This window comes from Anabrus simplex, chromosome 3, assembly GCF_040414725.1.
Source record: "Anabrus simplex isolate iqAnaSimp1 chromosome 3, ASM4041472v1, whole genome shotgun sequence".
NCBI classification, from domain to species: Eukaryota; Metazoa; Arthropoda; class Insecta; order Orthoptera; family Tettigoniidae; genus Anabrus; species Anabrus simplex.
The window spans coordinates 225,721,273-225,865,451 of NC_090267.1; the positions used below are offsets into that span (position 1 = coordinate 225,721,273).

Genomic DNA, 144,179 nt, shown 5'->3' on the forward strand with positions numbered 1-144,179 from the left:
AAGTACTTATCGAGTTCGGTGACGTTCCACGTTCAGCTACACAGCATCTTTGACCTTAGGTCAGCCCCATGATGTGGTTTATTCCATCATAATGGTGGCATTAACATGTGCACCAATGCCTTCCTCAATACCCATGTTCTTCACTCTTGCTGGCAATAACATTTCACACGGCTTCACACGTAGTATCACACTAAAAATACACAGAAACATATACATGAGTTACTTATAAGTACACATTACATTCTTATTCATGAGGTAAAACACTCTGTCTCTGCAATACTCTGCGATTCTCGGCACTTGGTACTGGAAAGCGTCAGATAGTTCGATATCGTTCCGGTCTTTACTGCCTCGTCAAAAGTTGATATTGTGACACTATCTCTCCAAATTCTATACTATTTCCACTAACAGTATCTAAGTGAAAATAAAATCCATCGGATCCAGTTATATTTTATCAATAGTTAAAGTTATTAGGCTGAGAAATGCTCAAGATTTTATTCTACACCGAACTCCATGCACCTTCCGTCCGACTCGTCCCGAATCACGCAGCAGAGTGTCTCTTCCGAACAGAGCGTGGCTTCTTTCTGCACGCCGGCCTTCTGGTACAGAGCTCAGGGCATCCCCTTATCAGTGGTGCAATATCCCGTCGTATATAGCTATATTTATTAGTCGCGATAGTTCATTAGAGAAATATAGTCTTAAATTTTTATCTATGTAAGAGCCGAAATTTATTCTACATTGTCCCTCGGTGGATTTCGTCAATATTGTAGGGCTTTCATGCTGGCGTCCATATTTCTTTTCCCCCATAACCTGAGGCGTGCTGTGCTCTGATTCGCTACCCAGAAGTCCTACCAACTTAAAATCTAAGTAGCTCGATCATACTCCTTTCTCACTCTAGCGTGGAATATTCCATTACTTCCATATTGCGCCATCAAATGACTCTGACACGTGGACTCTGGCTTCGAGCTTAGGCAAGCGGAATTGCAACATATATCCGGGCTCCCATGTTACTTTACTCCATTCTTCCCGTAACTTTCTATAATTTACAATATTCGATGCCAATGATATGAACCGTTCGGGTTCAATATGATACGAGCTAGACTTCAAGGATTGAGAGCATTCATAAGGGGACAGGAGCTAGTAGTGACAAACGGCTTCTGGAGTAGAATTTGCACTGTGAAAAAAATTATTGGATCTAGAAGAGAAGTTGAAACAAGAGGAAGTAACGGGGAGGAGTATGGTCAACAGTTTGGAAGTAAGACAAGTTGAAGACAGCACTGTTATAGAAGACGGAGAAAGTGAAAAGGAAAAGTCAAGGGGAAACGGTAAGATGAATGAGGAAAGGCAGGGAGAGCTGCAAAGTGAAAGTGGGGTCATAAACAGTGATAAGGAAGGAGTAGTGAATAAGGGGGCGAGATTAAGAAGGACCAGAGGTGCAGCTATTGAGACAGCCGGAGAAGAGGAAAGGCAGAGAAGTGAATACAGGGAAGAAATGGAGACACAGAGTAAAAGAGAATTGGAAGAGGCAGCCCGTAAGAAGCTAGAGCAGACTATGTCCAGAGGGAGCAGTAAGAGTTTAGGAGATATGTGGGGAATGATAAGCAAGGACGAGTGTACCGTAACACGAAGTAAAAACGTTAAAAAGTAGTGATAAATAAGGGAATAGTGGAGATAACAGGGTGGAAGCTTAAAGTGAGAGAGGTGTTTTAAATTAATTATGTAAAAGTATGTGATTTATGAAGCGCAATGTCTCTAGCTATCACAGTTGTCATATTGAAATGTATAGTGAGTGGCGTAATGATATTAATAGAAAATGTATCATGGCGGAGGTGGAATTGGTGTAATCATGGTGAAGATGTTCTGTAAAATCTATAGATGATGAGTTAGAAGTGTTATTAGTTGTGTAAAAATGTGTGGTTTAAGTGTGTTATGACGGTAAATGTTCTATTAGGCAGATATAAACCAATGATGTTTTATTAACTGATAGTATGTTGGTATGATGAAATTATTGGTTGAAGGTGTCTTGAAACTGTATTTATGGCAAGAGAGTTGTATTGATTGATACTGAAGTGTGGGTAATTATTAAGGAAATGTGTAAGGAGGCCGAATTGGAATGTGGAGTTGGAGTTTTGTTTATAGTTTAGATGGAATGAACTTAATGGTGATGACGGCATGTATTTTAGAGTAGGTGTAGTGATTTAAAGGAGTAAATTGTAATTGGTATGTAATGTGTTTAATTATTCTAGTGGTTGTAACGGGAATGTACAAGGAAGTAGAAGTGGAGTTTTGAGTTGGCCTTTTAAGTAGAACGAGGTGTATAAGGAAGTAGATACATTGGAGGTGAGGATATATTTATACTGGGTTGAAAAGTTAAAAATAGAGTAGATGAAAATGAATGAGTTCAGAGATACATCTTAATTTGGGTTGGTATGATGAAATTATTGGAAGTTTTGTTGAAATGTGTGTTGGAGTTGTTTACATATCACAGTTGCTATACTGAACTGTACTGCGAGTGTTGAAATGATATTGAGGTGGAATTAGCATATTGAATATATTGGTAAAGTTTGTTATGATGGTAAGAGAGCTGTGTTGATAGAGAATGAAGTGTGGGTAATTATTAGTGAAATGTAAGTGAATGGTGGAGCAGTATCTTGGTTTTTAAACGTGTGATATGAAAGGTATGAGCGAGGATAAGTGAGGTATGATGGCTAAGAGTAAGCAAGTGAAGGATGGAAGGAAAGAGAGATAGATGAAAAGAGAGATAGTGTCATATGAAGATGATGTGATGGGAATGATGGTGGCTAGGGCTATAAGTCATTGTTGGATCCATTGTTATGGAACAAATGTGTTGTATTTATAAGAGAATGGTTGGCGTGGTACGAGGGTTGGTCATAGAGGGATCTGAGATTATAAGTCTGAAGGATATGTGATGTACTGATGATGTTGTTGACGTTTGTTGATGGTACAAGGTCCGTATATTGTGAGTTTATAATTTAATATTATGATAAGTGGATTTAATTACTATATGATGAGTGGATCATGGCAAGAGAGTAATTGTAAATACGGTGTGATGAAAGGATGAGGCCTACTGTTTGATTATGTAATTAAGATAATGTGAGTGGAGTGAGGAAATGACACACAAACGGGACCGTGGCGTTATGTGATGGCTGAATCAGCGTAATGGCCTAGATCAATGAGAATGGAAAATAGAAGTCATGGAATGTGCCAGTTACGCGAGTTCAGCCGGAAGGGAATTTAGAGGCCTGTAAATCTTAAAGAGCCGACTATGCCGTTCTATTATTATTATTATTATTATTATTATTATTATTATTATTATTATTATTATTATTTTACACTAAATTTTTCTATTGCCATGGCCTATGGGATCACCAATAAGGGTTGATCAGGGGCCGTAGGCCAATACATGGCGAGAAAGAAAGCTGTTTATTCAGTGTTGTTCATTTTAGTGTAACTTATTCTGGCTTTTAGGTTGTACATGTTATTTTTCTCACTAAACAGAACAATTGAGTAATTTACTGTAGATCTGGATAAAAATAATAAAGAATAAAGGAAGAATTCCAACTTTATCTTCATATTGTGATCATTCCTATTTTTAAAGACGCCACATAAACTTATTCGTCTACTAAAGTCATTCCACGCCATCTCTCCGCTGACAGCTTGGAACATACCACTTAGTCGATCAGCTCGTATTCTTTCTCCCAATTCTTCCCAGCCAAAACTTTGCAACATTTTTATAAAGCTACCCTTTTGTCGGAAATCACCAAGAACAAATCGAGCTGCTTTTCTTTGGATTTTTCCAGTTCTTGAATCAGGTAATCCTGGTTAGGGTCCCATACACTGGAACCATACTCTAGTTGGGGTCTTACCAGAGACTTATATGCCCTCTCCTTTACATCCTTACTACAACCCCTAAATACCCTAATAACCATGTGCAGAGATCTGTACCCTTTATTTACAATCCCATTTATGTGATTACCCAAATGAAGTTCTTTCCTTATATTGACACCTAGATACATACAATGATCCCCAAAAGGAACTTTCACCCCATAAACGCAGTAATTAAAACTGAGAGGACTTTTCCTATTTGTGAAACTCACAACCTGACTTTTAACCTCGTTTATCAACATACCATTGCCTGCTGTCCATCTCACAAGATTATCGAGGTGACGTTGCAGTTGCTCACTATCTTTTGACTTATTTATTAATATATGCAGAATAATATCATCCGCAAAAAGCCTTACCTCTGATTCCATTCCTTTACTCATATCATTTATATATAAGAACTCATAAAGGTCCAAAAATAATACCTTGAGGAATTCCCCTCTTAATGATTACAGGGTTAGAATAAGCTTAGCCTACTCTAATTTTCTGAGATCTATTTTCTAGAATATAGGAACCCATTCAGTCCCTCTTTTGTCTAGTCCAATTGCACTCATTTTCGCCAGTAGTCTCCCATGATCCACCCTATCAAATGGTTTAGACAGGTCCATCGCGAAACAGTCCATTTGACATCCTGAATCCAAGATATATCTGCTATATCTTGCTGAAATCCTACAAGTTGAGCTTCAGTGGAATAACCTTTCCTAAAATCGCACTGCCTTCTATCGAACTAGTTTATTAATTTCGCAAACACGTCTAATATAATCAAAAAGAATGCCTTCCCAAAGCTTACATGCAACGCATGTCAAACTTACTGGCCTGTAATTTTCAGCTTTATGTCTATCACCCTCTCCTTTATACACAGGGTCTACTATAGAAACTCTCCATTCATTTGGTATAGCTCCTTTCAATAAAACAATAATCAAATTAGTACTTCAGATCAGTGTCGTTTTCTGGTATAGCGCAATGGAGCAATGAACCTCCAGTTTATATCAAATTGTACTCAACTACTTTATATTTATAACTCCCTTGTCAGTCTCGAAGCTCTTGCTTAGCCTATCTGTACGTAATATACTCGTACACTGGCTTTCAATTGATGTGAACTGCGCACGTTTCGAGGCTGGATACTTGTCTGAAATGAACCCCCTTGGAAGGCGACCTCTCCGTCCGTACCTGGACGAAGGGAGCGGCGAGGTGCGGGGACACATCTTCCGGCACGTAGGCAAGACCAGGATATCGCAGAAACAGATCTCTGTGGTTTACGCATGCGCAATATGCCACTCTCTCAAGTCGTGTTGTCGGGGGAGCTGGGATAAGTATGTGCCTGCCATCTGTTACCCTTACAGAAATTCATCTACGTAGCAGAAAATAGTGCACACAATTAGCGCTAGTGTTGAAGAGCATCATTACTACCAGAAGTCACATTAAATTGCCAAATTCCAATTGATGCCTTTTCCCAAATACATCAATACTTACTAAACATCTATTCATTTGCCTTCTTTGGAATAATTACTTTTTGGAGAGAAAATTAACTTAAAAATCACCGAGGCAAAGAGTAGCGGGAATGTAATTCCAATGAAAACGCTAATTGCCTAGCCACACAAGTTCTTAAAATTATGTTACCAACATTGTGAACAGTGCGAACATACATCCCTAAAGTTTACTCGTGTTTTCAAGTCTGATGCCAGTGTTTACAAATTTTTGCAACAGTTATCATAATTTGTAATATTATTGTACGCTGTGCAAGCGTGTGAATGTTTTCCTGCACTGTTTTGCTGTTGAGAAACTTAATTTTTAGGACATAAATAAGTTGCAATATTTTGTCCGTGTGTGTATTTTTGTGCACTGTAGTTGCGTCCATAATCTTTGTTCGCGGGAAAGGTAAGGAGCTACATAATGAGTGTGAACAGTCATATGATACGTACTTAAGAAGACAAACTTTTCCTCTCTCTCTCTCTCTCTCTCTCTCTCTCTCTCTCTCTCTCTCTCTCTCTCTTGAGCGTAAACTTAGGATTAAAATTAAGGATGCCGGACGACCAATGCCTGATCTTGATATAACGAGGCACCCTGGAAGTACTGTATAATAATAATGGCATGTGGTCTCCGAGGAGACCTGGTGCAGGACACATACACCCAGTCAGTGTGCCACGGAAGTTAGCCAATCATGGTTAAAATTCCCAAGAATGCCGGGAATCGAACCCGGGACCCCTGTGACCAAAGGCCAGCAAGCTAACCATTTAGCCATGGAGCCAGACATCCTAAAAGTAAAAGTAATGTAATCGTGCATGAATTCAGAATGGATATATATATAGAAGAATCGAGTAAATCTGTGGGTGCGAAATTACTAACATGATTGATTTGTTCTCCTTTTTTTATGATTCATGAGTAATGAAGGAGAAGGGACTTGGACCAAGGCGGAGTGATGGATTTAGGACATGTGTCCCAAAAATATAAACACAAAAGTTCTAAATCTCATATGCTTGCCCAGTTACAATTCGATCCTTTGGAAAGACAGGATAACCGTCAGTAATTTGACTGTGCTTACAGGCAGTATGTGGAAAGAGACAACGATCAAGTTCGGAAAAGTCGTTATGTGCCGTGTAATGTTCTGTGGCGCGTTTGAGATGGCACTGCGCGGGCATGACGAAACAAGTGAATCATCGAATCCTGGCATATTTCGAGGCCTCGTTAATTTTAGTTCTGAAATCGACGTTGCAATAAGAGACCATCTGTCCAAAGCTACTGTTTTCAAAGACACCCCGAAAGGCATTCAGAATGCTTTGCTTTCATGCATGTATGAAGTATGTCGTGAGAAAAGAAAAAAATAAATCACCACAGCGCACTTAATTTCGGTAATCGACGATAAGTCCACCGATATATCAATCACGGCACAATTTTTTATCGTTCTTCCCAACGGTAAACCAGTTGAATGATTCTGAGGTTCCTCTCACCCTCTAGTCATGATGCTAAGACAATAGCAGAGTGTTAAAAATTTTCTTTGAGCGAAGTTGTGGATAGTCCAGATAAGTTGATTTCACGAAGTTACGATGGAGCAAATGTAATGAGTGGTCACAATTCAGGGTGAAAGTTCTCATCAGGGAAGAGTTTAGGCATGCACATTATGTTCACCGTTATGCCCATTCTTTGAACTTAGTCATGGCAACGGTGAAAGGGGAGAGAGGAGTCACTGATGGGAGATTTTTCCATCTGTTGAACCCCCAGTGACTAAAGTCACGCGCCGATACTTCTTCAGCTATGGTACTATATCCCAAACCATTGTCTTTACTATATTCCCAGAAATATTATCATTTCCAGCCGATTTTCTAGTTTCAACTTTTGTATCTTATTGTAAATGTCATTGTTATCATATGTGAATTTTAATACTTCTTTAGCATTAGTCACCTCCTCCGTCTGGATATTATCCTTGTAACCAACAATCTTTACATACTGCTGACTGAATACATATGCCTTTTTTAAATCCTCACATACACACTCCCCTTGTTCAATAATTATTTCTGGAACGTCCTTTTTGGAACCTGTTTCTGCCTTAAAATACCTATACATAACCTTCCGTTTACACTAATATTTGTACGATAGCCAACTATGCTTGCCATCATATCCTTAGCTGCCTTCTTTGCTATATTATATTTCCTAGTAAGTTCCTTCAATTTCTCCTTACTTCCACAGCCAATTCTAAATCTATTTCTCTCCAACCTGCACCTCCTTCTTAGTCTCTTCACTTCTCTATTCTAATAAGGTGGGTCTTTACCATTCCTTACCACTTTTAAACGTACAAACCTGTTTTCACATTCCTCAACAATTGCTTTAAACCCATCCCAGAACCTGTTTACATTTTTATTTACCGTTCTACACCGATCATACTCACGTTTTAGAAACAGCCTCATGTCTGCTTTATCAGCCATATGGTACTACCTAATATTCCTACTTTTAAGACCTTCCTTTCTACCACATTTATATTTAACTACGACAAAAACAGCTTCATAATCACGAATGCAATGTACTACTTCGGTTTCTCTATAGAGCTCATCTGGTTTTACAAGCGCCACATCCAGGATATTTTTCCCTCAGTTGGTTCAATCACATTCTGAAACAGTTGTCCTTCCCACATTAGCTTATTTGCCATTTGTTGGTCATGCGTCCTGTCGATCGCATTTCCTTCCCAATTGACATTTGGTAAATTCAGAACTCCCGCTACAGTCACATTCCTTTCCATGTCGTTACCCACATAGCTGATTATCTTATCAAATAGTTCTGAATCTGTGTCGGCGCTACCCTTTCCCGGTCTGTACACTCCAAAAACATCAAGTTGCCTACTGTATTTAGAAATAAGCCATACACCTAGAATTTCATGTTTCTCATCTTTAACATTTTCGTAGCTTACAAATTCTTCTTTCACCAGAATGAACACTCCCCCTCCCACCATTCCTATCCTATCTCTACGATACACTCTCCAGTTCAGTGAGAAAATTTCTGCATCCATTATATCATTTCTCAGCCATGATTCAACTCCTATTACAATATCTGGTAAATATATATCTATTAAATTAATTATATTCCTTTCTTTACAATACTTCTATAGTCAACACTAACATTTTTATGTCATCCCTACTTGACTTCCAGATCACTATACCCTTATCACCGCTCCCTAGACAACCGCGTTTCCCTGAATGTACCTCCTATTACCCTTCCAAACAAGTTTCCTAACTTATATGTACCACTGTGGTTTAAGTGAAGGCCATCTGAGCGCAGATTCCTATATCCGACCCACCCATTAGGATCTAGAAATTTCACTCCCAGTTTCCCACATACCCACTCCATATTCTCATTTAAATCCCCAATTACCCTCCAGTCAGTATCCCTCATACACAGTATTCCACTGATAACAATCTCCGCTTCCTTAAACTTCACCCGTGCTGCATTTAGCAGATCTCACACATCCCCAACTATGTTGGTACTTATATCAGCTTGCCTTACGTTGTTGGTACCAACGTGAAACACTACCACCTTCTCTTTCCCCTTCTTCCTCTCTTCTACATCCCTCAACATCTGGCTCAACCTAATTCCTGGATAACACTCTACCCTGGTTCCCTTTCCTCCACACATTTTCCTCACGTGTCTAAGGATGGAATCCCCCATGACCAGAGCCTCAACCCTATCCCCCTCATTTAATCCCCTCCCCTTCTGGTGAGCCCTACCTTTCCTTATACCTGCAGAAGCTACTTCCTCCTCCCTTTTCTCCTTCCCGTGACCCTGTTACACCTGTCTTTTCCTATCGTCTACTCTACATTTCCCTTTCCTACCTTTTCCCTTCCTCCTACTCCCACACATCTCAGCTACAGTTCCCTGTTCCTCATCGTCCCTCGGTTGTTCTGCATGGAGTGATTCGTATCGATTTCGCACAGACACCTGTCCTGAATTCTGATCCTGAATAGAGCCCTTAGCCTTCAATCCCCTTCCTCTTAGAACATTAGACCTCCTGTCTTCTACAACTCCCCCCTTTCCTTCCCCTCCCTCTTGTACACCTACGGTAACCTGTACATTGTTTAAGGGAGGCCTATCTTCCATCCTGTCTTCTGTGAGAATCCTAATTATCTCTCTCAAACTCTCCAACTCCTCCCTCATGCCCCTCATTGCCTCGCCTCACCCACAGTTCCTTCACTTGCACTCCTTAGCCATTCTTTACGGAAAAAGTGAAAATAAAAGGAAAAATAAAATAAGTTATGTGCAAAAATGAACGGAGGGATATATTGTCTGGGATACTAGTCTAAGGTCACACGAAAATAAGGTAATTAATATACGACTACACTACAATACTACTTAGTCGAACTCTATTTTTATCCTACAACACCGTAACAGGATAAAAGCTGCTGTTAATTACTGAATACTGAAAGTAATACACAAAAAATTACACAAATCTAAACTGCAATTAAGCCTAAGCGAATTACAACAACTGAAATTTAGTAAGAGAGTTTCTACGGATACCCCTACTATCTCGGTACCACACGAATATTTTACAATAATAAAATAAGCATAATACATTCTAATAAGATATTACTCGTACTACTGTACAGTACACTACAATAATTTTAAACTACGTTCAGACGTATCCTAATCACATACCGGTACCGTACCGTATGTCACTACTAAGCAAAAACAGAAATGAAAATTGCAAGTTTGAAATTTGCAAGAACTACTGTACTCAAAGATTACCAACAAACTAAAATCTTAGACAGGTTATTATTAGTACTGTGCTCTAATAGATACACACGAATATAGCAGGCAAGATACGGTACTATCTAAATATACTGTATCTACACTACAATTCTCAGCTGCAATATGGTTACATGAATTTTTACCGCTGGCAGATTACTATTATTTTCCTTACTACGCGGGACGGAGAAAAAAGTTTCCTTAAATGCTGAAAGTAAGAGGTTGTCTACAATAATTTCTGTCAAAACTACGCCGGGGGCTTAACTGCAATATTATTGGGATATAGGAATTTGATTATTAACTTCTACTCGATGAAAAAAACGAAGGTGGAAAGTACAATTTATATAGGTAACTAAGACTAAAAATTATCGGAATGAAGTAATCAGCTGACTTTATATTTATTTACACAACTACCATATGCATGTAGCATCAATAGTCTACAATTATAATAGAATATTAATAGAATCGTCAACAATCCAAAAACTGTTAAGTACCGTAATTATCCAGTGAAATTATCGTGTATTCTCTTTAAGTTCTTTTTAAATCGAAGTTTACAGGCGTATCGTTTTATTTAATTTAGTAAATTATTACTTTCGTGATAGTTTGAATGGATATCTATACGAAATTTCGGAAAAGTTGCGGCGGAAGTTACACTAAGTTACAACTCCTTACGATAATCTGCCTTTCCAAGTATCATACCAACGAACCAACAGATATTTAAAAATATTGTTTTAAAAGTTAATATTATTACCTACAGTATTTCCTAAACCTAAATTCGAAACAAGGTACACCTAGCTGGTCATCTTAACCTAGAAAACGTTATCTACTCAACACCAACTTAATTACTTGTTATAAAATTCAAATAAATATCACTACTCCGAATTTCTACCAACAAGCACTAAACACCAATATATAAATAGCACTAAATGAAACACATACACACAAAATTTAAAACAATTTCAATAGGTTTAAAATTTAAACAATTTCAATAGGTTTTAACTACTTTATCTCTACAATAATGCACGAGCTCTCTCAACAGGCAAACGTTCACAAGCACATCCAACAATGGATTCACGCATTCTGTACGATCGTGTACACTCGACTAATTTTTGGAGCAATTTTTAATTAAATTGAATGGGTTGAATGGCTCCCGTGAATGGGGAAAATGAATGTGGTTATACCGCGTAGAAAGCCAATAGTATCTATCACGAACATTTCCTTACTGTAACCACAGTTATGAAAATAAAGATATTATTCTGCGATTCGAATATTAATGGGATCAAACCCGCACTCAAAAGCAAAATAAACTTGACCCTGTTTTAAAGATTTTCAAAAAAGTTTCACTTGGCACAGTTTTGAAAATAAATCATTCACTTGGTACAGTTTTGAAAATTTCACTGGGCACAGTTTTAAACAAATTCAAAGTAATGATTCACTTGTACGTTTCACAGTACATGAAGTACGAGGATACAAATGCGTAAGTGCCGTTACGTCCTACTATTGTTAGGATTATTAACAAGTCGGTGAGACTACAACATGTTAAGTACAGACGTATGAGTTTAGTTCCGTCCAAACGCTATTGTACTCGTAACATAAAACTAGATATTTACAGAATGTGAATTGAGTTCCGTTCACATGTGATAATATGGGGTACTTATTCACGAAGGTAAATAACGTTTGGTTCACTGAGACTATTTTGTTATGTCTAATACTAATGATAGGATTGTCATGAACTTCAACCACTTGTGCGAGAAAGTAATTTCTCTTCACTGAAGCTACTTGTTAAGTCTATTCAACTCTAATGTAGAACAAATGCTAATCAGCTTTCGAGCTGTATTTACGAACTCCTAATCCTATGCATTGTCTTAAAGACTGATTCAACATCTCCACTCGAAGAAAGAAAGAATTTGAATTACACTTGGAAATACAAGTTCTAAGATTAGCACTCGACATTCAACTAAGTTTGTATTCACAGTTCCAATATCTCGTTCAATCGCACAGTTCTGATATAACTTGATAAATGCAGGTCCGACGTACACTACTCGGAATATGAACTGATAGAAAATATTCAGTGAACTTTATGCGATGGATTTCTGTCGAAGTTCATAGTAACACACTGGTAGAATTCCGCCGTCGATCGTTTTACAGTCAGCCATCACCGCTAGGCAGTAGAATCACACACCGTCTATCGTGTCGCCTGGGACTCAATTTATACGAAATCCGCTGGTCGCGTCTCGAGATTTCCCTATAATTTCAACTTGCAATAACATAGTCAATTTTCCATGGGTTTGCTTGAGACTTGTTAATTATGCATAGTTTGGCATCGGCTACATGGTAATATAGTCCAAATCATGATGCTCATTTTATTTATTGAGTTATCAGCATGTAGCTATAGAACATTCTATGTGACGTAGCCTGCCCTTGACCGACCAGCACCAAGCTCGCTCCTGGTTCGCCAGCTGCGATCGGGTAATCTTGCGTACAGCGGGTACCGTATTTTAAACTTTAATTTTTTCGAGACTGGGTGCCTTATGAGCGTTCCTGGTTCAATATACATATCTCACAAAATGCATTTATACTAAACTTCTACTGCCACATCACATCTCTCAGAGTGTATTCTGACTTCTCTTCTGACGAACTAGAAGTGAGGTACTTCGTAGCTTTTGCACAGGCCAACTGCTTATAATGCCACATATCTGATGGTGGAATACTTCTTGGCAAGCTTCGTAACGTCTCTATACTTTTCTGATTTTGGAGCAAGGGTCCATTATAAAGATTTTCCTCCGAAAGTAGCAGTGTTGTTGAGGGTTTCTTAATGATGAAAGCATGGTGAATCTAGTTTGATATTAAATAAAGAAGAACTAATCACTCTAGTCCGTATGAATACAGTACTACAGCGAATGTTATGTTTTGTGCTCAGTGGAGTATTCAAACAGGCTGTATTCCCGTCGATTCAATTTGATATTATCTGTACTCTTAATATTCGACTGAAATAGTTTGAGTGGCACGCAATACGGGGTAACTTTGGCCATCCAGGGTATATTCGGCCACTGACACATGGCAACAATGATTTTCTCCTGCCCCCTATACTATAAAAGATAAATCACTTACAACAACTAAAATACGCGCCCAAAAGAATGCTCTTCAACACTCGATAGTTTATAGGCGGGCTCATTGTCGAATCAAGCGATTCGTTTCGCAGCACCAACTATTGTCTTGTTGGGTAACAGTGAAAAAAACTGCTCTCCAGCCTCAGCATTTGATTCTCTACTCCAGCAGTTTATGGTGTTAGAAAATAAGTGCATCTGGTAACTCGTCCACTCAGTTTGATGCATTTTATTGAAATAGGTTTTCAGGGAATGGTTTTGTGATAATAGTTGTCGTCTTCAATGGTAACTTCAGCCATGCCAAGAAGATAATACAAAGTTCTAGGCGGCCGCTCGTTTTATAATTACAATCCCCTTTATTTAAAATAACGCTTTAGAAGAGGAAAATAAATGGACAAAAACGATTCTGCAAGCCTCTGAGAAATATGCTGTTCCGTGATCGACCCAGCAAGACAAGCTGAACAAGAAGCGCGGTGGAAAAATAGAACGGCTATGCATTCTTTCAGCTGAGGTTTGCGTTGAAGCGTATATGTACGGTATCTGCTTTCTTTATACCCACGAGGTTTTGCTACCTATCATCTTCGGTGTTTGTTTTCAGGAAGAAGCCGACCTCATTCAAGTACTTAATACGTGTGCTGCATGGGGATATCCGTTAACATCTGGAGACATCAGAATTGTGGTGAATGATTATCTAGACAGAGAGGGAATAACGATTCCCATCTTGAAGGATAATTTGCCTGGTGCAGACAAGCTAAGAAGTATATTTGATAGACATCGAGAATTATCGTTTCGCGTTGCGGAAAATATCAAACGTGCTAGAGTCTCAGTAGTTGCAGTAGAAACTGGTGAATACTTCGACAACTTAGAAACATCACCGGAGGGAATTCCTCCAGAAAACATTGTAAGCTACGATGAAACTATTTTTGTTGATGATTCGGCTAAAGTTAAATGGAATGTAAAAAGAGGAGGTAAACACACTGACTCATCAAAGAGTGAAACTTTTGTCATGTCGGCAGAAACAGGGTCAGGAGAGTTGTTGCCTCCATATATGCTCTATCGATCCAAATATTGGTGCCCGGCCTGGACGGAAGTATGTGTTAATGGTGCACATTATAACAGAGATGAAAGTGGTCGGTTTGACATGATAATTTTCGACAAAATATTTTCTACAATTTGTCTGCCGTATCTCAAGAAGTTACCTGATAAAAGGTAATTAACGGTGTAAACCTGTCCAGCCAGCTGTCAGTGGAAGTGATCAGACAGTGTAAGAAAACAAAATACCGTTTGTCCTCCTGCCGCCAAATTCAACTCATCTAACACATCTGAACAAATCTGAACATCTGAACAAATGGAAGAACAAAAGTAGAGGACCCATACCTAAAACAGAATTTCCCGGAGTTTTAAAGGTGGCCCTTGAGGATATAGGGGTGAAAGGCTGAAAGAAAGCCTGAAATCTGGCTTTAACAATTAAAGAAACTGAAGAGCACTTGGTAGTGAATTCTTTGCGAAAAACCTGGAAAGCATGTACACTGACTGACAGAGCAAATGCAACACCAAGAAGGAGTGGTCAGAACTTTGTGCCAATTGCAGGGTAGACTGACGTCACTGAGATATGCTCATGATGTGAAATGCGCCGCTGTGCTGCGCACGTAGCGAACGATAAATGGGACACGGCGTTGGCGAATGGCCCACTTCGTACCGTGATTTCTCAGCCGACAGTCATTGTAGAACGTGTTGTCGTGTGCCACAGGACACGTGTATAGCTAAGAATGCCAGGCCGCCGTCAACGGAGGCATTTCCAGCAGACAGACGACTTTACGAGGGGTATGGTGATCGGGCTGAGAAGGGCAGGTTGGTCGCTTCGTCAAATCGCTGCCGATACCCATAGGGATGTGTCCACGGTGCAGCGCCTGTGGCGAAGATGGTTGGCGCAGAGACATGTGGCACGTGCGAGGGGTCCAGGCGCAGCCCGAGTGACGTCAGCACGCGAGGATCGGCGCATCGGCCGCCAAGCGGTGGCAGCCCCGCACGCCACGTCAACCGCCATTCTTCAGCATGTGCAAGACACCCTGGCTGTTCCAATATCGACCAGAACAATTTCCCGTCGATTGGTTGAAGGAGGCCTGCACTCCCGGCGCCCGCTCAGAAGACTACCATTGACTCCACAGCATAGACGTGCACGCCTGGCATGGTGCCGGGCTAGAGCGACTTGGATGAGGGAATGGCGGAACGTCGTGTTCTCCGATGAGTCACGCTTCTGTTCTGTCAGTGATAGTCACCGCAGACCAGTGTGGCGTCGGCGTGGAGAAAGGTCAAATCCGGCAGTAACTGTGGAGCGCCCTACCGCTAGACAACGCGGCATCATGGTTTGGGGCGCTATTGCGTATGATTCCACGTCACCTCTAGTGCGTATTCAAGGCTCGTTAAATGCCCACCGCTACGTGCAGCATGTGCTGCGGCCGGTGGCACTCCCGTACCTTCAGGGGCTGCCCAATGCTCTGTTTCAGCAGGATAATGCCCGCCCACACACTGCTCGCATCTTCCAACAGGCTCTACGAGGTGTACAGATGCTTCAGTGGCCAGCGTACTTTCCGGATCTCTCACCAATCGAACACGTGTGGGATCTCATTGGACGCCGTTTGCAAACTCTGCCCCAGCCTCGTACGGACGACCAACTGTGGCAAATGGTTGACAGAGAATGGAGAACCATCCCTCAGGACACCATCCGCACTCTTATTGACTCTGTACCTCGACGTGTTTCTGCGTGCATCGCTGCTCGCGGTGGTCCTACATCCTACTTAGTCGATGCCGTGCGCATTGTGTAACCTGCATATCGGTTTGAAATAAACATCAATTATTCGTCCGTGCCGTCTCTGTTTTTTTCCCCAAATTTCATCCCTTTCGAACCACTCCTTCTTGGTGTTGCATTTGCTCTGTCAGTCAGTGTAGATTCCGATCCTCGGAGATATTCTCGTGATCTCAATCCTTTTAATGGATTACTTCACATAATCAAATCATTTCACTCCTAATTTCATTAACATAATTTTCACAATATTTAACCCCCTTTTGGTCCGAAATAGAAATATCTTTTAGTGCCAAGAACATCTCGCCGAAAAGGTTTTCTTCCTCCCATAGTAGCTTTAAACAGTGCAGTCAGTAAGCCGAATACTTCTCACGTTACGGAATTTCCAAGTTAATTTGAAATGAAATTCTATCAGTATTGGTGTTCGTAGGACGGAATAATATCCGCTAATTTAATTAAGATTTTGAGACGAGGCAATCCAGCTCCAGGAGAAAAATAATATAATAATAATATCTTGAAGTAGGTAACTTACATTTTGTCCTTGAGTAGAAACTAACGCATGGCGTCGGTTGGGATGTTGATTACTTACAAATCAATAGAGATAAAATTAGGCAGAATAAGCAGCGGACGTCCACTGCAGGTAAGACTATAGTATTAAAAACACTTCAGGGCGTTAGCCCTGATCCTTTACATGCTATCCTGACATGTTGAGATAAATCCACGCTCTTCCGGGAAGCCACCACATCAAGCTTCCATCATTCATGGCGGGCAACAATGAACTAATTACACGCCACCTAGATGATGTACAGCAGAAGATAGTGGGAAGGCGAGCGGGCCCAAGAGTGAGACTCGCTCTATGGCTGGTCCGACAGCAGACCAGAACATAACAGGAAACAGTAGTGAAACACATCGTATATAAACGATGGAGTATTGCTCCGCGGGCGGAGAAGGTGCAATTAAGACGCACAGGAAATAAAATTAGAAGCGAGTTGGAATAAAATTCCAAAGTGATACAGTATTCAATGGCGAGATAGCCGGGCCAAGAATGTGGTGGGGAGAGGCTAAAAAACGTGTCCCCGCTGGGAGAATATAATCGTTAAAGTCAGAGATAATATTTCGTATTATCCGAGAGTCGATAAAAAATTAACGGGATTTTTGTTCCTGAACATCAACAGTTGGTAGGACTGGAGCCGCGCTTCTGCTATGCTTAGGCGGGACCGTTAGGAGTAGGGAGAGCGTGCTGTTAGGTATTTTACGCCGTTTTGTCAGTAACACTCACGGTGTCGGAGCAACGGGTGCACCCATCCACTGCGCAACGCATAATTATAAAATTTCTTGCCCGTGAAGGAGTTACAGCTGCGGAAATTTGCCAGAGATTGCATATTTCGGTGCATATTAAGGGCGTGTGTGTTTGCCTGGCAGAAAAAGTTCAAGGAAGGACGAGAACGTGTTGAAAATCTGCAACACGATCGCCGTCCTTGGACCAGCATTACAGACAAATACATTCGTGCCGTTAAAGACACTACTGACGGTGATCGACGGGCGAGAGTATCAGAAATTGCAGAACAAGTCGGAATCAGTTATGGGAGCTGTCAAGCTATCATCACAAACGACCTACAGTTCCGTTTGCGAAAGTTTTGTGGAAGAAAGTGATGCATTTTTGAATCCGATCGTGACCTGCGACGAAACATGGGTCCACCACTACACACCCGAATCCATACAAGCCAGTAAGGAGTGGCGGAGGAAAGAGGAGGCAGCACCAGTGAAAGCAAAGGCTCGACTGTCAGCTGGCAAGGTTCTTGCAGCCGTTTTCTTCGATCGGCGAGGCATTTTGCGGATTGATTATTTTGCGTGAGTGATGTACACTAGTGTCCAAAAGTTAAGCATGATCACTATACGAGGCCGTACCTCCTGATAGGAATGTCAGATGGATTGCTGACCAAATAGAAGCTAATCACACGCTATATTCATACAACTTGTCCAAGAAAACAATGTCAGAATGGTTCTGATAGTTAAGGTACACCTTTGACAACAACTAACAAAACTTGGCAATGTCTTCCACAACGAAATATACTGTTAATAGGGTGCATGGTTATCCGTAACTGCCACACACGCTTCACAGCAACGTGGCATACTCTCTGTTGGATGGTCCAAGAGCTCTTGCGGCAGTCGATCCCATTCCTTCGAAAGGGCAATGCGAAGGTCTTGGAGGGTCCTTGATGGAGGCTGACGGGATGCAATTCGCCTCCCCAACGCATCCCGGGCATGTTCTATAGGATTCAGATCCGCAGACCTCGCTGGCCAGTCCATGCGCTGAATGACTTCCCCAGCCAGAAATTCATCCACCAGAGCAGCGCGGTGCTGTCAGGCAATATCGCCCATTAAGAGGAAGTCTGGACCAACCGCACCTGTGAAGAGTCGAACATGTGGTCTCAGTACCTCATCCCTGTATCTCCGAGCGTGAACAGTGTTCCTCGTACCACTCATGAAGATGTGCAGGTCCGTACGGCCATTCAATATGATGCCGCTCCACACCCTGACGCCACCACCATCACCACCACCATACTGGTCCCGTTCCACGATGTTCCTGTGGTTGTATCGGCTACCCGGTTCTCTCCAGATTAATGTGCGACGAGAATCGTTCTGAAAACTGAAGCGGGATTCATCCGTGAAGAGCACATGCCTCCATTTATTCATGGTCCAGTTTCGATGTTGACGGGTCCACAGTAAACGGGCCCGTCACTGTGCTGGAGTGAGCGGGACGCACACCGCTGGACGTCGGGCAAACAGATCTGCTGTTCTGAGCCCCCGGTACACAGTTTTCTGGGAAACGGCAACCTCTGAGACAGCTGCAAACTCCGTCGACAATTGTCTTGCAGCTGCGCTCCGATTTCGTCGAGCGGTTAAGGCCAGATATCGGTCATGCTGTGGGGTCGAACTGGTACTGGCCTACGACTAACATCTCCTGGAAATAGTCTCCAAAGCCTGGAAATGACACTTTGTGGCACATTCAAGGATACGACGCCTTCGGTCCTTGTCTAGCCTGCTTCCAGGCGGCTGAGTTTTCTACCCTGCAAAATGGGGTCCAAATGGCGTCGTTGTGCACTTATGTTGTCACGCTCATCACGAGGCTACACTGCCCACACTATAACAGTGCAACCATGACTGAGGGAATATGGGGAGCAGGCACTGGCTGTGTTTACCTTGCGGTTACTCTGCTAGTCAAAGCAGGAAACACACGTTTATTCTACAGAGCGAACACGTAAGGTTGGTAGGTGCTTATGTTGTGCGATTTGCGGTTATTTTCTGTTGTCCTACTTACTCGTAACTTATGCTTTACACTAGTCTACAATCAATGCTGCTTACTACTGCGAGCTGTTGAACCATCGCCCTCTACTATGAATGCGCTATAATACGCCTTCCCAATACAGCAATATGAGCGATATGGGCCTAGTTCCCAATTTTACCACCGAGCGCTGCTTTGCTGGGATTGAAACACGATTGTTCATTACAGCACACGTTAAGTTTTTGTATATTTCTGTTCAAATATATAGTCAATCACTCAATAAACATATCACACCTTACACCTTAATAAAGAAATTCAGTGAAGAACGTACCCCTCTGCAGCGGAAAAATTGTACATAATAATGTTAACGGTAGGTAGTAAATACTATAGAAAATAAATAATTTCACACACTTTTCTGTTTAAGTGTTTCGCGTTCTCGCGTCAAATCTTTCAAAGATCTATGTTATTTATGTGGCTATGTTATTTAAGAATACAGGAATAGCACACTCGCAAATAACTTCACTCAATAACTATGAATGTCCGATTTCAGGACAACTGAAGTGAGGAAAATCACGCAACACAAGCACTAAATAGTCACTCATAGACGCAACAGGATTTTTATGCACAAATGGTTGTGCTTTCAATACAAAATCATGAATAACTTTCAAAATCCACAGTGGTAAATCAGATGGGTACTACAGCTCGCTGTTTTAATCTCTTTTGTAAATCAAGTCCATTAGCACTGTTGAACACCTTGGTCTTGTCAAAAGAATCAAGCTTCTTGTCCGACTGCAATGTTGCTACAATTGTGCTACTGACACGTATGTCGAATCAATTTTTTATCAATAACATGTATTTGACAGTGGTACCTGCATTGAAACAATCGTGCGTATCTGTATACGAATTGTCTTTTAAATATTCCAAGGCTGTTATTGCCTCAGCCGCGAAAATATTTTTCTCGCGCCGCACATTCTTTTTCTTAAACCTAGACAACTCGATGTTTTTGTATGTAAGAAAAATGAACCGGTTTCACAGTTTCATTTGATTGCATACAGTTTCTTGATAAAATCACCATTTATATCCTGGGAACCTTCAAACATAGATTTTTTTGAGTAGAGAATTTCTTACTTTTCAGAATGTGCCATTTGTCGAAAGCAAGAAGAGGCATTTTACTATCAACAGGATGACAGATCTTCGGTTTAATGTGTTTTGAAGAAGACATTCTTCTTATCCTGCTAACATTAGTCTTACGATTATCACTCACAATGCGCAACACGAAAAAACCGCAAGCTTCGATTTCCTTTATTGTTTTGAGTGTTAAAGTATCTAGCTCTGTACCTAAAAGCCTCTTAAAGAAGAAAAATGCTGCCATAACCTTTATTTTGTAGTCACAGCAGAAATTATAAAGCAGAAAAGGTTATTGACAAGTGTCATTCGATTTCTACTTTCGCTTGCATGACAGTCATCTTGAGTAGTTTTTATTCGCTCAGCATGGTATGAAGCATCTCTCTGTTGAAAGAAGGTGTCGAGTTTCTTGTCATATAACATCTGCTGTTCGATGGACTACCAACAATCACAATCTCTCTGCTTCATTTAGGCACTGACTTTCTGCTAAGAGGCGCTCCTTTACTAAGCGTGTTATTCCAGTCTCGCAGTTTATATCTCCTACGTAGCATGAAAGTGTAGATTTATTCGTTGTGGCAAACATGTCGTTTCGATGATCTCGAATTGAAATTCGGCGAGAAATCCTTTCTTGAAATAACATTTAGCCATTTATGACGTTGTTGCTCGTTGAGAGGAAATTCATGAAACGAAATCCCACTTCCCGATCTGCTTTTCATCTTACATCACACAGCAGTAAACAATATTATGTACATACACATTAAAACGGTTCGCGACCAAAGAAACAGTCCAAATAAGGTGAACACAGGCTCAAATTACACCAGCACTCTTAGCAATGATAACCGAGCGAGTCTCGTCAAGCAGACTAGCGCCAGCTTCTCGGCGCTCCAAGCGCCTGAACTGGTAACTATGTCGTGTTCGCTCGTTTACATGTGTGACTGGGCGCATGAGAAGGCGTATTAGCGCAGTCATAGTAGAGGGCGATGGTTGAACAAAGCGAGGGTTGCATATCGCCGCAAAAGACGAGACCAACCGATTCCACAGGTCTTCCTCCTCCACGACAATGTGTGGCCCTATACTGCAGCTCTGTCTCCAAACTACAGGAAATGAACTAGGCTACACTTGATCATCCTCCTTACAGCCCGCACTTATCGCCCTGCGATTTCCATTTGTTCGGACCGCTTAAAGAAGCTCTAGTAGGGCAACGATTTGAGGATGACGAGAGTGTGGATTACTTCGTGCGCAACTGGCTGGTGACACGACCCTGTTCTTTTTACGATGAGGGCATCAAAAAGCTGCCCATACGCTGGGGCAAATGCATTTCCAAAGCAGAAAACTATGTGGAAAATTAAATTGTAACTGCCTTGTGATTTTCAATAAATGAATTTTTAAATAAAAAATAAAATCCCGTCTATATTTGATCCCCCTTCGTATTTAATTCGAGGAGCATTTCTACAGAAATGAATCCTCCCTTGCGTTTGTCAAATTGCCGTGGTCGTAGGAACTCGGAAGATATTCCAGCACATTGATTATTAAGTAGTGTACAATATCGTATTGATGTGTTAGTTTTATGGAATTACTAGTATGATAAAACTTCTTTGAAATAATTCAGGAAATACCACATACCTGTGTGCAAAATTGTATTTTTGCTTCTAAAAACGTAATACGTTAGTGTGTACGGATCTGCATTAGTTCCTTTAAATATATATATTTCGAAATTACTTAGTTGTGGTACTTTTTTTTTTTTCGTTGTCGGAATTTCACATTTTATAGAACCAGACGGAAAGGCGTTTCTCCGTGGTGGTGTGTCTACGTCCGCTTTCATCAATGCAGTACAACATCCCGCCAACGCCACTGGAACAGTTTGCATTGTTTGTTGTGAGGTGAGATACTGTATTTTTATACTATTTGGTTGTGTATTAAAATGATATTTTGTTACCAGTTATCAGAGTGATCGCGATGAGCAATTCTATACAATGCCTACAATTTGTATGGCCATATTCGAAACCTTAAACTCGTACATTCAACGAAGTCTAGTGAAGCGTTGTTCGGGTAGCTCATGAAATCGATTTTGAAAATTAAGCTGTATCCTACTCGAGAGTTGCATAATACTCTGTCTTGTTCAGAATTATTCATAAAAGTTAATTTGCTTTCTTTTTCATATTTGGCGGCCTTACTTTTTTTTTTGTTTCGTTTATCCTCGATGAGTACGGGTGTCAATGGCGCTATTCAGAATCTTACTGTTTTCTAAAATATGTTATTAGTTGGAGAATTGGTAAAGGCATATTTTGCTCCTCTTCTCATTACCAAAGTTTAACATCGCGCTTCTTATTTCCTCGATGTTACGAAAAATCATGTTGTGTGGATGGTTTTGCACTTGTGCCCAGTTAAGTGTCGAGAGGTCCTGATAAATATTGGTTGTTTTATAGTTTTCTACAACCGTCGATGTGATGTTGCTGTAAAGGCTCTTTCATTTGTGAGTTTGTGAGGATGTGTTAACGTCTCTTATTCTGGTTTGACAGGTCTGAAGTATTAATTTCATGTACTAATTATTGCAGTTCATCTACAGTCCAATGCATCTGTTGTTGTTGACATATTTAATCTCTTTCTCAAGTTATATGAGGGTAGAACTCCAGAGGCTACTCCGCAAGGATTATTACATAAAATGTTACTTTAAATGCTGCTGTTCTCACCTAAAAATGATTGTGGAAGAGAGATGTGTTCAGTACGCTTGCCAAAGACCAACCCGCTTGCCCCTAGAAGTATAGTATGCAAACCTTTTTTTGAGCCCAGAACTCCATAGTGCTAAATGGGAACTCAAGAAAAGGCTCGCGTACTATACATTTACTTTATAACCTAAAGTAGTGGTCCAGGCACCATTCCATTATCCATTGTTTCTGCCAAAGATCACGGGCATTGGAAGACATTACAAACCATGGCAAAAGAGGCGCGCGAATTTTGAAAATGTCATGGCATCGGACGGTAACCCTACACTGTCTCAATTCCTCCTTAAATCTCTAGGCTTACGGCAAGAAATAAACATCATTTATTAGCTTTAACGTATTTTTGCACATGCAGGCCAATCTCTGTCATGAGAACAGTAGCCTCCTCGGGGCCACACTCCCTTCGAGAGGCTCTTTATTATCGTCACGGTGCATACTGTCCGTATGGCAAGAAAAAGAAGTATAGCCATATCAAACAAACAAGCAACAGTTGGCAGCATTGCTATTTTACTCACGTCTACTTACCTCAGCACTACTAGAGGAAACCGAAGTATTAACCAAAGGACAGTCACATTGCACGCGTCACATAGTGTTACTAACAGTTGCGGAGTAGCCTCTAGAGCTTTGCTCCATTTGTTTGTGGTGTTGGTGTAGAAACATTTTCGTTACGTGCTCCCCCCCACTCCCTGCTCATCCACCCAGGCATTCTGTGGCAGGTAGCTCTGTCAGGGCTGCCAATGCACAGCGATAAGCCTACTTTGATACTTCCAATGTGAGCCATAATTAGCCTGAGTGAGGTGTGCTGAATGTAGCACCTCCAACATCACATTCAAATTTCCAGCTTGTGACTTGCAATATTAGAGCCTTGGTTCCCCGCGGAACGACTGTCTTTTGTTTAATTCTCGTGGTCTTCTCACGGAGGACATGGTCGGAGCAGTCAGTAAGGCTACCAACCTCTCTAGTTAAGAACTAAGGTGAGGAGGCATAAACCCCCCAGGAGGAGAGGGAAGAATGGAAGTTAAAGGAATAAAAGATGGTCTCGTGCTGTGTGAACACTATTGGTCTGGATAGGTTAGGGTAGGAATGGGCAAGACCATTGATATGTGGAAGGTAGTCTGCATGGTGGCTTTAAGTCTCTGGTTTCTTGTGTAAACACCATTGGCCTGGACTGGTTAAGATAGGTCCTGGGCAGGACCATTGGACTGGATTGGTTAGGGTAGGAATGGACAAGACCATTGGTCTGGATTTGTTATGGTAGGATCTGGACAAGACCAGGGGGCCCTGTTAAAAAAAAAACATCTTTCACTAATATTATTAGTAAGAAACCAATAATATTAAATAATAATACTAGTTTGTTTCATAGAGTTATTAGCTAATAATATTAGTAATTAGAGTCAAAATTATTAGTAGACATTCCTAATAATATTAGTAAATTGTTTCAAAGACAACATGACTAATAAAAGTGCTCATATTATTAGACTTATTTCCATGAGTGTATTTTGACTCAATTCATATTATTAGTGAAACCAAAGTGAATGGTATTTTAATATTTTGGCATAAAATAGTGAAGATCACTCAAATGGTCAACTCTGATTCAAATAATGATGAGGAACGAGTGTAGGTATTCACTGTTCAATAAGTGTTACGTCAAAGATAGCCTGTACTGGCATGTAACAAACATATGAATACAATGGGAGGTTTAGGTTAGATTACAGAACTTTTGAGTATCTGCTTGATAGGATTGGTAATAGAACGTTCCACTGCAAGGAATGAAGCATAACCTTAAAATAGTAGCTTTGCATTGCACTCCACCCACTGATCTCTATACCTGGATGGCTGGTAGCTTGGGTAGCAGTAAGCCGAATAGATGATGACAGGCGTAGTAAGATGGCAGCGAGCGCGAGGTTCGTTGCCTTGTAGTATACTTGTGGATTACAAGATTCAATTTAAATATGTACGTGTTTATCTGAAATATGAATAAAGAAACATTCTACGGGTTATTAACACACCGCAGTGTTCAGCTTATGGATGTACAAAGAGAACCGATCAGGAGAAGGAGAAATCATTTCATCGGAGAGTTTTATACTGTACATAAGAATCTTCCTAGGGTAGTGTGTTGAGTTTTAGGTTTATTGTATCTTATTTCGCATATTCTGGGAGCAAAATGGCAATTAATTTTTGTAGGTTTCCTTTCTCGAGACCCGAACATTTAAGATCATCGATTAGGAGTATCAGGCGGGAGAATTGGGAGCCTTCTAAAACAGCTGTTCTCTGCTCGGATCACTTAGAGGAAGACTGTTTTGATAGAAATGGACAAATTGTACACCTTAGAAGTGATGTACAGCCAACCGTTTTCAATTTTACTGAACATTAACTGCAAGTAAAGATTTACTTATATTTTTTTATTTCTCATAATTAAACTGACGGTTTCGATGAAATAATTGACGTGACCTTATAACAATCTTAGAAAATTAAGTCTGGAGCAATTCTAGACCTTATTTACATCAGTAATAATTATGGGTTTCAAACACTGGAGTGGTGGGAGAAGGGAAAGTGTGGTGGGTGTTTGGGGCTATCCCATTATACTATTCGTGGTATTTGGGACTCTTTTAACTGGTGTTACATATTTCTGATGATGACTATCAATATCGCTTTGCTAGCTGAATTTAATTAAAGAGGCCTGTAATAGTAAATTAAGCTGCAGGTAATGTGATTTATTGACAAGTTTTGAATATTTGCTGGTTTTTTAAATGTGTACATATGCTTCAATGATATTTTAATTTGATAATATGCGCGTTATTTCATGGAAACAGGAAACAGAAATTCATTATCAAGCACCGATTACGATATGTCGAATCTAGGCCTGTATAGTGAGGTACGTTTATAGGTACATCATTTTAAGAATGCATAATTTCGTGGCATACACGTATACAATTTACAGCAATGTTTCCAGAAACTAATTTTCACTCGTATTGTGTTAACGATCGCTAATTGCATGTATTCAGCACCTAAGTTAATATTTGTCGGCCGTTACTATACACTCATGTTTATTGCTATCCCGGAGATTTACTGAGCTCGGAATGACGTGTCAGTGATCCCAATGTCCTTATGCTTTGAGTGAACATGTCTCTATATTTTTAATTATTCCAGTGCGCCATTAATTGCAACTTAAAATTGACTATATTATCATTGCTTCCCCATAAGGAGAGCTCTAGGTTGGGTACGTCAACATGGCGAACCGCGCGCTCAACTTGGCGTACTTTCTCCTGCAGCGGAGACCTGCCATCAGCGATCCATGTATAGAGATCAGTGACTCCACCGGTTGATAGTGATACACAGTATCATTGTGTTTCTCTAGAGCAGTTCTGCTCGGACACTCCAGGTATCATTTAAAATCTTGGCTTATATCACCAGTAAACCAAGATGGTGGTAATGATTATTGTTTTAAGAGGAAGTAGGCTACAACTAGGCAACCGTCATCTATAATAACACTAATCAGATAGAAAAATGGAAAAGGTATTGGCCAAAGAAAGAAAAGGGCCACGAAGGGTGTGATAATGAAAGACTCTCTCGGCCTCGCAACCTAATACTGTCAGGGTCGGAGAAGAACAAAAGTTGAACAAGGGAGGTCAGAAATGTAGATGAAAATGAGCCTGGCACAAGAAAGTTGAAGCAATGGCAGGACTCATCTCAGGCCCCGTGTTCGCCAACCCACGCTCCCAAGTTGAGAGCCCTGGGACCCCTTTTAGTCACCTCTTGCGACAGGTAGGGGATACCGTGGCTGTTATTCTACCGCCCATACCAACAGGGGGGGAGTGAACGAGTGAACGAAGTGAACCATTGGTCTGGCCTGGTTAGGGTAGAGGTGGACAAGGCTATTGGTCTGGATAGGTTAGCGTAGGGCCTGGAGAAGACCAGTGATTTGGGGAGAAGCAAATGGGTAGAGCCGCAAAGCGGCCTTAGGCCTCGAGTTTCCCCTCTGCAAACACCATTGGTCGGGATTGGTTAAGGTAGGGTTAGGACAATAGCGGTGCAGTCTATGTGGGCTAGTGGTAGAAAGTAGAATTAGAATGGTAATAGGGCAAAGGCTCAGTTACTGCAACACTTACTCAGCGCAAACATCTGGGCGTGATTGCACTGTCATTTGTTTCTTTCTCGCGATGGTCGTGATCATGCGGTGCACAGGGCTGCCACTTAAGAACTAGTCGTACATTTGGTCTGGATTGGTTAGGTCCGGCTAGTGACAAAACAATTGGGTTGGGATCAAGCAAAGGGGGTTTGGGGGCGTAAGCCCAGGTTAGGGCCGCGAAGCGGCTTTAGGCCTCTACCATTCTGTACGGTGATAGCAGCGCATTCAGAAAGATGAAGTCATTTATCATGCCTGCTAATGACAAAGCTATTGGTCTGTGCTGTACATTGTTTTGTTACATATTGCATTTAGTTGTGTTTTTATTGCACGTGGGTTGTAATGGAATGCATTTCACTTCATTGCTGGAAATGACGTATCCGATTGTATCTCAGCCAATGGAAATGCTACAGCGTGCTTGAGCAATGAATAATGGTGTGTGATAAATTATATTAGGTTATAAAAGTAAATGTACTTCTGTGGGTGGTGGGTGGATCGCTGGCTGTCGCAGTGAATACATCTCTCCAATACAAGGTCTTCCACATAAGATTTGTACTAGATGCTATAAACTTATGATGTACATACTGAATTTCTACCGGTAATAGTTTTTCATAATTGAGATTGATTTGGGGTGATTACAGCTCATTCTATAGGGTCTAGTGATGGAAAGCTGGAGATGGATTACAATTTTTTTTCCATACTTTTCCAAAACATACATTGTATGGAGCATTGTATGTTCAATTAGACACGTCCCCGCTTATATTAATTCTGTTTGTGGTTATGTAGACCAAACGTATCTACGAAATGTCACTGTAATATTCGTCCCAAATGGAACGTAATAATTGCGCTTATGTAGACCAAAGGTATCGGCGAAATGCCACTGTAATATTTGTCCGAAATGGTACATAATTGCTTTTACACCAATAAAATGGAAAATCCGCGGTAAATTAAGAAATACTGTCGTTACTAGAGAAATATGTATACGTTCTCACGGGCCATAGACAGGACTCCTTTATGTTGTATTCTGGTGCTTGTGTCGTCTTTTGTTTCTTTCTGGAGGTCCAGGGCTTGCACCGATGAATGTGAGTGCTATGTCTGAATTGTCGTTATCCTTGTCCATATGACTAGCACGGGCGGTTCAAGCAGCAAAATAGCATGATCCCTGGACCAATAAATATACAATTTATTGAATGAGTTAGGGCATGCCATTTTGCTGTTTGAACTGCCTGCGCTAGTCATATGGACAAAGATAATGACTAGTCACAGACATAGCACTCCCATTCGTCGGTGCAAGCCCTGGACCTCAAGAAAGAAACAAAAGACAGCACGAGCAACATGAAGAAAACGACACCTAATTAATTCAAATTCAGTGAGCAAAGACATCACACACGAAGGTGTTTGACAAACAAAACACACCCGGAAGCGCTGCGACGAAGCAGAAAAAATAGTTGTAACGTAGTAAAGTATGTATCCATATTATTCCCTGCAAGTAAAATATTTCGTACTATTTCTTAATTTACCGCAGGTTTTACACTTTGAGTAAAATTAATTGTTATATTCCATTTGGGACAAACATCACAGTAACATTTCGTGGATACCTTTCGTCTACATAACCCTGTTTGTTTATGCTGTTATTTTATTCTGCCCAGGTTGGTAATAGAATCTAGTTATTATGATTAATGGAAATGACATCACATGCAAAATTTGTTGGCCAATAGGAATGCAAGTAGCTACCTCAGCAATGGACAGTGGTGAGTGTTACTCTTTATTTGGTTATAAAAGTAACTGTACTTCTGGGTGTGGGGTATGGTAGGTTCCAGGACACTGCAATGAACACTTCTCTCTTCTAAAAGGATTTCCAAGTAAGATTTCCATAAATTCCACTTCCTAATAATTTTCCTAAGGTTGGAACTAATGGGCTGGAATTTTCCCTGTGTGCTCTGCTGCTACCTCGCTAGCTACAACACTGCACGCCTTTCTGCTATTCAGAAGGTAGTCTTCGGATCGTATCCCCCTGCTCCAGATACTCACATGCCATGTCACAAAGGAAAGTCAACATGACTTCCTCAGGCATTTTGAATACAAAATTGCACAAATTCTACATGTATATGCTAAGTAACTTATAAATAATGTTATTAGCTTTACGTCCCATTAACTACTATTTTACGGTTTTCGGAGACGGTGAGGTGCTGGAATTTAGTCCCGCAGTAGTGCCAATAAATGTACTGACACGAGGCTGATGTATTTTGAGCACCTTCAAATACCACCAGGCTGAGCCAGGGTCGAACGTGCCAAGTTTGGGTCAGAAGGCCAGCGCCTCAACCATTCTGAATAAATAATCAATATCCTCCTCTCATGTTCCATGCCTCTTTCTTAACATTGGGTTACAATGATTTTGGCCACTTCGGAGTTGACTATATGTCTTTTATCCATCAGTATGTATACTTTTGTACAATGAAGTATAAAAGAGATGTACAGTAAGTAAATGATCAAAATTGAGAAGGAAAAAAAGACTGATTAGAGGGAGTAGAACACAATGAACTTTTACAAAAAACTAAAAAAACCTGGCAGAAATAACACCAAAAATTTCCAAGGTTCTTCTGAGACGCCCATATTGTATCAACATGTTAGTACTTCACAAGGTGTAAAATAATTTTAACATACAATTTAAGAAAATTTGCATTTCATCAAGTGGTTTTTTTTTTTTTTTCGTAGTTTTACGTCGCACCGACACAGATGGGTCTTATGGCGACGATGGGACAGGAAAGGGCTAGGAGTGGGAAGGAAGCGGCCGTGGCCTTAATTAAGGTACAGCCCCAGCATTTGCCTGGTGTGAAAATGGAAAATCATTTTCAGGGCTGCCGTCAGTGGGGTTCGAACCTACTATCTCCCGAATACTGGATACTGGCCGCACTTAAGCGACTGCAGCTATCGAGCTCGGTTCATCAACTGTTAACGTTAACATATGTTAAATTGCGTATTCAAGTTAACATCAGCCATTTCCCATGTTAAATGGCTAACATTAGCATTGATACCGTACAGGTTAAACAATTAATTTATTGAAACCACCTATTCAATACTAGAAAAGTCTTTAGGACTATAACATTCTCATTATATTAAGTTTAAGTATGGTACATGTTTCGCCAGTCATTGCAGGCATTGTCAGCCATGAATTCTAATTCCAAGTCAGAGCTCTGAGTGGATGCTTACTAGGATTATTCTAAAACAATATTTTTTACAACAATTTACACTGGAGTACAAGAACATTAGGTCATATTGGAGTGAACAAGCTGTTCTTGTTTAAAAGTTCAAATGTGACATCCAACATAAGTTCACATCCAATGGAAATAATATTAATTGTCAACTCTCATGTGCTGGTAATGAGAACGGTATGATACGAGTGGGATTTAAAACATCTCTACATTTTTACAGTCTATTAGGATATTAAATTGTACTAGAACTATTCTTAAAAACTATTTTTTACACAATTTACACTAATATGTAACAACGTATGGTACAATTTGGAAATGAACTTACGAACTGTTGCGAATCAGGGAGGCAGTGGTACGAACATGCTGTTTTACAGCGCGCTCCGATGCGCTTTTGTTTGTGTACAGCTGTTAAATATGGCGCATGAAATGAAATGGAGTCATAGTTCTAATTTTTCCTCCTTCGAAAGGGAGTTGTTAATTGAATTAGTAAATGGGATGATTTTCCATCTTTTCATTCCTATTTCCCCTTTGCCTTAGGTACTGGTATAACTTGTAACCGTACAGGTTATCGAAAATAGTCGTTGCTAAGGTTGTTGACAAAATTCGAGTGATGTTGGAATATTGTACAAAGAGAAACCTAGCTCTTTCTCCAATGTCACCGGTACTGATAACATTACAATTTTTTGCTACTGGTTCTTTTCACTTTAATGGTCGGAGACAATGCTAGAATTTCTAAAGCCACCGTTAGTAGAGTTGTTTGTTGAGTGTCTGCAACAATAGCATGCATGAGAAGGAGGTATGTAACATTCCCTTCAGTAGAAGGACAGCAAATTATCCGCAACTTCTATGGAATAAGCCGTTTTCCTGGTGTTCTAGGTGCAATAGATTGCAAACATAAGAATCGAATCACCTGGAGGCAATAGGGCCGAAATATATTGTAATTGGAAGGGATATTTCACTGTTAATGTTCAGGTGATTAGTGATCCTAACCTCCAGATGAGGGATATAGTTGCTAGGTGGCCTGGTTCTGTACACGACAGTGCAATATTTAATAACTCCCATATGAGGGCAGTTTGAAGTGGGGACAATTAATGAAGGGATTTTGTTAGGTGATAGTGGATACTCACTAAGAAAGTGTCTGTTAACCCAATACTTAAATCCTGAAGGAAGACCTCAAAACCGCTACAAAATAGCGCATATCAGGACACGGAACTGCGTGGTATGATAGGGGTCTGGAAAAGATGATTTCCTGTTCTCAGCCTGGGATTACGGATCAAATGCCAGTCAGCCTTAACCATTATTGTGGCGACAGCTGTGGTGCACAACATCGCAGTGCTGACTAGAGATGAACTTCCTCCAGATGACTTGCCATTATACCAGTACCTAAGGCAAAGGGGAAATAGGAATGAAAGGACGGAAAATCATCCCATTTACTAATTAAATTAACAACTCCTTTACGAAGGAGGAAAATTTAGAACTACGACTCCGTTTCACTTCACTTGCCATATTTAACAGCTGTATACAAACAAAAGCGCATCGGAGTGTGCTGTAAAACAGCATGTTCGTACCACTGCCTCCTTGATTCGCACCAGTTCACAGTGTTGGGGGAGTTAACGGTCGATTAGTTAACATTTCACAGGAAAAGTTTGATAAAATGCAAGAAACCTAACAAGTTACATTTTTAACTCGGTATTAACTCCTTGTTAGTATATATATTTAACATGTGTTGATGAAACCGGGCTGTAGTGCTGTAAAATTTATCAAATTGGGAGTTGGAAGAGAGAAAGATCATAAGTTGCTCACACGTTAATATTACCCATAACTCAAAACCAGTGAGCTTATTTTTAGCAGGAAATCTGTTTGTTCCCAATAAGAGAAAATATAGGGCCGCGCGATACTCTGATAGTGGGCGTAATTGCTGCGTTTCATGATTTACTGCAGCAGGTATTTTCATTGTGTGTAGATTTGGTGAATAAATGGGCAAAGGAAACCGTGGAACATAGCCATTATCAAGGAATTATGGAATGTTATGCACCACCTGTGGATCCTCTTTTCCTCTTGCGAAATATACCTGCACTTACACTCATTCGAGACCTAAAGGCATGATGAGAGGACTGTAAGCCATGGTCACACAAGAACATCAAAAACTTAACTGCTGTGGTTTAGGCCTATTGTCCTCTCAGCTCTTAACTGCTATGTCATCTTCACATGATTGACGTGTTTACACATATTGGGCCAATCAAATGCATCCCTCCTGGGATTGCAATGTATCTTCCTTTCAATATTCCTGTGTTAGATGTAGATGATTAATTCTGTTTGATTAGTTTTAGTTTGAAGTGTAACTTGTAGGCTATCAGCCCCAATTAAATCTTGATGGTAATATTCTTTAAAATCTTCAAGTGTTTAAAAATATTGAGATATTACCTTGTGACCTGACCGAGTGATCTTTTATTCAATTTGTGTACACCATTTTTGTTTGTTTTTTCAGCTGTTGCTGGGATCTAATTTGGCAGTTGGCCACATTGTTTTAGATTACATTGTAGTCTTCTGAAGTGTCCAGCAAAATGTCAAAAAGTGAGTTAATTATTTTAACATTTTAAGACAACAAAATTCTCTGATCCACATCTGCAGTTGTAAATTTATTGCTCTGGATCTTACGGAACGTGACACACGGTGGAATGAGAATGAGAGACTGAGGAAGAGGGATAGAGGGTTGGTTGCCTCTCCAGTCATAAAATGTACAAATTTAATTTGAAAGCAGTTGTTACTGAGTGCAAATAATATGCACAAAGAATATCATGAAGAAATAGATTAACAGCAACTGTGAAACTGCATAAGACAAGTATGCTTTTAAGGAGATAGATCAGTCCCTCCTGCAAATTCTCTTAGCCACCCAACATTTCATCTTGACTATGTGCATGTATATAATTGTAGTCTCTGTGAAACTAATAGTGCTAAATAGTTATGTTTTTGTTAAGTCTTTCGAAGGAATCTTGTAAAGTGTAATTTAATGTTGTGCGGTCCAGGGCAAGTCAGCAAATGTTTTCACAAAAGCCAGTATATTAACTCTATTGACACATGTTAGGTAGTGTGGTAGAGTGGCACTATGAGCTAGATAATTTATGCATTGACTAGGTTTTAATATCAACCAGACCTAATCCTAAACCAATCTCACTGCCTTGCGTGACAGTGGTGTCTCAAGTGAGGTTCTCTATTGTGCTCTCTTGATGTGTCAGACCAATAAACTCAGTTCAAGCTAGAATGTTCACTAGGGTTAAGTTATCAATTATTAATTAATTATAATTAATGCAGCTGTTGTGAAATGTTTAAAAAAGCATTTGCAGAATGGCTTGCAGAGTAATTTTTTCGATTACTGTACTGTTTGCATTTCTAGATTCCTTGTACTTTCACAGAAACATAGTGGTTTATCAAACTTCCCTAAGATGAGGGGAGGAAGTCTTTCGCGTCAGTCTGCATTACAACACAGTACAGTGACCCCATCACCTTTAAAAGTATAAGTTTGTTTGATCTCTGCATTTTAAAAAAAGATACATTTTCATCGGCCTTGACAGTATTGTTCAGTGCGTATAAATTTGATTTAATTATGAGCCGCGCTTTTTCGCCAACTGTCAGCATCACCATTGTTCGCGGATTCTGTTTCTCTGCACGCTGCCTGCTACATGATACTGTGGCGTTCCTTAAAACACTGAATACAAATTGAGATTTCACTCAAACTTAATAAATATGAAACACACTACAGTTGCACTGAGCGAGTGAAAGTGCTGAAAGCTGCCGGTACATGTTCCGAAAGTCACGTTCTATCGTGATGTCGAGAAAATTCGAATTTAAATTACTCTGTAAAATACTATTTTTTTAAAATGTAAGGGCAGTTTTGAATTAAAAGTCTGAATTGTTTTCTGTTTAAATATAACGTATGGGGGCAGTTTTCTTCCTCTGCGGTTACACAAAGCATAACTGTACCCCCAACATAGAAAACTGCGTGAACCAGGAACATGTTACCAACCTTGATGCAAATAAAACCTGCACCCCAATTTCGTGGCTCAAATTTTTTAAAAAACTTGGCGATTATTTGCATAAATACAGTATCAGCTATTATCGCCTAGAGGTATTCAGAAAATTAAATAATACACTCCCAGAATACTGTTAACTGGCATAATGTGCAAATGATCTTCATGTCATACCACTCCCGAAATATTCAGCATCCCTTCCTGCGGGATGGCGATAGGTAATCCCCGCAACTTCTGTCTCATTCGCAAGGTTCACTTTCCCGCTCGTGCCGAACCACGCCTATGAGCTATGTGGGTGGCCCTCTTCTTCGTGCCTCGGTGATGGCGAATAATAGCAATCAAGCGTTAACTGATGACCCTATCACTTGATACAGCATGTTTTGAAAAAAAATATAGATATAATAATCTTAATCTATGTCCAGTTTGTCACTTAGGGCTGGTTCAACCCTCTGCCGGTAAACTGGTTGGCAGCTACACGGAGGTAAACTATCCAGGGGTGTAAACCACCCGATACTTTGGCTTGCATGCTACCACCTCCGCATAAGCACTAGGTAGCTACCTGGATCTAGACACGGATATATGGGACTGGCTAGACTGATTTTCAGGGTTTTCTCGCTTTTGAATGAGTTGGTGTCTATCATCACATGTATGAAGGTGTATATGTCGTCTTCATCATAATTTCATCCTCTTCACGACGCGCAGGTCGCCTACAGGAGTCAAATCAAAAGAACTGCACCTGACTAGCCGAAGTCCTTGGACACATTCCGGGACCAAAAGTCATACACCATTTCATTGTGATCGTCTTACTTTCCTGTACTCGCATAAGTCGCCATTATCACCAACAAGCCTAGGAAGGGGAGTCTGTAGTGTTACGGACAACGTTTATGTCAAACTTTAGTGTGTGGGTTCGAAATCAATACCTATTTGGGCTTAAAATCTTGTGATTTTAACATTTAAATGTTCATACGCCAGTTATAGGCCATCATGTAAGCCAACATTTTGGAAAGCGTTCTTGTAGTAAAGTGGTCAAGTCACTTGATGCAGGTTCGAGTCTTATTAAGCTTTGTCTTATTATTTAATTTCAATTGCAAATTTATTTTTGTTCCCTGCCATTGTTTTTAACTCTGTCTTTTACATGATTTGATATATGTTGGCTGGTCGTAAAAAACGTGAACCGTATATATGAGTGATCGAGGTTTGGTCACGCTGATATATATTTTTTGAAAGAAATAATTCAATATTTTGCATAAGTATAAGAGAACTGAGAAATGTTCCAAATGCAGAAATTTACATCTTGGTACTTACTAACGTTTGTGTACAGTTTTCGAAAAAATGTTTAAAGGTCCACTTTTTAACTTACATTGAGTTAAGTATAGAAAATAATTCACACATTAAAATCCTGCCTTTTTTTTTTTTTTTTGAAATAATAATAGTACAGTAGAGTCCCACGAACTCAACATAATGTGGACTGAGATGTAGAGTTTCAGAAATGTCGATTTTTATGGAATGGGTGCGTTATTCACAATTCTTACAGTAGAAGTCCGTTATAGCAAGAATGCATTTTTGTCAGGAAAAACCCATACACATTAAAATCGATATGAAACGGCAATTAGTTTGTTAAAAACGTATGGCTTGCTCGGTTGTTGTTTTTCGAAATCTGATAGTGTATGTTTAATTTCAGGCTGAAAAAATTATAGGATCCCTCCAGAGGCCGCTGTGGCAAACATTCCAGTTTTCTTCTTCAAACAGCGTCACCTAACCTCACTGTATATGTATCATGATAACATATTTCAAGCGGATGTAGAGAAATGATAAATCTCTTTGCTACAGATTTATATGGGAACAGCCATTCCGAAAAATATAAACTATCCTTTGAATCCGTGATGTGCTGTGCCATATCTTGAGGTGTATCTTATCTCATTCTTGCTTAATTTCAGTGCTTAACATTAAAAATTAAGCGATCGTTTACTTCAGCCTTTCTTCTTCTTCTTTTATGACCACATAGGATCACTTTAGTCAGTCCGTCGTTCAGGTCTCTTTGAAGGGATTGTTCGGGCTTTGCGGTCCTCCCAGTACTTCTTCAGACGCTCCGAACTTCGTGCCCTTTCCTCAGTTGAAAATGTGCATGTTGTTGGTTTGTTTTGTGTAAGGGTAAAGCGGAGGTTTGTATTCTTGAGTTTTGTATTCAATTTTATTTTATTTGTGGTGTCTTCTGTTGTAAGGCCTATTTCCTTCAGATCCTCTCTTACTTCTCTGATCCATTTACATCCTGTTGTGGTATTTTTTGAGACGAGATTGTGTTGTTGCCTTTATTTTTAACGAGTTAACAACTGCTATCAGCCACGTTATTTATGCATTTATTACGAAAACATGTTATCCTCTTCCATTTTGAATTTTCTTTTACAGAACAGCAGTCTATGGGTATTACTAATTGACTCCGACATCGCCTTTGAATGTCGAGGGGAGAACTTGCAAGTGTACATAGCGAGAAAACGATACCATATGGAAGATGACTGATCTAATTTCGTGGCAAATGTTTCAGTTTTCTTATTCAAACCGTGTCACCTAACCAAACTGTACTATATGTATCATGAAAACATATTCCAAGTGCTAGTAGAGAAATGAAAGAAGTAAACTTATGTCCTCATCCCAAGGCTCTTTTCAAGCACACCCCCTAATGGAGGGGAGCCACATACCAGCCCTCCTGTCATTCTTATATTTCTGGCAGTACAGGTAATCGAATCCAGGCCCCCGAGGACGGTAGCTAATAACACTAACCGTTACGCTACAGAGGCGTACAGAGAAATGAGAACATTATCGCTATAAATTTACATGGGAATAGCCTCTCTGAAATTTAACAAGATGTGAGAAAATACAAAACTAACCTCTCAAATCAGTGATGCGCTCTGGCATTTTGAGGTGTATCGCATTCTTACTTACTTTCAGTGTAGAGTATTAAAATAAAGCAATCGTTTATTTAGCCTTTATTTCTAACGAGTTAACAACTATCAAGTTTGTTATTTACGTATTTGTTACAAAAATGTATTTTTCTCTTTCATATTTAATTTTCTTTATGGAACAGCAGTTGACTCCGGCATTGCCTTCCAATATCAGCGAGTGCGCATAGCGAGAAAACCATACCAAAGGTTGCATTTTGTTTGTGGCAAATGTCTGAGTTTTCTTATTCAAACATCACTTAACGTAACCCCGTATGTACCATGAAAACATATATCAGGCGCCAATAGTAAAGGGATAGCTTTACCGAAATTTAAGCAGACGCGAGAAAATATAATCTAACTTCGGAAATTAGTGATGCACTCTGCCATATCTTGAGGTGTATCGCATTCCTACTTAATTTTGGTATAGGGTATGAAAATTACACTATCGTTTACTTAGCCTTTATTTCTAACGTGTTAACAACTGCTATCGATCACGTTATTCGCGTATTTGTTACGGAAACATATTCTCCTCTTTCATTTCTAATTTTCTTTACGGAACAGCAGTCGATGGGTATTACTAATCGACTCCATCACCTTCGAATGTCGACAAGAGAGCTCATTAGTGGATATAGCGAGGAAGCGATACCGAAGATGATGATCGCATGCAATATAACCGCTGAGTGCATAAATGTCAGGTAACGGAAACAAATCTCACGCGCTTAATCGCTCGTAATAACAAATGCATTAGTGATAGGGCTTTCGCTCTAACCGAAGGACAATGCACAGTTTAATATAGGAATTTTGAAGGGACAGTTAAAAACTGCCATCATAACGGACTTTTACTGTATTCCACTGCACAATACTGGACACAAAAAAAATAACATTCCCTAAAATATTTGCTTAAAATTAAAAAGAAACTTATGTACAAAATGTTCTTTGTAGGGTAAAAAAAGTGATGCTTGACTGTCTCTTGCACTAATTTGGTCTTTGTCCAGCTTCATTACGCAAGCGACCATCCATAGCGGATGCACCCCGTTCCTTCAACGGTCTGTAGCTCTTCACTGAGAGTCATATTTTTAACTTTTCCGTTGTCCTCCATCTTTTCGTTATGTGATTCATCTTTATTTTTATACTTGTTCTCTTTCACTAGTGAAACTATATCATTATCTGAAGTTCAGTTTTGATCTTGCCCTATCCATCCTCCATCACCACCAGTATTATCTTTGTAACCTGGAATTTTCTTCAGTAAATCCACTTTTTCAATTTTCTGTCTCTTCCCTGCTTTCTTGAAACTCATCTCCTGAATGGTCCAGCAACTTTTGGGTTCGCTCCTCAGTTCAGAGAAAATTTCTGCACCCTTCCTTATTCTACAATGACTTTTCAAAGGGCTACAAATGTATGGTATGATCAAGACTGTGTGCAAAACTGTGAACATAATGCATTCTGAAAGGTTTTAACACTAGCACTTTGCTCATCAGAATTTAGACTGGTTTCCTTGTCATTCTGTCTTGGTGCACTAAAGAGGAACTCCGAAGTTGGAATCCTAGAAATGTAATATTTATGTTAAAAATATTCAGGTATGAGGAATTTTGTTTGATAGTATATTTCTGTTCATGTGTATCAAATCTAACAAAACAGCTCAAAGATCAAGTCTAATTGGAGCCATTCTTTTATTCATAATGAAGGACTTATCATTGAAACTGGAAGTCTTACTGAAACTGAATGTTAATATTATGTGACAGGTGCCTGGTAAAAAGTCATAAAATATTCAACCTACTGTTCAATTATGTGTGATTTGAAGTAGTGTGTTTTATATTCTTTTCATGTTTTGTTGTAGATAAAAATATTTTTCTCTGAATTAAATTTCAATACTTGCTTTCCTAATGATATAATTTTAGTAGGCTTTTATTTCTGGTAAAGCCGTCGTTAATGAACTCTGAACTGTAAGTATGAACGAAGAACAAGCAACAACTCGGCAACTACCAGGAAAAAGCTTTAGGTTTAATAATAACATGGTCTGTCGGTTGTGTGTGGCCAACAGAAGGTATAGTAATGCTGGAAATTGCTCATTGGCCAAGTGAGTTTGACACACTTCATCTAGAGGTATAGGATAATCCAGAGTTCTTTTGCTGTATAACTGAAAAATGTATTTAGAAACTAGTCTATTTTTTTTCTTTTAATGTTTGATTGTCTCCATTTGTGTTAATAAGTGCTGTCTCTCTCCAGTGGAAGGCCCGACTAGTGCTAACCGCAAGACCAAGGACAAAGATGGTGCTGAAGGTGAAGAGGCTGAGGAGGAGTACTCTGTTGAGAAGGTTCTGGATAGACGAATTAGGAATGGTAGAGTGGAATACCTACTGAAATGGAAAGGATATTCCAAGTATGTATATACTGTATGATTATTCTGTTTTGTGTCAGGAAATGAGCATAGGCAAATAAGTAATGGAAGCTATAAAGCAACTTTAAAGGACTGCGGAAAGAAATTGGTATTACAGAGATGCCAATTTTCAAGAAAGGTAATTTGTAATTCAACCGCTCGGGCCGGAGGGGTAGGGCCTAGAAATATTTTTTTTCCGAGATCTTACTAACTTACGTATCATTGAAAAATCAATGAACATCATAAAATTCAACCAAATATTCAACAAAGACTGGCATATAAAAAGTGTTTGATTGTTACCTGCTAAAGTAACAGGTGTTCTGCAATAGGCATACATATCTGAGTGGAGGTTGAATGATAATTTCTTTTGTTGAGTACAGTAGTTGCTCCTTTAGCAGCTTGTAGTTACTGTTTGGTAAACGTACACTGGGGACGTGCTTTTCCTTTTGATATAATGTGCATCCTCTGCACTAACAGAGCACTTAACAGTTCGGTGTTCATATTAGCACGGAACTCACTCTTGTTCTTCCTCACCATGCGCAACTGAAAAATCGCACCTACACACACTACAAAACATGTGTGAATGAGATTATGAGGGACACATTCTTTGATGTATTCCTCCCTAAATTTTTGAAATATTTTGGTTTATTATTAGCGTCACTAATCACGGTAACGTCACCACACGTACTTTCCTGCACAAGAAATCGCTTCATTATTTCAAACCTTTCACAATCTGTAACACATGATTAGCATATATCCTAGAAGAGCAATATATGTGCATTTGGCAACCAAAATCGAAATAAATACTTCAACAGTCATGCACCAGTATCCTCAATGAAACAGAGTTTGTCACCACTTTGCCGCCAAAACAAAGACAAAAGAACTCGCATACTTGCATGGAATTCTGGTCGTGTGACGAACAAAGACAACTCCACAAGATATACCACTTCACAGGTGCCTATTTTTCCGGTACTGGAAGCACACACTGTGTTTGTCGTGTAAAAACTCGAAATATTCTTAAACAAGGACCAGGAAAGGGGTATAACTTTTTACTGGGAAATCCCAAAATAATATTCTGAAAACTCAAGCTGTAATGGCATTTCTTGTGTATCCTTTTGAACACTTTATACACCTAGATTTAAAAATCAACAAAAAATCGTAATTTGTGGTATGTGATTCGTAAAGGCGTAATTGTGATGGATAATTCGTAATTATTACAACTGAATTGTAATAGTTGGCATCTCTGGTATTATCGCTGTGGACATTCGATCTCCAGCCGGCAGCCTTCGTGTTCTAGTGGTACACTTGCTTTTGTCCCTTAACATTCTTTTAGCTATTTATGGAATGTGCTTGCTTCTCTGGTAACATGCTCATTTCTGCAGAAAGGAGTATGTTTATTCGCACATTGATAAAACCAGGTTTTTCTAATATTGAAATCAAAATATAAAATTAATAAACTCTTATGGTCTAATGGTCAGCATGCTGCTTCTGAACCTAGAGGTCTCAAGTTTGATTTCCGGCCTCAAATTTTTCTTAGAATAGAATCATTCCCTGCCCTACCTAGGGTCAGGAAAGTGCGGCTATGCAAGTGAAATTTGGTGTGTTTCTAAGTCAATTACAAGAAAGTGAAAGTTACAAAAGACTCTCACCATTCAGCAAATACCAACCAAGCGTTCCTAAGTTAGAGATCAGAGAAGTTAAATGGGGCCAAAGAAAAATATAAAGCTGGACTGAGTAGCTCAGGCAGTAAGTTGCTTGCCGCCTGAGTTCAAGTTGGTGGGTTTGGTAGTTTATTTTAACTTTTGTCTCCATTTAATTTGTTCGGAGAGGATGATTACCTAGTTGTACTTCCTCTTAATACAAAAATGACCACTACCATTCCAGCTCAGTCTGGTGGTATTCGAAGGGGCTCAGATATGTTAAAGAAGTCCTGCGGGTCACAATTCTGGCACCTTTGCATCTCTGAAACCCATAAGCAGTTAGTGGAAGGTTAAATCAATACTGTATATAAATAAAATAATTTTGTCTGTTTACTTCAAATTCTTGCCTTGGACTGTGTTTATGTTTCAAATTAGGTGCTTGGAAGTCAAAACTAAGTTCAGTTCCATTTTTTGCATCTATTATGACATCACATGAATATGGCTAAACAGAATATCTCCAAAATCAATATTTAAATTCAGAGATATTGTGCACTAGGCTATACTTTATTCATGTAGTATTTAAATTGAAGGTTCATGCATTGCAGGAGATGAAACTTGATTACATCCCAAGGCCTTCATATTTTGCTAAAATGAGTTTCTTTTTTTAAAACACTCCTCAATGAACTTGGACACAGCACTTTAAATCCTAAAAGTACTAAAGTAGCAACACACTTAAGTTCTCCCGAGGAGTAAATATGTTCGGTAGCAATGCCTGTTTCAAGAAAGCCTGTCTGTGTCACTTTTGGAGTGGACTTGCAAGGTTATACAAGATTCCAGTCTCTTTGATGCTTGCTGGGGAAGGAATGGCTCAGTGGCAAACCTGCCAACCCTTCCGATTTACCCGGAAACTTTCCGTTTTTTAACTTGTCTTCCGATTTTTCAATTTATTTTTAATTTTTCCTATTTTTGACCAATATAACCTCCAGTACAGTCAATACTCTTCCCCCAGGATGAAGGATAAATTCCTATGTGCTTTTGTAATTTACCCAACCTCATTTTTTTTCAAGCGTTTTTATTTGATGCTGTATTTGGCGAGTGTATTGTCCGTCGACTTCGTGTACTCCTGAACAACATGTTGAGTCAAAGACAATTTCGTGTGTACAATGGGACAGCTGTAAGCAGCCAAAGATCGCTGAAGAACTGTCTGCCACAGGGGTCAGTTCTCGCTCCTTTGCTGTTTAGTTTATATATTGCAGACATGCCAAAGACACTTTCAAGGAAATTTGGATATGCCGATGACTGGGCACTTGCTATCAGGGACAAAACAGCTGAGAAAACAGAAGAGATCCTGACTGAAGACCTCAAGACACTGGCACACTACTTTAAAATATGGGGACTCCACCCAAACATCAGCAAAACTGAAGCTTGTTGCTTCCACGTAAACAATAAAATGGCTAACAGGGAGTTAAATGTGTACATGGACAACCAGAAATTAGGACATAACAGGTACCCTAAATATCTAGGAGTCACAATGGATAGAACACTGTCTTATAAACAACATCTCCTGAACGTTTCTGCCAAAGTAAGAACTTTCAACAATATAATTCATAAGCTGTGTGGAACTTGGGGATCTACAGCTGCAACTCTGAGATGTTCAGTTTTAGGGTTGGTGTACTCGACTGCTGAATACTGCGCGGCTGTTTGGCTGAATAATGCCCACACAAACATCATAGATACCCAGCTGAACACTACAATGCGTCTCATCACTGGCACAATCAAATCTACTCCCACCCAGTGGCTACCAGTGTTAAGTCATATCCCTCCTCCAGATCTCAGACGTAAAGATGCTCTCCTAAAAGAATTCAATAAAATAATGAATAACCCAGAACTCCCGATACAAATGACATCGGCGGTGCGAATATTAATCGTCTGCGTTCGAGAAAACCACCAAGTAGAGATGCCATGAACTTGTGGAACAGCAACTACCAAACTTCAGCTGAATGGGAGAAGAGAGACGACAAATACTGCTCGACAATGCCTTCTGTGAAGAAGACACTGCCACCTGGTTTCAACCTCCCTCGTAGACTATGGTCCGCACTGAACAGGATCCAAACAAACCACGGGAACTGTGCAGCCTTCCACTACAAGTGGAACAGAATCCCACCGCCTGAGTGACTGTGGCGCTACACAACAGACAGTGAAGCACATAATCGAAGAATGCAGGACTAGAAAATACAATGGCAGTGCTAGTGACTTTGCTTTTGCGACTCCAGGGGCTATAGACTAATATAAACAATATGGACAAACGTATATAGTGTAGATTTTATAACAATAGAGCTGTATCTCTAGCCATACGCTAAATAAAATAAAGTGTGTCGTGTTTCCTGCTCGCTAGAGCGGCGTGTGTGCTTTACGGCTGGGGATTCGGGACGGCAATCGTCGTACAAGCAAGAGAGGCTAGTGACTCAGTTAACCGGGACGAAAGAATGAGTCTTATTGTGTGGTTCGCGCACTATTAACATCATTTCTGTGCGTAATTTTGTTGGAGTTGTAGGCCTATGCCATGTGTTTTATCTAGTGGTTCTGTGCATTTTCCTGTGTCAGTCGTATGTTAATAATCTATGAGACTTACCGATCTGTTTTGTATGTGGTAGTTTTGCGTATTTCAGTGCATTTTTGTTTATTCTGACTTCATATTTTTAATGAGTTGAATGTATTTCAGGGAGTTGTGTCGGTGACAGTTTGTGGTATTTTATTTTCACGTTGTGGCCAAAAACATAACAAATGTTATCTCAAAGTGTTCAGAGATACCTATAAAATTATATTTCCTTCATTTTACAGTCTAATAAAGGAAACTATTATGCGAATCACCTCGGGAGATAAATTTTATTTCGAGTTATAAAAATTTCGAGATATAGAGAATACAGTTTTTGAGCATGTATAGCACATAATTGAATCATATGTATCTAAGGGCTTTTACTGAATACATTATGTTTAACGGTACTTAAAAATATACAAAGAAACTCTTAAATTACAGCATCACTTTAATAGGGAACATGCATAATTTTCAAAAATATTTTTTTTGAAAAGTACACCGATGAAATAGTACGTAAATGTATTACATTGTGGTAAGTTGCCTTGTTTTCTACCATTAAAAAAATATTTAAAAGTGCCTTTCCGCAAGGCGAGTGAAACGGCCTTTGACGTAAGTGGCGCGCTGTGACGTCACGATCCAGTACTGCATGCAGCTCTGCCAGCCATTGTGCATCAGCTGTTATTAAAGGCCGATTGTTTACAATTCGTGATCGCGAATAACTTCAAAATGACAGAAGAAAGGTTCAAAACAGCACAGTCAGACATTCTACCATGTGTAGATGTCATCATTCTTGAAAAATAGTGACTTTTGTGGCTGCAAAAATTCGCGGATAAAAGCAAGTTTATAATACCAATATAAATGGTCCGTTATTGGACATTATAAATTTTCCAGCTAGCTCATTCTTGGTTGCCAGCGTTTCGCCCTTGTGTGCTAGGGTGGGCTCGTCAGTTGGTACCTAGCACACCTACCAATACGCTGGCCAGTGCATACCGTGGAGGCCACTGCGTAGGCTAACTGGAGCCACCGGCAGTGCCAATGCACTAAGAGACTTTGTCTCATCACTAAAAATTGATGCCTGCTTGGCCATCAGATGATATAGAACGTTGATTCCCATAGGGAATCTGAAATATTTGTCCTGAATGAGCAAATGGCCTCCACGGTATGCACTGGCCAGCGTATTGGTAGGTGTGCTAGGTACCAACTGACGAGCCCACCCTAGCACACGAGGGCGAAACGCTGGCAACCAAGAATGAGCTAGCTGGAAAATTTATAATGTCCAATAACGGACCATTTATATTGGTATTATAAATTTGCTCATTCAGGACAAATATTTCAGATTCCCTATGGGAATCAACATTCTATATCAAAAGCAAGTTTGTAAGTGGCATCTTTTATATACGTGCAATGTACTGTAACTCGTAGTATTAGGATAACAACGAACCTGGATAGAAATCGCATCACTTTCATTTCCTTCTAGACTGATTCCCATATTAAAGAATAACATTACATTTTCGGGCTTTCAGCCTTAGTAAAGTAAGAAATCCGATTTCAGCACTTACATAAACATATAGGTAGCATTATAGTACTAGTCCGCCTCTGTGGTATAGTGGTTAATGTGATTAGTTGCCACCCCCAGAGGCCCGGTTTCGATTCCCGGCTCTGCCATGCAAGTTGTAAACAAATAGTACGAGGGCTGGAACGGGGTCTGCTCAGCCTCGGGAGGTCAACTGAGTAGAGGGGTTTCGAATCCCACCTCAGCCATCCTCGAAGTGGTTTTTCGTAGTTTCCCACTTCTCCTCCAGGCACCTAAGGCCACGGCCGTTTCCTTCCCTCTTCCTTGTCTATCCCTTCCGATCTTCCCATCCTCCAACAAGGCACTTGTTGAGCATAGCAGGTGAGGCCGCCTGGCCGAGGTAATGGCCCTTCTCACCAGTTGTATCACCATACCCAAAGTCTCACGCTCCAGGACACTGCCCTTGAAGCGATAGAGGTGAAATCCCTCACTGAGTCCGAGGGAAAAACCAACCCTGAAGGATAAACTGATTAAGAAAGAATGAAAGAAAGAAAGATTGTAGTACTATAGGTCTATAATCTATCATTCCCGAAAAAATATATATTTATGGTTGGGGCAACTGGCCTACCTAATTCCGGGGCCCATGAAAGAGAAACATTAAATATCTTGGTGGAGGGAAAAAGTTTAACATTGATAAAGATAAATATGACTTCATCTAGTTTTCACAAGTCGGGCTGAGTGGTTTAGACGGTTGAGGTGCTGGCCTTCTGACCCCAACTTGGCAGTTTCGATCCTGGTTCAGTCCGGTGATAGTTGAAGGTGCTCAAATACGCCATCCTCGTGTCGGTAGATTTACTGGCACGTAAAAGAACTGCAGGACTAAATTCCTGCACATCGGCGTCTCTGAAAACCGTAGAAGTAGTTAGCGGGGCGTAAAGCCAGTAACATTAATTACATTTGGCTTTTAACAAGCTGAACATATCACGCAAGAAAAGTGTCTTGGTGACATTTTAGTCGTTCAATACAGGAATGTATTTGGGTGCTGTGACTTTTACCTTTTTTTCTTCTTCTTCAATTTGCTTTACTTCGCACCGTCACAGATAGGTCTTAGGGCGACAATGGGACAGGAAAGGCCTAGGAATGGGAAGGAAGCGGCCGTGGCCCTAATTAAGGTGCAGCCCCAGCATTTGCCTGGTGTGAAAATGGGAAACCACCGAAAACCATCTTCAGGGCTGCCGACAGTGGGGTTCGAACCCACTATCTCCCGGATGCGAGCTAACCGCACGGCCAACTCGCCTGGTGTTTTACCCTTCGGTTTATTGACTTGGCTTGTATAACCTAAAACTTGGGCTGAGTTGGATAATATTTTAAACACCAGCATCACTATTTTCACTTGTGTGCAATTATGTTATTTATTTCTTTAATATTATGATAATTATTATAATTGAGCTTTGTTGACTTACGAGACCCCAACAGACAAGCATTGGTTTTGTATAGAGATATACATTTGTTAAATTCATGTTGTTTTCTTTCATGATGTACACACCTATTTTTTGTAATATTATAGAGTATTTAGCTATAGACTAAATTTCTTTACAAATGTATGCTCTTCAATAAAGATATAAATAACTGTCGCATGTCAAGATAAATTGGTATAATTAGAGCTCTCAATATGGTTCATAACCCCTTTGGTTTATTACCTTGACATCGATCACCCAAAACATAGGTTAGGTTTGGAGAATACTTTAATAATCATTAATTAATGCACTGTTTATTACTTTCATATTCCAAGATGTAATTGAAGCATTTACTTAAAGCATCATACATTAAAATTTAAAATTTTACCACTAGAATAGCTGACATGGAAAAGTGATTGAAAATTCAAATAAAATCAACTTATGTTAAAATGATCTTTAAAAAAAATAAACTGTAGACTTTTCCGATATATCACCAGCATTTCTCCGGCTCGCCAAAATCCATTTCTCCTAGTTTTAGCGTCTTTGGAACAAAAAACAATTTGTTTGGGGTGGTATGCGATGTGCTATTGCACATCGGAACTATACATCATTTATAAGTTTTCTGCCTCACTGTCTGCGCAGGATTCATTTTAAGTCTAAAATATACCACTCAGATTATTATCCAATGTATAGACCTCGAATTTAACCATACCAGACACTAACATAAAGTAGAAATACGCAAAGTGTATCCTACTTCTCACAGCACACTATGTGTTATTTCGTCTGCTAATTCAGGCAACCTGTACAATGACGTCAGACCAATGAGATGGCGTACTTGCGTCACGTGACATTTTCGTACTTTAATTTAGATTTTTATCATGTTTGGAGTTATTATTTGTACATTCTGTTCACATTTTTGAATTCTGCATGAAATTTTGAATCAGATTAGCAAATTTTTAATTAAAACCCCGGATCATGTATGTTCCCTATTATAACCCTTATTATAGTAACGTTTTAGAAGACAGGAAACGGTACATAGAGTAGTGAAACAAGAAATATATTTCCGTTAACACGTTTGGAAAAAATCCGCTAGTCTGTTCTGTTTGTTGTGGTTAACCTTTCCTCCCTTCACGATGAAACTGCTTGTCAATACCACGCAGCCGAATTTCGTAAATGGAGCTTGTCATCAGCAACTTCCAGGCTTGCTTTCATACGTGACCGGTAATTGACACCCAAGAAACGGCGAAGATTTGCCAATCAATAGAAGTTCGAGTTTTTCGGTTCCCGTCATATTAGTTTCCAGCTTCACTGTAACCCTTTCTTTACTCGTTAACTGTTGTTCACAAACCACAAATGCCGTATTGCACAGTTAATGTTGCACAAAATTCGAGTTACAGAGTATTTTTTACTTTAAGGGAGGAAATGTTTGCTTCGAGAAATTCGTATAACCGAATTTCGAGAATAGAGAAATAAATACAATTGAGGAACAGGGCAAACGGCCGAAAAATCTAAGTTAGTTCGAAATACTGAAAATTCGAGTAATTGGGGGTTCGAGATATCGAGGTTCGACTGTATTATTATTCGTATGTGTCATAAATGAGTGATTAGGTACATTTTCTTGTAACTATTTTAATGTTCTTTAGTTTAAGATTTTAAGCTTAATGGTCAATTTACATTGTAACTGTAGATATGTATGCCTTTTTCTTGTTCTCTTTTTACTTAGATCGTGGCACAATATATGTGATGAATTCCAAGGGGGAAAAATCTTCCTATTTTTGATTTCTAAAAGTAGGCAGCTATGTAGTGGTTTTTACTATGAGGGGTCCTATTATTATTATTATTAATGAAGGCAGTTTTTATTTTTTGCAGAGCAAGTTATCTATGTCGTACTCGTCATGTAGCCGTGAAATTGCATTCGGGGTGGGTTTGAACTTCACCATCAGAACACCTAAATGTTGTTTTAACCTGTAATCCTTTTCTTTTTTCACATTTTGCAAATGTCAAAGCTGTACCTTGAATAAACCCTCAGCATCGCAGCCATTTAAAGAGCTTCCTACTCCGCAGCTAGAGGAGATTTCAACAACGCGCGAATTAAATACATTGATTCACTTAAAACGTTACTAAAAATATCAGTACATTTTACGTCTCTGAGGTTTAGATGTTTCATTTTGGAGTGCTTTTTTCCTGATATGAGTAAAATGTCTTTCCTGCAACCTTAAAACTTTATTATCTGATGCGTGCCGTTTTGAATATATTAATATATTAATGAAATTTGGAATTCCTTGCGACAAAATTATTGACATGCAGATAATTACATAATTCTTTCACATTACCTTAGTAATTTAGTTTAGTTGTAGTGGAGTTCGACGCACTCCTCGTGACAGAAACCCATATCACATTCCCAGCAGCAGTAAACCGGTCTTCATTTTGCCATGTTTTGAACACATTTTACGTATCTGAGGTTTAGATGTTTCATTTTGGAGTGCTTTTTTCCTGATATGAGTAAAATGTCTTTCCTGCAACCTTAAAACTTTATTATATGATGCGTGCCGTCTTGAATATTTCGTTCCCCGCGCGAGTGATAGTAATTCGTAAACAAACCTTCCACAAGCTGACCTGACATCGGTAGGATAGCTGCTGAGTGTTTGTCCCTGTCACTCTTATTATTATTATTATTATTATTATTATTATTATTATTATTATTATTATTATTAGAGAATTTAGGACAGTTGCATTCAAGAGTCTTTTGAACAGCTGTATGTACTGTACTGGTTCCTTCTCATCGGCACTCTTATCATTTATCAGTGCTGCTAATACTACCACTACTACATCCGACTAAACTTTAATCTGAATTATACAATGTCCAACACTTTACTGTCGGTCAAACCAGGGGTTGAGCTTGTCATGTTGCGCGGCGCGTCATGCAGACTGATGCAACTGCAGCAAGACCCAAAGCAACAGGACGAACCTGATTGAAGTGAATAACATTTATGACGAAACAAACCAACTATATATATATTTCAGATAAAAGATCGATACGTCTTTCAAACGAGATATATATACCATGCACAACTGGTTCTTGTGCGACAGAAAGCAGCGCTAACTGATACCTACACAAGAGCGCTGGTGGAGAGTTACGAAAATATTTCTAGCCAAGATTAAAAGACAAATACTATAAATAATCCGCACTCTGAATGCACAAATAGAGCAAGGATCGTCATGCCAAAACACAAACTTCTCGGGTCATGATTTCTCGATTTTATTCTGTGGGAAAGAATGAAGTAAACACACTTATAAAAAATGAGATTATTCCACAGACTAGCTTAGCAAAAATTTATCCTTGCACAAACTACTATATGTTAACGAACAACAATTCTTATTTTACAACACTGCTAAACCCTAACATTTCTTCTTGGAATCAAACCATTTGCATTTCGATAACTCCAAAATTCTTTACACTACAACCGTAAATGCGGTGCCATGTATGAGTCTATACCACATATAGGATTGGCGCTGAGGGGTTAGGATCCAAATCCTAGCCCTTTCCTGTGGTCTCCAGAAAACTTTATGCATCATTGTTGAGTTAAATTTGTAACAAAAAGAAATTAATACCAATATAGTAAATAAAACTTTGAAAATCTGGTTTCATGAAAAATTAAAGGAATCACTCAATGGATAATTTTTAAGTAATGGCTAATTCCAGGCGTCGCGTGTTTACATTTGTACATTTCTTTTTAACATATATATGAAACTTACCACCTAAACAAATTGAGATTTATGCATAACGTCTAGATGATACTTAATAACCCCCACAAATTTCATTGTTATAAACCTGATGTATGTGATTTTATAAACTTTTAAACATTGTGATCGGTGTTTACATGGGACAGACTTTTAACTTCGCATACCGTTACGTTTTTTCCTAAATTCTACGAATTGTGGTAACTTTTATTAGTAATGTTAATATATTGTTTACAAGAAGGACAAATGTACATTTTGTGAAAAAAAACAAATATGTAAGTTTTGTAATGTCTGCATAATATATTTAAAAGCGATCGTCGCCTGTTTACTTGATAGCATCACAGGATTACACGTGAATCTGCGCTATGGCGACATGGCATGAGGGGCTAATAAATCTTTAACTCCGCATCAAATACGATCACTGAATGATAAAAATGTATATTTAATATCGCAGTAAGTAATAATAAATAAGGGGCTTGATGGCGCAGCGGTCAAACTGCTTGCAACCATAAAGACTTCGAGTCCCGATTAATGCATCTGTGATTTTTGACGTGAAAGCATGTCCGGTGGTTCGGATTTCACGTAAAATATGAAGTTCCGTGCTTATGATAGTTTGATTATCGGTTATGTAAAACTGCAAGCTTCGTTCCTCCTAATAATAATAATAATAATAATAATATATAACTACAGATACTGGTACGGACATGTGGTCTAAGTAAAGTGTTCATATGAATTGTCACACATTTATTTAACACTAATGTCCGGCTCCATGGCTAAATGGTTAGCATGCTGGCCTTTGGTCACAGGGGTCTCGGGTTCGATTCCCGGCAGGGTCGGGGAATTTTAACCATCATTGGTTAATTTTACTGGCATGGAGCCTGGGTGTATGTGTCGCCTTCATCATCATTTCAACCTCATCATGACGCGCAGGTCGCCTACGGGAGTCAAATCAAAAGACCTGCACCTGGCGACCCGAACATGTCCTCGGACACTCCCGGCACTAAAAGCCATACACCATTTCATTTAACACTAGTAACATTGAATGTAAAATGAACTAAAATATTTAAAAATATCTGGACATTCAACACTTACTGGTACGTAGACTACAATTTGAATGAAAGCTTGATGAGAAAAAAATATTAAATGAAAAAACACATTATGTTCATTCTGCTTCTGGTATAGACTCATCAAAATACCATTTCCCACGAGTAAAACGGGGCACCGGTAATTTTCTTTCAATTTCACTTTTATTCAATAAGCATTCGTCTTTCGTCAGTGGTTCACAAAACAGTTTCGCTTCGTCGTTGCACTTGCGAAAATTGGTTACAAATTAAACATCACCATCACTTTCAGTTATGGTACAAACATAATACTAGGAATGTTTCTTTCCGCTGTATTTTCCAAGGATGAAGTCTCCCATTCAGAAGACATATCACGGGGTAGATTTTTGTCATCTGCTTCGATCATGTAGTCTGGATGTAGAGAGTGTATGGCAGTTGTTTCTGAATAATAAAATTTTCTTGCCTGAAATATGTATTTTTTTAATGGCTCCACATAGTGAATATCATGTGTTCCTGGTACTGCATAGACATCGGCGAAGCGGCTTTTCAGAACTCCTTTCAACATCTTCAGAAGGAACAAATATAACATGTGTTTGCTGAATTTCTTTTCGCTACTTCCACAATATCGTGCATGTTTATAAGGTCTCTTTTTGCACATAGAGCAAAAGTCATGTTTTAGTGTTCCGCCAACACCGTCAGCAGCACCTTTCCTGTAACCTGACGCAAAAAAAATTCCAAGTTGCATTCATTCCAAAAGTTTCCGTAAAAAAACGTTAGGTTTGCGAACATGAACCTTTGTTTGAAGTGGCTTGCCGCCCCGACCGAGAAGATACACTCTTGTGATTTCTGGTCATTTTTCCTTGATGTCTGTTAATACTCTGCTTAAAAATGAGTGTGTAGCTATTTGTCATGTTCCATACGGTCAGACATAATAGCATATGAAGCATGATTTCCGCCCGCAGACCACGCAACAGCAGTAAATATCGTAATTTGTCGGTGATGCCAATAACAACTCTGAATTTCATCTTGTGGTAGAATAGTGAAATTCTCTGCGAAATCCACTTTCAAAACCTTTGAATTTTCAGTCGTTTGTTTTTTCTGCACTTCGAACATTTTGCTTTGCATTCTTTTAATGAATGTGTTTTTCATAAACAAGGGACACGATTTTACTAGTGTATCAGAACACCCTTGAACTATGCCAGATTTTTTAATTTGAGATACGTGATTTTCATCATCACTTTGCCACTGGTACCACTCAATTTCGTCTCCAACATTCCTGTACGCATGGCTCCATGCGACTGGGAACTTCTCGGCTGCCTGCTCACGAGAACGTCGTAAACACGCGACGTATTTTACTATCAGCTTCATATGAATCCATTTGAAATTTTAAACGAATGATATAGCAGTTTGAAAGGGTGTACAGTATTTTCTTTGCACACCAAATTTTATTCAAATTGAGCTACACACTACAGAAACTTGTATACCTTTTTCGTCGCGTGTTTACACGGCCTACAGCAATAAATTCGTCGCCATATTATACCTTATATAAACTGTTAATAACCTTAATAAGTATTTTACTACGAAGAGAAAGAGCTGTAGAATTAACATTTAAATTATTTTTCATACCTTTTCATCATAATAAACAGCAATTCCTCAAACATTGAGAAATCTGTGGCTTGGTTCTAAAAGGGCCAATGTCATTTTTTATAGAAATTGAGATATTAACGGATACAAACGTGTTTTATCCTGGCTTGCAACATGTTAAAAGGCCCAGTGCTTCTGATAAGTACTAAACGAACAGTTAACGTTTAATTAAATAAGCCCTTGCCAATAATGTTGTAATCTAACATAAAGAAATGGTTGGTATTCTTTTGTCAAAAACTTGAAAAGGGTTAAGGTCTTCGTCATCATCATTTTCCATTTCCAGCTTCCCGGGTCGGGTTGTGAATCAAGGACCTCCATTGCTGCCTGTCTTTTCACCACTTCTCCTTTTTTAAGTACATCTTCTGGTTTTCCTCCCCTCTTCTCTATGCACTCCCACACTGAATCTTGTCCATCTCTTTCGGGATTTCACCGTGATTTCTTTCCTGTTAACTTCTCTGAATAAACTTTTTTGGCACTCTTTCTCCCATTCTCATCATACGCCCATATCACTTTACCTTTGTTGTTTCTATCCTGTCTTGGAGTTTCAAGATTACTGTCCTTTTCCTTATCTCTTCATTTCTAATTCTATCCTTTCTGGCCTTGCCCTTGATACCCGTTAGGAATTTCATCTCCGCTGCCTGTATTCTGCTCTCCTCTCATTTTGTTGTAGTCCACGATCCAGCTGCATAGGTTAGTATGTGTTCATAATAGGTTGAATATAATACTTTCTTACATTTCTTCAGGACATCTTGGTTCCACATAATACCCCTTTTATTCTGGTAGAAGCTGTTTGCCTGTATTCTTTTCCCGATTTCCTCGGTTATCTTTCCATCTTCTGTGATCACACTTCCCAAGTACTTAAAACTTTTAACCACTTCCAGAATTTTACCATTCAGTTTTAACTTTCCTCTTCCTTCCTTCCTTCCTTCCTTCCTTCCTTCCTTCCTTCCTTCCTTCCTTCCTTCCTTCCTTCCTTCCCCTTGTCATCTCTAATGTTTTACTTTTCTCTGTGCTAAATTTCATCCCAAATTTTTCTGTCTCTCGATTCCATACATCTACTTGTTCTTGCACTTCCGTTTCATCCTCACCCCATATCACTATATCATTTGCAAACAACATGGCTTTTGTTGCCTGTCTTCCCAATCTCTGTTTAATGTTCTTCTGGATTTCATCCACGACTGATGAATAGTATTGGGGTCTTTGCAGTGTACCGTAATACCATGATGCACATAGGGCTGTTTCTTACTGACTAAAATGCTTATACCGGGTGGTCAAAATAAAACTGGCCAGAAAAATATTTACAATAGGACTAATGTGGTTTTGACCCTTGTTAATGAACATCACAGAAGATGTTGGAAATAGCCTCATCTTGAAGAAATGAAAACTGAGGATCGAAAAGTCCTGACTCCACTTCACTCAGAAACCACCAGCAGAAGTCAGCATGAGAAGAATATTAAATTTTCACAACCGCATTGTAATTGAAACCGACTTTCAACCTATTAGGTCGTGTTATGTACATTTATGTAGTATGTGATGAAAAGATGTTAAGTATTGAACAAATATGGCCAATCAGACACCAGTGGGATCTGAACCCACAACCTCCCGATTTCACGTCGGTTGCTCTACAAATTGAGCTATGGTGGCCTACGCCATCCTGTTCTGCAGGAAAGGATCTAAGCTACGGGTCTGGCACTACTGCCATCACACTGTAGAGTGCGTTTAAGTCGCCCGTTGAGGGCCAAGTCATTATATCATTCGTATCGCCGGAAATCCTGCACACTTGCCTACGTGTGACAATTGTGCTGGTCACGTTGTCATTGGCAGCCGATGTAATTTACCGCCAAGTAGTGGTCTTGCATCTTGCTGCGGGATCCAGAACGTCAGTAATAATAATAATTATAACAACCTAAATTAATCTAATCTCACCCACCCAGATAATAATAATAATAATAATAATAATAATGTTAATGTTCTGGACCATGGTCAAAATGTGCAGACCATGCTGGAATCAGGTCCTCGCTGGGTAATGACTACAAATGCAGTCCAGTCGCGGGTTCAGTACCGCCAAGGCACCCAAGACATCACCACGCCGGATCTCCTCAAGGATTTGATCCATATGAAAAATTATTATAGGAAAAGGTGGCTAAGATTTAGGGACCCAACTGACCGGGCGGAATACCTGTACCTAGCCCAGGACGTACAAAATCGATTGCTGGAAAGAAAGATTGAAAAATCGGAGGAACTTTGCCGTGATCTCTCAGAAAACGAGTCAGATCGCGAATTTTGGCGGATTCTTTCAAAAACTAGTCAGATCGTGAATTTCGGGAGATTATATATAAAATGTTAAGCGCTCAATTATAAATTTCCGTATAATACCGTAGCGAAGCACAGGTATCTTCCTAGTTTTTGATAAATTTTAACACATTGCGTACTGAGTGCCCTTCACCCCATGCACAGCCCTGTTCCTAGCCACTTTCTAACTACCTCTAAGCTGGAGTGCATGCATTCAAATAAACTGTCAGAACTTCAATAGCTTTTGAAGGACTACTGTGTATTTTTCTATTGGCCTTCCTGAATAGTTGTTGAAATGCAGGGTATTTCTTGAAATCTATTTTGGCTCATAGTTTTCGGAAATATGGGTTTTTAATTCGGGGAACTGTTGGCCAGTAATCTTTCAGACATTATTTCTTCACCTGCCCTATCAATATACACAGAGCAATAATTTTTTTAATTTCCCTGCTAGTGACATTAGTCCACTTTAGTGTTTTAGGGGATACATTATGAGAATGTGAATTCTGCTCATAGTATAAGTTTGTCTGTTCAGCTACATACTGAAAAAATTCCTCACCAAACATAAGTCCTGCTACTTGTCCTATGTTTCCAGATTCATTAGGCCATACCTTTATACTTAGGAGCACCTTTAAAATCCTCTGGCCTAGGTTCACTGTTGTCCATAACCCAGTTGTTAGAAAACACTACATTATTTACAATATGTAGAACATTTACACCCGTAACACAATTATCAAACTCGTTCTGCTTTACGTGAGTTCCACACCTTGAAGATAAGACTATATCCTCGTCATCACTTGAAACATTTCCGTTAGAAGATATTTCATTATCGAACTCTAAATATTCAGCATCACTTAGATATTCAGAGCCTGTATCAGCACATAATTCGTGAATAATTTCATCTTTGTCTAAACACGTGCGATCCCTGGGCGCTGCCATCTTGCATGGCTCTTCGAACTTTGTAAACATGTTGTCAAGAAATGCAAAGAAAATCTATGATATGAAGAATACTCAAAAAGAAATGCGACTATCGATTGTGTAGAAACATACATAACAGTTCTATCACCCTTGACCTCCAAATACTTTCCGTATATCTCAAAAGATAGCACTAAAGTTCAGTCTGCTGCTAACACGAGTTAACTCGGGACCGGTCCGCATTGCTCGGCTATGCAAACACTAGTTTTCTCGGGACCGGTCCGCATTGTGTTAAGCTAAAGATCAGTTTTCTAGGACCATTGGTTGAAGAGAGATTGCATTTTTATGTTGGATTGTTTTCACCCCAACCTGTTTTTTGCTCTAGAAGCCATTTTAAGTATCCTCGAAAAGCTTTTTTAACGTTAAAAGTTATTGTTACCTCAAAACTTAGATAAGAAACAGACGGGGGTGATTTGATATATATATATATATATATATATCACTAGTTAGAAGATCCTTTTAAATAAATTTTAAGCAAAAAATAATTTTTCTAGAGCCATTGCTCGACGTGATATTGAATTTTTAATTTAAGGGTTGTTTTCACCCCCAACCTATTTTTTACTCATAAAATCGTTTTGAGTATCATCCAACACTTTTCCAATGTTGAAAATCATTGATAGATATCACAGGTCAGAGGAAAATTTTTGGTAAATTTTAAGTCAAAAATCAGAGTTTTGCAACCATCCATTAAGGAGATATTGAATTTTTTAAGTTACAGGATGTTTTCACTCTCTCTCTCTCTCTCTCTCTCTCTCTCTCTCTCTCTCTCTCTGACAAAAGTACATTTAACATGTTACATGCTCCTAATAAATCAACAACAACTTAAAAGAATGGTTCAAGAGTATAAAACCTATAGGTCATGTATAGCAGTAGTTTTGCCTAGTAGCCCAAGCCTACAAGCTAGTGTAGAGAAAGGCAGCCGGTTAACAAGAACAGCAAGTAGGTCTGTATGGTTTGCACATCCTCTGTCAGATTAGCACACCTTTAGCTACCTAGTTTTCTACTAGAATGCAGCACGCCCCCACGTGCCTGTCAAATTCAAAATTCCCGTGCGCTGTGACGCCATCAGTCACGTGACTGGCAACAGACAATCGGCGCTTGATTTAAACTTGGTGTAGAACACCTACTAAGTATGTACTTATTTTCATGCTATTAAACTCTTGTATGGAATGCAAACGTAACATTCCCTTACTAGAGTCGTGTTATTCACCTGTACCAGTACATTAAATTATAATCATGAATAATAAACCATTGAATGAAAAAAATCACACTCTTTACAGCTAGTGCAAACAATCCGCGCATAGTTTGTGAGACATTTCAATATAACAGTGTTCACTGTTAAAACAATATGCACTCGTCTCCTAGATAATATACAGTGCGTTCATTTATGAGAATGAAAATCCACAGCCTGTTTCCAGTCATTCGACCGGCTCAGGAATGTAATGAATGAAGCCCCCATGTAGCAGTGAGGGTAGGAACTGTGCTGTTTGCCGAAGCCTGTCACACTCCTCTGGGGGTCAATGATTAATGAATGATAGATGAAATGAAATGGTAATGGTGAGTGTTGCTGGTATGACAGACGACAGGGAAAACCGGAGTACCCGGAGAAAAACCTGTCCCACCTCCGCTTTGTCTAGCACAAATCTCACATGGAGTGACCGGGATTTAAACCACAGAACCCAGCGGTGAGAGGACGGCGCCTGCCACCTGACCCACGGAGGTGTGGTGCGTTCATTTATACACATGAGAAATCAATTAGTATAGTTGTAAGAAAACCGTGTGAAAAAAACTACAAACATGAAGAAGCACACTTAAATATACATTCCTCTTTCATTTTACACTGCAAATCCTACTTTTTCTGTCCATAATTTGCTTTGCAGTTCACTACAACAGCCTTCTCCAAGCTTTCTAGTATTAATCTGTGGCGTTTGTCTTAAAACTACCTTCAATGCGGAGAACCATTCCTCTACATCTACGGATGTGACAGAACAGTATTTGAATTTGGGAGCGAGTGTAGGTGTAAACATTCTGGCAGATCCACATTATCATTATCAACCAAATATTTGTTTATAGCTGTCATCAGGGGTCAAAAAATACCGGGCGCCTGAAAATTTTTACCTGGCGCCTGAATTTTCAAATTTGGTTTTGAAAATTTTTTTTTGAAATCCGGAGTTCCCTTACGTGTACTTTTCCATTACTTTACAAAGTAACGAGTCGTGTGGTGTTTCAGGTTTTTTTTTCTGTAGCTCACTTTTATTCTAATACAGTAGAACCTCAATAATTCGAAATCGGTTAATTCAAAATCCCGCCTAATTCGAAGAAGCTCTCGTTCCCGGAAACAAGAGATACAGTTTTGCATGTTATTTCAATTGTTTAATTCAAAATACGGATAATTCGTAATTCGAAGTACAATGTCGGCCCCATTACCGAAATTCAGACTTTTAATTCGAAACTGCCTTTACATTTTAAAACAATAGTATGTTACAGAGTAATTTCAACTCGAAATGTATCCGCTCCGCGTCATAATAGAACGCGTGTTCCTGAACGTGGAGGGGTAGCTTTCTGCACTTACACTCACTTCGGTGGGTCTACAGTGTGCTTCATGATTGCTAAGTTGAATGAAATCGGAATTCTTTTGTGTTCAACCTTTTAAGGAACGCCGTAATATCACGCAACATGCAGTGTGCGGGAAAACAGAATCCGCGAACACTGGCGATGCCGACAGTTGACGAAAAAACGTGGCAAATATAATAAATTCGTAGGCACCGAACAACATTGACATTGCCGGTGAAACTGCATTGTTTTATTTTAACGCAAGCCCAAACGGTCTTATGGTTTTAAAGGAGAAATTGCCAGCCGGGAAATTGTAGTGTGAGGGATGGGGGTCATAGTAGTACGTTGCAATGCACACGGAAGCAATATACTTTATCCCCTCGTCATAGGAAACTTCGATAAGCCACGATGTTTTAAGAGCGTCGGGCACTTTCCATGCCAGTACAAAGCATGTATAATAAAAATGCAAACAGTAAAGAAATCCAAAAAATAATGCATTTGCACAGGGGAACCGGCATAATTTATCCTCGTCTTTGAATTGTGCGACTTTTTTTCTTTCGTTGCGTGAGGTTATGTTTGTCAGCGATTTATCCAAGTGCATTATTTGAACATTGTAAATGCACATTCTTGGATACATTTTTTAAATAGTTCTTTTTTCATGGCATTTGAATGGTATAAACTGTGAATCAAGGTTAAATGCATGCAGTAACGGGCCTTAGAATATTTTATAACGCGGCAAGGGTTGGTACATCTGAATTGCGGATTGGCGGTTAATTCGAAGTCCGATTTTTGAGTCCCAACGACTTCGAATTAACGAGGTTTTACTGTATGTGCAATAAACATTTTCTGTGCTTTTGGCAGAGTCTTGAATTCTGTAATTGCTCTTCGTACCTTGGAACTTAGCCTACAAAGAATACAAAGCCTGCTTACTCGCAGTGCTCTCTTCAGAAACAGTGTCCGCCTGACGGTGCGCGTCTTGACCACTGCAGCGCTAGTTTACCACCTCACATCAGCACTCACTAGCATTGCTAATGGGTGTTAAAACCAGCACAAATTTACCTCTACAATATACTTCCTGTATAGTATATACGTTACTGAGCAGAATGAAGTAGAAAATAATAAATGTTCACCTTTTACGCCTAGGAGTTCAATTCAGCTGTGGATATTCATTTCAGATAACACACATACAGTAACTATCGAAATTTATGTCCGGCATTTAAAAGGATATAAGGTCTGCACTAGATATTTTTACTACCGTGCCGTAGATTTTCAGTGAAAAGGAACGACTTTAACCATTTTCCTTGATATTTTCTTCTCATAAATTGTTTTTCTTCTCAAGAAGTATTCTCGCTGATACTCATCCGTCATGCCATTCGCGTAGTTAGTGACAGAGGGGCACAGAAACTCCTGAAATATTATTCTGCTTAGTTCCTCAGGTTGATAACTTTTCCCACACTGTAGAACAGGATTTTTGGCAACATGTGGCAACAATAATTCTGTTAATGATTGTGCTATTTTTGGACTGCCCAGCGTTACCGTTACGTGCCCCAGTTTCATCAGCAGTGAAACAAAATTTGGCTTTGGATACGTGAGACCACCTCTGTCTTTGATTTTTATTAATGACGTTAGTGGAGATGGACTCTGGATACTACTAATTTTATCAACACACTCTTCACATGGCATGTGGTCTTCGACAACTCTTACCAAATACTCTCCAATACAGTGGAACCTCGATTATCCGTTCCCGGAAAATACATTTTCCCGGAATATGCATTCAAATTACGTGGTCCCGTGAGCATCGTAATTAAATCACGTTGTAAAAGTCCCGCATTATCCGTTCCTCGAAGAAATTATTTCATGGATCAACCGCCCAGAAATTCCAGTTCCATCAACGCTAAATCCTCGATCAATGGTTTTTTAATAAACTGTATCTCACAAAAGGACGGCTATGGCATATTTATGGATCTTGGCGTTAACGCCCCGTCACTGCGATAATTAAAGCAAGTACTGTACCTGTACCGGAAAAGCGATCGGCGGTGAACTTGCATAAGGGACCATCTTAGCATCGCATTCGGGTGGTATTGTTTAGAGAATCTCGGAAAATCATAAAGCAGGGAGTGGCGACAACAATTGCAAGGAGACACGGCGCATTTCGACAGCTCTGCTTGAAGATGGAACGAGTTTCGTCAAATGTTCGCACTTATAAAACGTCCATATTATGTCCAGGGTTAGATGTTTATATTTTTTACTTTTTTCGATCGTACTGCCGAAGAGGTTTTTGGCACTTTGCTCAGGGCACTGCAGAGTAACTGGGCTTTCAGGCAGGAATCGAAACTGCTTCTTAACACAAATTCAGTATTTTTGATATTATCGTACACGATTATGTTAGCGAGACCAAAACACATGTTGCACCTAAATGTAATTTTAAAAAAAGAAAGCCATGGGAGGTCTTGGAATTGCCTATTACTGTTAAGGTCCTAATGAAAGACTGGAAATTTTACATTTTCGTGTTAAAATACCAAAAACCGCAGTCGTTTTATTTGCGCACGTTACATTTTAAATGGTTGGTATAATTTCAAACTCGTACTGACATGTGCAGCGAGCGCGCTTCCCAGATGACCTCAAGGTCACGAATAACCGTAATTTCTGAAGTTTTGATATTTCTTTTATCTTTCCAATTTGATTGGATTTGTGACGCGCGGAATTGAATATAATGCATTCAAGAACTTTTTTAAGAATCGATACTTACATTCGAAACCATGTTTTCGAGTTCAACATAACCTTTAAAAGTCGACGTAGGCCTAATTTGCGTGATAGATTTCCAGAAACTGACTACGAACAGTACACCTGAGACCAAATTACAATGAAAGATTAAGAAATGAACGGATTTCGCCATCATTTTGGGTGCTTTCGTATCTAATGCGCTTTATTTTATTAGATGAGAGAATTAAAAACTACTTGTGGTCGATTGTCGTTTGGCTTGGCATTATTAGATTTTTCAAAGAGTTTGGCTAGCGCAATCAAAGTCGCTGAACTGAAAGAAGTCTTCACGGGAAACTGACGAAGATTCCCCTGTAAAACTGAATATAAAGTATCGAGATTTTGAACTCGCGTACCTTTAATTAATGCGGTTTCGTGGTCTAACATGCCCGCCCGGGTTCGATTGCGACCAGGTCAGACAATTTTACCTGGATATAAGTCTGGTTCCAGGTCCACTCAGCCTTCGTGATTACCTTTAATTGTGGAGCTATTCAATGGTGAGATGGCGACCCCAATCTACAGAGCCAGGAATATTGGCCGAGAGGATTCGTCGCACTGTCCATGCGCACCTCGTAATCTGGAGTCCTTCGGGCTGGGCAGCGGTCGCTTGGCAGGCAAAGTCCCACTGGGGCTGTAGTTTGGTTTGGTTTAGGAGTTTTGTAAGATTATAATTATACATATTTCATTTTTGTGATGTTTAGCCAAATTGTTGATGGTTTTCATTCATTCCCGGATTTTCCGTTTTCCCGTATTGTACGTTTTATTTTCATGGTCCTTCGAAAAACGGAGAATCGAGGTTTCACTGTATATGCCATTGCAGCACTCGACACAGAAGCGCACGGTGCTCTTTCGGCTTCCTTTTCGATGCTTTCCAGCTGTGTGTGAAAATTTCTTGCTAACTCAGGATTCGTTGCTGCCGGTTCATCCGCGTGTGCGATTTGTTCACTAACTAACGGTTGCAAAAGTTGGAAAAGATACATTTTATTTAATTTGTCCCGAAAAATAAGAAGAAAACCGTTTTGAAGCTTATAGGAGACCATTTATTCCTTTTCTGGTTATTTTTCACGAAAAACTGAAGGGTAAAAAGGAACTACTTATATATTATGTCACTTTACGTTCCACAACTATCCTTCTCTTCCTCCTGCATAGACGAGCACATTAACACGCTCTGTGATAGGAATGGGCAGCTGCACTCTTCAAATATTCCAAGGTTCAAATCACAGTTTCGACACCGGCAATTCTCAATGTGAGTTTCATGTAGAGTATACCACGGAAATAATTAAAGTATGAGAGAGCCTTCAAGTTCTGCGGTACCTACTTCATTATTTGTGGCAAATACGATGGCCATGACACCCAAGGAGTCTGCCGTTGCTTATACCTTCCAAAATAACGTGCTAATGTTGACGGACCATGTAACTACTAAATATGTTCATTCCTCCCCTGAAGAGGGAGGCGGGCTTCCTAGACGGTGGCACCGTCTCTCGGGCCAGAAGATTTATATCGAAGATAATATTTTTATCATCAGAACAGGATCAATAATAAGTAACCTAACTTTTGCCGTCACATGGTCTGCGTATTAACTGTACCATACTTTGTCTGCTTATCGCTTTAATCCATAATTCCCTAGTTGGCTCTTGGCAAGGGAATTCACGGTAACTAGTTCCAGGAACTTTATTTCTGGAGCCTTATTTACAAAGCGGTACGCAACGTACACTATTTTAATATAATTGACGTATTTTAGCAATACGATGTTACCAGTAAGCATACAACGTGTAGAAATACTGCCAACCGAGGTGTTCATGAGAGGTTGAATTGCAGCGCCTCCAGCGGCAAATATAGCATCCACAGGGCGGACAGCTATGAGTGGCTATTGGGCAGGCCTTGTATTCCTTGTAGGCTAAGCTTGGAACTGGACGTTTCAGTTCTGCGCGGGAGCTGCCTAGCGGTTATGAGAGATATCGTTGTAACCCGCCAAACAAGTATCCTTTCATGTGGACATATTGTAACACAAGTTCTATTACAGATGATCAGCTATCGGTAGCCGAGTACAAAGATCAGACCAGAGTTGTGGAGAAATGCGGAGAACTACTACGTTAAATAATTCCATAAACACTACATTACCACCATCCTTCCCATGCTTAACCGTTCCTCAACCATTGCCTCCAAAGCAGTGCTGATAAATTCCCGTGGAATTCATTCTTTGCATTTAGAACCTACGGAATGACGTGTTTATCAATTCTTGCATTTTCACCGAACACTATTTATACTTTTAATTTAATTACAGCATTTTGGTATTGAACAGTTTGTACTTTATAAATATGGTTGTTTTTATTCCTGTGCGTTTATGGAAAATTGGCAACGTAGCATCAGACATCGAAGCCCGTGAACTCGGAAGCCATTTTACGTTTCTGTGCTATACTTGAGAAAACTGCCAAAATGAAACTAACACCACCGCACGAATTGACTGATACGAGTAACAAACGGTGTACTCTTTCAGATTTCTTCGTAAGTAGGGCCCGTAAATGTAACACAGTGATACAGAAGGGAGTGAATGTGAGAAAATACTTTATGGAAGTGCCGACTGTAGAGTTCAGGACGACAATGACCAGCGTGAAATCAAAAATACGTCGAAATTTCAATTTTCAGGCAAACGGAAATTTCAGCACATTCAGCGAAGTGTGTAAAGAAAATGAATGCTAATGTCACAGCGTATGAATGCATTGTACATGGCAACTTATCATATTGCAAAAAATAACAGACCCTACACTGATTTTGAAGGTTTGCTTACATTGTTACGCAAGCTGAATGTTACTGATTCAGAGAAGTATGAGAATGATACACAATGCAGAGAATCGTAGCTTGAATGAATACGGTGGCTGTGCTATGAAGAAGGAATTGCGAAGTGTAATTTATGCAGTAACTTTCGTAGTATTGCCGATAAACATTCTAAAGGTGTATCCGAATTTTCAGGACCATTTAAACTGGAAACGTTTAAAACATACGAAATATCCTATCCTCACTCGAAGTGTCAGGAGGCTGAAAAAATGGCGTAACAGCCCCAAAGGGCCTTGACCTACCAAGTGATCGCTGCTCAGCCCGGAGGCCTGCAGATTATGAGGTGTCGTGCGGTCAGCACGACGAATCCTCTCGGCCGTTATCATTAGCTTTCTTGCCGGGGCCGCCATCTCACCGTCAGATAGCTCCTCAATTGTAATCGTGTAGGCTGAGTGGACCTCGAACCAGCCCTCAGATCCACGTCAACATCCCTAACCTGGCCGGGAATCGAATCCGGGGCCTCCAGGTAAGAGGCAGGCACGCTACCACTACACCGGGGGGCCGGTAGGAGGCTGAAAGTTTCATGAAAAATCCTGAATGTGTACTTTAAGCGAGGTGCGTCAAGAAAATGAATGCTAATATGTTACAGCATATGAATGCATTGTTCATGGCATCTTATCATACTGAAAAAAAAAAAAAAAAGAACACTATACTGATTTCGAAGGTTTGTTTGCATTGTAAAGCAATTTGAATGTTACTGGTGGGAAATCAAACAGGCACATGTAGTGTAATTTTAAAAGACGCTGACCTTGAAGGTGACTGGTGGTTATTTGGGTTAGTATCTCTTAAAATATAAATTTCCATTCTTATATGAACTGGGACTATACAACTTAAGGCCACATTTCAAAAATAATACGTAGCTTGATCCTAGTCTAGCCTGTGGTGTTCATAATGTATATTTGCGAAAAATGTGCTGGCTGCTGAATTATTTCTATTTTCTTCTACCCCTGGCTATCATGATGGCGTAGCCAGAACTTTGTTTAAGGATATCACAGTATTTTGTTCGCAGACAGGATCAGAGGTTTCCTGTGATAGCCTCTAGTTTGTGCTTCACTTTTATCCATAATCTCCAGCGAATTACCAAGATGCAACTCGCGTGTTTTTAGCGTCTTGAAAGATTACAGTATGATTTGGAAGTGTCGTGATACATGCCAGTTCCCTTTGAACCGTTTCATCGGCAAAACAGTTTACGGCTTTAATTACTTTACATTTTGTTGAAGAGTGCTTGTAAAACATGTTAAAATATCCATAATATAACTCAAAAACATGCACAATAAGTACAAAATTTTAAATGCATGCACTAATCTCACATGTATGTACAGTGAAACCTCGATTCTCCGTTTTCCGAGGGACCATGAAAATAAAACGTACAATACGGGAAAACGGAAAATCCGGGAATGAATGAAAACCATCAACAATTTGGCTAAACATCACAAAGATGAAATATGTATAATTATAATCTTACAAAAACTCCTAAACCAAACCAAACTACAGCCCCAGTGGGACTTTCTGCCAAGCGACCGCTGCTCAGCCCGAAGGCCTGCAGATTACGAGGTGCGCATGGTCAGTGCGACGAATCCTCTCGGCCGATATTCCTGCCTTTGTAGATCGGGGTCGCCATCTCACCATTAGATAGCTCCACAATTAAAGGTAATCACATAGGCTGAGTGGACCTGGAACCAGACTTACATCCAGGTAAAATTGCCTGACCTGGTCGCAATTGAACCGGGGCCCTCTGGATGTGAGGCGGGCATGTTAGACCACGAAAGTGCATTAATTACCGGTACGCGAGTTCAAAATCTCGATACCTTATATTCAATTTTACAGGAGAATCTTCGTCATTTTCCCGTGAAAACGTCTTTCAGTTCAGCAACTTTGATTACGCTAGCCAAACTCTTCGATAAATCTAACAACGCCAAGCCAAACGACAATCGACCAAAAGTAGTTTTTAATTCTCTCATCTAATAAAATAAAGCACATTAGATACAAAAGCACCCAAAATGATGGCGAAATCCGTTCATTTCTTAATCTTTCATTGTAATTTGGTCTCCGGTATACTGTTCGTAGTCAGTTTCTGGAAATCTCGTACCGCGCAAATTAGGCCTACATCGACTTTTAAAGGTTATGTTGAACTCGAAAACATGGTTTCGAATGTATGTATCGATTCTTGAAAGTTCTCGAATGCATTAAATTCAATTATGCGCGTCACAAATCCAATCAAATTGGAAAGATAAAAGAAATATCAAAACTTCAGAAATTACGGTTATTCGTGACCTTAAGGTCATCTGGAAAGCGCGCTCACTGCTCATGTCAGTACGAGTTTGAAATGATACCAACCATTTAAAATGTAACGTGCGCAAATAAAACGACTGCGGTTTTTGGTATTTTAACACGAAAACGTAAAATTCCCAGTCTTACATTAGAATCTAAACAGTAATAGGCAATCCCAAGACCTCCCATGGCTTTCTTTTTTTAAAATGTAAGGTGCAACGTCCGTTTTGGTCTCGCTAACATAATTATGTACGATAATATCAAAAATACTGAATTTGTGTTAAGAAGGAGCAGTTTCGATTCCTGCCTGAAAGCCCAGTTACTCTGCAGTGCCCTGAGCAAAGTGCCGAAAACCTCTTCGGCAGTACGATCGAAAAAATGACAAAATATAAACATCTAACCCTGGACATAATATGGACGTTTTATAAGTGCGAACGTTTGACGAAACTCGTTCTGTCTTCAAGCAGAGCTGTCGAAATGCGCCGTGTCTCCTTGCAATTGTTGTGGCCACTCTCTGCTTTATGATTTTCCGAGATTCTCTAAACAATACCACCCGAATGCGATGCTAAGATGGTCCCTTATGCAAGTTCACCGCCGACTGCTTTTCCAGTACCGGTACAGTAGGCCCTACTTGCTTTAATTATCGCAGTGATCCATAAATATTCCATAGCTGTCCTTTCGTGAGATACAGTTTATTAAAAAACGATTGATAGAGGATTTAGCATTGATGGGACTGGAATTTCTGGACGGTTGATCCGGGAAATCGTTTCTTCGAGGAACGGATAATGCGGGACTTTTACAACGTGATTTAATTACGATGCTCGCGGGACCGCGTAATTTGAACGCATATTCCGGGAAAACGTATTTTCCGGGAACGGATAATCGAGGTTCCACTGTATATGTACTGTTATATGTGCCCCAGGCACTATTAAACTCAATAATTTGTCCAATTTTACTTTCAAATGCACTTCTTTGTTGTTTTGGAGGTCTACATATCGGCAAACAAAATATGCATTTGGATACAAATCCAATGTCTAATCGTCATCCAATCCATCTTCAGGAATATATCCGCCTTCCAGATCAGCTCTGTATCCTTTTCTCATAATGAACGAGCCATCCTACAAAAATATTTAAAGGATAGTACCCATCGTGCATTATGATGTATTTCTAAATCATATAAATAATTCAAATTTCAACAAGTGATTGAGCGAATATTTTAAATATACACATCTAGAATGAAGTCGATACTTCTACTATTTTAGGAATTTTTTTTGTATGTGAAGTGATCTCCCATAAATTAAGGGTAACATTTATTTAAAAAGCACAAAACCACATAGTTCGCATACAATCTGTAAACTGCCAATTTTAAACAGAAGAGTGATGAAATCAATGGGATGTTTCTAAAATATTAGATACAGTAGAAGTCTGATAGTCCAGCATGTTCGGGACCAGCCCGGTGCCGGATTACCGAAAATGCTGGACTATCGGGCAATACCTCTTACTACGATATAGATTAAGGCGTATAGCGAAAACAGCTGTAGCACGGCATTTTGCAGTAAAATGGTAATCAGCAGAATCATTAGTTTAATAACGTTAGCTCAAAATTAGGCCAGCTCCAAATTTTCATTCAACACATTCAATTTACATACATGTACTGTACAATATTTTACTATGACTTGAAAAACTCTCGAATTTTTTTTGTTGTCGAGATCGTTGTCACTTGGCATTAAAGTTATTTCTGATGATATGTATTTCTATTCTCACATTTCTCCAGGCGTTTGATGATTTCCAGTTTCTTGTTGATGGTCAGACTTACATGCTTACGTTTCTCTCCTGATTTGGAACTTGAAGAAGGTTTCGAAAACATTGTCACTGCTTAAATACCGAGAAAACTTCCACAAGGCACTTTGATATGTATGTTCACTACACTACTGTACTAGTGTAATACGGATCCTAGATCGCAAGAAAAATACTGTGGCGAAAAGTGCTCGCAATCAAAACAATGAATTGAGCCTGTGTGTGGTGACAGCCAACAATGCCGATTGTGTCTAATAATAGCAGATGCGTAGTGGACACACGTAGTGGTTTCAAACCGAGCTGTGCCCTTTAAGTGTCAACAACGTAAAAAAATAACATTAAAAATTCTGGAATGGTGCCGGACCATCGGACGTTCCGGACTGTTACATGCCGGACTAATGGAATTCTACTGTACTAGATTTTTAGTCTTGCTCACAAAATATCTTGAGCAGTCACTTTCTTCTCCTGAACTGTCCTTACAAACGTCTTCAGAACTATCAGACTCACTAAACTCGATGTCGAACTCATCTCACTCCACTAACCCATGAACGGCTATGGTATCGTGTGGATGTATTGGGAAACAAGGCGAGACTTGTCATAACAATTTAGTTGCTAGGGCTATGATTCAAAACAACTTTGAAACTTTACATAGTTCCTTGCACCTCAACGAAAATACAACCATCAACTTGAACAATGAGAGGTGAGACACCTATTTAAACATTTGAATCTAATGTTTTCAGACGTTGGTTGATGTTTTTCCAGCTCATACTTGTTTGATGAATGTATGGAGCCATATTTTGGCCACTGAATTAGAGGGAAGCCTATACGCTTTACACAGAATTGTTGCTTCACTGCTTGTGGGATCCAGAGATAGGCTGTAATGATCTCTCTAACATCCAAAGGAAGAAAGCAAAGTCAGGCAGATATTGGGTACAAGCAAATGGATCATTGATTGCTTGGCAAGTGCACAAAATTTAATTGCATGAAGCATGTTAGCCTCTTACACTGAACATTGCTTTGTTGCTTACCATATCTAATACTATAAATTTATCACACAAGTAACTATTTATTTGAATTTCAAATCATTTGGATGGAAGAAAATTCTATGTGTATTAATGGGTAAACAAGTTCACTGCTGATCACTTTCCCAGTGCTTGCTCTAATTACCGCAATGATGGGACTTTAACGTGAAGATCCATAGATATGTTGTACTCGTCCTTTTGTGAGACACTGTTTCTTGAAAAATACTTGATTGAGGATTTAGCATTGATGGACTGAAATTTCAGGATGGTTGACATGAGAATCTTTTCTTCAAGGAATTTGTGGGATTTTTAATACGTTTTAATTAGGATACTTGTGGGATCACGTAATTTGGACAAATAATCTAGGAAAGTGTTTGGGAATAGATAATTGAATGGCTAAATGCAGAAAGGGAACATGTCCAGTTTGACAAATTCTAGGGAAATGACTAAAAACAATATTACGTCCATACGGTACTTAGTATTATCTTTGTGCTAATGGGAGATTAAAGGCATATTGTCGGAATGATTTTACATGGATTTTTAATCATCCGTCTTAACAAACATACTCAGAATTATCAGTAGAAGTTTTGGGACATGTTCCCTTTCTGCACTTAACGATATCACATTAATAAGTATATTTAATTATATTGGCCAGGGAGTAAAAAAAAAAAAAAAAAAGCAAAGATTAAGGTTATGTGATCATGTAATTATGCATAAAATACACTTTATTTCAGATTATGATACATTTAAGAAATGTTATATGCCATTACTTACACTGGAGGTTAGGGAAGTGTGCTCCTGTATGTCACTGTCATGACATCATGGTGTATGATGGTATACTAGTCTGTTGGTCAATCAAACAACTCTCTCCAGAAAATGTTGTATGTGTCTGGAATGTACAGTTCACATTTCCGTAGATCTTCTGCTTCAGGAGGGGCAGTTTCCCGGAGTAGGCTTTTTCTGTCGGCAGTTCAATTTTCCCGCAAGCAGTATTCCTAAGTTTGAAAGTACGGCTTATTAAGCCACCAATGAAATCGCTAGTCATCACATGTTCTGACTTGGAACATTATTTCCCATTGAAAAATCTGAGTAACAAGTTTTCTTAAACAGACATGGCGACCATGCGTTCCAGTTAATAATACTGTCTTGATTAACTTCGAAAACATTGAACTTTTTCTTCTTGATAGATGCTCAATGTACGAGTTCACAGTATTGCTTAACTGTGTATATTCTGTCTGCCTTACGAAGTACTTTCTTAATGAGACTGAAGTCCCTGTCACAGGGCAGCAGAAATGAGTGGCCCCTCTGGGGAAAGTACTATTTTATTACCCTGAACTGGCATGTTTCAGCTAAACGCATCAAGAATCTCACTAAAATATTGTTTTTATTTTGTCCAGGACAGTTATCAGTGAACAAGTGAAGTTCTGATATGCTTGGGCTTACTTCAGTGTCATTGTAGTCTTTCAAGAAACTGGTAATTTTTTTGCTACCCCTTCATGATACACATGACATTTCATATTGTGCGTTCTCAAATTATGTATGCCAAACGTATTCACACTTAACTGCCTGTAATAGTATATGTCTTGCACAGGAATATGTGGCAATGAAACAGTTGCCTTGTAATCGAAACACAGACCAAGCACACTTTCCCAGTGTTCACATCTTGCAGTCATTTCTTTTAATGCACGATAGAATTTCTGGCGTCTGAGCTTGTGTATCAACAATTCTGCAGCAGCAACCCTTTGGCACTATCACACAGAAACGTACTCTTGATTTTACGAGGGAATTCTTCACAAGTACTGCAGGTATCCTTTTCAGGTCTGCCAAACTGCAAAGAAAAGTTATGTTTAAAATACTTCCAGTAAAATTGGTACTTTACCTTAGAATCAGGATACAGTACCATAAACATTTTATACATCTCCTTCATAGATAATCTTGCATCTAAATATTTTATTTCTGTTCCCGGGTAATGTGAAGACTCGGTGGGAAAAGACGATATATGAGCATGAATTTGTATAATACCAATATAATGGTCCGTTATTGGACATTATAAATTTTCCAGCTAACTCATTCTTGGTTGCCTGCGTTTCGCCCTCGTGTGCTAAGTTAGGCTCATCAGTTGGGACTTAGCACACCACCCAAGACGCAAGGCTAGTGCATACCGTGGAGGCCACTGCATAGGCTATTTGAAGCCACCAGCAGTGCCAATGCACTATGGGAGCTATGTCTCATTTCCAAAAATAGATGCCTGCCTGGCCATCATATGATATAGATGTTGATTCCCATAGGGAACCTAAAATTTATAATGTCCAATAACGGACCATTATATTGGTATTATAAATTTACTCATTCAGGACAAATATTTTAGGTTACCTATGGGAATCAATATCTATATCACATGAATTTGTAGGCACACATTTCCAGAAATAGCATTTGCACTTGATGATTAACCACGTACTGTTTTAGAAGTGTCAGCAAACGATAAACCCTCTTAGGTGTTACGCCATGAGCTCGCTGAAATCCAGTTTTGCAAACTCGAACACGGCACGATTCACAAAGCACGTGATACTTCGCAACAGAGATCTTTGTTTTTTTATATTAGTATCTTCCCTAGAACGTTTCCGTCTTGCTTCTTCCCTTTCTATGAGTTGTTGTAGGTGTATGTATATCCTGCTCGTCTTTTGTGTTCATTCCATTGAATGTTTCCATGATTTGCAGCATTCTTCGTCCGTAACATCAACCAAACAGCCGCATCGACATCTGTTGAAAGAGTTCAGTAACTTAGGAGTCAGCTTTTACATACGATGGCAATATTTCCAACAACCACAGGACTTGGAATAATATGAAGAAACACTTTTAGGCTATACATACCCACATCCAATATATTTCTTTCTTCCAGGAACATTTTCGCCTGCCCAGTTCACGTAAGACTCGCCCTTCACCCTACACCTTTCATTACACCTTTCTTTCTCTTTCTGTCTGGAGAGCTACACATGCCATCATCTTGAAGTAGCCGTTTTCCATAAATCAAATAAAACTTTTGTTTTATTAGAAGCTGCTGTAGATATGACAGGTCTACCAATCGTACAAAACTGTTCTCTGCGGAAAGGAAAAATGTACAGGACATGTTCCCTTTCTGCATCAAATTGCATATTCCTCATGCTTATTTCATACATGTCTACTTATGGAAGAGATTCCCTTTCTGTAGAGAACGAAGCGGCTAGGTCCAAAGCATTTCTGGTTAAAAAGGAGTTTCGTGAAAAAGTGGAATGTTCCCTTTCTGCATTTAGCCATTCAATTGAGGTTCCACTGCAGTAGTTTGTATAATATGAATTTTGCAAATAAAGTTTGAATAGTATATTTACACTGTCTTAATAAAGTAAAATACCTCTCACAGGTATGATATTTTTTTCATTTGTTTCATGTTTGTTTAAATGATATACTCTGGTATTCCTTCTTGTAACTTGTTTTTTTTTTTTTTTTAAAGAAATGTGGTTGAAATTTTTGCAGTAAGATTTATGTCAGTGGTTGTTTTTATTCCTTACTGTTCTCGTAAACGTAGTGAAGACAATACTTGGGAACCAGAGGAGAATCTTGATTGCCCAGATTTGATCTCTGAATATGAAGACAACAGAAAAAAGAGAGAAGCAGCCAAGAAGGAAGAAAGGAAAAGAAAACCTGGAAATGCACCAGATGATAAGAAACCTGCTTCAAAAAAGAAACATGTTGAGGTAAGCACAGTACTTCAGTAGTGTTCTTGGCAGGATTTTTTTTAATTGGTGGAGAAAAAAAAGAATTTTATTGTTTATGGTTGTTGAATTCAATTAGTTTTGCATAAGGTTAATTATGTCCGATTTGTGAAATCATATGTATATTTTGTGCTCTTAGAATCAAATTCTAAACTGATGTCATTTATTACATAAATGTAACTTTGATGTGATAATTGATGAGTGTACAGTTAAACTTGTATGAACAGTAAGTTGGGGCCACATGTATTCAGTTATAGCAAGTGGGAATTTTATATTGTGGAAACTAGGCAGCATGTAAACATATCTTCTTATAACTCCGTTTCTAGCTGATGCGGTTTTAACCTTTCTGATGTATTTAATTTTTTTCTTATTAAATATATGGATATTCATTGGCAACACAGGTATGGAGAAATGGCGTGGTTTGAACGTTACTGGGCGATAGAAGCTGAATCATCTTTAATTACTTAAGTTGCAAACCACCTCAATCCAAGGCCGTGTCTCTCTGTTGAATTAGGTGGGGCTTACAACATTAAGGGCCTGTACTACGACTGTCAGATAAACAGCCAGATACGTAGGCTGCAGTTTTGCAAACTAGAAGTTAAATATTTTCTTGCGTACTACCAACGGATTTTAACTACGGTATTGTAATGCGGAAGATGTAGTAACATTTTTATTGGGTTGGTAATAAGGTTACTGAAAATATAGTGAAATTTAGCGCGGTGGTACACGTGTTCCCTTGTGTTTTCGCTTGTTTAGCTCTATTCCTTTTGAAATTGTATTACTATAGTCCAATATCAGACTTTTATTAAGCTATAATGTGGAAGTCCAGGTCAAAAACAGAATTAGGACTGAAATATACACATACGAAGAAATGTTAAAATTAATTAACTGTATAACGAAACTGAAACTGTTATAGAAAATAAATGTAACCTGGACGCAAAAGTTAAGATTCAGGTTATGTATCTTTTTTGTCTAGTACTATTTACGAGGCTGCGCGTTACGTCGAAAGTAAAGTTTATATTCGCAATTAATGCCATTGATGCAGCGTGGGATCATTAATTTTATTATTAATTCAAAAATTGTTTGCTCATTGAATAAGTACCGGTAGTTAGTTTCTTTCTTTTCAATACAACGTGGGAATAGTAACTGGCAAGCATTTATCTCACTTTAGCGTAAATACTTTTGTAGCAAGTTGTTATGAAGTAAAAGAAATATAACCTCCTTAACATCCTCATTCGACGGACGAATCGCCATGAACAACGTCGTATACCTTTACTCCATATGTGCGTCGCGGATAGATTTGGAATAGAACCCACACTTTTTGACACGCATTTTAATGATTAGGAAATGTGTGCTATCGCCTCTAGTACCCAACCGGCTACAATTTACAAGGTAAAAAAATGTTAAACTATTGGGACTCGAACCCACGAAAAAATGCTTATCAGCAAACTTTGCTGCCCTAACGACCACGGCTACCCATGAAGGTTGCGATGAGCAGCGTGTGTACTACTGATATACTCAGTAGCAACAACTTTCTAGCTTGGGAAATCTTTTAGAATTCTGTGATAGCTGGACAGGAAGCATGACATACTTCATAAATATATACATAAATTACATTGTAACAACTTAATTTCGCACAGCATCATGCAGATGTAGATTAATCTTCATGAGTAGCCATCTTGATTCTTTACGGTAGCGTCCCCGATGAGAGCTAAGTCCCAGATAAGAGCGTTAACAGCCTCTCCAACTTCGGCATAGCTATACTCGAGAATATTTTCCCAGATTGCACATAAACGAAAGTCGTAGTACGCGGTTTCAACCGAACTTCCAGATAAATGTCCAAACTGGCAAATAAATTTTTACCGCACTTTTATCTGGCTGTCGTAGTACAGGCCCTTAATAAGGCATGAAGCTTCTCAGCATTTGGAGCTGGATGCTATTAAACAATATTTCATTGAGCCCCTGTTGCACCGACACAGATAAGGTGTAATAGTGACTATGAATGCAATAGGAAAGGGCTGGGCGTGGTAAGCGACCATGTCTTGATTAACTCTTTCCTGCGGATTGCGTAGTAAAGCGTACTGGAGTCGCAAATTGTCTCCCGCGGGTTGCGTAGTAAAGCGTACTCGACTTTCAAACCGACTTCCTCTGCCATCTGTCTGATAAACATATACAGTAAAAACCTCGTTAATTCGAAGTCGTTGGGACTCAAAAATCGGACTTCGAATTACGTGATTTCGAATTAACCGCCAATTCGCAATTCAGAAGTACCAACCCTTGCCGCGTTACAAAATATTCTAAGGCCCGTTACAGCATGCATTTAACCTTGATTCACAGTTTATACCTTTCAAATGCCGTGAAAAAAGAACTATTTCCAAAATGTATCCAAGAAGGTGCATTTACAGTATTCAAATAATATACTCGGATATCTCACTGGTAAACATAACCTCACGCAACGAAAGAAAGAAGAAAAAAAAGCACGATTCAAAGACGAGGAGAAATCTATGCTCGCTCCCATGTGCAAGTGCTTTATTAATTGGATCACTATACTGTATGCATTTTAGATGCCTTGTATTTACACAGAAAGTACCCGATGCCCTTAAAATCGAACTTTCCTATGACTCTATCCTTGTACGATTTCCCGCCATGGCACTTCTCTCGTACTTCAGAAATGTAAACACTTGCCGCGTCACGAAGTATTCTAAGACCCATTAATACATGCAATCACCTCGATTCACAGTTTAAACCTTTCAAATGCTATGGAAAAAACTATTTCCGAAATGTATCCAACAAGGTGCATTTACAATGTTCAAATAATGCACTTGGATAAATCACTGACAAACATAACCTCACGCAACGAAAGAAAAAAATCGCACAATTCAAAGACGAGGATAAATTATGCCGGTTCCCCTGTGCAAATGCATCATTTTTTGGATTTCTTTACTGTTTGCATTTTTATTATAGATGCTTTGTACTGGCATGGAAAGTGCCGGACGCTCTTAAAACATCGTGTCTTATCGAAGTTTCCTATGACGGGGGAATAAAGTATCTCGCTTCCATGTGCATGGCAACGCACTACTATGACCCCCATCCCTCACACTGTACGATTTCCAGGCTGGCAATTTCTCCTTTAAAACAATAAGACCGTTTGGGCTCGCATTAAAATAAAGCAATGCAGTTTCACCGGCATGTCAATATTGTTCGGTGCCTACGAATTTATTATATTTGCCACGTTTTTTCGTCACCTGTCGGCATCGCCAATGTTCGCGGATTCTGTTTTCCCGCACACTGCATGTTGCGTGATATTACGGCGTTCCTTAAAAGGTTGAACAAACAAGAATTCCGATTTCATTCAACTTAGCAATCATGAAGCGCACTGTTGACCCACCAAAGTGAGTATAAGTACTGAAAGCTACCCCTCCATGTTCCGGAACGCGCGTTCTATTATGACGCGGAGCGGATAAATTTTGAGTTGAAATTACTCTGTAACATCCTATTGTTTTAAAATGTAACGGCAGTTTCGTATTAAAAGTCTGAATTTCGGTAATGGGGCCGACATTGTACTTCGAATTACGAATTATCCATATTTCGAATTAAACGATTGAAATAACATGCAAAACTGTATCTCATGTTTCCGGGAACGAGAGCTTCTTCGAATTAGGCGGGATTTTGAATTAACCAATTTCGAATTATCGAGGTTCTACTGTAACATTTTGGAACCAGTGAATTCCCTGCGCTTCCTAGATCCCACTGGCATGCGCGGAATCCTATAATAAAGTGTTCTTTTATACGTTTTCTTAGATAGAACAGACAGCTGACTGAATGCAAACACATTGCAGCAAGATGGCTGCTCATAACGAGTTGAATGTGGAGGATATTTGTTACAAATGAGATCAATATGTTGACAAATGCAACGGTAGTGAGTTTGAAGTTGTAGGTATGATAATAAAAATGGTATGGGAAGCATTTGGGACAGGATATGGATCTGAGAGAAATCGAAATATGGCTCAGAACAGGAAATGTTCATTCAGGTACCGTCTCCATTTAAAATATTAGGCCTACTTGTAAAAACATAATTATCAGTTTTAATTCTTCAGTTAATTCTGTTTCGGACTTTGAGCCTCTACTTAATTACATAATAGCCTATTCCAACTAATGTCAATTTATCTCCTAGTCCCATGCAGTCAAAAATTGTTTATAGTTTGTATGTCCGAGAGGAAGCATGATTTGCTATCTAAATATCTTCATCCGACTGATCCCGAAAATGAAATAAATTGGGAGATTTAGGGTGAATTCCGGCGTTCTCTGCATTATCAAGAAAATAAGAGCCCCATCATGTCCAGTAATTTTGACTTCAAGAACAAGCAATTTAACATTATGCACAATATTGGATGCTTCCTGATGTATCATTCTGAACGGGGGGGGGGGTGTTGCGTGTAATTAGGTTATCTCATTGTATCATTTTAGAATAACTATAGTGTATTTTCCGTTGTTACAAAATTTGAAACTGATATCTTAAGTGGTTTTTACAGAATAAATTATTTAGTGAAGGTACTCCACAACTATACCTGACAAGCAAATTATTACCCTAGGTTTCGCCCGACAGTGAGTCAAAGATATTCCCTGGGAAAGGGTTAAGGCACAACCCCAGCATTGCCTGCTGTGAAAACAGAAACCACCCAGGAAACAATCTTCAGGGCTGCTGACACTTGAACAAAAAAGCAAGTTCAATAATTTTGGAGATGACATGTTCCATAGTGGTGTAGGATTATGGTGGTTTGAGTTGAGATAGTGAGATTATCCTAGCCTGGTTGTCCTTCAGGAACTATTGAGGCAAAACATGTTAGGAATTCGTGAGGGTTGAAATCTGTCCTGAGGGCACCGAAGGTTTGAAATTCGTCGTTCTATCACGCCTTAGGCCACTCCTGGAAGAAAAACACTCCGTTCACTGACATTAGCCTTGAGAACATGGGATGGGACTAGTCTGGTATTATATTACCAATATAAATGGTCCGTTATTGGACATTATAAATTTTCCAGCTAACTCATTCCTGGTTGCTAGCGTTTTGCCCCCATATGCTAAGTTGGGCTCATCAGTTGGTACCTAACACACCCACCAAGACGCATGGCTAGTGCATACCGTGGAGGCCACTGCGTAGGCCACTTGGAGCCACCGGCAGTGCCAATTTACTATGAGAGACTTTGGGTGATATGAAAAAAAAGTGAGATGTAACTCGGAGACAAGTCTCAAAGGAGGATTGAGACGGAAGTCACTTGCGAGACAGAACTCGTCATGAATATGAATAAAGTTTGTTTCTCGCTAACGAGACTTGTCTCCTTCCACTTGAGATGAGTCTCACACATTGGCTCTGGTATCTGTCAGTTGACGAGTGAATTAACAATCAGAGAGCTACAAAGAGTGGTTTTGTTGGAACAGATGAAAGTGTTAGATTTACAAGCGAAAAATTGAAAAGCGACAGTGTGTTCTCGAAAACACAGAACAACTCATTTCAGTGCAAAAACAGGTTTTGCAACTGCAAATGGAAAATCTTTTACATGAAAGGGAGAAAAGAGCAGAACAAGTACAACCGAAATTGAACACCCACAGATATTTTTTTAAAAATTTAGAATAGCTCTTGACAGCCTTTTCTTCTTCAGTTGTATTTCACTTGGGAGCCTATTCTGCAAACTATACCTTTCGTATTAATATTCAATAATCACTACAGTTATTATTTCAATTCTTTCTAGGCTTACGTAAACGTAGTGGCTCGTTCACTTGGTATACTTGCACCCCAGCTTGGGGCGACTGATTTAAGGTTTCTTTTCTTGTAAGTTTCCTTCAAGATTGTATTTTATCATCACATTTAGGATCCACATTCAAATGCATCATTTTCTGCGGTCATTGAAAGTCACTCAAACCCTTTTTAAACATGCTTCGTACTTCATTCTTCACAAATATGAAGAGTTTATTGATCATACCTGTGCAAAGCTAGGGGTGTTTCTTCATATAATGTACTTTTTCTACAATTTATTTTACGTCGCACATACACAGATAGGTCTTATGGCGGCAATGGGATAGGTTTAGGGGTGGGATGGAAGCGACAGTGGCCTTAATTAAGGCGCAGTTTCAGCATTTGCCTGGTGTGAAAATGGGAAACCACGGAAAACAATATTCAGGGTTGCTGACAGTGGGGCTTGAACCCACTACCTCCCGGATGTAAGCTCACAGCCGCACGCCCGTTACCACACGGCCGACTCACTCGGTATATAATATACAACCAGTACCTATATACTGTTGCATGAACTGTCTAAATTTCAAACTTTCAAAACATAGAAATAATACAAAATGCTATCCATATTCATAAACGAATATAACTAACAAGGGAGTTGTTTGATTTGGCACGGACAAATTGCAATGAAACTTAGTAACATGAGCTAAGACATCCGGAACCCAATGGTGATAACAGTTCTGCCGTGAAATAATATTTTCGTACCGGTGTTTATTGACTAAATTTTTGCTCCAGTTTTAAATGGAACGTGGTGTGTAGATGGCAGCGATTTCAATGAAACATGGTAGGATGATCAGTTAAGACATCAGAACATCGCTGCTTGATTGCCGTTGTTATATACGTTACCCGCAGTGTGACAAAATGAATGACTCTCAACAAGAATCTGAAAGTTTAAGGCCATTTATAGCATGCAAGTTTATATACAAATGACTAGGATTTCATATTACATATTTTAGCTTCAATTGTAAACGACAAAGAAGTATTAAAAGCCTTAATATTTTGAAATATTCATATATGTGCATGTTAGTAAAAACGGGTTTGACGAGCAAGACATTCTGTTCATGTTGTCAAAATCTAATTTTCACTCTAAAGCGCACTGTTTAATGTAACTTTAAAATAGAACTATCAGTGCATTTTTACAGTGCATACGCGAGGTCAATACAGCTGCAAACCACCCAGCTGTTCTTTCAACAATTAATTATAACAATGTCATTGATTTTATGACAAATTGAATATCAGCAATAAATTTAAAACAGGTAGATTGACAATTCATCGAAGTTTCATCAAAATCTGTCTGATCCAAACCAAATGCTTCCCTTGTAGTATTCGGCGCAAGTGAGATTTTGGTGCAATGGTTGAAAAAGAGCAGCACTCATAGAGGCAGCAAATCATTGGCCGAATAATGTCATTGTGCGAATCTATTAAATGTGAAACCAGATACAGCATATTTTTCTCAAGGGCACGAGCCGCTGGCTGAAACATTTAAATAAATTTAGAAACAGTGCAATCGAACAAGGCATGGGCAGGGAATTCTACGGCACTTAAAGTAAACATTAATGGGATAGCTTACACCAGGACCAAAGATACTCACACATTTGTTCAATACCATTTGGCCAACATGTGAAAGAGAGCGATAATTTTCAGACTTGAAAAAATATCCTTCCAGATATCAAAATGTGAATAATAATAATAATAATAACTGTAATAATATGTAATAATAGGTAATAATTTCGTATGGCTATTTCTAGCCTGGTACAGCCCTTGTAAGGCAGACCCTCCGATGAGGATGGGTGTCATCTGCCATGTTATTGTAGTGGAGGATAGTGTTGTGTGTGACTTGCAGGAATGTAAGGTTAAAATCTCTGACCCGACCGCGAATCGAACCTGAACCAAAGAGTACTACGCTGACCATTCAGCTAAGGAGCAGGACAAAGTGAATAATTAAAGCCTTGAATAATTTAAGTCATATCTTAAACATAGCTATGTTTTGTTTTGTCCTTTTCCGTGATTGTGAATTAAGTTTATTTATAAAATGTTAAGTCTTATTTTGTGAATAGAAAAAATGTCAACGTACAGAAAAAATCACAAATGTGGAATAGATTAAGAATAATTGAATTAATTGAGAAAATTTTCAGAATTGTATGTTGCACGGTTTTGCATATTTCTGGTTTGATTTTGAACATTTTAGACTTTATGATGCGTGTAAATGCTATCGCTAATGGCTTTCGTCATCTTTATCATAATGTTATATGAATGTCTTGTGTATTGGCTCGAGAAAATATTGTGCTAACCATTCCACATTTTCTTTCCGGAAACGGTAGAGATCTTTATGATCATGTTCGAGAGAATCTCTTCGTGCTTTATAAAAAAAATTCTCCGTTGTAAAACCATCATAAACTCCGCCATCACGTTTTCAGCCTGATTCTATCACCTTGAGTCACCTTCTGGGCAGCCTCAAGAAATTCTGAGATCAGTCTCCATTCAGTTTATTCATATATATTTGGAGATGTGTCTCGGAGAGAATCCGGTAACGTGCTGTGTCTCAAGGAGCAAAGGTCACTGCTGAGACATAGCTTTTTTTATTCATATACATTTGAGATATGTCTTAATATTTTAAATTTCGAGTAGAAATTACTCTGTAACATACTATTGTTTTAAAATGTAAAGGCAGATTCGAATTAAAAGTCTGAATTTCGGTAATGGGGCCGACAGTGTACTTCGAATTACGAATTATCCGTATTTCGAATTAAACAATTTAAATAACATGCAAAACTGTATCTCATGTTTCCGGGAACGAGAGCTTCTTCGAATTAGGCGGGATTTTGAATTAACCGATTTCGAATTATCGAGGTTCTACTGTAATCAGCTGCCACACCATGTGGTTCCCGTTACGCGGAAGTGAGCGACAGAGCCAGATTTCTGCCGTTGCCAAGTCGCGAGACATGAAACTCTTGTCGTCGCGCCTTCGGAAGAATGGATTATGTAATCACGATACGAAAGCCTTAAATATGACTCGCCTGAATTTAAGGAGCAATATTTCTGTTTAAAAATTGTGCTGGTGGTATTCGGGATTATACAGTATCTTCCTGTCCCCCTTCTTAACCCTTCAACTGACAACGTCCGATTCATCACATGTTCCGGAAAAAGTATTTTCCAAGTTATTTATTCGTTTTAATAACGTGTAATACATGTTTTGGACTAGTATTGGACTAAATAAGACTATATACAACAAGTTTAGTTGAGGAACTTGTTGCCGAGTGGCTTGGTGACCAAGCGGCAATTCAGCTCCCGCGGGAAGGCAACGAACCCGCTACTCGTTTACCGAGGAAAAAAAAAAAAGAGAACTCAACTGTTCCGTATGCAGAAATATTAGTACTAGTCAAGGTGGTAAATAGAAAAAGACCAGATATATTTGTAAACAATGTAAAAATGGTGTACACCCTTTGTGCCTCCCTAAACACATTTGCTACAACATGTCATAAAATGTGTAAATATTAGTAAATAGTTCCTTGTATTATATTTTTAAGGCAAAAAGTGAATTATTGAGTGTTAAGTTTGTGTGAAATAGACATTAGTAATAATTTTTTACTTAAAACGAACCAGGAACTGCAGCATTTGCATATAATGCGAGATTAGAAAATTTCATGTTAATGTACTAATAATAATATTGTAACTGTAATATGTGCATAAAGCTCTATTTTTTTATATGTGGCATAGGAAATACCACCTCTCTAAAATAATACAGTTTTTGATAGTAAAAACATTTTTCTTACGTTTTTTTAAATCATGAAATATGTGCATTAATTTACATCAACAAAATGCTCTAAGCATTACCTTCAAAACAAAACAAAAATGCCCATCCAATTTACATAAATTGAACAGAAGTTATTACGAATAATTTACTGCAAGGTAAAAAGTGCTCATTAGGAGTTGGCGGTGTAGGTCATGGAGGCTGGCGGTCGAAAGGTTAAATATAGGTATTATTACTCCTTTGTTCCAGTCAGACTGATAAAAGTTCACAAGTGACATATCCTTTTTTTTTTCTCTTATTTATGCAGACTCCTTATTTTCTCTTTCTTCTTACAAGGAGTCTCCGTTTACTGCTGTACACGTCCTCTTCCAACTTCCGTGTAAATCCTTTTCAGCTTTTCTTCACTTACTAATTTCTTGCACTTCTGTTATCATTTCTTGATCATTTTATCCCTATTCCATACTTGCCATACTTTATAATTTTTCACTGCTTCCTTACCTGGTCATTCCACCCTGAGGATGGGCTGATACCCTGGATGTTAGGCCCTTTTAAACAGCAAGCAAACACCATGGGGTCTCTTTATCTTCCACTCTTTCAGCTATTCTGCCACTGGCACTCACTGCACAGTTTTCAAATGCCTTTTTGAGCATGTTGCATTCCACTTCCACTCTCTCCACCTAAGTTCTGGGTATTTGTTGTTTCAGTTTATATTGGAAGTTTTCTTGTTCATCCCTATTTTTTAATTTTTCATAACTTGGCCCATGCTAAGCAAGTAGATATTGCTGTGAACGGGACTGGTCACGTAATTACAGGGTGTCTGAGATCAACTCCAACAGAAAATATGTCTGTCGCAGGAATCGCCCCTCCTCACATAAGAAGGGATGTAGCAGCAGAAGTTGAATGTCGGAAGCAATCATCTGGTCCACGTCATCCCCTTTGTGGCTCGTTAGACTCTGGTCAAGGAAGCGAGTTTTAAGAACAATAGTGTCAGTTGTTGATACGCCAGAAAAACGACAGCGTGAACTGTGGCAACAGCAAGTACATAATCCATTCCTGAGTTTAAAGGAAGAACCTTGCCTTCCTTATTCCATCTGGAAGACCCTTAATTGACTGCGGACAGGTGTTTCAAAGTACAAGTCTAACCTAGTTAAGTGGGGCTATGTACAAGGGGACATGACCTGTGATTATGGACTACTAAAGGATGAAGAACACCTTCTGGTTTGTCAGCATTTACCATCACCGATTTCCACAATTAATCCAATCCAGCTGCTTTTTCCACTTTGATTCGTTTGTCAGCTGTTTCCATTCCTTCCATTGCGATTTCACTCTCTGATTCTGTCTCCTCACACTACCTCTTATCATCTCGTCTACACCCCTCCTCATATTCAGGAGTTCATCAAAGTAATCCTTCCATCCTTTCCTTATCTCCTCTGCTTGTGTTATCCTCTCTCCTTTTTCCTCTCTCATCTGCTTTGTGCAGACTCTTTTCTTTTTCCTTCTTACAAGTATCCTTTTATTGCTGTAGACATCCTCTTCCAACTCTCGTGTAAATCCGTCCTAGCTTTTCTTCACTTTCTTGCACTTTCTTTTCATTTCTTGATACTTCCTTCCATTTTATCCCTCTCCCATACTTGTCATGCTTCCTAATTTTTTACTGCTTCCTTTACCCTCTCATTTCACCATAGGTCCTTTTTTATCTTTCACTCTTTCAGCTGTTCTGCCATAAGCACTCTCCGCACAGCGTAGAAATAAAGTCCGTCTTGAACATGTCCTATTCCACTTCACACTCTTCACCTTAGTTCTGCGTATGTGCTCTATCAGTTTATATTGGAATTTTTCTTTTACTTCCATTTCTTACCTTTATTTTGTTATTTCTTTCACTTTCACTACTTTGTATTTTTTCTACCACTACTCTATGATTTCCATCAAAGGCTACTTCTAGCAAGGCTGTTACATCTACCAACTGTCTTAAGATTTGCTCTTTCCACCAAGAAGTAATCGATTACTGTCTTCGTCCTTCTGTTTCCCCATCCATATCTTGTATTCCTTCTACTATTTTTCTTCCTGAACCACGTATTGCCCACACATAACATGTTGACTGCCACAGTGTACACCAGTGACTATTATGGATTTCCTGCTAGGCCACAGCTGACATGGGTGTTTGTTTGCAGAGAGTAAATATAAAGTTTCAACCCACAAAGCAGTATTTCAAAATTTTAGTTCAATGCTCAACCATGTTAAACCATTTACTGCACAAAAATCTACCAACTTTCCCCTCTTTATTCCTCTTTCCATATTCAAAACAACCAATTACTTCTTCCCTTCCTTTTCTGTCGCATACTGCCATTGCATTGAAGTCTCCTATGACAGCTGCTTCCACATCCTTTATTTCTTTCTTCAGTGTCTACAGGAATTTTTCCATATCTTTGCACCCAGTCTGGGATGCATACACTTGGATGATATCCTTTACTCCATTCTCTGTCGTTAAGTGTCTTCACCAAATTGAATTGCAGTCTTATCCTTGTTCAAACTCTTCCTGGAAGGAGGCTTTATACTTCCTCATGTATTTGAATTTTGTCCCAAGGTGGAGCTAACGAGATCAACCACCACAACGCAGTGCATAAATTCTTCGTAGACATCAGTTCAAAGTCTATGAAGAAATCGGATGCCTCTCTATGAAACTTGTTGTGAGGATTTTAGAAAAGATACAGAATTTTTAAAAATGGGATTTGGTTGGTCTGATGATAGCACCAGAGGGACTATAACTGAATAAATTCTGGACTACTTGAGAAAGATTAAAATGCCTGATGCCTAGTTTCTGGAAAGGTGAGATATCTTTCTGACAGCTGTTGCTTTGCTTTGTTACATTGGAATAGCAGCTAACTTATCGAACTGTCAACTATTGGCCCATTGATCAAGTTTCATAAATACACACGGTCGTTTTACACTGTTGACCATTTCTACAATTTCTTTGCCAGAAGAAGATGAGAAAGCCATAGAAAATTTTAACAAACACAATATGTTAGTTGCTGATACTGAAGTACTGCGCACACGTCACCAAGTTAACAAATTGATATCTCCTGCTCAGGGCCCTCTTAAGTTATCAAGCGATTTATTAAACCGATAGATTTATCTTACGTTCGTGTAATGCCATAACACAAGTTAACCATTCGATACCCTTATAGGTTTGATATCTCACGTTCCAGAAACCGGGCATGAATCTACCATCCAGGCTATATCAGATTCTGTGCTAAATCACTCATTATCAATAATCAGACATCTCCATGACTGTTGTAAAATGCTTAAAATTTCAGTAAAGTAGAGGACAGGAAGTCCAACAGGTAACCCTCATGTTCGATACCAGATATGAACCTACTTGCTGTAAAAATAGCAATAAAACATAGTTAAACTTATAAAGTTCATTGTGTGTGAACTGATTAGGAGACTGATTGGTACAGTCCCCTTGCAGGGATGGCTATCTGTTGGATATTCTCTCTCTCTACTGGCATTGACGAGGTAAGGTTATTAACACTAAAATTTGTACTTTCAATTTATTTAATTTATGATCAAATTTTGTTAATTAACCCCTGGTGAGAGGAAGTTGAATAAAATTCCATCATGCTTTTTTTTTTTTTTTTAAATGCTTTTACTTCTTACTGTCATGGCTTTTATTTCTGCAGGAGGATAATAAACCCAGAGGCTTCGACCGTGGATTAGACCCTGAAAAAATCATTGGTGCTACAGATTCCAGTGGCGAATTAATGTTCCTCATGAAATGGTGAGAAACGAGCATTCATTTCATTTTAGTCATATCCATCAACATCATAAATGGATCCTTGCACTAAAGGACCATTAGTTAGAGTGCTCTATAAATTTAATTTTGCTGTGCAGCACACGAGTCCTCTTTTATTACGCATTTAGTCCTGTATTCATGCTGTTTGGGCTTTCATTTTTACTGGAGAGAAGCATCACAAGTATACTGTAGTATCTGAGAATATTTCCATGTAAGAATTTTAAACCTTATGTATATCCACACAGTTTTAAAAGGCCCTAATTTACATTGATGAGTACAGCAGAGTGAGCTTTTTGCCAAACAGCTATGATTTCAATGTGCTCTGCTCACTACAGTGATTCTGTCGTAGACAGTGGCGCCAATGTTACCTCCAGTGTATCATTTACTAACTCTATGGATATTTCCCCGTTCTTCTTCAGAATATCCTGAAGATCCCTATACGCGAGCACTCCTTCATCAATGGGAATACCCTGCAGTGATTGTATTTTGCTAAATAGGGCCTTAAATTTTGTCTCCTGCAGACTGTGACAACACATCTTGACTGTAGACGAGCTCAGACACTGGCTCCAAAAATGTACAGGCCGGGTCCCCCAACATGAGGTTGTCAGGCTTTGTATGCATAAGTCTTTTTTTTATTTCCTCCACCGCTCTGCCCCTAACTTTACCTTTCAGGGCATCCTGCTCTTCCTGGACCCTGTTGCTGAATTTTCCTGCAGCAGCCATTTGTAAATGCTTCTTCAAATTATGAAGTTTGGGATACACTTCTGCAGCAATTGGTTTGGTATTTGTCTCAGTTTGAACAATAGAGGTTTCATCACCGATGCTACAGATTTAACGAAAAGAGCTTGCACATAAAGCACTTGTAATGCCGATTCCGTTAAATTCTGCAGATGTGAAGATGCAGTCGTGAATGATTCTTTTCCATCATTGGATTGGAAAAACTCTAAAAGAATGGCCCACTTATACTCTGCACGACTCTACTTCTAAATTGACGTTTTGGCAGATTTTGACTCTGCCTGGTGGTTATGCACTGAAGCATAGAAATCCAACCAATCCCAAGCTGCTATTCATAACGATTTATATCGGCAGAGCACAGTCTCGAAACCTATAGTGCTATTAAAACAATGTGCGTGTTCTGACAGCTCTCAGCATGGTAGTAGGAGGTGGCAGTTACTATGGCAACCAGTACACGCCTCCCGTTTCAGCCAATCCCAGCTCGGCATACACTCTCCCATTTCCTACCCACGCTGTCTTAAAGCTTCGAGAGGCGGTCGGTCCGAGTTCCACGTTGCCAATATAGTATACCGTAGCACATGTGGCTGGGCTAACAATGTCTACTTTGAGTGATATCATTATCTGTATAGTGTGTTTTTTAAATCAACTAAATATTATAGTGCTATTGTGTTCGTGTTAATAAGTGTATCGTTATCGAGGCTGGCATTCTAGTGTAGTGTAAATTATAGTATTATGTATTAACACCGTCTCATTTACTGAACTCAAAATGTTGCAACCCGTTCAGAGCGCCGCTAAACGACGAGGGCGACCTAGAATTAATTCACCTAGAAAAAAGGCAAGCGTAATGGGGAGGCATGGCTTCGCTGTTTGTGGTCAAGGTCGCGATATGGTATGTGCCTTACGCTATTTGTGGTCAAGCTCGCGATATGGTATATGCCTTACGGGAATAGGGAGGCTGAAGGGAAAAATGGAGGCCCACTGATAGACGTTAACAAAGTTGTAGAAAGAGCAGCAGCAGCTTTAAAATTTCTGAAGCTATAGTCCTCTCCGTGTAAGGACGTACCCTAAGGGTGCAACCTTACCCTTTCTCCCCTGAAATATTAAGCTATCGATTTATAGTTACTTTTCTTGCTGTTGGGTATTTTGCAGGTCTTTTTCAGTGTCGGTAACCATACAGTTTAGGGACCCTACTTGCCGATACGACGTCTTACATTAACCGTTAATCTGGCGCGTTGGCAACGTTCAATCACTGTTCTAGCATGAATTGCGTGTCGCCACCGCATCGCCGTTAAAGTCACTAGTGATACATTTGCGAGAATATTTAAAGCATATTTTCTTTTTCTGTGGGATTGTAAATCTATTTGGCTAATACCAAGTAAGTAGAATTGTGGCATGTTCGGATAATGCATTTATTAACATTGTTTGCATGAAATGATTAAAGTGCTCAAGTACGTCAGTCTCATGTCTAGATCTACCGGTACACGAAATAACTCTTGCGGGACGAAATTTTGGCAGTAGAACTTATAACATTATTATTTTCAAATCCGCAGTGAACTTGAAACCTGACCTAATTTCCGTTCACGGAGCTTGGCACATTAGTATTCCTATATGTTTCCTGATAAGCTTGAAGATATAACCAGCCTGCAGGCTGAAAATATGCCCAATAATTTCTCTCCTTACTGGTTACCGATGTTGAAGAGAGAAGGAAATGTTCGCGCAAAAGAAAGGGAAGTCATTGGATGTCTGGAACTTTCTAAAATCACACTGCAAAGACTTATTAAATAAATTGCATCGTTTAACACGCCCCTCTTGTCAAGAATATGGTTATAGTACGCCTAGTGTATATCAAAATAAAGACGGATAATTTGAGTGAGAAAGTGTGTTTATTTCCTTAATTCCTCATTGAGCGTGGAAATCGACGAGATATTCATAATTATCTTGATTTATTTGATCTTATCTTTTATCATTTACTAGGGTAGGGAAACATTGATTATCGGTGTTTTCTACATTGAGGTTAGTTTGTTATGGTTATGTCTGGTGATTTTAATATGTAACCAGGCATGTTGGCAGCAGTGATCAGCCATTACAAAAAAGAGAAAAGAAGAGCATCGGGTGGCGATATTTACTTTCTGGGGTATTTCCTTACGTGGAAATTACTATACAGTAATTAGAATAGGGAAAGAAAAAGAAAAGAAAGAAAAGGAGCCTTGGGAAGAAGGTGAAGGGGAAAGAGAGGGAGTGGATGTATCTGGACCATCACATGACAGGTTATCAACACCGGGCAAAACCCGACTGATTAAAGCCTATGAGGAAGGGGAATGAGGAGTTTGTCTTACGATATTTGAGCTAATAAAATTACTGCTGAGCCACCTTGGAATAATAGCAACGATATTTAACGTTTTTCTAACTCTTTCATGATCGCCGTTAATGGATATTATTTTCCGCAGAGCCTAGCGCAGAACGAGAGATGTTGACTGTGATGTAGTAACTCCTGTAGATCATGTGGCAACACAGCGCTCCCACTCCTTTGTTCGGCGCCACGTGCTGCGAACTGTCAGAACACGCACATTGTTTTAATAGCACTATAGTTGCCGACTTTGATATTTACATTCACCACGTGATTAACCTATCTCCCTCAGTGTGTATGATATTTAGTACGGTTCGCGATCTTTTGCATTTTCCTTCAGTAATTAGTGTGTTTTTAATATTGTTGGGGGTTCTAGTGACTCGTGAGATCAGTGGAGTGTTCCCTTTGTTGGCCATAACCTCCTTCCTGTGCCAGCCATTAGCGGAGAGTGATGTATTATTTCCTCATTCTCTTTTATTAATAATATATTCTCTTATTAGTGTCAGATGTTGTTAGTAAGTGTGGTTTTTGTGAATTTGTTTTGAATCCATATTCATTAGTTTTGTTTAGTACAGTATTACATTTTACGAGGGTTGTTTACTGCGGTCGTATTGCATCGGCTGTTCTCACGGGAGTAGCGCGCTGGCAACAGAGGAGAGGCGATGCTCATTTGTTGTGCGAAACATCAATTTAGAAGAAGGCCGTGCGGAGTTTATCTGCCAGTCACTCAACTGCTTCCAGCCAGCAATTCCACCTTTTGGCAACAGGAATTGGAAACATCCCGGGCCCCGTTTCATTCTTCTGCAGGAACTGTCGGCATGGAGACATGTTAGCTTAATGGAAACAGATAATTTGTTCAGGGACGACTGTCATACGTTCACTGCAACACCTACCAGATTGACCTTATGTGCCCAGCATTGAATGTGAAGAGTGTCGGCTGGCAAGAGGAGTGACATTCCAGCAAAACACGAGGTCATGTATTTGGCCGAGTCAATTGCTAAGGCAGCAACTTGGTCAGAGTTCACTTTTGTGTCCCGCAGTGCCTCTGTAATTGTTCAAGCACACGTCCATCCATTCACACCCTCCAACGAAGTGACTGCCGCCACATACTGGTCCTGTGATGTGGAAGGTTCCGCTGTAGACAGCAGAACAGCGAAAATTTCCCTACCCATCTTTTTGGTTTTTCATCACACATGACAGCAACTTGTTTGCTCTGTACAGCTATAACAACCTCTTCCTTCCTCGATTTTGCCAAGAGAGGCAAATACAGGGTCTTTATTTATGCTTGGCAGGGACTTTATCGCTCGACCTTGGCCGCCGATGACAGGCCACTACTGGCCGCTGGCGCGCATGGTTTCCAGCACTTCTTCAGTTGCTGAGAGCTGAGCTCCGAGATAGTAGGGTGTTCAATGAAGCTACTGCGTACTGTATGTCATATTGTAGTGTTTTATTGTGATTGTGTATAGTGCTGTAATGTATGTGAAATATTCATTACATGAACGTGTATATCTGCACAATACTTACATTAAGTGCAGAAAATCGTGTGCTAGGACAAGACAAAGGTTTCAAGCGAAATTTCCAGGGAGACCCATTCCTATCAATTGGACAATAAAACAACTGGCCAAGAGATTCAAACCTACAGGTTCAGTAAACAATAAAAATAGACATAAAGGTTGTTATCTCCTTATTGAAGCGTGTTTGGTACGAGGATCATAAGTAAAAGTCTGTGGCCCCCTCGTAGCCCAGATTTAACGGCATGTGATTTTTATTTGTGGGGAATGTTAAAAAATGTAGTTTATGGGAACAACCCTCACACACTAGATGAACTTAGACAATATAAGAGCTGCAATTGCATCCATCAATGTTGAAGAACTTGGTAGAGTAACTGAAAACTTCATTAGGAGATGCCGATTATGTTCAGCAGCGCATGGGGAACATTTTCAGCATAAACTGTAAAAATGGTGAGCAAAATGCATGATGATTTTTGAGTATAAACTATAAACCTGGTGAGTAGAATGCATGATCATGATTTTGAGCACCGTATTCTGCCATACATAGCGCACGCGCGGTAGCCGGCAACTGAACCGTCACTGGCGGCCAAGGTCGAGCGAGAAAGTCCCTGCCGAGCATAAATAAAGACCCTGTATTTTCTACGAAGGACATTACTCCCTGGAAGGTCTCCACCGCTTACAATATTCTTCTTCACCCTCTTTGAAAACAGGACGATCTGCTTTTTCCAAGAGAATGTTAGCTGATATCATCTCTACGGTCGAAGAGACGAAATTCAGTTTGGCAGCCTAACAAAGTCAGAAAAAATGCAAATAATTAATCTATGAAATTAAATTATCTACAATTTACACATCGCAACCATCCACCAGAGATACACACAATAGTTCATACATCCCTTAACAGAGGGGGTTGGTGGCGGGAAGGGCATCCACCCGTAAAACGAGCCTAATCCACTGGTGCAACACAGTTCGCCACAGGTGTGGAAAAAGCAGAAGGAAAATAATATGGAATATTAATGATTAATAACTACTGCTTACAGCTTAAGTGAGAAGTTAATATTATGAAATCATTGGCAACATTGCCGAGCTATATCAAGTCGCTTCGAAACTATTAACATTGTTGTGCTTTCGAGACTTACTAGAATCATGCTGCTTTTACTTCACCTATTTTTCATTAATTACTGAATGCACGGCTTAAGAACAGCTTCATAGAAAAAAACATTGAAGGTGAATTTGCTCCATATGTCACCGCTTTAAAGCAACTGTATTGTGCATTGCACATGCATCTTTCGAGGAAAAGTTTTAACATGGAAGTGACAGATCTCTGTTGTATGATGGTTGATCAGAATGCAATAAAACAAACGTGCAATAAGACCGATATTGCATTCATTATACACCTGGAACCGTGAATCGGGTTACCCAGTGCATAAATAGGCTGTTTCTGTCTACATCGCGAATGCTTGAGCAGAGGAAATGGTGTGCAATCTCTATTTAAGTGATTTGCAAACAGATAACCGCCTACAATTTCTAACCCTCGTTAGCAGGTAACAGACCATGGTTGTTACATCACCCTCAACGAAATAAAAGGTTTTACAAGAATATAACAATTGAATGTTACTTGCCTTTGCTCCTTTTGAACGTTCAGCCGCCTCGAACATTGTTGTCTGCCGCTTGCGTGTCTTTGCCGCTTCCATGTGGTGGCGGCTAGAAATGTGCTTTTTTTCTTCACCATCAGAAGTTTCTCATGGTATTACTGCAAAAGCTACAGAGCATTACTTTTCCAGACCTCTTCATTCTGTCCTGTGAGAACTGTTTTATTCGTTCATCTAAGCTCGCTTTCGTTGGCATTGTGGACTATCCCGATAACCTTGCATGTATGCGTACGTACTTATCCTTGCTGCTCCTCAGAATTGAACTGAATGAGAATATGCAAATGGTTGAGGGGCACTTGAAAACAAGCCAGCCCGTGATGCAATGCTTCATGTGAGAATCACAGAATGAACAAACCAAAGACGATGCGTTATGCGCTTGCGCCTTGGTCGTTAGGATATGTACTTCATGTGCAAATCACAGAATAAACACAAACAATTGTACATTTGGGGATTTCCATATATCTTCACGGACAATGTTAAGCGCCCACGCCTTGAAAAGGTTTTATTAAACGTCGGGTAATGGTTTAATGTATGATTATTTCTCTAGTTGTGATAAATTTCGCGAGTAAACCCGAAAATTTTGTATATGTAGCTGAAATGTCAAAATTTCACAGATAGGTAGTGTGTCAAATTACATTTAAATTCATAACACATGTCGTTATATGCCTTTCTCCCATCGTATATAACACTAGAAAATTTTGCGAGTTGCAAAATTTGAGTGTCCCTAATAATGATTATTAATATCTTCAGAAGTATTACATCTAAAAGCATGAACTCTTTTTTTATAATGCCAATTGTAGAACCACAAAAATCTTTACAATGAAAATTCTACTTTAGGTCCCTTTCTGCACCACGGTTCACATACTGAAAGGTTTGTGTTAATCTCTGGAGAATTTGGAAACTGGAAGCAAGTGATCAACGTGCGGTCCTGTGTTGACGGTTATACTGTCTTGTGTCTGCTTTTGGCTAAACATTTATATGAAGAAACAGTAATTCTCTCATTGGTTCTTTTGATGGCATTAACATTTTTGCATTTGCTTTAATCATGATAAACAAGGTTTGGCCCCTATCTTAATATGGACATTTCATGTATGACTGGTTCTACTGCTTGTCACATGGAGTGTTTCTTATGCCCAAGTTATACAGAACTAAATTGCATAATCTGCAAGATACAGAGCCTATTACTGATGCATCTTGCAGGAAATTCAGGTAGGGACCTTGAAAGAGAAGGTACCTGAGCACTCGTTAAAAGATTACCATTAAACGACATTGGTTTAGCAGATGTTCTGTTATTCGTTTTGCTTTAATAAAATTCCAAAAGTATTTAGGATTGTTGTTTGTTTGTCCAACCCTTGTCCCATTCCTCTACGGGGTCGGGTATGAGATGAATCTGTCATGGCAGATTTTTATGACTAGATGCGCTTCCTGACGTCAACCTCGTCTTAGAAGTTAATGAAGCTAATCCAAGTACATCTTAATACCCACCAACTCCTGTTGTACTTTTATCTACATCAATCAAAACCCCCTCCACCGAGTTGATTCATACGATCTTGCCAAAAAAGACCTTCAACTCTTTCGCTATTGTACAAGGCATCTGGCATGTGGTAGTAGGAAGGGAGAGGGTGAAACCCGATGCTGGCAATAGCCTAGTCCTGTCGAAGAGACCCAGGGGTCTTCTCAAGGCTCAACGTCACCATCCAAATATTAAGAGCTCAGATGGAAAGCCCCTTTAGGGAAAGAAAATGAAATGAAATGGCGTATGGCTTTTAGTGCCGGGAGTGTCTGAGGACATGTTCGGCTCGCCAGCTGCAGGTCTTTCGATTTGACTCCCTTAGGTGACCTGCGTGTCATGATGAGGATGAAATGATGATGAAGACGACACATACACCCAGCCCCCGTGCCAGAAAAATTAACCAATGATAGTTACAATTCCAAACCCTGCCGGGAATCGAACCCCCTGTGACCAAAGGCCAGCACGCTAACTATATAGCCATGGAGCCGGACGGTAAAGAAGATAAAGCAGAAAGATGGCAGGAACATATCCAACAGTTGTATCAAGCTAAAGATGTAGATGATTTGGTTCTGGAACAAGAAGAGGCTGTTGGTGCTGATGAAATGAGAAACCCAATTTTGAGGTCAGAGTTTGACAGAGCTGTGAGAGACCTAAATAGGAACAAGGCATCTGGAATTGATGACATTCCCTCTGAATTAGTTACTGCCATAGGAGAAACCACCTTGGCAAGGTTATTCCATTTAGTGTGTAAGATGTATGAGATAGGAGAAGTGCTGCCATCTGATTTTCGACAGAATGTTGTGGATATTACCAGATAGCAGGGGGGAAAAGGGTGCGGGCCTGGATCTGGACACAGAAAGCACAAGTATTACAAGTTTCACTTTAATTTTATTTCAAGTTTCTTTGTTTTTGCTTTCAAAAATTTTAATACTAAAACATAAAGATAATAAAACATAAGATAAATAATAGCTTTGAGCTATCAGTGTTCAAAATTCAGCAGGGACTAAGCCCAATTAACAAGATAAAGCTTTTAGGCTTCTGTTTAATAATAATTAACAGGGTGAAGCATTTTAGGCTTCTACAACGTGCGTTCCATACGTAATGCGACCAATTTTTTTTCTGGCGCAACTGTACACCGCAGCGTGTTCTTACCTACTGGGCTAGGTGGTGGGGGGGTGTTAGCTTCAAACGCTCTTTGTCTCATTCGGCAGCGAGCTGCCGGAGAGTCAGGGCGTGCCTTTCCGTCAAGCCCGTTTTTAGTTCATGTAACACGGCACAATGGATCGTTCTGTAGAGCAACGGTACACTATCAAATTTTGTGCTTAAACTTGAAGTCCGCCACCGAAACATTTCCATTACTTCAGCAGGCCTTTGGGACTGATTGCTTGTCCAAATCACAAATTTTCCAATGGCACAAGTCGTTCATGGAGGGCCGAGAGGAGATCACTGACGAACCTCGGAGTGGACGGCCATCAGGCTCACGAGTTGACGAAAATGTGACGCGTGTGCGCGATTGTTTAAACTCTGACAGGCGGCTGAGCCTTCAATTGATAGCACAAACTCTAAACATGGCAAAAACAACTGTTTTTCGCATTGTGACTGAAAAGGAGGGTCTCGCGCTGCCGAAGCGACATCAAGGACACATGGAAAGTTCATCACGACAACGCAGCGAGTCACAGCACCTTCATTGTCAATGACTTCCTGGCCAGGACCAACACCCCATTGGTTCCCCAGCCTCCCTACAGCCCTGACCTGGCTCCCGCTGACTTTTTTTTGTTTCCTCGGTTAAAAGGAGTCGTGAAAGGAAAACATTGGGACACGATTGAAAGAATCCAGGCGCATGTTACATCAGCTCTAAAGGACATTCCGGAAAAGGCCTTCCAGGCATGGAAACACCGCCTCCAAAAGTGTATCAACGCAAGAGGGTGCTATTTTGAAGACTTTTTATTATTTGTACGAATATATTCAATAAATGATTTTTTATGAATTTTGTCGCATTATTTATGGAGCGCACCTTGTAATTAATACAGGGAGATGCGTCTAACATTTAACTAATAGATATAGAACCAGATAGTTCTGGACAATATAAAACATACAAATCAAACGCGAAAGCCATTGAAGTTTACATAATAGAAAAACCTTAGAAGGTACTTAGACTCACAAGGGAGGTAATTGGCAAAAGAAAAGGAAACCACAGGAAGTACAGGACTTCTGTTTCCGCACGGCCAAACTTCGAGAATAAAAAAAGAACCGGAAGACCACGCTGGTCCTTTTTAACCCTCTCAGTGCCGTGCTATATGTTAGATACTAGCCAAGAGTGCCGCCCACTTTTTGTCTGATTTGCCACTCTCTAAAAAACAAAATGTATCACACTCTCAATTTACACACATTTTCAGTGAAACATTTTTCTATTATATGAAAGGAATGTTCCTTTGAATTAATGGAACTTTATGCCCAAAATCATTATAGTTAAAATTAAAATTGTGAACTTAAAATACAATTAATGAAAATCCACATTTTATAGCAAATACGTAGTTCTAAGAAACAGTATGAGAGACAAACTGATGGTATTACTTGTAGCACAGGCTATTGACCATTGTTTGGGATAAAATTATGTTATTTGGAGTGATCATATGTCTTAAAAATCAAGAGATAAGTTACAGGTTCAGCATCATGAATGAGTAGGGGCATGTTTCGGTTCGGGTAACTCGAGGAAAGGGTGAGGTGGTTGGTATGGTAAATCACCATAACGGGTAACTTCACTGAATAATAGCAATATATATTGTTAATGCCAATATTACCGTGGAAATCTTGCTTACTTTCTGAATTATCTCTAACCTCAGCAATTGGGGGTGGTCCACTTACAAAATCGTTTTCAGAATCGGTCTCACTGACTTTAACCTCACTAGAAGTGTTTTTAACACTATTATGAAGTCCGTTCACTTTCTGACTTGACATAATCATCATTCCCTAAACTATGTATGTATTCAGCTAGACCATCATTGTTTGTAAGTCCGCCATCACTCTTGACATGTGCACAAAATGTGTGGACCCGACCTATACATTTTTAAATGTTCGTCAGACGAAAACAAATTATTTCATGCTGCTCCTAGTGGTAAATTTGGAGAATACACACCTTCCTTGACAATAATATACTGATATATGCTACCATCTAGCGGAAGAAGTAGAATTACGATGGTTTGTAAACTAGTCTTCATGAGGGTTGAAAAATCATCCCTCAGTGCTCAAAGAGTTAAATTTCACGGCTCGCAGATCTATATTACAGGGGCGCAAACCCACGCTAAAGGCCGCAAGGAAAAAAAATAGAAACTAGAAAGGGTTAGTTTAATAGGCCGTAAATCACAAAAGGCTAGGATGACTGTACAACTAGGCTATCCTATTAGAAGTTAAAACCTAAGCGGCAGAATGCCTGTGAAGCAGTGGCTAATCCATGCTACAGAGTGACTAGGTTAATTAACTTCTGAAAGGTGGCAACCAATTTTGAAAACTAGTCGCTGAAAAATCAAATTGAAGAAGTGGTTTCAAGAGTACACACGCACCACCTTACATTCCATAAAATTAAGCACCGCCTATGAATTCATATGCTATTAAAATTTAAGTCCTCCCATCATCCCCTTTTAAAACACTGAAGTGGACTTTATAGTCATACCTTCATGACTCAGTAGCCCTCTATGCAAGCCTCAGGTGAGCAAGCCCGCATTACACTAGCTGGCCATACACGGAATTTTTTTTGGCAGGCCTCGCCTGTAGGGCCAGATCCGACAGGCCACCTGCCAGGCGTGACCTTCAGAGACACGGCCTGCTGCTCGCCATCAACTGTCACACCAAGCCTGTCGTGTTGATCTGTGAACAGTCCAGTCCGTCCCATTAATGGAATGGTCCCTGAGATCTAGGCAGGCCAAGCCTCATCTGCTGGCCTTTCAAACTAGTTTGAAATCCTTGCCGGTCGGGTCTGCCGTACTTAGAACTGTGCAATGGACATCGAAACTGCCAGTGTCTAGAGGAAAAGAAAATTTGCTGTTCCAGCTGTTGGAATGTGCATTTCGCTATATGTGAAATCATGCAAAAAGGAAAATGTACCAAGCTCGATAGCTGCAGTCACTTAAGTGCGGCCAGTATCCAGTATTCGGGAGATAGTAGGTTCGAATCTCACTGTCGGCAGCCCTGAAAATGGTTTTCCGTTGTTTCCCATTTTCACACCAGGCAAATGCTGGGGCTATACCTTAATTAAGGCCACGGCCGCTTCCTTCCCACTCCTAGCCCTTTCCCGTCCCATGGTCGCCATAAGACCTATCTGTGTCGGTGCGACGTAAAGCCAATAGAAAAAAAAAAGGAAAATGTATCGAAGTGGATCAAATCATGGATAAGAGAGCAAGACAGCTTTAGTCACGTGTGTCTGATACAACACCTGAGGGAAAATTAACCTGACGAATACAAGAATTATTTGCAAATGGACCACAGCGATTATGATTTGCTGTTAGGTAGGCATATATGGATTTTTCTCGTTATTACATTTAATATTTGATTCTTAATACATATACATAATGACTTTTTTTACGTAGCTATTACCGGTGAACAGTCTAGTTGATGGCGTATTTATTGTAGGTATTGTAGCTTCTAAGCTGAAGAAGGATACTGTAGTGCAACAAAGCTCATTACGTGAAGAACGCTTCATTGCGAACACTGCAACGCCTCATGTTTTAATTGCCTGAGACACAGCCGCTCTTTGTTCATTTCAATAAATTTGTCTAGCAGTGCCTTTGTCCACCCCATGCTTTCCTTACAAGAGGTTTGATCTGTGAGAAGAGGTCTTTCCGTTGAGGTGCTGACAGCAGGTCTCTCCTGTATATGTCTTTTCACAAGAGTTTAATCCTGATGTAAACCTGGTATGTCTACGCCTCCGCCAAAGAAAGAGTTGTGATTCGCTGAGCGTGTAGTTCCGACCTCCACCCCGTCAACATCTCATGTACGGACGTACAGGGCTGCACATTGCATACGACAACAGTGTGAAGATCTGAACTTCTGAATAAACGACTAAACCTGGATTCTGTTCACTTAGTTTATTGAACACATTCACAATCCACTGCCAATGGTCACTTCTGAGCAGTTTTCCTCTTTTGTGCTTCACTACACGTGATGGTCCTACCTCTTGCTCCATTTCTCTCACTATGAATACTGACTCTCTGACGGCTGCTGCAAGATGCAACACTTTATCTCCACGTTGTTCAGCTTGGGACTTTCCCCACTACGAGAAAACTTCCTGTATTACACCGCGCCTTGTGCCTTAATTTCTCGTTATTTAATCACTATTTTATGTTTAAAAAGCATATATATACCAGTATATATGACAACCATATTTTAATTTGATTACGTACTCCTCCAAACTCTCTAAATGCCGGGCTGAGTGGCTCAGACGGTTGAGGCGCTGGCCTTCTGACCCCAACTTGGCAGGTTCGATCCTGGCTCAGTCCAGTGGTATTTGAAGGTGCTCAAATACGTCAGCCTCGTGTCGGTAGATTTACTGGCACGTAAAAGAACTCCTGCGGGACAAAATTCCGGCACCTCGGCGTCTCCGAAAACCGTAAAAGTAGTTAGTGGGACGTAAAGCAAATAGCATTATTAAACTCTCTAAATGTAATACATTAAAATAAAATTAATGGGACGTACTATTTTCTTCGAGCTCGCATACAGTCGAGTGAGCGCGACAGTTGCTTCGCCAATACTTCCGTCCTATGTCCACGTGCAAAGGCAAGGTGCTCCGCCTATTTGTTTACATCAGGATTAAACTCTCGTGAAAAGTGGTATAGCAGGTAATGCCTCAAACTGATCTCGCTCGCTAACGAGCATTCCTAGCCTGTCACAATTCCTTTCCGTGTATGGCCAGCTAATCACAGCAAGTCCTTCTAGCCCCGAACGACAATTCCAAGACCAAGTTCCAGGAGCAACTGTCCCAATTCATATAGACCCAAAGAAGGGCTCTTATTGTAACTAAAGGGAGGTGTGGCTTGTTGCTATGAAAGAATGGAGGCAAACAATATTTATTACATGATGGCAAACTATTTCTCAATAGAGGGAAAAATTGCTCCTTTACTCCAGAGCCATCTATGGGGAAAGGAGGAAAACAGTAGTTTATTGTTCAATGTCTAGATAGCTTAGTATGCAAGACATCAGTTAGGAGGTGTAATAACCACAGATTATACTGAAAGTCAAGTCAAGAGCTTAGGAAAAGTATCCTTCCGCATGTGAGCACGTCCCCTGTTCCCTCTTCCCGTCTCCGTTCTCCATCTCCGCCAGGAGCATCTTATTATTAACGTCGTGCGTCTATCTGACGAGTACTTCATTCTCAAATAGTGAAGCATCAAAAGAAATCACTTCCTTTCACGTAGCTGTACTTTGATTACGTACCATACCTATTTATTCCTTTATTGACCAATATATACATACAGATTACTGATGAATACCGAGGCAAGAGAAGCAAGGTTTATTTTTATTTCATAAAGCAATTTGTGTAAGGCACATGGGGACTTAGAACATAAGTATACTACTGCGCTCTCATGCTGCGACTGTCAGGGGCAGTTCAACAAGCTGAAAAACCCACCTGTGAGTGGGATTGCAAAATACAATGTTTCCAGGAATGTTGTTAATATTGTAGTCTCGTCATTCGGAAGGTAAAAACGAACACATGATCCCCTCATGACAACATTTCTGCAGTTAGAGAGCGATTACGAATATAAAGTACAAATTATTATTATTATTATTATTATTATTATTATTATTATTATCATCAAATACGCCAAGGATCCTATTCCCATACCGTGTTAACGCCCTTCCCGTTTTATTTACGGCGAATGCATAGTTCGAACTGAGCTGACACATAGGCCTACTGACGAACAACCGAACGAGCATGCAGCTTAGTTGAATGACATTTTTTTTATCACCTTGACTGCTTGTTTACATAATGAGAGACTTTCATAAAACTAAATGTTCAGCGACTTTACAGAAACATGTCATCAAAAAGGCTCACGACATACAGCCACAGGAGAGCGTACGATATAGAACCACAAGAAAACTTAAGAATTCCCTTTCGACCTTTCGCTGAAGACTTGGATTTTCCGTGGAGTTTAAATTCTACGCGAGCGGCGTAAGCACTGTACACAGAAACGCCGGTCAGCTGCGCGGTCTTTTTCACCACGTCTTCTACAGTCCACAGTGGATTCTAATCTCATAGGCTACTGTAAACGTTTAAAACAATTTTGTTTAGATTTCCTACTTAATTTTTCTCCACTTTTGTTAGCTTTAAAGTATTTCACAGGGGACTCCAGCGCCACAGCATCACACACGTGTTGCACACAGCTGGCAGCCATTATGTATACTGAACTGTTGTTGCAACCAGTATTGCCAACAGTTTTCTTGTATCCATTTTCAACGTCGCAAATATTATGCGAACTTATCAGCAATGGAATGAACTCGAACAAAGCTTACCAAGTACACAGTGCAATAAGATATCAATCTCATATTAAATTATTATTATTTTGCTACATGCACCACTGAGAACAGTAATTATTCATAGCCATCTACGTATGAAATATATGAGTTGGTAACGAACCCGAATAACATACAACATGTGATATCTTTTCCACATTTATACAGGGCAAAATTTTTTAATTCGTCAAGTCAGTTCACCAGAATATCTAACCAAACGGAAGGGATCTTCTGACTTCAGGAACAAGTAACAAACCTACGGAACTATTTAGCGCTGCGGAAGCCTTTTCACCGACCAGAAGTCTAACATCAAAGGGACCGCTAAGGTCTTGAGTTGACTCTCAGTATAGCAAGGAGAGTTAGATCATACTGTTTACAGAAGATGGAGCTGACTAAACAGATAAAAAAGAAATAAGGGGGAGATTCAAAACTCGTGGCTCAATACCTATTCCCAAGAAAGCCGGTGCTGACAAGTGTGAAGACTACCGCACCATTAGTTTAGTATCTCTTGCCTGCAAAATTTTAATACGTATTATTTACAGAAGAATGGAACGACAAGTTGAAGCTGACTTGGGAGATCAGATTGGCTTCAGAAGATATGTAGGGCCGGGCTGAGTGGCTCACGGTTGAGGTGCTGCCCTTCTGACCCCAACTTAGCAGGTTCGATCCTGGCTCAGTCCGGTGGTATTTGAAGGTGCTCAAATGCGTCAGCCTCGCGTCGATAGATTTACTGGTACGAAAAAGAACTAGTCCAGGACAAAATTCCGGTACCTCGGCGTCTCCGAAAACAGTAAAAGTTGTTTGTGGGATGTAAAAAAATAGTATTATTTAAGAAATGTAGGAACACGTGAAGCAATTCTGACTTTACATCTGATCTTAGAGGATTGAATTAAGGACAAACCCACGTACATGGCGTTCATAGACCTAGAAAAGGCATTCGATAATGTTGATTGGACCAAGCTATTTAAGATTCTGAAGGTGTTTGGGATCAGATACCGAGAACGAAGAATTATCTACAATCTATATAAAAATCAGTCTGCAGTGATAAGAATCGAGGGCTTTTAAAAAGAAGTGGCAATCCAGAAAGGAGTGTCCCCTCTCCTTTTCATTGTTTTCATAGAACAGGCAGTAAAGGAAATAAAAGAGGAATTTGGGAAGGGAATCACAATCCAAGAAGAGGAAATCAAAACCTTGAGATTTGCCGATGATATTATTTTATCTGAGACTGCAGAAGATCTCAAAGTTGCTGAATGTTATGGACAAAGTCTTGGGTAAGGAGTACAAGATGAAAATAAATAAGTCGAAAACAGAAGTAATTGAGTGCAGTCCGAGGCAGGTGATGGAGGAAATACTAGATTAGGAAATGAAGTCTCAATGGAAGTAGATGAATATTGTTACCTGGGTAGTAAAATAACTAACGATGTAAGATTCTGAAGGTGTTTGGGATCAGATACCGAGAACGAAGAATTATCTACAATCTATATAAAAATCAGTCTGCAGTGATAAGAATCGAGGGCTTTTAAAAAGAAGTGGCAATCCAGAAAGGAGTGTCCCCTCTCCTTTTCATTGTTTTCATAGAACAGGCAGTAAAGGAAATAAAAGAGGAATTTGGGAAGGGAATCACAATCCAAGAAGAGGAAATCAAAACCTTGAGATTTGCCGATGATATTATTTTATCTGAGACTGCAGAAGATCTCAAAGTTGCTGAATGTTATGGACAAAGTCTTGGGTAAGGAGTACAAGATGAAAATAAATAAGTCGAAAACAGAAGTAATTGAGTGCAGTCCGAGGCAGGTGATGGAGGAAATACTAGATTAGGAAATGAAGTCTCAATGGAAGTAGATGAATATTGTTACCTGGGTAGTAAAATAACTAACGATGGCAGAAGTAAGGAGGACATAAAATGCAGACTAGCACAAGCAGGGAAGAGCTTTCTTAAGAAAAGAAATTTGCTCACTTCAAACATTGATATAGGAATTAGGAAGATTTTTCTGAAGACTTTCATCTGGAGAGTGGCATTATATGGAAGTGAAACATGGACGATAACCAGCTCAGAAAGAAAGAGAATAGAAGCTTTTGAAATGTGGTGTTACAGAGGAATGCTGAACGTGAGATGGATAGATTGAATCACGAATGAAGAGATACTGAATCGATTTGGCTAAATTTGACGAGGAGAAGAGATAGAATGATGGGACACATCTTAAGACACCCAAGGACTTGTTCGGTTGGTTTTTGAAGGAAGTTTAGGTGGTAAGAACAGTAGGGGTAGACCAATGTATGAATATGACAAGCAGATTCGAGCAGATGTAGGATGCAATAATTACGTAGAAATGAAAAGGTTAACACGGGATAGGGTGGCATGGAGGCTGCATCAAACCAGTCTATTGACTGATGACTCAAACAACAACAAAAACAGATGGACAAATCACCATCAACAGCGTCATATGCCCTCACTCCATATGATCGCTGCGGAGAGGTTTGCAATTTAATCCAAGCTTTTGGCACACAATCTAGTGATTAGAAATCGAACATTCTGCCGGCTTAAATTATTTAGAATTGTTATACATACTTATTTCAGATTCACGTATGAATCCTTTGTACACATAACTTATACATTTTTACTTCCTACGCAGATCGTGATGTAAATGCGAACTGAACGCTGCGTGCTTAGCTATGAAGCCTTTGTACACATAACTTATACATTTTTGAAGCCTTTGTACAGATAACTTATACATTTTTACTTCCAACGCAGATCGTGATGTAAATGCAAACTGAACTCTGCATGCTTAGCACGTTTTCTATGATACTCCTTGAGTTTGAAAATCTCTATTATATATCTTTGGATATCTTTTCCCTTTATAACTTTTATTTGGTCGTGGCTTTACGTCACACCGACACAGACAGGTCTTCTGGCAACGACGGGATAGGAAAGGCCTAGGAGTTGGAAGGAAGCGGATGTGGCTTTAAGTAAGGTACAGCCCCAGCATTTGCCTGATGTGAAAATGGGAAACCACGGAAAACCATCTTCAGGGCTGCCGACAGTGGGATTTGAACTCACTATCTCCCGGATGCAAGTTCACAGCCGCGTGCCCTTAACCGCATGGCCAACTCGCCCAGTATATATATGTTTTCTTAGGCACCATTGATCTATAATATTATTAACCACAACATAAAAGGAATATAAGGGTTTGTTTGGATTAGTAAACTTTGTTAAATCGTTCCATTTCACATTTTTATAAAGCTCATAAAAACTCATAAAAATTAGCTTTTGCAAAATTATGGACTACTCTGAGTAGTTATGAATTGTTTATATTTTGTGTTAGATAATAATTCAAAAATTAATGCTGGGTGATACCTATCTTTTGGTTAATCGATGTACATCTTAATACCCACCAACTCTTACTTTTATTTCACTAACTGTTATACTTTTATCTACAGCAATCAAAACTCCCTCCACAGAGTTTATTCATATGATCTTGCCGAAAAACATTGTACCAAAAAAAATCAACTATTTTGCTATTATACACACTGCTTGACAACCATGTCTCAGCAAGTACCAGAATGTTGTATTGTGCTGCAAGAATACTTGTATAGAGATAACTTAGTTTTGTATTAAGCCCCCTTACATTTTGATGGTAAATACACTTGTGTCCATAGTGTACAGCAATATATCACCATTTAAATTTTTTTAGGTCTAATCAAATTGGTTGGTATCTTTCTTTTTTAACCTGATATTTTCAGTTTTTTCCACCCATAAATAAGCAAATTCTTCTTTTTCAATTTACAAGCTTTTGCAGATACAAATTTTCTATTAGTAGTCAAACTGCGATTCATATAAACGAGCATTCCTAAGGTAAAACCTATTTCACTTATGTTGTGATTTCTCTTAATTTTGCATATATTAACGATCATGTCCTTGCTTTAAGGTGAGCATAGCAAGGTGATGCCTACCACTGCAGAGGCAAGTGCAGCAGTGGACACGATATGTCATCTGTTTGGGGAAGGGAATAATTTGTATAACTTTTATGAATTTACAAACAGATAGAGGGCATTAGAAATAAAAAGTGTAAACAGAGATCAATTCTGGGCTATTTCAGTAGGAAGCAGTGATAGTGATTTTGTGCACTTTACCATTTTGAATAAATGTTATGTTATAAGTAGGTAGAATAGTAGTAGTTAAAATGTTCCATCCAGAGAAAGAACATATTTTACATCTTAGATAATTCTACAGCCATTCTAAGAAAGACAACCACATGAAAAGGATGTATTAGTGTACATAATATTTTAATTACCCCCTTGTACCCATTTCCTGGTTAGTGAATGAGCAGGATTATAAAGGAATTGTAATATCAGTAGTTAAATTACATTGCAACTTTATTGGAGTTAACCCATTGAACTGTAGTTTTTCTTGAAAATGAATATACATTGATTGGGATTTAATCTAGCTTAAAAGTGAACACTTGCTACAGCTAGTTAACACCGTGAAACAGTTCACATTCTAACAATACAGTAGTTCCAGTGTGGTAGATCTTAAAACACTTGTCTAAATGCAGTGCCACCTTACACGTATCACATTCAAAATGGGATTCATCCCTGTTCTTTTCCTTGGGATTTTTTCCTCTGCGGTCATAGCAGACCTTGCAACTTCTGGATTGAGATGCTTTGCTGTTGCTGTTATTCTGACAGGGAAGTGACTCCAATGTTTTCCTTGTAACCTCGCTGGTGTATTTCCTGCACTGGGTTGGCCTCTGGTTGGATAATCAGGCAGAACAACCCCCTCCGAAATTTGCTCTGTGCTCCGCAACATCAACCCTGAAACTGGAAAAGCTGGGCCTCTTTTTTTCCTGGATTCAGCATGTGATGAATGACGCTAGTATTTTGCATTGCCATGTCGAGCCCATAGAAGTATATTTTCTTATACCGTTTGGCATATCATCTTATTAGGGGTTATGATGCAAGGCGTTGGTCATGTCAACACCACCCATTCCAGAATTGTAGTCTGCAACCATGTTTGGTTTCATAACAAGTTTGCCCTTTTTGTTTCTAGTTTCGACAAAATCTGGTCTTTGATGCACTGTTGGTAGAAGATGTACATTCTTTTTATCCACCCATTTTGTGGCAAGGATGCCATTTGCTGAGACAAAAGTCATTTCTCCTTTCTTGAGGTTCATTGCTGCAAAATGGGGTGGCCTGAATTTCCGCTTTGGATGTACAGTTCCAATGGCATTGGTATTTTTCATTATCTTCCTGAAAAGAGTAGTTGAACTATACCAATTGTCCATATAAATAGTCCTGCATGATCTTAGCAATTCGTCACACAATTCAAGAACAATTGCCTCACTACACAGGAGTCTTCTGGCATCACCTGTCCCATATGCCTACTGAGGTTCGTTATCAACATATATACTAAACTTCAGCAATAGCTAGTTTCAGAGCAGCAGACTTACAGAATTTTATACTAAAACATGCTCTTTTTGAAGGGTTGAATTGAACGAATGCTGAACACCCCTTGAACTTCATCAGACTTGCATCAATACTTATTCTTTTTCCATGCACGTACACCTTCTGAAACTTTTCCAACAGTAGCTGCAAAAGAGGTCTAACTTTCAGGGGCTTATCACACTGGGTTTCTGGAGAATCTGGGACAAAATGCAAATATCTATATATGATACTGAAGCATCTATGAGGCATGCTTTCTGAAAATATTGGCGTTTCTCTAACCCCACTTCCCTTAGTCCAGTCTTTTTCAACCGAAGACATTTTGGTCTGAGACATCAATATACATAACACAAAATGATCCTTCAGTTCATCCTTTGTCACAGGAAACCAGTTCTGCACATCATAAGTTTCCTTTTTTGTAGGGTTACTTTCAGTATCGCGAAGACATTTTGCCGCATTAGCGTTAGTTTCATTCTTTACAAGTTCCCATTATTTGTCAGTCAAAAACTCACCTAGCACCTCAGCCTTCCCTGGATTCTCGCCTGATCTTCTTGCAACCTCAGAGTCCAGTTCTCCATCTATAATGCACCATATATTTTTTGGTACATTGTGTCCACTTCCAGTCTTCTAGGTTATGCACACGCCCGCCTGCATCCCCGTCTTCATTTTCTTCAATAATGTCATCTAATTCTTCGGAACTACTAATGCTAACATCACTCGAAGGTAATTTAGTATCACTTTCATCGGAAAAGGTCACTGACATCGCTTTCCTCAAAAAAAAAAAAAAACCACGTAATATTCAATCTTCATCCAACTTGGCCATGACGTTGACTTTACTTTCACTAAAGCTTTACGTGGCAATTTACTCTATCATATTTAGACTCTTTGGCCACAAAATACGTAGTTGAAAGACAAAGATAGCTGCAATACTATTACCAACATCTTGTAGACATGTTGGGATTGCAAAATATCGATATGTATCCGTCAAAACCTGAACAGAGCAATAGGGTGGACGAAAATTGCAGTCATTGCATTTATGGGAACCCGCGGACAATGACGGAAATATCTGTCATTGCAAGGCAATGGGTTAAGTGATAAGATTAAAATTGAAATACTCGCACGGTGTTTTAGACCGGGTCCGGAAAAAAATAGCACAAATTAAACACAAACTATTTTTAATGTTACAAAATTAGTAAATAATTTTGAACCAACTTGTAAATAATGTTCAAAGGTGTTTTAGCAATACAAAAATTGGATGTTAAACAATTGACGTTCATTCTGCATCCTCACTTGTTTCTTGACTTTCCGTACCGCACAGAACACGTCACTGCCGAGTGTTCTTTGCAAATATGTCGCTGGCATACATGGCATCCAGCCTTGGTTTTTCTGATTTTCTTCAGTTGCAATAGGCGCATCTTCCAGGTCCTTCTAGTTCCTGTGGAGCTGCAGAGGGTTGCTCTTCTGCAGGCAATCCTAACATTTGGCTAATGTTCCTTTTCTGAAAGTATTTAGATTTCTCTTTCCCTATTTCTATCCATGATGTGCTGGACTTCAGTACAGTAGAACCTCGATAATCGGTTAATTCAAAATCCCGCCTAATTCGAAGAAGCTCTCGTTCCCGGAAACATGAGATACAGTTTTGCATGTTATTTAAATTGTTTAATTCGAAATACGGATAATTCGTAATTCGAAGTACAATGTCGGCCCCATTACCAAAATTATGACTTGTAATTCGAAACTGCCTTTACATTTTAAAACAATAGTATTGTACAGAGTAATTTCAACTCGAAATTTATCCGCTCCATGTCAAAATAGAACGCGCGTTCCGGAACGTGGAGGTAGCTTTCCGCACTTACACTCACTTCGGTGGGTCTGCAGTACGCTTCATGATTGCTAAGTTGAATGAAATCTGAATTCTTTTATATTCAACCTTTTAAGGAACGCCGTAATATCACGCAACAGGCACTATGCAGGAAAACAGAATCCGCGAACACTGGTGATGCCGACAGTTGACGAACAAACGTGGCTCATATAATAAATTCGTAGGCACCGAACAATATTGTTATTGCCGGTGAAACTGCATTGCTTCATTTTAATGCCAGCCCAAACGGTCTTATGGTTTTAAAGGAGAAAGTGCCAGCTGAGGAATCGTACAAGGGTGGGGGTGGGGGTCATAGTAGTGCATTGCAGTGCACATGGAAGCGAGAAACTGTATCCCCTCGTCATAGGAAAGTTTGATAAGCCACAATGTTTTAAGGGCGTCGGGCACTTTCCATGCCAGTACAAAGCATCTAAAAATGCAAACAGTATAGAAATCCAAAAAATAATGTATTTGCACGGGGGAACTGGCATAATTTATCCTCATCTTTGAATTGTGTGATTTTTTCTTTCATTGCGTGAGGTTATGTTTGTCAGTGATTTATCCAAGTGCATTATTTGAACATTGTAAATGCACCTTGTTGGTTACATTTCGGAATGTTTTTTCCATGGCATTTGAAAGGTTTAAACTGTGAATCGAGGTGATTGCGTGTATTAATGGGTCTTATAGTTCTTTGTGACGCGGCAAGTGTTTACATTTCTAAGTACGAGAGAAGTGTCATGGCGGAAAATCGTACATGGATAGTCATAAGAAAGTTCGATTTTAAGGGCATGGGGTTACTTTCTGTGTAAATACAAGGCATCTAAAATGCATACAGTATAGTAATCCAATTAATAAAGCCAGCATAGATTTTTCCTCATCTTTGAATCGTGCTTTTTTTTTTCTTTCTTTCTTTCTTTCTTTCTTTCTTTCTTTCTTTCGTAGCATGAGGTTATGTTTGCCAGTGAGATATCCGAGTGCATTATTTGAATACTGTAAATGCACCTTCTTGGATACATTTTGGAAATAGTTCTTTTTCATGACATTTGATAGGTATAAACTGTGAATCAAGGTTAACTGCATGCAGTAAGAATATTTTGTAACGCGGCAAGGATTGGTACTTTTGAATTGCAAATTGGCGGTTAATTCAAAATCATGTAATTTGAAGTCCGGTTTTTTAGTCCCAACGACTTCGAATTAACAAGGTTTTACTGTATATACGAAGCCACCATCTTACACCAAAACAAAACTGACACATTCTTGCTAGATTAACTTAAAAAGTAAAATAAAACCTAACTCAAACACGAATACGTCATGGGGTGCGCCAGGAGTTTTAGACCAGGTTCGTCAAACAATGCACTGAGGCTGAAATTGAGGAGCGTGAGGGGTGAATTGTTCACATACACTGACAGTGGACGAATCCAATGTAAGGTACTGTGGGGATGGGAGTTAGCGGTCCGCTACGTTAAGAACTATAAACCTTTATCTCTGAACCCAGTTGAAAAGACCGTGACGCGCCCTCTCCAGGGTTAATACTGTAATTGTTACCTCAAAATAAAAATTTGGGCCTATTATTCTGTCTAACTTCACATCACTTGCCTGTTTTCTGATCATGAATGGGTTCCTCTTTGAACTGATTAGGTTCTTTGGCTCTCCAGTGTCATCAGTTTTCGGTGAATCAAGTTTCATCTTCAAATTGAAAAAATGAACAATTTCTTTGGTGATTCAAAAACCCTTCATAAAACCTAAGCCTACACAGATCACCTGGTTAAGTTCGTGCATCACAGTAGCTTTTCAGGACTTAAGCCCAAGTAATTTTGCCACTCTTTGTACAGAATCCTCTAAGAAAAATCCCCTTTGCTGAGAGATGGCTGAGATATTTTTAGAGGAATTTTTACATACAGGGTACCATGTCGTCAGGCACTGTAAATCATCTTTGCTTCCTGTATTGAACACTTTCCCTTGCATGAAATTGATTAACTAATTTATGAATTGCATTTAGACTTGGAATTCAAACACTTGGAATTTCCGTTCAAAACTTCTTGACAGCCAGTCACTGAGCGGCATGAGACTTCAAGCCTGCATAGGAATTTGGTAATTTCTCCCATCCTGCTGCTGGCTATGAGCCAAGACTGTCTGCACAGTTCCTGCAGTGACAGAGCAGTGGATGACCCTGTATTTGTTTCTTGTTGTGATTTGTTGATTTATGCAATATTCTACTGTGGAAAAATTCATATTGAAGTAAATTGCTTCTAGCTAGAGATTCCTGATTCATTTTAAAAATGCAAGACTAATGGCCTTTGTTGTTGCTGAGGGAAGGAGTCCTGTTCTAATGTAAGTACATGATTTTGTTTCAGGAAGGGGACAGACGAAGCTGATCTAGTACCTGCACGCCAAGCCAATCTCCGTTGTCCACAAATTGTAATCCAGTTTTATGAAGAAAGGTTGACATGGCATACATCAAGCCATGATGAAGATGACACAGGTGGCAGAGAGGGGGCCGAATAGGTTTAGTTTCTTGCGGTCTATTCCTTCCAACAATATGAAACCATTGACTCTGGACATGTTTTAACATTCCCCCTCCCTCTTTATTGTGTAGCAAGCCCTTAAGTTCCTAGTTTGTAAGACTAGTAAAGCCAATCATTCTGTACTTGTTTGGGGAACTATGATTTGGAAGGACCAAGTGCCTGCCTGTTTTGAAGACGAAAGAGAATTGATTCTAACCTATGAATCTGTGTTGTTGAGATCAAAGATTCTGGTTTTTTGTTTTAGATGGTTTTAGCTCTGCACAACCAACATCCACAGATTATCATAACTATGTTGGTCCCTGTAGTTGCTTTTATTGTATTCCAAGAAGTACTCGCATTCTGGGAACAGAAGTTTGAGTGAATGATTGCCTATTGACACTGCAGTTTCACTTGCTTGGTTGATTACTCCGGATTCTTTGTTGATGAATTACTATGTTGTATTTAAGAAATGAGATTTGTAGTACTCACTTGCTTCTGTCGAGGAAGGTTTTTCCAATGTGAACAGATAATTGTGATTCATGATGGTATTTTCCTCGACATAGCAAAATAACAACAGATAATGTCTGTGAAAGCATACCCCCTAAATCTAAAAATGATGGTATAACTATGAGTATTCGTTAATTGGTTAATACTGACATATTCAAGATTTTACTGAGACTTGATGACTCAATAAAGGGATGTGATGTATCCATATTAAAGGTGAAAGAAGAAACTGGACATAATTTCAGGTCTTTTGTTAAGGATGTCAGTTTCTGATGACTGGATGTCGTAGATGAAACTATTGCTCATTCTTGAATCCTGCAGTTGGAAGCTGCAGATTACAACTTATTACTGGATAATTTAATATTCAGTATATAGATCAATATGTTTGCTAATACTAGATTATTTTTTAAAGAATTGCTTTGATAATGGAAATGGCAAAGAAAATGAGAGGGGCAGACTAGTTACCCAACATCATTGGAATATGCTCACAAATTCAATAGATTTTAGTTTTATTACCAGCCTAGTTCTTGTTTTTCGTTCCTCTTTCTGACAAGGCAATCGTCTTGGATGTACGTGAAATAAACAATTTACTAATGTGCAGAAAGAGAGAGAATAGAATACAAGAAAAGGTACTTGCGATTGACCTTGGCCTTGTCTTTTTATATATGTATAAGTTAAGGATTTCAGATACACTTATGAGACAAATTGTTTCATTCATCTGTTTTATTTTTTCTTTGTTATAGTGACACTGTTTTTTTCATCATTTGAAACAATATACTTTAAAAATGGTATTAACAGATAATGAGCACTAGAAGTCTACATCCTTAAGTAAAGGTCAGAAATGAGTGTTCCAGTGTGTTTATAGAAAGATATATTTGTTTACGAGACCAGATGCCAGGTTCAAGATTGAGTGTAAAGCTGTGTTCATTTTTCAATGATGGCGAGTTACGTGATTATTATTATTATTATTATTATTATTATTATTATTATTATTATTATTATTATTATTATTATTATATTTTATAGCAATAGTGCAGTTTTCTTTGCTTTTACAACATTATTTCTTGAGAGTTATAATTAGTTTTGTTAAACCTTCTTATCCTCTCCTCCAGGCAGGGAATTGTCTCTATTCTTGTAATTCCCTCTTTACAGATTCATTTCAAAGCTATTCCAGGCAGAAATTGTAGTTGACTCACTTGCAAAAATAATTTATCATTAATGCCAAAATCATCAACTTATATTTTATATTTATTTTATTTTTTGTAATAAGACATTTCATTTTCTTCGATCGTGGTTAGAAAGTTAAGTTGGCTTAACCCTGCAGTGAAAAAATACACTTCTGTCTTTTCTCTGTGAATGTCTTTATAGCATTTCAATCAGGGAAATACATTTGTATGAGGTATCATTGTGAAATTGCGTGTTGGTGTGACTAAACCTGCTGTTGAATGAGTATTTTTTCTCTTTCCTCGACTTTTCTCTTCATAAACAGGAAAGCATATTCTGTTATAGTATCCTCTTCCTTCTTACAAAATAAGTATAATTTCAGAATGGAATTTTGTGTACATTTTAAATTCTTTGATTATGTAAGATTTTTTATATCAACATAATAGTGGTATATTGTTAGATTTTTCCATTTATATTGCAAAATTTCTTCTTCGTGTAACTGGTTAACATTTTAAAATGTAATACATAATATTTGTAACCCAGTAAATAAATCTAGTTTGTATGTACTATAGTGTTTCATCTCTTCTCCTACAAAGTGTTCTTTATAACCTAAGCATCCTGCATTTTCAAAGAATTTTGTAGTATCCAGGTTAAGATACAACAACGGCTTGTTTTTCACTTTCATAGATGTTGGGAAGGTTATGTTATATCTGCAATGATTCCCATTGAGCAGAGTCAGCCATCTGTATAAAGCATCAATTTCCTGCTCCCTCTGCTTCACACTTCTCACTCATTCATTTGCTCCCCAGTGAAGAGAGAGGAGAGTACATGCCATCTGATCAGAATGTTTTAACTTCCTATAGGAGGGCCATGCTGAAAGTTGTTAGCAGCTTTAAAACCGTTAATCCTAGGATAGTGGTGTTCCTTTCATTCGAAAGAGGATGTTTTTCCATCCCAAAACCCTTGTCTAAGGCGTGCCTCCACCAACTCAGCTAGGTCCCAGCAAGATTATCATACAGTAGTAAGTCTGATGATGTGCGATATTTTCATGCAATAATCCAATATGGTTATTAAAAAATCACTCAAGTGCCGAACAGTGCCATTCATCATTGTTATATGTCTTTGCTGAGTACCCCTTCTAGAGCCACAGTCAGAAATTGGTACGTAAATTTTCTAGAAGATGCAGGAGTCTCTTGAAGATAGCCATGTTCTGGCTGCCCACCGATATCATTTACCCGGGAAAATGTTGGTGCTGTAAGGAAGATCGTTGAGAATATCCTCGCATCACATTTTCAACGTGTTATTTTAAATGTTTAATTCGAAATACGGATGATTCGAAGTACAATGTCGTCCCCATTACTGAAATTCAGACTTTTAATTCGAAACTGCCTTTACATTTTAAAACAAAAGTATGTTGCAGAGTAATTTAAATTCAAAATTAATCCGCGTCATGATAGAACGCGTCTTCCAGAACGTGCAGGGGTAGCTTTCTGCACTTTCACACACTTCGATGTGTGTCTACAGTGTGCTTCATAATTGCTAAGTTTGAGTGAAATCGGAATTCTTTTGTATTCAACGTTTTTAAGGAATGCCGTAATATTACGCAGCAGGCAGTGTGCAGAGAAACAGAATCCGTAACACTGGCAGTGCCGACAGTTGACATAAAAGCGTGGCTCATATAATTAATTCGTAGGCACTGAACAATATTGTCATTGCCGATGATCTTTGAATCGTGAGATTTTTTTCTTTCATTGCGTGATATGTTTGTCAGTGATTTATCAAAGTGCATTATTTATTTGAACATTTTAAATGCACCTTGTTGGATACATTTCAGAAATAGTTTTTTCCATAGCATTTGAAAGGTTTGAACTGTGAATCAAGGTGATTGCATGCATTAATGGGTCTTAGAATACTTTGTGACGCGGCAAGTGTTTACATTTCTGACGTGCGAGAGAAGTTCCATGGTGGGAAATTGTATAAGGATAGAGTGACTGTATTGTGTTGTCATGCAGAAGGAAGTGAGAGACTTTCTCCCCTCGTCATACGAAAGTTCAATTGGCCACGATGTTTTAAGGGCATCGGGTACTTTCTGTGCAAGTACAGAACATCTATAATGCATACAGTGCAGTAATCCACTGAATAAAGCACTTGCACATGGGAGCTAGCATAGATTTCTCCTCGTCTTTGAATCATGCTTTTTCTTTCTTTCTTTCTTTCTTTCTTTCTTTCTTTCTTTCTTTCTTTCTTTCTTTCTTTAGTTGCAAGAGGTTATGCTTGTCAGTGAGTTATCCAAGTGCATTATTTGAATACTCTACATGCACCTTCTGTGAATCAAGGTTAACTGCATTTGTAATGCAGCAAGGGTTGGCATTTCTGAATTACGAATTGGCGGTTCATTCGAAATCGCGTAATTAGAAGTCCGATTTTTTAGTCCCAGCAACTTTGAATAAACAAGGTTTTACTGTATTTAGGTCTTGTGAAGTGATGTGCTGGTCAGGTGCCCCATTCTCTGAGAGGCTCAAAGAGACACTATGGTGGATTGGTACCATTTTATATTGGAAATATTTGATGCAATGACGGTCCAGGGACACCAACATTATTACAGGTGACAAAATTTGAGTACATCATTACTGCGGCCCAGATGTTTACGACTTAAAAATAGAAATACACAGGCATTTTTGACCTAAAATACCGTGTTTACGCGAATAATCCCTGCACCCTAACTCTAGGTAGGCTGATTTTGAAAGGAAAAAAAGAAACCATTGACTCAAATAAAACCCGCACTCCAGCTTCGTGCCTCAATTTTTTTTTTAATATTCCGGGTATTATTTGCGTAATTACGGTATATGAAAATATTAAAATTATTTGGTCGCACTTTGAAATCTTCACAATCTTGCTGCTGTTTAAATTAACATTCAGTAGAAGTGCGCTATAGCAATTATGTTATAACGACAGTTTTTTGTGGTCCCTTCAAAATTCCTATATTAAATTGTGTAATATCCTTCGGTTACAGCGAGAGCCCTATCACTAACACATCCGTTATTATGAGCGATTAAGCGCGCACGATTCTTTCCGTTACCGATATTTATGCACCCCAGCGATTATATTGCATGCGTCGATTACCTTCGATATCATTTCCTCGCTATGTCCACTAGCAAAATCTCTCATTGAAGTTCGAAGGCGATGTCGGAGTCAATTAGTAATACCCGTCAACTGCTGTTCTGTAAAGAAAATTTGAAATGAAAGAGAACATGTTTTAATAAATAACGTGTCCGATAACAGTTATTATTGAAGTAAATGTTGATTCCCATAGGGAACCTAAAATATTTGTCCTGAATGAGTAAATTTATAATACCAATATAATGGTCCGTTATTGGACATTATAAATTTTCCAGCTAACTCATTCTTGGTTGCCTGCGTTTCGCCCTCGTGTGCTAAGTTAGGCTCGTCAGTTGGGACTTAGGCTATTTGAAGTCACCAGCAGTGCCAATGCACTATGAGAGCTATTGTCTCATTTCCAAAAATAGATGCCTGCCTGGCCATCAAATGAAGTAGATGTTGATTCTCATAGGGAACCTAAAATATTTGTCCTGAATGAGTAAATTTATAATACCAATATATTGGACATTATAAATTTTCCAGCTAACTCATTCTTGGTTGCCTGCGTTTCGCTCTCGTGTGCTAAGTTAGGCTCGTCAGTTGGGACTTAGCACACCACCCAAGACGCAAGGCTAGTGCATACCGTGGAGGCCACTGCATAGGCTATTTGAAGCCACCAGCAGTGCCAATGCACTATGAGAGCTATGTCTCATTTCCAAAAATAGATGCCTGCCTGGCCATCAAATGAAGTAGATGTAGATTCCCATAGGGAACCTAAAATATTTGTCCTGAATGAGTAAATTTATAATACCAATATAATGGTCCGTTATTGGACATTATAAATTTTCCAGCTAACTCATTCTTGGTTGCCTGCGTTTCGCACTCGTGTGCTAAGTTAGGCTCGTCAGTTGGGACTTAGCACACCAACCAAGACGCAAGGCTAGTGCATACCGTGGAGGCCACTGCATAGGCTATTTGAAGCCACCAGCAGTGCCAATGCACTGTGAGAGCTATTGTCTTCATTTCCAAAAATAGATGCCTGCCTGGCCATCAAATGAAGTAGATGTTGATTCCCATAGGGAACCTAAAATATTTGTCCTGAATGAGTAAATTTATAATACCAATATAATGGTCCGTTATTGGACATTATAAATTTTCCAGCTAACTCATTCTTGGTTGCCTGCGTTTCGCCCTCGTGTGCTAAGTTAGGCTCGTCAGTTGGGACTTAGCACACCACACACGAGGGCGAAACGCAGGCAACCAAAAATGAGTTAGCTGGAATATTTATAATGTCCAATAACGGACCATTATATTGGTATTATAAATTTACTCATTCAGGACAAATATTTTAGGTTCCCTATGGGAATCAACATCTACTTCATTTGCTGGCCAGGCAGGCATCTATTTTTGGAAATGAGACATAGCTCTCATAGTGCATTGGCACTGCTGGTGGCTGCAAATAGCCTATGCAGTGGCCTCCACGGTATGCACTAGCCTTGCGTCTTGGGTGGTGTGCTAAGTCCCAACTGACGAGCCTAACTTAGCACACGGGGGCGAAACGCAGGCAACCAAGAATGAGTTAGCTGGAAAATTTATAATGTCCAATAACGGACCATTATATTGGTATTATAAATTTACTCATTCAGGACAAATATTTTAGGTTCCCTATGGGAATCAACATCTACTTCATTTGATGGCTAGGCAGGCATCTATTTTTGGAAATGAGACATAGCTCTCATAGTGCATTGGCACTGCTGGTGGCTTCAAATAGCCTATGCAGTGGCCTCCACGGTATGCACTAGCCTTGCGTCTTGGGTGGTATGCTAAGTCCCAACTGACGAGCCTAACTTAGCACACGAGGGCGAAACGCAGGCAACCAAGAATGAGTTAGCTGGAAAGTTTATAATGTCCAATAACGGACCATTATATTGGTATTATAAATTTACTCATTCAGGACAAATATTTTAGGTTCCCTATGGGAATCAACATCTACTTCATTTGATGGCCAGGCAGGCATCTATTTTTGGAAATGAGACATAGCTCTCATAGTGCATTGGCACTGCTGGTGGCTTCAAATAGCCTATCCAGTGGCCTCCACGGTATGCACTAGCCTTGCGTCTTGGGTGATGTGCTAAGTCCCAACTGACGAGCCTAACTTAGCACACGAGGGCGAAACGCAGGCAACCAAGAATGAGTTAGCTGGAAAATTTATAATGTCCAATAACGCACCATTATATTGGTATTAACAGTTGTTAACTCGTTAAAAATAAAGGTTGACCAAACAATCGCTTAATTTTAATGCTAAATACTGCAATTAAGTAAGAATGGGATACACCTCGAGATATGGCGGAGTGCATAATTGATTTCAGAGGTTAGTTTATATTTTCTCGCTCTGGTTAAATTACGGAAATGCTATTATCACGAAAATTTATATCGAGAAGGTTACAATTTCGGTCACTTGAAGTGTGTTTTCATAATATCTATAGTACGGTTAAGTTAGGATAGGTGACTCTGTTTTAATAAGAAAACTTAAACGTTTGCCACAAAATGCGATTGACCATCTTCTGTACGGTATAGTTTTCTCACTATTTGCATTTGCGAGCTCTCTCGTCGACATTCGAAGGCGATGTTGGAGTCGATTAGTAATACCCGTCGATTGCTGTTCTCTAGAGAAAATTTGAATTGAAATATTGTAACACGTTTTCGTAATAAATGCGTAAATAATGTGTCAGATAGCACTTGTTAACTCATTAAATATAAGGGCTGAAATAAACGATCTCATAATTTGTACGTTGTATACTGAAATTAAGTAAGAATGTGATTCACCTCAAGATATGGCATAGTACATCACTGATTTCAGAGGATATTTCATATTTTCTCGCGTCTAGTATATGTTTTCATGATACATTTACGGTTAAGTTAGGTGACGCTGTTTGAAGAAGAAAACTGAAATGTTTGCCGCAGAAGCCTCTGGAGTGATACGGTATTTCTCCAAATCCAAGACTACCTTTTTTCTCAGAATCTCATGCGAAAAATCAAGGGTTGTCTTGCATTCGCAGTCTAACAGTAAGTTAATGGATACCACTGGCAACTACCGCGGTAACCTTCCACCTTCGTTTATTCATCGAGTAAAACTTAATAATCAAATTCCTATACCCCAATAATATTGCAGTTCAAGCCCCCGGCGTAGTTTTGACAGAAATTATTGTAGACAACCTCTTATTTTTCAGCATTTAAGGACACTTTTATTCTCCGTCCCGCATAGTAGGGAAAATAATAGTAATCCACCAGCGGTAAAAATTCATATAACCACATTTTAGCTGAGAATTGTAGTGTAGATACAGTATATTTAGATAGTTCCGTATCTTGCCTGTTATATTTTGTGTGTATCTATTAAAACGTAGTACTAATAATAACCTGTGTAAGCATTTAGCTTTGTTGGTAATCTTTGAGTACCTACAGTAGTTCTTGCAAATTTCAAACTTGCAATTTTCATTTCTGTTTGTGCTTAGTAGTGACATACGGTATCGGTATTGTAATTAGGATAGTCTGAACATAGTTTAAAATTATTGTAGTGTACTATAGAGTAGTATACGAGTAATATATTAGAATTTAGTGTGCTTATTTTATTATTGTAAAATATTTGTGTAGTACATGTATAGTGGAGGTATTCTTAGAAACTCTCTTACTAAAATTCTGTTGTTGTAAATAGGATAGGCTTAATTGTAGTTTAGAATTGTGTAGTTCTTGTGTATTCCTTTTGGTATTCAGTAATTAACAGCAGTTATTATCCTGTTAGGGTGTTGTAGGATAAAAGTAGAGTTCGACTCAGTAGTATTGTAGTGTAGTCCTATATTAATTACCTTATTGTCGTGTGATCCTTGAGTACTATCCCATGGTATATCCCTCGGTTTATTATTTTTTTTTTGCACATAAATTATTTTATTTTTCATTTTCATTTTTTCTGTAAAGAATGGCTAAGGAGTGCAGGTGTAGGAACTGTGGGTGTGGCGAGGCATTGAGGGGTATGAGGGAGATAATTAGGATTCTCACAGAAGACAGGAAGGAAGATAGGCTTCCCTCAAACAATGTACAGGTTACAGTAGGTGTACAAAAGGGGAGTTGTAGAAGACAGATAGTCTAATGTTCTAAGGGGAAGGGGATTGAAGGCTAAGGGCTCTATTCAGGATCAGAATTCAGGACAGGTGTCTGTGCGAAATCGATATGAATCACTCCATGCAGAACAATCGAGGGATGATGAGGAACAGGGAACTGTAGCTGAGATGTGTGGGAGTAGGAGGAAGGGAAAAGGTATGAAAGGGAAATGTAGAGTAGAGGATAGGAAAACACAGGTGGAACGTAGTCATGAGAAGGAGAAAAGGGAGGAGGAAGTGGCTTCTGCAGCTATCAGGAAAGATAGGGCTAACCAGGAGGGGAGGGGATCAAATGAGGTGGGTAGGGTTGAGGCTCTGGTCATGGGGGATTCCATTGTTAGACATATAGGGAAAGTGTGTGGAGGAAAGGGAACGAGGGTAGAATGTTATCCAGGAATTAGGTTGAGGAAAGTAGAAGACTGGGAGGACGGGAAGGAGAAGGTGGTAGTATTTCACGTTTGTACGAACAACGTAAGGAGAGCTGATATAAGTACCAACATAGTTGGGGATGTGTGGGATCTGGAAAATGCAGCAGGGTAAAGTTTAAGGAAGCGGAGATTATCAGTGGAATACTGTGTATGAGGGATACTGACTGGAGGGTGATTGGGGATTTAAATGAGACTATGGAGTGGATATGCGGGAAACTGGGAGTGATATTTCTAGATCCTAATGGATGGGTAGGAGATAGGGATCTGCGCTCAATTGGCCTTCACTTAAACCGGAATGGTACGTATAAGTTAGGAAATTTGTTTAGAAGGGTAATAGGGAGGTACAGTCAGGGAAACAGGGTTGTCCAGGGAGTGGTGATAAGGGTACAGAGATCTGGAAGTCAAGTAGGGATGACATAAAAATGTTAGTGTTGAACTGTAGAAGTATTGTAAAGAAAGGAATAGAATTGAGTAATTTAATAGATATATATACTTCCAGATATTGTAATAGGAGTCGATTCATGGCTGAGAAATGATATAATGGATGCAGAAATTTTCTCACGGAACTGGGGAGTGTATCGTAGAGATAGGATAGGAATGGTGGGAGGGAGAGTATTCATTCTGGTGAAAGAAGAATTTGTAAGCTATGAAAAAGTTAAAGATGAGTAACATGAAATTCTAGGTGTAAGGCTCATTTCTAAAGATAATAGGCAACTTGATGTCTTTGGAGTGTACAGACCGGGAAAGGGTAGCGCAGACACGGATTCAGAATTATTTGATAGGATAATCAGCTATGTGGGAAACGACATGCAAAGAAATGTGATTGTAGCGGGAGATCTGAATTTACCAAATGTCAGTTGGAAAGGAAATGGGAACAACAGGCAAATGGCAAATAAGCTAATATGGAAAGGACAGCTGGTTCAGACAGTGATGGAACCAACTGGAGGGAAAAATATCCTGGATGTGGTGCTGGTAAAACCAGATGAGCTCTATAGAGAAACCGAAGTAATTAGTGATCATGAAGCTGTTTTCGTCGTAGTCAAAAATAAATGTGATAGAAAGGAAGGTCTTAAAAGTAGGACTATTAGGCAGTACCATAAGGCTGATTAAGCAGGCATGAGGCAGTTTCTAAAAAGTAACTATGATCGGTGGAAAACGGTAAATAAAAATGTAAACAGACTGGGATGGGTTTAAAGCAATTGTTGAGGAATGAGAAAACAGGTTTGTACCTTTAAAGGTTATAAGGAATAGTAAAGACCCACCTTATTATAATGGAGAAATAAAGAGACTAAGGAGGAGGTCCATATTGGAAAGAAATAGTTAGAAATGGCTGTGGAAGTAAGGAGAAATTGAAGGAACTTACTAGGAAATTGAATCTAGCAAAGAAGGCAGGTAAGGATAACGTGGTGGTAAGTATAATTGCAGGCATACAAACATTAGTGAAAAATGGAAGGGTGTGTATACGTATTTTAAGGAGGAAACAGGTTCCATGGAGGACATTCCGGGAATAATTAATGAACAAGGGGAGTGTGTATGTGAGGATCTTCAAAAGGCAGAAGTATTCAGTCAGCAGTATGTAAAGATTGTTGGTTACAAGGATAATGTCCAGATAGAGGAGGAGACTAATGCTAAAGAAATATTAAAATTTACATATGATAACTGACATTTACAATAACATACAAAAGTTGAAAACTTGAAAAGGGGCTGGAAATGATGATTTCTGGGGATATACTGAAGACAATGGATTGGGATATAGTACCATATCTGAAGCACATATTTGATTATTGTTTGGTTGAACGAGCTATACCAAATGAACGGAGAGTTGCTATAGTAGCCCCTGTGTATAAAGGAAAGGGTGATAAACATAAAGCCGAAAATTGCAGGCCAGTAAGTTTGACATGCGTTGCACGTAAGCTTTGGAAAGGCATTCTTTCTGATTATATTGGACATGTTTGCGAATATAATAACTGGTTCGATTGAAAGCAGTTCGGTTTTAGGAAAGGTTATTTCACTGAAGCTCAACTTGTAGGATTCCAGCAAGTTATAGCAGATATCTTGGATTCCGGAGGTCAAATTGACGGTATCACGATTGACCTGTCTAAAGCATTTGATAGGGTGGATCATGGGAGACTACTGGCAAAACAGAGTGCAATTGGACTAGACAAAAGAGTGACTGAATGGGTTGCTATATTTCTAGAAAATAGATCTCAGAGAATTAGAGTAGGCGAAGCTTTATCTGACCCTGTAATAATTAAAAGGGGAATCCCTCAAGGCAGTATTATTGGACCTTTATGTTTCCTTATATAAATAAATGATATGAGTAAACAAGTGGAATCAGAGGTAAGGCTTTTTGCGGATGATGTTATTCTGTATAGAGTAATAAGTTACAAGATTGTGAGCAACTGCAATGTGACCTCGACAATGTTGTGAGATGGATGGCAGGCAATGGTATGATGATAAACGAGGCTAAAAGTAAGTTTGTGAGTTTCACAAATAGGAAAAGTCCTCTCGGTTTTAATTACTGCGTTGATGGGGTGAAAATTCCTTTTGGGGATCATTGTAAGTACTTAGGGTGTTAATATATGGAAAGATCTTCATTGGGGTAATCACATAAATGGGATTGTAAATAAAGGGTACAGATCTCTGCACATGGTTATGAGGGTGTTTAGGAGTTGTAGTAAGGATGTAAAGGAGAGGGCATATAAGTCTCTGGTAAGACCACAACTAGAGTATGGTTCAAGTGTATGGGACGCTCTCCAAATTCAAGAACTGGAAAAAATCCACAGAAAAGCAGCTCGATTTGTTCTGGGTGATTTTCGACAAAAGAGTAGCGTTACAAAAACGTTGCAAAGTTTGGGCTAGGAAGAACTGAGAGGAAGAAGACGAGCTGCTCGACTAAGTGGTATGTGATACAATTTCTTATAATTTGCTTAATTAACCAATTATTCAATACAGTACAAACGTAATAAAACTTTCATATTTATTAAGTTGTTGATTTGGTACATGTTTCGCTCCTTTTTCGTGAGAATCATCAGCCAATTATTATTTACTTAAGGTTATATAAGATCATGAATCTATTCTGTTAGTTTAAGGTTATGCTTGTAAACCTGATTGACAAATCTTATAATATTTTACAAGTCGTATAACAATAAATTATGTCTGTAAGTTAAACATGTTGAAGTTGAACATGTAAATGCAGCCAAACACAAGAAACATTCTGCAAAGGGAGCACACATGCTAGAAACTGGACACAGTTTTACAACTATTGAAAGGGAAGAATTTTAAAAAGAGTAGAAAAAGGAAAAGAAATGACGGAATTGGAAAACGTATACATGCATTTAGATCAGCAATACAACAAAGATAAAAACGTAAATGACAAAATTGAAATAAAGAACCCCATCTTAGTACAATTACCGGAACTAATACAAATTCTTAAATCTGATATAAATAAATTCCATAAACATTTTAATCCGACAAAAGTTAATGGCTTATTGACGCAAACAAACTTAACTCCTCCCCTTACTTCTCCTAGGCAGTCCCCTCCACAATCTATTGCAGCTATCAATGCACCGCCTACCTTCACTTCCTCTTCCCACTCCCCGCCAAAACGTAAACTCATCCACACTCACTCATATAATACAAGGAGTGCAAACCGAACAAGTATAAGGACGAGCTGACTGTCGTAGTGAAAGGATATACGTGCCTCTCGCTGCGCTCTCTCTCTCCTTGCCAGGCGCTCTGTACTTTTCAAGTATCAGCCAGGCACTTGTACTTATTAGTACATTTTTGAATGAGCATTGTCTGAGCTGTAGCACTTTTCAGTGCTCGCTCTTTCTTCTGTTTCAGGACATCTTACAGGAGGACCAGGATGGAGAAGCCGACCCTACCAGTGAGACTGGTCGGCTACGACTACGAGGGAGCCATCGAGCTGCTGGACACGCTCGACACGACGGATGTCCCCAGCTATGAACGCCCGGGACTGGTGGTGTTCAACCGGCTGGGGGAAGGCGACCACCAGGGGACGCTCCACGTATTCGATAACCTGAATGGGACTGCGGAGTACATCGGAAAGCCACTCCTGCCAATCGTCGGCATTATGGTTGCTACCTGGGCGATCATCATTCGCCCTAACGACGCAGCAAGCTTCAGGGTCTACGAGGAGCGCGCGTCCCAGCAGTTCCAGGTTGCCCGGCTACCACGACTCAGGGAGCAACTGGACGTCTCGGGCTACCAGGAGGCAGACGGAGCCAATGACCGAGGACGACGGCAGCGCTCCCGAGCGCCGCGACGGCGCGACTCCAGTTGGAAAGCTGTATTTTACGAAGTACACGCAGACCAACAAGGCCGCCAACCAGGACCGTCGCCCACCTACCAAGGCGAAGTGGTCGCAGACGCAGGCCTACAAGGAGGGGCCTGTAACCTGGGCGCAAACCAGGAGAGCGCCCGTGATGGTGGATGGCAGCACGGCAGTGGATAAGGACGCCCTTTGGCGTGCTGAGGCCGCCGTCCAGGCCCTGCCAGCCAACATGTCGTTCGAGATGCAGACCTCGATGTGCGCCCCACAGGACAGGGAACGCAGGCAAGCGTTAGCACTGACCGACGCCGCCGCCGCCAGCCAGGGAGAAGAAGCAGAGGGCAACGCAGCGGTACCACCAGCCATCCCGGGGTCACCAGGACGGAAGGAGGGCCATCAGGACGAGGCCTCTTCCCCAGCCGAAAAGCACCCCCAGGGAAGAAGAAGACGACGCCGCACCAGGAAGCAGAAGGCGACGCCGGCCCACCAGGAGAGGGCCGCCCAGCCGCAACCCAAGACTGCCCCCAGGACAGCAGTCAACCGAGGAGTCAATCAGGAGAGGACCTCAGCGGGAAGCGGCAGTCAGGTGAGAGTAAAACGTCCCCCTCGGCAGCTCTTGCAGTGTTTCCGCTGTCTGAGGTGGGGTCACCGTCAGGTCAGCTGTGGGCTCGAGGTGAGGTGCAACCGCTGTGGTGGTAATCACCACTACACGGCCTGCGCAGCACTTAGGGAGGCGCCGGTGTGCGCCAACTGCTCGGGGGGCCACCCGGCCTCCCATCGCAGTTGCCCTGTCTACCGGGCCATGGCGCGGGCAGAGAGGAAGGAGGCCCGGCGCCATAACCCACCCCCTTCCAGGAGGCCCCCGCCTCGGCAGGCTTGGCCTCATTCTCCAGTATCGGAGACTGGGTACGAGGTACCCCAAGGAGGTGGAGTCGTGCGACAGGCCCTAGTGGTACTCGACGCATGGCTCCGCAGCCGGCAAGGACCGCGCTAGTCACAGCAGTGCCCAGACGGACTGATCCCCAGGCGATGGAATGGCAAGGAATTGGTTTATGTTTTTGTGCATGTTACCTGTTCCTAACTAACACAACCTCTGGTCTTTCTCCAGCCCACATCCTTGCATGTGCTATCAAAAGAAGTCAGGTTTTACATGTAGGCTCTTTCTTCTTTCTGCCTATGTGGTTTTTCCCTGACCCTTCAATACCATATACCTAACACAATATCGCCTGGTAGCGTGTCTGACATGGAACCAGGCAGATACTCCTTGTATCACTTCCCACTCCTCCCTGCTATCTCTTTCTTCTTCTTAGAAATAATAGCATGTCGGAGGCCATGTAGATTGAGTTGATGGTCACGTGGGGGGAGCGGGCTTTGGGGGCCCCCCCGGAGAAAAAAAAAAACGAACAAGTAGTTTTCAAGAGGCTAGAAGTAACGGTAGACAATTACGCAGCATAAAGAAAAGTAAGTGACAGTTCTTTCGATAAGAAGTTTATACAGAATTACAATCAAAACCATAAACATATATCTTTTATCTTCCATTACAGATATACCAACAAGCCCAATTTGGAACGTATGAGAACAATTCAAATTCTACATCACATTACCAACAAGTTTGTTCACGAACAGTATTCTCTTATTGACAACATAAAATTAATGCCAATACATTTTGTGTAAATGTTACTCCAGCAACATCGAGAACAAGTAAATTGTTCATAACATAGGCAATTATCAACTGTAGGAAATTGTTAATATAGTTAACAAAGTTTCAATGACAATCATACAAGTCGAGCAACATTGAATCATTACAAATTAGCCAGATCTCAAAAGGTTTTTTAAAATAATTTTAAAGGATGTTCACCAGATGAGTTTCGTCAATAAAATGTTAGACTTGGATAGATTTTAGACAAATATGTTTTAACTTAGACATAATTTATTGTTATATGACTTGTAAAATATTATAAGATTTGTCAATCTGGTTTACAAGCATAACCTTAATCCAATAGAATAGATTCATGATCTTATATAACCTTAAGTAAATAATAATTGGCTGATATTGCTCACGAAATAGGAGCAAAACATGTACCATATCAACAACTTAATAAATATGTAAGTTTTTGTTACGTTTTTATTGTATTGAATAGGTGGTAATTAACAAAATTATAAGAATTTGTATCACAAGTAGATCTTCAATATGGACAAAAAATGAAATTTATAATCTATAATAAGTGGTATGTTCCGAGCTGTCAGCGGAGAGATGGCGTGGAATGACATTAGTAGATGATTAATTTTGAGTGGCATCTTTAAGAGTATGAAAAATCACAATATGAAGATAAAGTTGGAATTCAAGAGGACAAATTGGGGCAAATATTCATTTATAGGAAGGGGAGTTAGGGATTGGAATAACTTACCAAGGGAGATGTTCAATAAATTTCCAGTTTCTTTGAAATCATTTAAGAAATGGCTAGGAAAACAACAGATAGGGATTCTGCCACCTGAGCGACTGCCCTAAATGCAGATCAGTATTGATTGATTGTTGTGATGTTCTTTGTCTCTTATGCTGCCATTCAACTCCGATAGATGGGATTACTGCTGTGTACCAACAGCCTGACTGAATATTGGCAGGAAATAGCTGCGGAGTTAGAACATTTTCTTCGTTAGCATGGCATTCCTCTGGTTCATACATTTTTTTATACTGCTGATACGTAGCACACTGGTCCATCATAGTATTCCACCTATTCGATCCCTACTCTGACGTGCTGTTTTGAATGAGAAGTGTGCACACTTATGGCAGAGGCTCACTCAGTAGTAGTACCTGTTGTAGAATTACAATTTAGGCCTATTCCAAATTATAGCACCACAATTCACTAAATAACTCAAAATTCAACCCTGAAAAGAGCCGTTCCTTAAGAAAAAGCTTCTTCCTCATCACTTTTACTAAATTCTACATTGATTTTAATCCAAATTATCAGTGAAGAGGGGGTTTTTCCCCTAGCTTGGAGGAAAATTTTTCCTCCAAGTCAGATAGATATTTCCGCCGCCAGTGTAGTGAATTGAGATTATCAGACTCATCGGGCACTCTTAGGAAACATCCCCCTGTGGGTGGGGGGCGGTAGAATAACACCCACGGTATCCCCTTCCTGTCGTAAGAGGCGACTAAAAGGGGCCTTACGGGCTCTGAACTTTGGAGCGTGGGTTGGCGACCACGGGGCTCTTAGCTGAGTCCTAGTATTGCTTCCACTTACTTGTGCCAGGCTCCTCACTTTCATCTATCTTTTCTGACCCCGACGCCATTAGGTTTGCGAGGGCTAGGGAGTCTTTCATTTTCACGCCCTTCGTGGCCCTTGTCTTCCTTTGGCCGATATCTTCATTTTTCGAAGTGTCGGACCCCTTCCATTTTTCTCTCTGATTAGTGTTATATAGAGGATGGTTGCCTAGTTGTACTTCCTCTTAAAACAATCACCACTACCACCTCTTAGGAAACAGATCAGTAAAAGAGCATATTTTTAACCCTGGGACTCTCCACTATTCGACCCCGTTGCCAAAAAAGAACAGAGTGTTCACGAATCACGGCTGTCTACGTCTTGGTCATTTGAGCTCTGGGACTGTCAGATCGGCAGCGTAGTCCTGTTTGTTAAAAGTGAGAAAATGTGTGGTTTTTATTTGATTGAGTATTTCATATGAAAGCATTGCTTTTAATTGCGCCTTTCCTACTGACATTGTAATGGCCTATGTTCATTTCAGTTGGGAAAACCACTAAGACAGTCTCTTTAAGGACATAAAAAGGCAGGTGGAGAGTGAGTGTCTGCCATTTTAATGAAAACTCCCGAACTTGATTGTGACTAATGGTAGGCAAGCGAGCCTACCATTGCAATGAAAATTCCTTAACCCAGTCTTCACATGAGAAAACACGTTTGGTGACTTCCCTCTTGCATTTCTAGGGTAACGTTATGAGCTATGCAATTTAATAGAATCTTACTCACACCGTGTTCACTACGTAACCTAGAATTCTGTATACAATGTAGAATTCTGTAGCAAAGCACAGGTCATACCTGCCAACCCTTCCGATATACCAGGAAACTTTCGAGTTTTTAACTCGTCTTCCAATTTCCCGATTTATTTTTACTTCTTCCGATTTTTTACTAATATAACCTCTAGTACAGCCAATACTCTTCACCTAGGATAAATTCTTATGTACTTGTGTAATTTACGAAACCTAATTTTCAAGCGTATTTATTTGATGCTTTATTTCGTGAGTGTTTCGTCCGTCGCCTTCGTTTATCGTGTTTCCTGCTCATCACAGCAGAGTGTGCGCTTGATTCAGCTGGGGATTCGGGGATCAATACACTAACCCCAGTTTACAATATTAATGAAGTAACTGCAAAAACCAACATCTTATTTAACAAACAGACAACGTCACACACGAACCACAGCGCAGATGAACGACGCCCAACTCCGCCCCTACACACACGACAGCTCCTCCCACCCATCCCTCCATTCCCCTTATAGCAACAGACACTAATACCAGAAGAACACGTTACAGTGCACGTCAGGCAGCCAGGTTGTACGCTTCTCAACCACTCAGCAACAGTACGTAACTATCACACACAAGCAGGCACTTTCAAAATAATAATTTCAAACTTCTAATTCAATCTTACTTTCGCCTTTTACAGATATTTATCAATAGTCATAGACAGGGAAAGAGCCACTGCCAGCTACTGGTTTCACACATTAAAGTGAACTGCATTTAATGCTTTCAAGACTATCCACAACTTCGGCTGCACATACCACCTTCATGTGTACACGTATTTAATAATATTAGAATATTTGTAAGCTGGTAAGTGGTTGAACTTTAGATAAAATCCAACAGTACAAAAGTACCCCATACGAACTCAAGTGCATAATAGTACAAAAATACCCCATACAAATTCAAGCATATAATCTCATGCTGGATGAATCAATAACAACGCAAGATGTCAACTCATTTTAAGAACAAGTTTTTACCCGCTATATTGGGACTGTAATAAGACATATATATTTTAAAGTGCTTTTTATCAAGTGTTGTGAGCATTTTAAAGTGTTTATATGGTTAATATTTCAATAAGGTGATCAACACGAGTTTTAGGTCAATAGACATACTCAAGATTAGGAGCATTTAACTAACCACTTTGAAACACACCAATGTCTGTTACACATAATCATTTGACAAGGCACAACACCAAATTGTAATTAATGTAAGGGTATAACACAGCTGAAGATGACTTCGTAGGAAGTCGAAACCGGTACTGTAATTTAAAGAGTTACAATAAATATTTGTATTGATTAGGTGGATCTTTTCTTTTCTATGATACATTCTGTGATCTCAAAATTGTTTGTCAGTCCACAGTATTCGGTTAATTCTGCATCATACGAGTTCGCGGTGATCAGTTACGCGAAACATACGGGAATAAAGCACCGGGCAGCAAGTATTCAGTGTCCAAATGAAACGTGCGCTACCGAGGTAACAGAAGTGCACTTCAAGCGGCCAAGTCTCGCAAAGCTTTTCGCGGTCCAAAAAGCGGCAAGTTTCCGCAAGTACAGGATTATCTGCTTAACTATATGATTTTGTTACGCAATGTTGGATAAGCCGTTTCTCACGACATGCTGTATTTTAAAGAATGAGAAATAGCCACGGCACATGGAATCAGTGTCTCGGATTTGAAGGTTAGCCGAGGCTTGATTAATTTTATGAAGAGAAATGGACTTTCTCTTCGACAAAGAACAACATTATGCCAAAAAGTGACGAATGATTTCAATCGCTTTGTGATTGAGAAGCGTAAAGTGAGGGAATATTTGATCTCCCTTATAGGAACCGCAGGTCAGACGCCAATCAGTTTCCATATATGAAATGAAATGTTATATGACTTTTAATGCCGGATATCCCAGGACGGGTTCGGCTCGCCAGGTGCAGGTCTTTTGATTTGACACCCGTAGGCGACCTGCGCATCGTGATGAGGATGAAATGATGATGAAGACAACGCATACACCCCGCCCCCGTGCCATTGGAATTAACCAATTAAGGTTAAAATCCCCGACCCGGCTGGGAATCAAACCCGGGACCCTCTGAACCGAAGGCCAGTACGCTGACCGTTCAGCCAACGAGTCGGACAGTCACAAAGTCAAACAGTCGATAAGAAAGGAACATAGTGTTATCGTACGCGCTAGCGGAAGCAAAAAACGATGATGTACTGCAATGCTTGCTATAACAGCTGATGGCAGAAAGCTTGCGCCTTACATTGTCCTAAATTGAAAAACAATGCCTAAAGCAAAATTTTCGCGAGTGATCCACGTTCGTATTCAAGAAAAAGGGTGAATGGATACGTCACTCGTACAAGATTGGATACGAACGGTTTGGGGTTATGTAGCAGGGTCTCTCCTTCGATGCCCGGCCCTTCTCGTGTTGGACAGTTTCCTTTTTTGGCTGGTATATCATTCAGGTCGTATTGTCAGCTCGTAATGGGAAGAATATTTTCCAGTGTCGATACTTCATACCCACGTGTCTAACTTACCTAAATTTTGCGCCAAATGACGATAAGCGCAAATGAGTTCAACCAATTGTGTTTGTATGAAATTTGATGTCTCTTTTAAATGTAAATGAATTGTAAATAATTTGTAAATATCCAAATTCCTTGAATAATTTACGCATCCCAAAGTTTTCTCCTGTATTTTTTCGTCAAGAAAGTGCGTTAATTACGCGAGAAAACATGGTATTTTTGTTGCCTGTGTCGGTGTGACAAATATTATTATTTGTATGTGTCATAAATGAGAGTGATTAGGTACATTTTCTTGTAACCATTTTTATGTTTTCTTTAAGATTTTAAATTTAATGGTCACTTCGCATTGTAACTGTAGATATGTATGCCTTTTACTCTGACCTTTTTTCACGTAGACCGTGGTGGAGTATATGTGATGAAATTCAAGAATTAAAAAGTCTTCCTATTTTTTTTTTCTAAAAGTTGGCAGGTATGACAGGTACATCAGCTAGTATAGAAATAAAGCCAAACAGAGAAGTACAGAAAACTTGCATCACTATCTGAAACATTTCAGGTAATGTGCATAGATTTTCCGTACTTACTCAAGATGACACAGAAATATGGGGAGGCAAACCCGAGAGATAATTAATTACGTTGTAAGTTACAAAGTTAAGAAAAGGAGTATTGCCTCCAAAACAAAAGATATAAGATCTTAGCTGAAAAGCTAAGTCATTTCGACAAATTTAGCAGTGAACATGAAACTTGGGGATAAACTCCTGCATAAGAAAAAGAAATGATCACATTTGAATGAAGTTAAAAGCTGAAATGAACGTAGAAACAGTGCTTACCCTGAGGAGACCAGGTTTCCCAAGAGGGGACCGAAGGAGGAGCTCGTCCGCTCGCTAAGATGGTCAGATGTTCAAAGACCCAGATCCTACCTCGCTCCCACAGAAGGAGCGGGGTAAGATCAAGAAACAGGAAATGGTGCAACCACCAAAGAGAAACAATCAGAAAGCAGAATTTACTTTCAACTTTCACATTCACCAATTACATTAACTCTTATTTTCTCCAATCAAAAGTCTCTTCGTTCTTGCTGACACAGTGTTAATAAAGGTATGAGAAAAAAGTCTTCGTTTACGCAACAGGAAACGCACTTCCAGAACTGCGCATGTTTCACAAAAAAGCAAAAATATTAAAATTCACGGATAAATGATAATTTTGATACAACCCATAATTAAGAGTTTCTAAAACAGAATTAAAAATGGTCTGGATAGAATCCAGGTTTATGAGATCGAAAGAATTGTTCCAAGTCCAAAGGTCCAAATAGAACAAAATCTTATACAACAACAAATTTTAAACAATAAGTTAAGAAATTTCAATCACTTCTCACTGCTGTCTTTATACTGCCACAACGTCCATTCCTTTTCTGGACCCTGTGTTACAATAGATGAACTGCTGTTGAAATTCAGAGTGCGCTGTGCTTTCAAAATGTATCGTCCATGAAAACTAAATATGGGATTAATAATGAGCTCAAATGCCATAAGATGAAATGTATGATTACTGTATAAGGATTGTCCAATTGAAACATAGACTGGAGGCTGGAAACTAGAGACTATATTTGTTGGACAACATGCATGACTGTATATGAAAACGACAGTTTACTGAGGATAGCTTGAGAGTCTATAGATAATCATTTACACTGTTCAGGCACCTGTTCCGACATTGAACAAGTTTCTCTGTACCTTCCACAATGAAGAATGCTGGATGAAGCACTCTTGCTCTACAGCATCAGGAACCACTCAACAAGTGGTGAAATGCTTACTCTTCAGGGCTTTCTACAGCAATACGAAGATATGACTGTTGTAGGGGGAGATCTTTGCTGTAAGGCAGGTGATTCATAAGTTTTTGGGAATAACAGTGCCAAAAATCCATCGTTGATTGGCAGCGTGTGGAAGTGCATTGCCACTGAGTATAAGCACATTTCATAACAAGTTTTCATGGCCAAAGTACCTTTGCACAACAAGTGAATCATACCACGTTATATTTATATGAATGTAACCATTAAACACGAATGTTGCTTCAACATCTTTCTCTACGTAGTGGACGCGTGTCTTAGACTGACAGTGTTCTGAGGTGTTACTACAAACACCAAACCAAGAAGTGTTGCCACCATTTGGCTGTCCTGTTGGTTATTAGCAATATTGCCAGATTTCTGTCTATGTTTCAATTGAACAACCCTTATAAATGTGCCATATCCAGTCCCCAGACATTGGCTATCGCCCTGGAGAAAGCACCCCTTTCTTTAGCTAACTTGAAGAGTTGTTCGGTGTTGTTGATGCAAGTTCAGTCTTTGATGCTTTGGGGCCCTAACATAGGTGGTCTACCAGCTCCTTGCTTGCCTTATACCTTTCCTTGAAATATGAGGTGTAGAAGCCCGTAGTTTCTACCTCATAGTATTGTATGTATAGTTATCAGCCCGAAGGCTGTTTGGATCCTCAACAGGTCCACCATGAGTTGTCATAGATGGCCTAGGCATCACTGAAGAGGCGTACTAGGGAAATGAGGAGTGAGGTAGTTTCCCGTTGCTTTCCTCACCGAGCCAGAAGTTGCTATTACATATCAGTCTGCCAAGCCCACTGAAATGCATGCACCAACTGACCCTATGAGCAACAGTTTCACACCATTCATAGCAGGGACTGGCTGCGTAAGGAATGGCATTACTAGCATCGCTCATACCTTAGTCACTTTCATATTGTCAAAGCCAAGGATAAGACAGAGACAGATCAGTGAAAGTAACAAAAATGGCTTAGCCCATACCAGAAGACTTAGTGCAGTGTAAACACTAGGTCCCGCTAGCAAAGGCATCTACCTCATAGAACATGGCCTAAATAAGCTGTTTTCCTGGCTTTGATGATATTTGCCAGCTTATACTCAGATCTAGCTCTACTTAACACTTCATAATTGGTTACAAAATCTGTTATTATTACAAGTAATCATGCTCATTTTGATCCTATTGACTATATAACTTGAGAAAAATACATGTATAGTTTAACCACCTAATCTATACACAATATTATAATCTATACTTATGGAATAATGGACTTGTTTTGGCTCTTGGAGCGATCATCAGCACACAAACACCTAAATAAGATTAAAAGCACATTAGCATATAGACGTAAGAAATGATATTAACATAAATACATTTGAAAGAAAGATCATAAATGCAGTATTAGTACTTGAGACAATTCAAAACAAAATATTGGAGCTCATTGATAAAAAGTTCATGAAATCAATGAACTAAGTAATATATTTAGCATATGTAGCAATCTTGTGGTGATTTTACAAACTTTTTATCAATGAGCTCAAATATTTTGTTTTGAATTGTCTCAAGTACCAATACTGCATTCATGATCTTTCTTTCAATGTATTTATGTTAAAATCGTTTCATACATCTATATGCTAATGTGCTTTTAATCTTATTGTTTGTGTGCTGATGTTGGCTCCAAGAGCCAAAACATGTCCAATTACGTTCCATAAATAATCTTTTTAGATTATAATATTGTGTAACGATTAGGTAGTTTAGTTTCTTAGGTACAAAATCTGTCGAAGGTATTCTGAGCATTCTCGTATGTAACCACGTTTCAAAGGCCTCTAATCTGTTTGTGGAGGAAGCTTTGACAGTCCAGGTCTCTAATCCCCATGGCTTCGCTCAATTCAAAATATTCCGGAGTTTCAAGTTCCCCAGTTGGATCTCCGGGGTGGAACTACGTTGAGAGAAGCTTCAAGAAATGTGTGATGCTGCAAGGAAGAGTAGCTTACTGTTTAAGAACTTGGAATGTAAGATCCATGTATCAAGGAAAGCTGGATATAGTCAAACGAGAAATGAAGAGACTGGGCATCGATATACTGGGAATAAGTGAAGTGAGATGGATTGGTATTGGTGAATTTGCTACAGATGAGTACATGGTCTACTATTCTGGACATGAAAACCAAAGGAAAAATGGAGTTGCCCTCATAGTTAGCAACAGGGTGCGTAACACTATAATGGGGTGCAATTTTAAAACTGATAGAATGATATCTGTACGTTTTCAAGGCCAACCTTTTAACATCACAGTCATACAAATTTACGCTCCAACCACAGAAGCTGAAGAGGAAGATTTTGACCAGTTCTATGAAGACTTAAGAGAATTGCTACAGTTAACACCAAAGAAGGATGTCTTCTTCATTATTGGCGACTGGAATACCAAAGTAGGAAATCAAACTGTAGATGGAGTAGCGGGAAAATTTGGCCTTGGCACAACAAATGAAGCTGGACAGAGACTTCTAGAATTCTGTCAAGACAACTCACTGGTCATCACCAACACACTGTTTCAATTGCCCAAACGATGCCTATACACCTGGACCTTTCCAGATGGTAAATGTCTGAATTAGATTGACTACATACATTGTAGTCAGAGGTGGAGGAGCGCTGTACAGTCATCCAAAACAAGGCCTGGGGCTGATAGTGGATCAGATTACGAGCTCTTCATTTCCAAATTCTGGCTCAAATTAAAAAGGATTGACAAAGCCAAACCATCAAGCAGATATGACCTAAATAGCATACCTCTTGAATATACAGTAGAGGTTAGAAACAGATTTAATGGATTAGATTTAAGAGATAGAGTCCCAGAAGAGCTATGGTCAGAAGTACGCTGTGCTGTTAAGGAGACAGCGGAAAAGCATATTCCCTAGAAAAAGAACAAGAAGACGGCCAAATGGTTATCGGATGAAGCACTACAAATAGCAGAAGAAAGAAGGAATGCAAAAATCAAAGGGGAAAGATCGAAGATGTCTAAATTAAATGCAGAGTTTCAGAAACTAGGTAGAAGAGATAAGAATGCCTTTTTGAATGAACAGTGCAAGGAAGTTGAGGAAAATAACAGACTGGGTAAGACAAGAGATCTTTACATAAGAATTGGAGACATCAGAGGAAAATTCCAGGTGAAGATTGGAATGAAGATAAAGATGGAAAAGATCTTACTGAAGCAGAGGAGATTAAAGGTGGAATATGTAGGCAATTTATATAGGAAAGATCGGAATACTTCTGATGATGAAGTTACTCTGCTGTCAGAGGCAGAACCAGATATCCTAGAAAGTGAGGGCAAGTGGGCCCTAGAAAGTATTGCAAACAATATGGCAAGTGGTTATGATGGAATCCCAGCAGAACTGTTCAAAATCCTAGGAGAGGATGCTGTGAAAGTGCTACATTCAATATGTCAGCAAATATGGAAAACCCAGCAGTGGCCAAATGATTGGAAAAACTCAGTGTTCATCCCAGTTCCAAAGAAGGGCAGTACTAAAGGATGTTCAAACTACCGAACAATCGCACTTATATCGCATGCTAGTAAGGTTATGCTCAAGATCCTGCAAAATAGGCTTTGGCAGTATTTAGATCGAGAATTACCTGAAGAACAAGCCGGTTTCTGCAAAGGCAGAGGAACCAGAGATCAAACTGCTAATATTCGCTGGATTATGGAGAAAGCAAGAGAATTCCAGGAAGACCAATACTTATGCTTTATTGACTATGCTCAAGCCTTTGACTGGGTTGACCACAATAAATTGTGGCAAGTACTCAAGACTATGGGAGTACCAGATCATCTTATTTGCCTTATAAGAAATCTCTACTCTGATCAGGAAGCTACGGTGAGAACCCTATATGGAACAACTGAATGGGTCAAGATTGAGAAAGGTGTACGTCAAGTCTGCATATTGTCACCTTATTTATTCAACTTATATGCAGAGTATGTGATGAGGGATGCCAAATTAGATGAAACAAACTGGAGATAAAATTGGTGGGAGACATATAAATAACCTTAGATATGCTGATGACACCACCCTGTTGGCAGAAAGTGAAGAACAACTGAGGCGGTCCGTTCCAAAACTCGTCTTATCCACCATAAGTGATTTTTCAGGAAAAGCGAAAAACCTGTAATTTATGTAATATAAGTCTCACTTGTTTAAATGTATTATGACGCGTTCAAGTCCAATGTCATAGGGTCGCCTTACTGAAGAATTATAAATATAATTAGTAGAACGTCAATAAATTACATTTGTATTTTGGATAAGACGAGTTTTGGAGCATCCAAAAAAATCAAAATATATTACCTCACACAACTTATTTTAAAACAAGGAAAATGAAAGAATTGGGAATATAATGTTGTAATAAAACTCACCAGTACACTAATACACTTTTTTGCTACCAGTATAATGATATTCACTAATAAATTAAACACACCAGTGTGATTTATCATATTTACATCCTATCCATAGTATTTGGAGAGAGTTCTTCCTTTATAGGCTACACTGCACTCACAATAGAAGTAACTTGAACAATAAAACATCACTTTGTTGTTAATCAAACTCTCAAATCTGTTCCCTCCTCTTGAGATCATCACAAAGAACTTCTGTTTCTCCAACAAGATTGTTTTTGTCTACAGAAATTGAGGTGAACAGATTCTTATAAAAGGAAAGCAACTCATTCCTTTCCCAATCCATTCCAAAATGCTTTTCAAGCAAACTTTTTACGTCCTTTACTTTGGCGGGATTCAAGTTTACTCCTGGCAATAATTCAGGTGGCTTTAGTATATGTCGCAGGCGTTTTCCCTTTTTCATTACCGATTTTACTAAACCGATGTCTGAGTTGTAATGAGGGTCTCCTCTAAGGGCGACATTTTCCAGCGAGTCTTTGCTAATAAATCGTTTCACTGAAGAAAATTTAAAGTGCCAAGATGCAGGTTTTTTCATCATATTTTCAGCAAACATTTTCCAATTGTTCACCGAGCAGTCTCTGCCAAACTTGAAGACTTGAGCAAATACCCTGTCAGAAGGCAGAAATGAGTGGCCTGTCATAGGAAAGACCAATTCAACACTTTCTATATTAGGCGGAGCTGTGTGTGTCAAAAAATATGAGCACATTGCAATCATTGTAGAATTCCGGTTCTGTCCTCCGCAGCCATCCGCACAAAGTTGTATAGTTGTGAAGTTTGACAAATCAGTTTGTGATAACCGATGGTAAACTGCAGATGACGTTTCATTAGACCCCTCCTTGAATTCATGCTCCATCCATGTGTATGTAAAAACATTCTCCTTTGTCAACTTGGCATGTGAAGTACCCCTCACAATGGTAAAATTATAGATGTACAATTGTCGACTGTAATAGGCAATTTGATCTGGAACTTTTGGATTTACAAGATTCTTTTGGCAGTCAAATGAAAATATTGCCATGCTGTCCCTTTCTTCTTGGAGCTTTTTGAAGAAAGCTGCAGCCCTTAGTTTGTGTAGTCTAAGTTCCAAGATTTAATCATTCTTCAGTGCTACGTTCGAACTTTCTAGTTTAATTTTCTCCTTGAGTCCATATTACAGGAAATCAACCCAGACTGTTCACTGGAAGGTCAAATACTCGGACAAAAACTAAAGTACTTCGGTCATATCATGAGAAAACATGATTCACTGGAAAATATCTTAATAAAGACTGATGGTAACAAGAGAAGAGGGCGACAACGGATGAGGTGGATTGATGGCATCAAGGAAGCCACGGCTCTCAATTTCGAAAGACTTCAGGAAATAGTACACGACAGGAAGAAATGGCACACTTTGGTCTATGGGGTCACGGAGAGTCGAAAGCGACTAAAAACAAAAAAACTCTCTAATCCATAAAGTAGTGTTGTCCAGACGTAACATCTCAACAGCTTTTGCCTGAATTTGAGGTTTAGATTATTATCACAAAAGAAGGATCTCATCTTTTGGAAAGATGATCTGGAAATCAATACGGCGTCTGATCTCTTTTTCAGGATCCAGATTGTCTGTTAAGGTGCTCCCAATGTATGTGAACTGCCTTACTCGTTCAATATTTTGATTATTTAATGAAATGGAGACACCTGCATGGTTGCTTCTGCTACGAAGGCCATCCAGAAAGTGGTATCCGTTTGCGCAATAAAGACACAGGAGTAAATATTAACAAATATACACATTTTTATTGAAAAGAGCATACTTTACACTACTTCTCCACATAATCTCCAAGCAAATGTAGGCATTTGTCATAACGTGGGGCGAGTTTATGTATTCCAGCGTAACGTAGTCCCGGCTCGTTTAAGTTCTTCATCGCTGTCAAATCTTTTTCCCGCCAGAAAGTCTTTAAACTTCGTAAAGAGATGAAAATCCGAAGGGGCCAAGTCCGGGCTATACGGGGGATGGTCGAAGGTTTCCCACTTGAATTGCTGCGAAAGTTGTGTTATCGCAGCTGCATGAGGCCTGGCATTGTCATGAAGCAGAATGACGCCTGTAGACAATAGGCCTCGCCGTCGATTTTGTATTGCCTGCCGTAATTTCTTTAATGTTTCACAATATGCATTAGCATTAACTGTCTCTCCACGGGCCATAAAATCAATGAGCAGTACACCTTGGCGATCCCAGAAAACGGTTGCCATGAGTTTCCTGGTGTGTTGAATTTTTTTGGTTTGGTTGATGAATGAGCATGATGCCACTCCATTGACTGTCGTTTACTCTCAGGTGTTGCATAACAAACCCATGTCTCGTCCCCAGTAATGATGCAAGTCAGGAAAGAGTCTCCTTCATCGGAATAACGTCCCAGAAACGTCAGTGCTGCAGCCATACGCTTGGTTTTGTGCTCCTCTGTAAGCATGCAAGGGACCCACCTTGTACAGATTTTGAATAATGCAGATGGTCCTTGACAATTTCATGAACAATTGTTCGAGACACATTAGGAAAATGTTCACAGAGTTCATCAATTGTGACGTGCCGATTGCTCCTCACGCATTCGTCTACTGCGCTCAGCAGTTGTTCTGTAATGACAGATTGTTTCCCTGAACACTCCTCGTCGTGTATATTCCCCCTCCCCAGGTTAAAGTCGCGACACCAGCGCCGAACAGATAACTAGTCCATCACATTGTCTCCATACACCTCCGTTAATTGGCAATGAATATCACAAGGTCGAACGTTTCGTGCATTAAGAAATTTAATCACGGCCCTCAGTTCACAACTGGCAGGGTTCTCAAGTTGTTTAAATATTTTAAACCATCACAGACACAACACAGGCAATGCTAGCGTCACGCAACCTCGCACAGAGCAGGCAGACAAGCCACTGACACAGGCTGACCTTGCCCAGCGGCTACCCGACTCGTCAGCGCTTCATGCGGTGCTAACGGGTACTACTTTCCGGATGGCCCTCGTAAATACAATGAACTTGGTTTTTGTGGTATTGATGTTTAAACCATATCTTAATCTACTAAGATGAATTTTATTGAGCAGTCTTTGAAGAACTTCAATGTTTTTGCATATACTTAGGGCATCATCTGCATATCTAATATTGTTTATGACAACACTATTTACTTTCACACCTTGCTCAATATCAAGTTTTTTTGTTTTTTTCGTGTGGTTATTTCTAGCCAAGTGCAGCCCTTGTAAGGCAGACCCTCCGATGAGGGTGGGCGGCATCTGCCATGCGTAGGTAACTGCGTGTTATTGTGGTGGAGGATAGTGGTGTGTGAATTGCAGAGATGTTGGAGACGGCACAAACACCCAGCCCCCGGGCCATTGAAATTAACCAATGAAGGTTAAAATTCCCGACCCAGCCGGGAATCGAACCCGGGACCCTCTGAACTGAAGGCCAGTACGCTGACAATTCAGCCAACGAGTCAGACAGTATCAAGCAAGGCTTCTTTGAAGAGTGATCAGCATAGAGGTTGAATAGAAGCAGTGAAAGTATGCAACTTCAGCATACTCCTCTTTTGATACTGTAGCTCACTTGTTCCAGTAAAGATCTTGTTTGGTGCAGATTTTTTTATGTCTAACTGTTTGTGGCAGAGAATCTTGATCAGTTTTTCATGTTTGACTCTGTCAAATGCCTTCTTATAATCAATGAAACATGCAAATTCATCTTTGCATTGTTCTTGGTATCTTTGAAGGAGAACATTGACACATGCCTCTCATGTACCAAAGCCATTTCAGAAGCCCCTTTGGTTGTTGTCCATGTCCATTTCACACTTTGATCTTACGCATGCATGTATAATATGCAAAAATATCTTCAGAATGTGGCTCAGACTTATAAGATGGTAATCATTTTCTTTGGTATGGTAATGAATGTTCATTGTAGCCAGTCACATGAGATTACTCCTGTACTGTATATTGTATTAAAGAGCTTGGTGATCTGAACAATATTGTCTTCTATTATCAGTTTTAAAACTTAATTTGGGATCTGATCAGGCCCTGGTGCTTTACAGTATTATTAGGAGTTAAAGCTAGAGCATGCAACAGTTTGTCCTTCATTATTTCTGGGCCATTAGCAGTACTGAATGTCATGCTCTCGCCTCTATATCACCCCCGAACTGTTGATTTATGAATTTCTCCCAAGTGTGCACGATTTCCTGCTCATCCAGAAGGAGCTGTATGAAGAGTGGCTGATGTTTGCTCTTTGTATAACCATGCTATTTCCTTGATCTTTTTGTGCAGTTTGAAATTATCATGATTATCTGCCGATAATCCTCTGCACTGCATTTTGCTAATCGTCTTTGTTCCATCACCTTCAGTATCTCATCCACCATCCATTTCTTTCTCTTCTGTATCTCTGTTTTCTACAAATACCAATAAATGTGTTTTTCAATACTTCCCACTGGGTTTGTATGTTAACATTTGTGAGTAAGCCATTCCTTATGTTACTGTTAAACTCTCCTTTAATTGCTTGTCTTGTTGTAGTGTCTTGTAATTTAGTAGGGTCTGTTTTGTTTTAACCAATTTTAATTTCAGCTGTACATCTGCTATTACTGGGACATGATCGGAGCTAATGCCTGCACCAGGATATGTTGTCACTCTTTTGATTGTGTTTCTAAATCGCTTTTTAATTAGGATGTAATCAATCTGGTTCCTTAATGGTTCACTGGAGTTTGCTTTTAAAGGTGAAATCCATGTGTATGAGTGATGTTTGGGAAGTTTGTACCAAGTGTTAGTAACTACCAGTTCACTTTCTTGACAAAATTCGAATAGCTGGTCACCCCTGTTGTTAGCTACTTCCAGAACATAGAACCTGGCAAGTTAAATCTTCATCCTTGTCCAATTTTGGCGTTAAAATCACCCAAAATTATCGTGATGTCATTGCTGTTGTGTCTGTTATTTAAATTACTCAGCATTTCATAGAATGTCTCAACATTGCCATAAGCTTTGTCTGCTATAGGAGCATATATAGTTAAACCTCTCTAAAATGGACACCTTTGGAACCGAAAAAAATTGTCCGTTATGAAGGGGTGTCCACCCAAGAGAGCGTATGAAAATGGTATACCATTAAACATAAGTTGGAATACAATAACCAATGTATTGTATATGTTAAAAATTCTCGCAAATAGCTGTATATAGTATCGTACAATATTTTCTATTGTACTCAGATGAGAAAGTTATACATAGGCTGCTGTAGCTGCAATGTATCGAAGAGACAAAAACTCTTCTATGGAAACCTCTATTGAGCACAGTATATACTTGTATTACCATTCACCATGTTAAAATTAAGAACAACATACAAGTTTTTGAAACATAAAATGAATATATTCACGTAGCAATCTCTAGTCAATTTGAAAAAAATCCTTAATGTTTGTTTGTTTTATCCCCTTTGGATTAGCAATGATATTTTCACTATGTGCACATAATTCTGTGTCAAATTTTCAATCAATCAATCAGTCACTACTGATCTGCATTTAGGGCAGTCAGCCAGGTGGCAGATTCCCTATCTGTTGTTTTAATAGCCTTTTCTTAAATGATAGCAAATAAATTGGAAAATTATTGAACATTTCCCTTGGTAAGTTATTCCAATCCCTAACTCCCCTTCCTATAAACG

General features: G+C 39.4%; 1 protein-coding gene across 2 annotated transcripts; it reads left to right on the forward strand.

Annotated features, from left to right (window-relative positions):
• Positions 1 to 22,212: 22,212 nt before the first annotated feature.
• Positions 22,213 to 114,383, forward strand: LOC136866167 (chromobox protein homolog 1). 2 transcript variants are annotated; one of them, XM_067142893.2, is made up of 6 exons: positions 22,213 to 22,329; positions 32,996 to 33,081; positions 39,701 to 39,854; positions 73,553 to 73,736; positions 86,975 to 87,072; positions 112,000 to 114,383. In XM_067142893.2, the coding sequence occupies exons 2-6, from the start codon at positions 33,072 to 33,074 to the stop codon at positions 112,148 to 112,150; spliced, it is 597 nt and encodes a 198-aa protein (XP_066998994.1). In that variant the 5' UTR covers positions 22,213 to 22,329; positions 32,996 to 33,071; the 3' UTR covers positions 112,151 to 114,383. The 2 variants fall into 2 exon arrangements, with proteins under 2 accessions (XP_066998994.1, XP_066998995.1); XM_067142894.2 differs by having other exon boundaries at positions 22,214 to 22,329; positions 73,568 to 73,736.
• The last annotated feature ends 29,796 nt before the right edge of the window (positions 114,384 to 144,179 follow it).

What these genes read in the sequence shown, in the direction of transcription:
- LOC136866167 (XM_067142893.2), top strand. An exon ending in AAATGGAAAGGATATTCCAA is followed by an intron (nt 39,855 to 73,552) that starts GTATGTATATAC and finishes TATTCCTTACTG; the next exon opens with TTCTCGTAAACGTAGTGAAG. An exon ending in TTAATGTTCCTCATGAAATG is followed by an intron (nt 87,073 to 111,999) that starts GTGAGAAACGAG and finishes ATTTTGTTTCAG; the next exon opens with GAAGGGGACAGACGAAGCTG.